Raw genomic sequence first — 121667 nt, forward strand, 5'->3', positions numbered from 1 at the left:
ACCAAACAAAGAGTCCCAGGTAGAGGTGGGAACAGGCCAGGCCGGCCTACATGGCCTTAAGGCCTAGCCTACATAGGCTCAGGCCAGGCCAGCCTATTTCTTTAAATAGAGCAGTCCAATGCTTTTTTATAAGCCTATTTAGCTAAAAAGGCCAGGCCGCAGGCCATTAAAAAAGCCTTTGAGGCCTACTAGGCCGGCCTATTTAAGTTAACATGAATAATATTTTTATTACGATTATATAAAATTTATACTTTGATTAAATTATAAATCTATTAACTTTTTAAGTAATTTAAGTTTATTAATCTACATTAGTTTTTAACATATATAAATGTATTATTATAAACTAGAATTGAAATATGATGACATATATAGTCAAATTCTCTAAAATATCAAATGGAACATTATTTTATTAGTTCATAAGTATATTTCAAAATAAATATAATTATTTATTTAAATATGTTCATATGAAATAGGCTTTTAAACAGGCTAACAGGTCACATCAGACTTTCAAAAGGCCAGGCTCAGGCCTAGAATTTAAGCCTATGATAGGCCACAGGCCAGGTTCAGACCTTCAATTTTTTGACAGGCCAGGCTCAGGCTTGGCAAAGCCTAGCTCGGCCTAGCCTATTCCCACCTCTAGTCCCATGCCACCATTGCGCAATTAAAATATTTAAATCCTAAAGTCTTTGCATGTAACCACTAACCAATTACAGGAGAGCATATTTTAACATGTCCTGACATAATAAACAGTGGAACAACTTTGTCTTGGAAAATTCCAGCATTTCTAATTCTAATCTTCCAAATAATCCACACAAATGCAAACCAAATCATACTTAATTTCTTTCGTAACACTTTCTCTTCATGGAATAAGCCAAGAAATAAGCGGGGTGTGATTTCTGAAATTTTCTCATCCCACCTATTTACTTTCTCACCTACTCCCCTAGCACGCAAAAAAATTCGGAAAATACGTTCCGAACTGTTTTTCTAGTGTAAAATTTACAATATAAAAAATTCGGAAAACATTTTCCAAATTGCTAGAAGGTAGGAGAGAAAGTGAGTAGGTGAGATGAGAAAATTTCGTGAGAACATTTTACAATATGCTGTTCACACCCAAGCATCTAGCGAGGCCCATCCAGTGGCCATCCCTACTATATAAAGAACGTATAGGACATTCATAATAAAGAGTAGTTTTTTTTTTGTTTTTTTTTTTTAAGGAAATATTAAAGAATAGATGATAATTAATGATATATATGTTGTTTCTTGCTCACCGCAATCTTCTACAATTCAAAGCTTAATTCATCATATACCGTTGAAATAGTTTAACTTTGAGTTTTTAAAAATTAACATGCAAATTTATAAATTTTTTCTAATAAAAAATGTGCCTTTATGAACTGTTTTTTCATAATTTTTATACCTTAATGAAGTTATGAATAATACATAAAAACTTATTATTTGCATAAATTAAAAAATAAATCAATCTAAATGGACCTCAATTCTTCAATAACATTTGTGTCATCCCTATTGTAATCTATCAAGTATTAGATAAGTTTTACATTAGTTGAAAAAAAATTAGGGTTGAATATTTTATAGGTGAAAAGACCAAGTCCGACCTAACACAATATGAGACCTAAATCGATTTTTTTTTTTTTTTTTTTAAAAAAAAGACCATTATATATTCTAATAATAATATTTTTGTTAAAACAAATGGGATGTTTGATCGAGTAGTTCTTATATATATATAGAACCAATCAAACAAAAAAAAATTAGGAATTTTTTTATTTATTTTATGGTTGGGTGATGGGTAGGCATGGCAATGGAGCGGGGCGGGGACGGGTTTTGCCCTCCCCAAACTCAAACCCATAAAGTTCGGGTTTTCTCAAACTCATTCTAAATTCGAGCGGGGAAAAAAATGATAACTCCAAACTCATACCCAACGGGGATCGGGTATCCCCATCGGGTTTTGGATATCCTCATTACGCCTCTTTCCACATGAATTTAGATTATATTTTAGTATTTTTTTATTAAAAAAAAAAGTTAAATGTCCAAAATTATTTTCTCTCAACAAAATTTTTTTAAATAAAGAAAAACAAATAGAGAAAATGCTTTGTTTAATACTCAAATTAAAATAAAAAATAAATATATGAACGTAATTTAAGAGATTGTTTAAGCGTTTCTAATTTAAAAGAGTTGAATCTAATTTTTAGTATAAGCGGGGCAGGTTCGGGGTGGGTATCAATGTACCCATTACCCGCCCCAAACCCATCTTTTGAAATCGCGTAAAACCCAAACCCGAATCCAAACCCAGTCAACTCGGATTTTCCCCGTCAAAGTGGGTATGGTTTGGGTGAGTACCCGCGAGTATGAATTTTATTGTCATGCCTAGTGATGAGAGGTCTTTTTTCTCATGGTAAACTTCTTTTTCGGCATTTGTACCATTCTGTTTGGTTCGAAGTAAATAGAGGGAAAGAGAGGGGAGGTGGAAAATATTTTTAGTTAAATAAATCATCTTCTTTTCTTTTTTTATGTTTGCAACATTATATATTTTTTTCCAAATCAATTTGTTACGTATATACTGCTTTTTAATGTAACAAGATGATTCGAAAAAAAAATAGAATGTTACAAACATAAAAAAAGGATGATTTTGACATTTAACTAAAAATATTTGCTCACCTCCATCTATTTCGAACCAAACAGACTTATCACTTGTACGAGAATTTTTTCCCTTGCTAAAAATTGTTATTATTTGGGGCATAAAATATAAGGTTGTTCAATGGTCTATGTATCGATCCAATTCAATAAAACTACCCCTTGAACGCCAACAACCCCAATTGACCATGGTTGGGCAATGTTCAAAACCATTGATTGCTATTAAAATTAACTTGGTTGGATAAGGTCAAGCTAGATTCTTGCTGGTTGTTGAAGACAACACACATCGATTTACTTGGTTGGACAACCCTTTTACTTGGTTGGACAAGGTCAAGCTACATTCTTATTTGTGGTTGAAGACAACACACATCGATTTAGTCTCTAACTATCATAGTTGGAGGTCTAGCCATCTTACTTGTTTGGGCATGGTGTAGCTCTTTTCTTTGGATTCTTGATTGTTTTACGCTTTTGTATATGTAAAACTCTTGTAGTCCCTTTTGGCACGTCTTGTGCTGATGGGACTCTTTGGTGGGTTATAATATATATTTCATTTTGTCTTATTAAAAAAAGCTTAATTAGTAAAATAGTCCCTTAAAGATATTTTTGGTTTTACATTGGTCCCTTAAAGAAAAAAAAATGTCCGAATAGGTCCCTTAAAGAAAAAAAGGTTTGAATAGGTCCCTTAAAGACATTTCCGTTAATCAGTTTGGTCCTTTCCATCCATTTTTTCGAGGACCAAACTGATTAACGGAGATGTCTTTAAGGGACCTATTCAGACCTTTTTTTCTTTAAGGGACCTATTCGGTCCTTTTTTTCTTTAAGGGACCAATGTGAAACCAAAAATGTCTTTAAGGGACCATCTTACTAATTAAGCCTAAAAAAAATCAAATAGATGAATAGTGGTCTTTATCGAAAAAAACATATCGCCCCTCAAATGTTGTACGTCATTAACAAATCGTAAATCAGATAAATTGAAAACCAATATAATCTAAACCACATTTAAATTTCATCGAATCAGATCAAGTCGAACCCAATCGAATTAAGCCACTAGGTTTGATTCCTAATTGAATTAAACCCTAATGTATATGTGGTGAGTGACACCATGCTTCTTTCTTTCCATATAACTTCCATTAATTAATGTTATGGTAGCTGTGGTGTGTTGGTATGGGCTAAGGAGTTGGAGTAGAAGCAATATGGTCTTCGAAAATAAAGTACTACACACACATCATGAATCAGGCTTTTTTCAACTTTACAGTGTTTTGCTTTAAGACCAACTGGAACAACCTGCAACAATTGCAGCTGTACTTAATTTTGATCCCTGAATCACTGCTTCACATCGCGTCACTCATGAAAGAAAAGAAAGTATAGTAAATAGTAACCCCATTCTTTACTATCATTGTTTCAACATTAATGGTTTTTACTGTTTTTACGTCCTTTTTTTGTCTCTTTCCTTAACGAGCTAGGCTTCATCCCCCTGTAATCATAAACAGCTAAAAACCTCAGTGAGATTTTCTCTGATTCCGTAACACAATCACACTACAGTATTAACAGACACAACAATCACGAGTGAATCTTCTGCCACATCCACCTTTAATTTCTTCTTCATAGTCTTTCTTTGTCACCCAAAACATAATTAATCATATACTTTTAACTTTGTTTTTAGTCACTAGTTACATTAAACCTTAATTATAGGCAATAACGAAAACTAGCTTGTTTTTCTTTGGTTACATACATGCATGGCTTTCCCAGAACGCACGGTGCCTTACCAACTTTTCGTTATTAATAATTATATTATATTTTCTGCTGCCCTTCCCCTAAATATATAAACCATACAATAATGATTGAACAATTATGCTATAAATCTTCAAAAACTATGCTATAAATAATTATAACAATTAATTAAAACTTTTTGAACAAGGAATTAATTAAAACTTTAATTTTATGTTCATAAATAATCTTTAAAAAATGATGGAAAGATTTGAACTACATTTCGAGATTAAAAAATCAAATTAGTTCGTAAACCTAATTCAACCGATAATGTTGATATTGTTAGATCGAACTTTTTTTTTTGACGAAACACTTTCATCTTATTTGAATTAGGATGGTGCATTAAAAATGATTGGGATAACTCATCCGATAAAAAGAGGATTGAAAATCCTCATGTTTCCGACTATTTTTTACCACCAGTATCTGATTCATTTAACCGACAAATTTGATTCAAAGGTTAATTTTGACATCAAGTAAGTCAAACTCTCTCCAATCACAGTTGTGGATAACTTTTTCCGGCAATTAGTGATCTTAATCATCATACATAATTTATCTAGTTGTAAGGAGATATACTCTTCTAGAAGAATGAATAAAAGTCTATATATAGACCTTGCCTATATATATATATATATATATATATATATATATATATATATATATATATATATATATATATATATATATATATTCGATTTTTTTATAAACAAAAATTAAATTATAAAGAGTTCAAGGGATACTCAACTCTTACAATTCAAAAATAATCACTTTAGATGCATTGAAAACAAACTAAAGAATTATTACACCAATCAGAAAAAGATAAATTGATGTTACTTCCTAATCGCCTATAAACTAAAACCACGAAATGTAAAAAATTTGATCTACTAAGGAAACTATATTAACACAAGCTCCTTAAAACAAAATATTATTTCTCATATACCAAATACTCCACGTCGTCGTCAACCAAATAATATGTTGGAAACGCTTGCTATCATATCAGCAACCAAATAATTTTAATTACTATTGTTGTTTAAGTAGGAAGTATGCCTGTATATATGCAGCAATAATGTGTTACAATAATTAAAGCATGAATTGAAATGAATTAAGTATGTGTTTGGTTCTGCGGTTACACAGAATTGATTTTGACAGAATTGAGTTTGACAGAATTGATTTTCATAGAATTGAGTTTGATAGAATTGATTTATGTTTGTATATATTCATACAAAAGTGAGTTGAACAAAAAATTTGAGTGTAAAAATTAATTATAGAATGAGAAGCTACAATTTCTATAGCTTCAAGTAGAATTAATTCTAAAGGCAGAATCAATTCTACTTTTGAGAAAACAAATAAGTCAGAATCAATTTTACGGGTCTAGAATCAATTCTGACTGCTCCAGAATTAAAACCAAACATACACTAATATAGTTTGAACAAAGTACAAAACACACAAGCATGCATAAGAGCAAACACACAAAAAAATAACAGTCAAGTCAAATCACAGGTCAAACCATATTCACACACTGACTCATCTGGTCATATAATATGGGTAACCACGTCTACCTATACTATATAGCACAAGTACTTAGTTCGGTTTTGTTTTCAGCCATTCTAGTTTCAAATCAAATACACTTTCAACTTTCAACCAAATATATCTCTCACAACCCCCCAACTAACCCTAACTAGTCTTGGGAAAATACACTTAAAACAGAATCAATCTTTAACAACTTAAGTTAAAAACCAAAGGACATTTTAGGAATACCACAATTTATCTCTCTGCACAGAAAAATTAACCAACACCCTCGCCACCTTTACGTTTTCTATATCTCCACCCAAACAGTACCACACACACACACACACCCTTCCACAATTCTCATCACTTTCCAAAACCTAACTAACAAACACACACAACACAACACTTTCATTACTTACTTACTATGGATCCTGACGCATTCACCGCTAGTTTATTCAAGTGGGACCCACGTAACGTTCTTTCAACTGCACCACCTCCTCGTCCTTCCCAACTCCTGGACTATACGGTTGCACCTTCAGCTGCTCCGATGAGTTATCATCCTGCTAGGTTACCAAGGGAGCTTGGTGGTTTGGAGGAACTGTTTCAAGCTTATGGTATAAGATACTACACGGCGGCGAAGATAGCTGAGCTTGGTTTCACGGTGAGTACTCTGGTGGATATGAAGGATGATGAGTTGGATGATATGATGAACAGTTTATCGCAGATTTTTCGTTGGGATCTTCTTGTTGGTGAAAGATATGGAATCAAAGCTGCCATTAGAGCTGAAAGAAGAAGACTTGATGAAGAGGAAATGAAACGCCGTGGTCTTCTCTCCGGTGATACCACCAACACTCTCGACGCTCTTTCTCAAGAAGGTGCATACAATTTTTTCATATTAATTTGACTTGAATTATATTCTACTGTTACATTAAACTACTGTTCTAATATAGTAAAGTCAACTGCTAAATTGGCTTGATATTACAAAATAACAATGAAGATGTACTATATGTTGAGAACAGTTGTTTTTGAAATTGATAATATGAATAGAGTTTGTATATTTAAGCTAATAATTCAATTGGTTTGAGCATGGTTAAAATATCAGAGTTTAAGATCATTAGTATAAAAGAGAACAAATACAAAGTAATTACTAACTTTAGTCGCCGTAATGATCATTTTATAGATATGAACTAGCAACTAGTCATAACTTACTTGTCACTACTTTAACAAATACTCTCTCTGATGACACGTTTATTGAATATCTGATGTATCTAATATATAATATAGATTAGATATATTCGTTATCCAATAAATAGACCGGAGGGAGTATTCATCTAATTGTGACATATCTCAATTATATATAGGTTTGTCGGAGGAGCCGGTGGTGCAGCGAGAAAAGGAAGCGGTAGGGAGTGGAGGAGGGAGTACATGGGAGGTAGCTGTGGTGGAGGAGAGGAGAAAGAGGCAGCAGATAAGGAGGAGGAGGATGAAGATGAAGGGAAATCTTGATCATGGTGAGAATGAAGAGGGAGAAGAGGAAGATGAAGACAATAACAGTGGTGGTTGTGGTGGTGAGAGACAAAGAGAACATCCATTCATTGTAACAGAGCCAGGGGAAGTTGCACGTGGCAAAAAGAATGGTCTAGATTATCTCTTTCATCTCTATGAACAATGCCGTGAGTTTCTGATTCAAGTTCAAGCCATTGCCAAAGAACGCGGTGAGAAATGTCCTACAAAGGTAACCAAACCATGCCATAACAACAACATTACCAACTAACTACACCGTCATTTTTTCGATGATACACATCTTATTTGAATATGTATTAGTGCATCTGTTGAGTTGGACAATTTTAATACTTTATAAATAGTTTTTTTTTTATTAACAAGCAAATAAATGGTGTTTATTAAACATTATTTATGAATCTATCGTCATTATCTACTTCACCTGTGCACACCAAATGTAGGGGTATATGTCCAAATAAGATGTGTCTAAGTGTTTATTTTATTTTATTGTTATTTTTGTACTTTCCAGTCACATCTATCTATCTTCTTAGTTCTGAAGCTGAATCTGACTTGAAACCAGTCAGATTCCTGTGTTGTGTTGTAGTGTATAGTTCTTTCATGAACCGTTTGAACAGTACTTTTTGCCGTAACACGTTCAACGGAACACGTGACGAGCCAGGGACACTCCTAAAGGGTCCTACTTTCTTTATTCAACTGGGATTTTCATATGATCATAATATACTATCTGATATCCGTACATTTTGTTTGTTTTGTTACATTATTTATTATCCGGTTACAAACTTGAATCATAACAAAAATGAATCTCATGCATTGCACCCACTGGTTAGTAGCTTGCACTCATAACAAATTCCAATCTTAACGTTTCATGAAATTTTGTAGCATTGTGTTTACTGTTTAGGATAGTGTGGGGGCAACTGAAATTATTGTATTTTTATATACAAACAAACAAAAATTCATAGTACCTATTGATTAATGTTGATGCTATAATGAGTGACTTAGTTATTACTACATTAAATTATGTTTGGTATCACCAGAATGTCTGATCCGCTGATCCGTAATTCCGACATTCCCAGCGTAATATTAAACATATGCGCATATAAATTAGTTGTGAGTCTCTTAAGAGTTAGTTAATGATTATTAATAAGAAGTTAGCAGATAGCTAATTAATTTGTTGATTCTCTACCGACTCTTGGTATTTGCATGTATGGCATCACAGTAAGTTTGTCGAATGATTTTCTCGAAGTTAAAGTGTATCTTTTACAAGTGATGATTAGGTCAAACTTATCAAGAATCCAAACATGTCCTCTATCAAGCTCGATAACTTATTTTTTTCAATGGGATGAATCTTCATCAATTTGATCCTATGATATGTAACTCTAGATTAATCAATTATTTTGAGTGCAGGTAACAAATCAGGTATTTAGGTACGCGAAGAAAGCTGGAGCAAGCTACATAAACAAGCCAAAAATGAGACACTATGTGCACTGCTATGCATTGCATTGTTTAGATGAGGAAGTTTCCAATGAGCTGAGAAGGGGTTTCAAGGAAAGAGGCGAGAACGTTGGCGCGTGGAGGCAAGCTTGTTACAAGCCACTAGTGGCGATCGCTGCACGTCAAGGATGGGATATTGATGCAATATTCAACGCACATCCGCGTCTTTCCATATGGTACGTGCCAACAAAACTCCGTCAGCTTTGTCATGCTGAGAGAAACGGTACTGCTGCTTCGAGCTCCGTCTCTGTTGGAAGGACCAACCTTCCTTTCTAAAACTGCATGCTTCTACTCCATTTTCATCAGTATTAATTAGATTATGAATCTATATGTAGAATTTTTATTTATGTACAAGTAGAAGTGTAGAAGCAGAAAATCTCATTCTAGAGACTTTTCTAAGTTTTTTTTTTTTTAATGGTGACTTTTCTAAGTTATTATGGGGGCAAAATTAATATAAGGTATCTTTAATTATGTGCCTCAAATAATCTGCTTGCCTGGTTTATGTCTTTCGAATTCAAATATATATCCTAATTCATATCTCGTAAAGATCTCTTAATGAACTGTCTTATGAAATCCGGTGCATTAGTGCTAGTATTTTCGTACTTAATGAACAGTTGAATTTATATGCTATTGTGACTTGAAAATTTATAATGTGATTAGTTAATGTTTGTCCACCAGGAATTGTTATATTTTCATCTATCCATAATTTATAATTGAATATCTAAGAGTATGTCCTAATATGGATCTGGTCTAAACGTGGTTATACTATTTAGACAATTCTTTAAAGTACTAATTACAAGTCAAGTTTAAGTTACATAAGTGAGACAAGTGTTTTATCATGCACGCACAAGTTTGTTTTAATCATTAGATTAATATATCATGATCCAATGGTAAAAATAAACTATGCATATAGTGAAACATTTGTCTCACTTGACCCCAAAGGAACTTGCATATCATGATCTCTTCCTTTGATATTTCATTAATGCAACCAAAGGTGTTTGTATTAACTTGCTGCTAGAAGAAGGAATATTCTTTAGAAGTACATTGAATTGAAGTCAATATGATATATTTAAGCGTCAAACGTCCGATATGCATAGTGTTTTTAATCAAGCAAAATCATACAAACGACAAATTTGTAAAGTAGGGTTTTATATTCTAGGGTTTTTGTCCTACAACGTTTACAAATGACAACAACTCTAATAGTTGAGGTTAATGAATTTAGGAACAACGAGAGAATATTAGATTTGACATTCATAAAAAAAGAATGCACATTCTAAAAAGCCATTGAGCATGAAATCTATTTGTTGTACCTGAACTTAATTGTCTTGTCCTCTCTTCTTGAAAATTTCATTTGAGAAAAACGGTGTATTTGATACAGGTGTCTGGATCAAAGTTTAATTTTCTTTTTTGTAACCATATGAGCAAAGATTAAATCCTTCTCAAGTGAGAGTACTAGAGGTATCAGCTAGATTAGATTGTGAACTAGAGTAAAATAATTGTGTGTCTCTCTTTAATTTCTTTACCTTCGTCTTTTTTTTTTTGATCCATTTTCTTTACCTATGTTATCTCTGTTAAATTTCTTCTATCAAATAGTCCCTCCAGTCCTTTTTATAAGGAACACTTTGAAGAAAATTACACAGACTAAAGAAGCACTATTTACATAGTTATTTTCATTTAATACTCTTATGAATTTAATTGTATTCCATGTATACCCTTATTTAATTACTCTTAATTAAACTAACTTACTTAAACATTTAAAATATTTGATAATTGGTCAAAGTTTCTTATAAAAAAGACAATTTTTTTCTCAAAGTGTTCCTTATAAAAAGGACCGGAGGGAGTATATTTTATAAACTTGGTAGGTAGGACCATGGTTCGATCCCTGTAACTGTGATTGGGAGGGGGCTTGAACCACCTATGTCATAACTGACTCCCGAACCAGATTAAACCGATGGTAATTATTATTATTTTTATAAAATATGTATTTCATTGAATAGAAAAAGAAAAATAAATTGAAAACGAGTTTTTATTACTCAATATACAATTCAAACCTCCATATTCCATTTTTTTTTTAATGTTTTCTTGCACCTTCAAGTGTGTCTCATATTTGATTTATAAAATATTTGTAAAGGAGATTAGCAAAGCAAACAAAGAGAAATTATTAATTTTGCTTGCAACTGGATGGGTGTTATGGAGGTTGAGGAATAATATATTTTTAATGGTGAAGTGGTTTATTTTGCTAAAGTGTTATATGTTAGGATTGGTTAGTTTCAATGTTAAGTAACTAGTTGCAGCCTAAGCCAAGCCAAGCCTGCTGGCCTGCAGATGTGCGCGCGCGTGCCTTGGCCTGGCCTGCCTTGCCTTGCCTGCAGGCTTGCTAGCCAACTGGTTGGCTTGGATTGCAATCTATTGTACCTTGCCTATAAAAGGCCTCATTGTGAATGAATAAACTAGCTGATTACTCCCTAACAACAATAATTGGTATCAGGTTCTCCTATTCTAGGGACCTGAGGAGAGAGAAATTGCAATTTCTAACCAAAATCCGTTACAACCGTTTTAGCAACCGTTTTCAGTTAGATTCTTCTTCGTTCTTTCTCATCTGAAGCTTTCTTTCTTCATCAATGGCGGAAGAAACGAAGTATAATCACACAAAAGTTCCTAAATTTGATGGCTATTACGAGCATTGGGCAATGCTAATGGAAAATCTCATTCAATCGAAGGAGCTATGGAGCTTAATTGAACCAGGCATCACGGTGACGCCACCTGATGCTACAGCTGAGCAATTGCAAGCAATTGAAGCGCTCAAATTGAAAGACTTAAAGGTTAAGAACTATCTCTTTCAATCTATTGAGCGTTCCATTATGGAAACAATTCTTGTTCGCAACACATCCAAAGATATTTGGGATGCTATGAAACGTAAGTATCAAGGATCCACAAAGGTGAAACATGCTCATCTGCAAGCATTGAAACGAGAATTTGAAGTTCTTGAAATGAAAGATAATGAGACAGTTGAACAATACTTCTCAAGAACTCTTGCAATTGCAAATCGCATGAGTGCTCAAGGTCAAACACTGCAAGAAGTTGAAGTTGTTGAAAAGATCTTGCGATCTTTGTCTTCAAAGTTCAATTATGTGGTTTGCTCTATAGAGGAATCAAATGATGTTACAGCTATGTCCATTGATAGCCTGCAGAGTAGTTTGATTGTGCAAGAGCAGAGAATGAAGAGACAGATTGAAGTAACAGATGAACAGGCTTTGAAAATCTCTAATCCTGAGAAAGGAGCTGGTAGAGGGAGAGGAAGAAACAATGGTGGTAGAGGTCGTGGCAGGGGAAGGCAAAACAAAGAGTTTGTTGAGTGTTTCAAGTGCCAAGAGCTTGGACATTATCAGAGTGAGTGTCCTGAGTATGAAGGTAATGTTCATTATGCTGAGTACAATAGTGTAGAAGAAATGTTGCTCATGTCAAGAACCAATCAAGAATCAAAAGGCAATGCAATTGAACCATGGTATCTTGACTCTGGATGTAGTAATCACATGATAGGTCATCAAGATTGGTTTATTGATTTTGATGATAGTTATAGAGACTCAGTCAAACTTGGTGATGATTCAAGAATGGCTGTGATGGGAAAAGGCAATGTGAGGTTAAAGATCAATGATTTGGTTCATGTGATTACCAATGTGTACTTTGTGCCTGGATTAAAAACCAACCTCATCAGTATAGGCCAATTACAGCAGAAAAGAGTCACAGTTATCTTCAAAGATGATGTTTGCAAGATCTATCATGAAGAAAAGGGTTTGTTGTTCACCACTGCTATGTCTAGCAATAGAATGTACATGATTTCTGCAACTGTTATCAACCCTAGATGTTTGATGTCTGCAAAACAAGATGCAACTGTGTTGTGGCATGGAAGATATGGTCACTTGCATTTCAAGGGATTGAACACCCTTTCCAAGAAGCAAATGGTTAAGGGATTACCAGAGCTGGAAGAAATAGAAGATAATTGTGTTGATTGCTTGGCTGGTAAGCAATCCAGAGATTCTATCCCAAAACAAGCAAATTGGAGAGCATCTGCAAAACTTGAATTAGTTCATTCAGATATTTGTGGCCCTATCACTCCTCAGTCAAATGGAGGAAGCAGGTACTTCATAACCTTCACTGATGATTTTAGCAGAAAAACTTGGTTGTATGTGTTAAAAGAAAAGTCCCTTGCTCTTGAGTGTTTCAAGTCTTTTAAGGCCCTTGTTGAGAAAGAAGCTAAATGTGCTATACAGTGTCTTAGGACAGATAGAGGTGGTGAGTATACCTCTAATGCCTTTAGTGACTTTTGCAGTAAGGAAGGGATTAAAAGACAGCTAACTGCAGCCTATACTCCACAGCAGAATGGAGTATCTGAGAGGAAAAATAGAACATTGCTGAACATTGTTAGAAGTATGATTCATGCAAGAAATGTTCCAAAGAAATTCTGGCCTGAAGCAGTCAAATGGGCAACCTATGTGATGAATAGAAGTCCTACACTTAGTGTAAAAGATATGACACCAGAAGAAGCATGGAGTGGGAAGAAGCCATCTGTGCATCATTTTAAAGTTTTTGGATGTGTGGCTCATGTGCACATTCATGACAGTCAAAGAAAGAAGTTAGATGACAAGAGCAAAAAGTGTGTTTTGCTTGGTGTTAGTGAAGAGTCTAAAGCATATAAGCTTTATGACCCTGTTGAGAATAAGATCATAATCAGTAGAGATGTGATATTTGAAGAATCTAAGATCTGGAATTGGAACAAGTCAAAGAAGCCAGCTAGAACTGATGATGATTGGGAGGAAATTGAATCAGCAGATGGTAGTAATGATGAGAAGCCAGTTGATGCTGATGATCAATTTCCAGCTACCAACAATGAAAATATGGTCAATGAAACATCTAGTGATAGTGAAGTTGAGAGAAGCTCACCACTTGGTCCAAGGATAAGAAAGCCCTCAGTAAGATTGAATGACTATGTAACTGGTCAGGCTGCAGAAGTAGATGAAGATGAGTTGGAGCTGCACAATCTTGCAATGATTAACACCAACAATGATCCAGTTTCTTACAATGAAGCAGTTAAACATGAGGTTTGGAGAAATGCAATGGATATTGAGATGGAGTCAATCAAGAATAATGATACCTGGGAGCTCACTACTCTACCAGCTGGTTGCAACTCCATTGGTGTGAAGTGGATTTACAAGACAAAGTATAATGAAAAGGGAGAGATTGATAAGCACAAAGCAAGACTAGTGGCTAAAGGATACACACAGAAGCATGGCATTGACTATCATGAGGTCTTTGCACCAGTTGCTAGATGGGACACCATCAGATCCATTCTAGCATTTGCAGCCAATAATGGATGGAAAATCTATCAGCTAGATGTTAAATCTGCTTTCTTACATGGTGAATTGTCAGAAAACATTTATGTAAGTCAGCCATTAGGGTATATCAGCAAAGACAAGTCCATGGTGTATAGATTGAAGAAGGCATTGTATGGATTAAAGCAAGCTCCAAGGGCTTGGTACAGCAAAATTGAGTCCTATTTCAGCACAGAGAAGTTTGAAAAGTGTCCATATGAGCATACCTTATTTGTCAAGTATGGTATGGAGAATGAAATTTTGTTGGTAAGTTTGTATGTAGATGATTTGATCTACACTGGGAACAATCAGAAATTGATGGATGAATTTAAGTCATCTATGAAGAAGAAGTTTGCTATGACTGATTTAGGAAAGATGAGGTTCTTTCTTGGTGTGGAAGTTCATCAAAACAGCAATGGTATCTTCATTACTCAGCAGAAGTATGCAGCAGAAGTTTTATCTAGGTTTGGTATGGAGCAATGTAACCAAGTATGCAGTCCTATAGTGCCTGGTTGCAAACTTGTCAAAGATGAAACTGAGCAAGGCACAGATGCAACTGTCTATAAGCAAATGATAGGGTGCCTAATGTATTTACTTGCTACAAGGCCTGACTTGGCCTACTCAGTATGTTTGGTGGCTAGATTCATGGAAAGCCAACTGAGATGCATGTGACTGCTGTAAAAAGGATTATGAGATATCTGAAAGGTACTTTAGGGTTTGGAATTCAGTACAAGTTTAATTCCAAGTCTGGTTTGTGTTTAAAAGGGTGGTGTGACTCAGATTATGCTGGTGATTTGGATGATAGGAAAAGCACTACAGGTTTTGTGTTCATGTTGGGAGGTGGTGCTGTTTCTTGGTCTTCTAAAAAACAACCAATTGTGACTCTGTCAACCACTGAAGCTGAGTATGTATCAGCAGCTGCTTGTGCTTGTCAAGGGATATGGCTGAAAAATGTGTTGAATTACTTAAAGTTGAAGCAATCAGAGTGTATCATGATCTATTGTGACAACAGCTCCTCAATAAAGTTTTCAAAGAATCCAATTATGCATGGAAGATCAAAGCACATTGATGTCAGGTTTCATTTCCTTAGAGATCTCACTAAGGATGGAGCTATTGAATTGGTTCACTGCAGGAGTGAGGAGCAGTTAGCAGACCTGCTCACTAAGCCTTTGAAGTTGGAAGCTTTTTGCAAATTAAGGGAGGGCTTAGGAATGTGTGATGTTAGTAGTCTTGTACATTGAACATTTGTGTTGTGTTTGTATGTGTTCAATTAAGGGAGGGTATGTTAGGATTGGTTAGCTTGTATGTTAAGTAACTAGTTGCAGCCTAAGTCAAGCCAAGCCTGCTGGCCTGCAGATGTGCGCGCGCGTGCCTTGGCCTGGCCTGCCTTGCCTTGCCTGCAGGCTTGCTAGCCAACTGGTTGGCTTGGATTGCAATCTATTGTACCTTGCCTATAAAAGGCCTCATTGTGAATGAATAAACTAGCTGATTACTCCCTAACAACAACATTATAGATAGTATCAAACCAACTTCTTGGACTTGGTTTATTGATAAATTAAGAAGTTCTAGTTGTTTTTTTTTTTAATAACAAATGTATAATATTATTAGAATGATGAAATCAGAACAAGAGGTACAAGGAAAAGTACCGCTAGAACTCCCCCCAAAATCATCGGACATGGTAGAAAAAAAAAGCCACTACAAACCTACAAAGAGCTACCAAGAGTTAACGAGCAATACAATCAATGGGATTTATACATCATTCATTAAATAAACATGGAGCATTACTCTTCTTTGCAACCAACCATTTCCATGAAGTAACTTGAATTTTGTCAAATAGTAACTTTGCTTCTACCTCTTTTGCCAAAAAGATCTTCTTATTCCTAGCTCACCATAGTATCCATACCACACCGCATGCCACACGAGGAGAACACCTTTAGGTCCCTGTTTCTGTTTCCTACAAACGTTGAGAAAGCTCTCACACATTGATGATAAAAGGTTGCCGGCACCACCGATACTACACTCCAAACCACCTATGAACCAAAGCCCAAACGGCCCAAGCAAGTCAACATGTGACAAGAAGATGATTACCCGATTCAACACATCCCTCACACCAACGACACCACGAGTTCACACCACTTGCAAGAATCCCTCTATATGCTAAATTGTCTCTTGTTGGCAATCGACCAAGTAGTGCATGCCAAGAAAAGACAATCACCTTTAACGGTGCCCTAGTTGGTTTTTATTAATTGTGGTAACTTTTAACTTGTTTACGAAGCAGTTAAAGTGAACATATTTTGGTCGTTGTGATTGGGTTGAAATAGTACTTTTTGTATTTTTTATTTTACTTTTTATAACGTAGTAGAAGATCGAATTCAGATCTCATATATAACTAAGACTACGCGAATAAATTCACTCTATTGAATTTTTCTCTATTGTAACATCTCAACCATTCAATTTAATCTTCTATTTTTTTTAAAAAAATTGGTCTCTCTTATTTAACAATTAATATTAATACTATTGATTTATGGAGTTATTCCCAACTGTAATATAAATATAAAAATTCAGCTGATTTCAACCATAAATTTGATCTTCCTTATGACCAAAATACATAAAGGAATCCGAAATTTCTTGACTCACAAGTTAAGAAAGTGATGATGGGCTTGGTTGAAAATGAATGACACTAAACTGAGTAAAGTAAAGAAAAGAAACAAAACTGCATTAGCCGCAAGGTTAGGTACTTAATTGAGACAACTCTAAACACTTTTCACCGAATAATGCTGGAAAGGTGCCGCCCGGCGACAACTTGTGCTGATGGCCGAATTATTGGCAGAGTTAGTCACTTAACACTAACAGGGGAGCACAAGTTCCTATTCCTGACTGACACCGAATAACCATGTGGAATGGATGTTTAGATTTTGGGGACAAAAATAATCGGCAATTAACAAAGTTGAATTATGGGGGATGAATTTATAATTTATAAATTATTAATTGGTTATTGGATTAACAATTGTGAAAAAACTGTTATGATTGGTTTTATACAGGTGAGTGCGGAACTCTAAATATTTATATTTTGATAATCGAAATCACCGAATAATAACGATTAAGATTCAAATTAATTTTTTCTTCGATTTCAACTCTCTCTCTCTCTCTCTCTCTCTCTCTCTCTCTCTCTCTCTCTCTCTCTCTCTCTCTCTCTCTCTCTCTCTCTCTCTCTCTCTCTCTCTCTCTCTCTCTCTCTCTCTCTCTCTCTCTCTCTCTCTCTCTCTCTCTCTCTTAAGTTTCAATCTAAGATAAACCGAAGATGTAGATCGTCGGAATTGGTTCAAAATTAAGAGGTTGCAGTTTGTATTGATTTGACGGTTTTTGGCTCGAACTCGATCGATGCTCAGCTCTAAAAAAAATAATTGACAACTAATAAGCTACGAGTAGTTTATAGCGGACAAATTTATAATTAATGAGCTAATTTATAATTTATAGTTTATAATGATAAGTTAGTTATTGAATTTGTAGTGTATGAGTAACCAAATAAAAAAAGAATTTGTAGTATATGGTAAAATTAGTCGATGAACTAGTTTATATATATATATATATATATATATATATATATATATATATATATATATATATATATAATGTCATATAAAATTCTTTGGGGTGGGTGGGGTAGCTCAGTTGGCACTTGCTGACTGAGCGGGTGTAGGCTGTTGGTCAGGGCCTCAGGGGTTCGATCCTTGGCAGCAGCAATTGTAGTATTTTCTTTGTAAATAAGTTGGTGGTACTTATAAACCATCAACTTTGAAAAAAAAAAAATGTCATAAAAAATATATTATTTTATAAATTTGTGTTAAAAAGTTGTAACCAACCAGATTATTATTTCAATATAATCTTATAAGTTATAAGTTTGAACTTGTTCAAAAAAGTTATAAGTTTGAAATTTGGTATTATCAAACATAGCCTTATTTATATTATACTAAAAAAATTTAATTTCTCAATATTTTTTTTGCAAGTTAATTTCTTATTATTAATATGCTAAGTTTTTTAAGGGTGCATTTCAGGGGAAAAATCAAAATTCGACCAAATGACAGGGCAAAAATGCTATTAACCCTATATCTTTTTTCAGAAATTGTCACATATCTAGCACTATACAAAATTAGAAATGGATATTTTTTGTACCCGAATGTGTGATTTATTGTTACATTTGAGGATTAAATTAAAAATTAAATACAAAATTAATTTTTTTTTTTTTACTGAAAGTCGCATTTTTGTAATAATAAATAACCAATTTTTTTATGATAAAAAGTAAGAATGAAAGACAGTATTTATAGATGAGAGTGAAATAACCGATTTATTGGATAAAAGACAACGACTCTGCAAAATCTAATCATAAATGGTCACTAGTCGGTCAATCTACGTAGTTCCCCGATTCATATTCTAAAATACAAGCAATGAAAAATATGTTTTAAATTTTAGAACTCATATTTATGAAGAAAAAAAAAATGATGGTGGAGGAGATTTAAGAGAAAATAATTCATTACTAAGTGGAAGCTTTTAAAAAGCATTTGAAGGTATAGCTCATTATTTACTGAATTTGTGGCCCAAATCCATATTCAAGAGAGCCGCGTTTCCTCCATATCAGGCCTCAAAGCTCAAATGCTCTTTTTATACCCCACACCCCCAATTACACTCCTATATTTTCAACTTCCTAAAACACCCTTTATTTTAACAAATAAAAATAATTAAAAAATCACATGAACTCCTATCCACACATAACACAAAGACCGGAAAAATTGTAGCTGCTCTGAACGGCAAGATCTAATAGCTCCAATGGTGAGATTAGGTACATTTTGGTTAAGAACTTCAGGCACATAGAAAAATATTATCATTCCAATGCTCAAATCAATATTAGAATGAGGGAAATGATAAGAAAATTGGATGAATATTGTGTACTTTAAGCCTTTGAACATATGGGTATTTATAGGCCGACCTTGCATGAATATGCTTGAAGAGTGGTAATTCCATTACGCTATTGGAGTCCAAAATAATATTGTTTTAGTACTATATTTTTATGGTATTCATGCTACATGGATAAGGGTAAAAATGGAACAACAAAATTAAGGGAATGGTCTACCCGTGTTTCTTCGCTATTTTGGATAGAAAGCAAAAAATGATGGGTTTTCCACAACTTTTTAATCTCTCTTCTCTTTTTCTGTGCATTCCAAACAAAAGAAATCCACCATTTTTTCTCACTTTCTCTCTTCTTTATTTCTCTTAAACCAAACACATGCTTAAAAATGAATATTCATACCAATACTTTCGTTTTTAGAAAAATCAGATAAAAATATGAGAAACTTGTTTTTCACTTATAACGAGAGACAAAATTCATCATAAAAAAGTTTCGTTTCTTTTTTTTAATATTCATACTAGATTTTTTTATTGTTGAAACTTTTGATAATTTGAATCAATTTATATTTACCCAAATCTTGGATATGTGAGAGCGGGTATGTAATTTTTTCCTTCTAATTTAGTACTCCCTCCGGTCACATTTATAGGTAAAAATAACCGTTTACGCGGTGTTTAAGAAATTTGATTAAGTGTAGTTAATTCTCTTAATTTAGTGTAAAACATGAGTTAAGTTTATCATATTGTCCTTTTTAAATTATTCTCCTTGGAAATCATGCAACTTTTACAAAGTAAAAGTGAAATAAATGCCTAAAAAGGTAAAATTAAATAAGGGTATATTAGAAATAGTAATATTAATTAGTTTAAAAGTTATTAATTTTTCTTTATAATAATGACCAAAATTTAAAGTGTTTTTTTCTTATAAAAGTGACCGAAGGGAGTAGAATAAATGATATTTAGGGAAGTTCATGTATTTGAGAGGTTCGGAGCATAATTAGGGGCATGACAATGGGTACAATTTTCAATTGATCATCAACAATCTTGAAGATATTAATTCACCAACCAACGGAACTTTTTCACCAATACTGACTAAAATTTTCATTCAACGGGCTATGAGTTTATAAGCATTTTGCATTTGTATATGTTAAATGAGCTTGAATTTAATCTCAAAAGTTAGTTTAAAGCATTAAATTTGTCAAACACATTTATAAACATAATAGTCCTGAAATCTGAGAATATATGATTTCAAAGAAACTACAAACAACAGACATTCGACAATAGTATAATCATTTATTTTATCCATTCACTTGTAATTTTTTTATTTTTATTTATTTTTTGGTTCACTTGTAAATTGTAATAATATTACACGATTGTTCCATTAAATTTTTAATCAACTTTTTGTTGCTAAACTAGATCGACTTTACATTCCATCAATTAGATTTAGATGCTTGACGTAGAGAATAAAGATTAAAGAACAGATAATAAATCTACGTTACTAAATCTTGAAAATTGCCGCGTGTGGTTTAAAGTATATACAAAAGTGATGAATTTCAAACAAACTTGAATAAAATCTTTGTTGCTTGCTTCGGTGGCCGAAAAGTAATGAGAAAAGAATTAAGGTTGGCGGAACTCCGTAAGTAAGCATAAATATGAACGTTGTTTTACAGAATAATGAAAAGAAGGAATAAGAAGGGTAAAGGTGACGTGCATGATGTTGAAAATTATATAATATAAAGGAGTATAAAGGGGTATTCAATCCCTCACAATATAAAGCAAATTATAGTATGCTTTGAAGACATGTAATAGGATCTAAATGATATGGGTTTTTTGTGTTTTTGTATTGCGGAATTTGGTGAGATATAAATTTAGGGAGAAAACTCTCCTCAAATATAGGGTTATATGAAGAATACTAAAGTTCTTGTTTTATTCGTTATGCTTATGGCTCTATATATAGAGCTACATAAAAAACAAATCATATATTTTTAAAATAAAACTAATCCTATAATAAATTCTAAACAAATCTTAAATATTCTAAATAGAAATATAAATCATAAAACCTAATATTATCATATTTTAAATATAAATCTAAATAATATTTAAATCTAAGATCTTCAGAAGATATTTAGGCATATTATTCTCAACACTCCTCCTTGACTGAATATCTTTTGTGCGTATCCAATCTGAGCTTCTTGAAAAATTATTCTTCTTGTTTTGATTCTTCTTCTTATCACAAGCTTTAACATCTTTGTGCCTTGTGGACTTCATGGTAGAAACATTGCATTTGTTATGACTTTTAGGTGATTTTTCACAAGCATATTTATTCTCCTCCTTAACTTGAAATTTCTTCAAAATACCTGAATCTTCGCGATCTTCTTTGAATTTAAGTTCTTTTTTCTCTTCAATAATATGATCATTCTTCATTAAATCTAAAACAAATCTTTTGCCTTTAATCTGAGATGTGATCACTTCCTTATTGTTTTGATCCTTAATCACACAACTTTTATGTTCAAATATCACTTTATAATTTTTCTCCAACAACTGAGCAACACTTAAAAGATTCTGATTAATTTCCGGAACATATAAAACATTGGAAATTTGTTTCATACCTGCATGAGTTTTAATTGAAATTGTTTCAATGCCTTCTACTGCAATTTGTTCTCCATTCCCAATTCTGACTTTGGAAATAGAAGTTTTATTGAGCTCTTTGAAAAGATCTCGATCATAAGTCATATGGTTTGTGCAACCACTGTCAATGAGCCATTCTTTTGACGGTTTGTGGTTGTAAAACCTGAGATTGCAAGTAATAGTTCATGGTCTTCTTCATATTGTTCATGAGCAATGTTAACATCTCCTTGTTGTTGTTGTGATGTGCATACCTTCATCATATGACCTAATTTACCACATTTTTCACATTTTGCATCAGGCCTCCACCAACAATTCTTTGGTGAGTGATTATCCTTTTTGCAATGAGGACATGGTTTGTGTTGGTATTTCTTTCCAAAACCTTTTGCTAGACATATACCATCTATAGTTCTTTCTTCCCTCATAAGTCTTCTTTGTTCTTGTGCATGCAATGCATGTAACACTTCTGGCAGAGTGATTTTACTCAAATCTTTTGTGTTCTCCAAGGCGGCTATAGAGGCTTCATATCTTTCAGGTACCGTTACAAGGAGTTTTTCCACAATTCTGGAATCAGAAAATTGAGTGCCTAGTAATCGTACCTTATTAGCAATACCCAATAATTTATCAGCGTATGTCTTGATTGTTTCATCCTCCTTCATTCTTTGCAACTCGAACTCTCTCAATAAATTCATAACTTGCATGCTTCGAATCCTTTCATCTCCTTTATATTCTTCTTTTAGGTAATCCCAAATTTCTTTTGGTGTTTTGAGAGTCATGATTTTAATAAAGACGGTTTGTGAGACACTTGCAAACAAACAAGTCTTTGCCTTTGCCCTCTTGGTTTTTCTTTCTTTATGAGTTTTCATCTGTTCTGCTGTGGGATCTTTTGGTAACGAAGAAACATCGTAATCATCCTCCACAGTTTCCGATAGATCTAGAGCATCTAAGAATGCCTCCATTCTCACCGCCCAAAGATCATAGTCTTCTCCATCAAAGATCGGAGGAGCAACCTTTGAAAAATCCATCTTCACAGGTCCTTATGAACGTTGGCTCGGATGCCACTGATATGGTTTTTTTGTGTTTTTGTATTGCGGAATTTGGTGAGATATAAATTTAGGGAGAAAACTCTCCTCAAATATAGGGTTATATGAAGAATACTAAAGTTCTTGTTTTATTCGTTATGCTTATGGCTCTATATATAGAGCTACATAAAAAACAAATCATATATTTTTAAAATAAAACTAATCCTATAATAAATTCTAAACAAATCTTAAATATTCTAAATAGAAATATAAATCATAAAACCTAATATTATCATATTTTAAATATAAATCTAAATAATATTTAAATCTAAGATCTTCAGAAGATATTTAGGCATATTATTCTCAACACTAAACACCATTCAGAAAAAGAGAAAGAGAACTTACGTACGGCCAAAACGACCCCTAAACCAAAACCAAGAAAAAGTTTTAATATCATCTACAAGTTTGGAAGCATCCGGTAAGGCTCCATTAAAAACAACATTATTTCTAAGCTTTCATAAGCACCATGTAGTGGTCAGCCAAATCAAATGACGAATCCGATTACATTTTTTTGATTTAACCAAAGAACCAAATGATAAAAAGTGATTCCAACCTTCCAAGTCTGACGGTAAACTCTGTCCTAACCATCTATATATAGTTTCCCACACACTTTTAACAAAAGAGCAATTGAAGAATAGATGGGAACAGTCTTCCATACGCATATAACAAAAAATACAAGAAATATCATGCAGATTATTCTAACACGGTTGTTTTGGAGTCAAATGTTTTGGATGCTATCCAAAAGCTTTGGAAAAACGATGTTCCATCTAAAGTTAATATTTTTGGTTGGAGATTGCTTCTAGAGTGCATGATGTTGAAATTAATACTAATAAAAAGATCAATATTTTACTAAAATGATTTTGATCATGTTCATGCGCCCATGGCAAATAATATTATTCTAGTCGCCATAATAGTCATGCCACGAAAATATTAGTCGATGACCTATCAACTGGTTAAGAGAAGATCAAGTCAATGAGTTTGTTCAGTGTACCCCACAGAATACCTCATATTAATATTGACTTATTAGATTATATAAATTTTTAAAAGGTGAGGAATAGTCTAAGTAAAAATATTTTCATTTTCTTTTATTGATGTGATATGGATGCATAACCTCATACTAGGAAATAAAGTCCCGATAATCCAGAGTTCGAGAGCGAGATAAATAAAATCAGGCTCAGAATTGTTCTTATTAAGAATCAAAACTTATGTTCCCTAAAGCGTTTATTTCAGGGCAGTTCATTGAGTTCAATGTCTTGATTGAGGGTGTGGTAATTGCCTTTTTTTTCCCCTAATTAACCAGGTTTGTATGTGGTTATATTTTTAAATTTACATGTGGTACCAATAAATTTATTTTTAGTTCACTTGTAAATTCATTGAATATCTAATTTTTATTGGTTGTTTGGTTAATTTAATAATTTTTTTTCCACAAAAGCATCAATGTAATATTTGGTAACTTAGAAATTATGTCTTTTTGTCTGAAAAATATAAATAAATTCTTAGTTGAACTATATATGAATTGATTTAAGAGATGTGTTATTTAAAAAATTTAATTTATATCTACTGTCAATGTAAAATTATTTCACACGTACGTCGAATAAATACCAACACATCATGTATTGTGTTTAAAAACACATTATATGTCATATTCATTAAATGATGTGGCATCACATCATTGGATGTATGTGCAAAAAATCTTTACACCGACAGTGCACAACAATTAACCTCTTATTTAAACACATAAAAATCATTTTTAAAAAACACTAACGTGTTCTGTCAAAAAAAAAAAACACTAATGTGAAAGTGCACTTGTCGTGTGATTGATCACATATATTTAAAATGAACATCAAAATCGTTTAATTGGAGATCGAATTCTCACCTTCAAAATTTAAAATAAAAAAGTAAAAAATTGAATGGTTTAAATTTGCACAAAAGAAAAATTTATGGGAGACGATCCATTTTCATTTTAGTTGGATCTCCACAACAAAATTATTTAAGAACAACTGAGATCGATTTATATTTTACAAAAATAATTCTACACCAGACAATTTCATCTTTTTCACTGCTTTCTTTCTCATTTCTTTTTTCTTTATTAAAAATCAAAATAATATTAATTATAATAATAATATTTTCAATATTTACTTTTTCGTTAAAGTGACATCATACAATACAATTAACATATATAAATAAATAGAGGTGTGTGCTATTTAGATGCATAAAAATTAGCCACTTTCTCATACACTTTGCATTAAATATAACTCCTACACTCAACTCAATAAGAGGTGGAGTGAGATTTTAAGAATATAATAGAATGTACACGATTCCTTTATATGGGAGAAGTATATATAACTTTCGGCGCAGAGTCAAGGCCTTTAATGAGCATATCATTGTCATCAAGTGGTTGTCGAAAAATGACTGAGGAGCCGCGACGAACAATAAATGCTAATCATTCAAATGTCGGACGTTACAATATGGCGTGATATTGTGTCTACTGAGGAAAAGAATACATCCTTGTTAATTGAGTAATTCAATGTGCTCAACTAGTTCCGACGGAGTGAGCCTAGGTTCTGGCCTTCTGGGTGACCTCATAGGTTTTGAACCTCTTGTTCTATTATTTTCTGTTTTGTTAGTTAGAAGTTAGTTGGTTGTTAGTTATTCCATTTGGCTAAGGTAGTTAGTTTTAGTTTTAATTACAAATAAACATAAAAAAAATAAAAAATAATAAGCTAGCAGAGGCGGCTTGGAGGCATGTGCGAGGTGTGCGACGGCATAGGGTCTCAAAATTTTGAGGGCCTCAATTCAAAATATTGAGGTCCTATAATATTACTTATATATTATTTATACCTATAAAATATCAGATTTATATTAATAGATTAATTTTTATGCACTAAAATAATAGTTACATATTGTTAATGTTCATAAATATCATATGAGTATCAATATATTAGTTATCTATACTCGTAAATATAGTTCTAGTCCATTTTAATCTTTGCATAAAATTTAATCTTAGATTATGATGTTCCTTTTTGACGTTATATACAAAGATAATTATTTTGTATTTCTTGTTCCATTTAATTTAATGCAAGATTTAATATTGATAATTTATATATTTACAAGAACGTTTTTTTTATATTATATGCAATTTAAATAGATAATTTTTTTTTATTTATTAAAGGGTCACTTTTATATTTTGCACAGAGCCTCTTAAAACTCAGAAACGCCCTTGTAAGCTAGTAATAACTTGCTTCACTTGTAAGATGACAAACGTGTGTCTGTATGTGGACTTGTTCAATAGTCTAAAGTCAAAGTAGAAGATGTGATGTATAGTGAGGTTTCACTTTCACTTTCAGCATTAAAGTCAATTGTTGGCAGAGTGATACATACAGTAGACTTGTTGAAACTCGATTTTTCTGGTAATCGGTTGCCGAATTTAACGACCAAACGCTACATTACAAATTTATTAGTACTATATTCTGATCAAAATTTAGTTGACTTTGACCACTATTAGCATAATCAACTTCACTCCATCGTCTTCATGTCAAGCTTGTCTTTGAATAAGCGTGCTAATTAAGCGTGTTACAAAGTTAACGTATTTTTAGCGCCTTAATTTCGACTTTTGCATGATAATGATTTAAGTACTTTATGTGATTAATGTTCACTCTCCTATAAATACTACTAATAATTTAGTTAATAGAAATGTTAGTTGGTTCAGTGGTGATTGACATTAAACTTTGTAAGAGGATTACAGTTCGAACCCCCGCAACTATGATCAGGAGGGGGGAATGAAATGACTTGATGGTAGAACTGACCCTCGAACCAGATTAAACTGGTAATGAAAGCCACAAAAAAAAAAATAAACGTTACATATGGGATATGTTTAGGATTGACTTATTTTTGAGCTTATACAAATAAATAATATTTTATTTTAATTCATAAATTTTTACTAACAAAAATTGTATCTTTATCAATAGTCTAACACCAGAAAACATTGTGGAGAGCACAGGTGATATGAATCATTATATTATACCATTGGGATTGGGGGGGGTTCTAAAGTAGTATGAACGGTGTAAATGGTTTGTGATACTGATACTCGTGCGCGTCCAGTGAAGTAATTGGGGCGGTGGCGGTTCCAACTTGTCTTGCATTCCAAGTTAATTGCAGCAACTACTACTCAATTAATAAGTGGATAAGCGGATTTCACACATCAAGAGTCTGCTTCTTCCGTACAAAATTAACAATGATGATACATCCATCAAAATTACATCAATGTTAGATACTTCCTATGTGATTTCACCTTTTTAAGTTTATTGTTACATTAATTATACAATAAACTTAAAAACGTAAAATTTGTTTATAAAATATCACGAATAGTATACATTAAAGAAATGGAAAAAATGCATAAAAATATAATACTATTTCATTAAGGAAAATACTTGTTGTCGCGATACAAGTCTTGAAATTACATGCAATTACTCCGGTTAAAAATATATGAGACTTATTGATTTGCATATTTTGCGATGATATTTGTTCGTACTAAATACCATTAATGTTTAATCAATCAAGTTCTGACATTGATTATTTGTCAACCTCATATCGTAACGATAAATATTTTTCTTAAAATTATACAATTATAAGAGATACTAGTAACAATTTAAAAAATGCACCATATACCATCTCCCCCGCCCAACCAATAGTCACTCCATATGAACTAAAACGACAGCCTCAAAGCCAAGAAGCAGTCACTCACATTCGAATATCAAACCAAAACTTGCTCAAAACAGAACCACCATCCAACAACCTCTAAGAATAAAAAAAAACAAAACACAAGCGACGACGTAAAGGGCTAAAGTCGCGGTTGCGGAAAGCTTTAGGGAGAGGTATAGACGCTCCACGGTGGTTCCATTGAGAAGGAAAGGGTAGATACGCCCAACACAAATAGCTCTGACACTGAACTGGACCGCTCATCACACCACTTGAGGAAGCTAGTTCCTTGGAAAAACATCAACACAACCAAATCAAGGCCACCGACGCATCAGAGGTTGCCGGAAGCGCAACACCAAAATGAGTAAATAATTAATTACTTTGACACCCTAAAATATTTTATGTCACTATTATTAAGTTTCTCTTTGTCTTTTTTCTTACATTTTTACACTGAATGATACTAATTTTTTTTTTAGTTTACCACATTTTATTTAGGAGTTCTATTTTTGTTACAAAAACTTGAATAATTTGATAAAGTGGTTTAAGTATTTAAAATTATACTCATTTCTAATAATAGAAACTTAAAAGTCTGGCCCTAGATAGAAACAAATTAAGATCAAGAAGGAAACATAATGGTATTCAAAAGTTAGAGTGAACTCGAAAAAACCATAAATCCATCTTAAAAAGCACTTATAATATACTAGTATATTACTTGTGTCATAACAATTGAGTGTTTTTTTTTTAAAATCTCTAGTTCTTAGGAGAAAATGATCTCATTAATTTAGAATTCGAGTGCAAGGTAAATAAATTAGTAAAGTCCTACTAGAAATCGAATTCCTCAATATTTTCAAATGACTCGTCTTAGAAAAAAATTCATTAACTATTTGAATTTAATATCTTTATAATCGATAGTGTTTTGATGAATAACTAATACTAATAGGTAATAATTGGAGACTATTTTGATGAATAAAAAGCTGACATTCATTCATGTTACTAATTATAGCAGTGATGAAGACATTATCACATAAGACGCGTTTTGTGCCATCCACTTTTCCTACCCTTTTAGGTTTACAACTTTACGTTCATATACTTTTCGTCAGGTGATTGAGTAACTCCCAAGTCACTAATATATTATAGATACAATATTTATCTCATTCGTGTACTCAGCACAACTTAGATAGATACATATAGTATGAAAAGAATATAGTATGAAACGAAAACTTATACTCAAAATTCAAATTTCGTACCCTTTTTTTAAAAAAAGTACAGATACACCAATATTCTTGACAAAATTTCATCAACAACATAAATAGTAAATTCAAACATAAACACTAAATAATTAAGATACAAAATTGGGATATAAAAAAAAAAAACAAAATCGATCCTCCATTGTCGCCTTTACCGTGCAATTTGTTTTAGACCGTTCTCTCTATTAATCTAACGGTATACAGCCGGTTGCGCCACGTAAAAATGGTAGTAGAGAATCTAAGTCCAATAAAATCATGAAATGTTGTGATAAACAAGAATGAAAACAAAGAAACCTTGGGTGGCATCTTAAAAATATATTCTATTCATTGATTCCCATCCGTTCCATCCCCCCAATTCCTCGGAGGCTCATAAGCGGAAGAAGAGGAAGAAGAACCGCCGAATTGCATCGACAATCTCAAAAACTCTTGTTGTTGCTGAGATAATCCAGAAGACGAGGATGAAGACGAAGATGAATTTGATATTAAAGGCTGAGAATTAGAAACAAACATATCTCTCCCATAGAAACCAAGCATATCCTGATTGAAGTTACTACTTCCACTAGCCTGAAGTTGTGCTTGTGCAGCATATTGATAAGGATTTGAATATGTTTCTTGAGAAAAGTGTGGAAGAGGAACTTGTTGGTTAGATTGTTGCATGTTACTTGTGTTTGAAGCTATGTGATGAAATTGTTGGTTATATCCAAATTCTGCTGAACTTTGAACTCTTTCAGGAAAATTGAGCTTAGCTTTGCTTCCTTTGAATCTGAGTGCAGCTTCATCATAGGCAATAGCTGCAGCTTCAGCAGTTTCAAAGGTTCCTAGCCATACCCTTGCTGCTTTCTTCGGATCGCGAATCTCTGCAGCCCATTTTCCCCATGGTCTCTGCCTCACACCTCTATAGTGTCTTCTTCTTACATTCCCTTCATATCAATAGCACAAAGATCAATATATACACACATTCTTAATACATATAAATGAGAGAAACAAGATCAAGAAAAATAATTACATGTGCAAATTGAAAGGTCATATCATATGTACATATATGTTACACTAATGTTATTTCAAGTTTCAACACCAAATTTTAAACAAAAATATGACAAATATAAATATCCGTGCCACTTTTTAATTTTTTAATATTTTTGCAGCATCTGAAAAGAGAGAAGTAAAATACGAATGTCGTATTTTTGTCGTTAGAATGATGTTTATATAACATAGCTTCAATTTAAATTTTCTAAGTGCAGTTACTCCTTATAGTGCATGTTTGGATTTGCGGTATATATAGTTCATGCTTGAATTAACAACAAGTTTGGTAGAATTACAACGAGTCTTATGATTTTAACAAATCTATTGTGATACCAAACATGCGCATAGTCTAATGAAGTCCTTCGAGATATATACAACAAATTTTTTTTTTTATCAAATATGAGGTTTAGCATTTGTGAACAGTTTGACCCACGAAAAGAGTTGACATGTCATTGACATCTGAAAACAATATTTTATTTTATTCTAGTGTTAATTTCTTGGTTCCTATAGAAAGAAGCTCTAGTAATCTGGAATTCGCTCACGAGATAAATAAATTCTGCCAAAAAATTATTTCACCTAAGAATCGAACTCACACAATATCCTTCTTGTATGGATATGGATTGGGTGCAGTCAATGACTGTGACTGCATGCAGTCGGTAGATCACAGCCGTCCGATTTGTAATCGGACGGTTCAGAGTTAAAGTTAAAATATTTATATCTTATAAAACTAAAACTGCACTAAGATCTGAACCGTCCGATTTTCATCAAACGGTTCAGAGCAACTGACTGCAGCCTGACTGCACCATGACTGACCGCTCTGAATCCATTTCCTTCTTGTATACATCAACCTTAAACTGCTAATTAATTAATTAATTAATTAATTAATTAATTAACCATCAAGTCTTCAAGTCCAATTTGATGAACACAATAATTTTTTTTTTTTTAACAGGAGATGAACATAATAATAGTAGAGAGGTGTGAGTATAAACTATAAAGCACTTAATTTATACCTTGATCTTGTTGTGGTAGTTGAGATTGTTGAGTAATATTATGAATTGAAGAAGCTTCATGCATTTCACTGTTGTTATTGTTGCCGCCCATGACTTGTGTAAGTGCTGATACTATAGCTGACATATCTTGCTGTGATCTTTCAGAAAAAACTGGAAACAAATTCTCATCTTCTTTTCCTTCTTCTTCCCATGATTCTCTCCTCTTATCCATCTCGATCTACACCTTAATTACCAACTATTATATATAGCTAGATATTTATATTATATATGCAAGATATAAGAAAGGATTTAATTAATTTACATGCAAATTAAGTATATATATGGATATTAATTACTTAATTGTGATAGATTAGAATTACTAAAATACAAGGTTGATTATTAATTTGTGATGTGTTTACGGAATGAAGATATAGAGATTTTAGGATGAGAAGAGGGGAGAGGAAGTTTTAGGGTTTAGATTGAGTGATATATATAGGTGTCAATGTCTTGTGTGAAAGTTTGAAAAAATGGACTAAAGAAGAAAACAGAACCCGCCGAAAATTAAAAGTTTTTTTTTTGCTGCTTTTTGAGATATTCTTATTATAGCTTGTTTTGTAAGAATGAAAATAAACTAAAAACTATTTATCCACGAGACCAATCTAGAAATTTATCAAATGGGAGGCTATAATATTTTTCAATAATAAATAGTATACGTAAGTTAAAGAACAAACAACAATATTATGAAATATGTGAGATATTGTCGCTATAGTCTATAATTATAATAAAATTATAAATATATTTGTAGTTTCTTTTTGTTAATAATTTTATGGATTTAAATTTAATTGACCAACAAAAATTATATTTGTAAAATTATAAGTTGATTACATATATAGAGAGACCAAAATGATTGTTCACCATAAAATTAATCACAAATTTTTCTTTTATACAAGAATATCAAATTATCCACTTGCAAATGGTTAGATACTTTGCTTACACTAACCGTTGATTTGTGATGAAAAGAGAAATTATAAAAATTGTCAGACAAAAATAAACCCATGAAAGTAAAAGAAGGAATATTAGAAATATTCCTATTACTATAAAAATCCTAAAAATAAATGGGGTGATTAAATTCCACTGGATAAATATTTAGTTCAAAAAAAATAATATTTAGTTCAAAATATCAAGATTAGGTAAGTTATCTCCACGTTCCACTTTTCTCGGTCTCTGTTCGTCTTATGCAGAGACCGGCTATTATTAATAAAATATTTTCCGTTAAAAAAAAAAAAGTTAAGTTATCTCCACAAATATTTTCTTCTCTAAAAAATATAAGAATGGAAGAATTGCATTTGAATGGTCAGCTTAATGTCGTTTATAACCTTATTTTTTAACTTTCAAGGGATGAACTTTTGTACGTATTCATTAAAGCTAATGTTTGCGAGTTTGAAGAAGAAGTGATGAGAGGATTTTGAAAAAAATGAAGTATTGGAGAGAGGCTAAGAATTTTTGGATGGGAGAAATTTTGAGAAAATTATTTTTTTCATGATACAAAATCCTTCTAATTTTAAGGAATTCAAAAATTGTATTGAAGGAGATTTTTGGAGTGTTTATATCAATTCTTCAAATTCAATCTATCATTCTTTGCAAAAACACTCTCACAAAATATGTTGAAGATTCTCCTATTTTTCCCTCTACTTCCTCACCCCTCTCCTCCAAACTCGCAAACAAAATTTTATGGTGGATTTGTGTAGCTTTTCTCTTTTTTTTGCCCTTAGGGTGAGTTTGATAATGAAAATGTACCATAAATTAATAGATATAAACAATATATTTAACTTTCCATTAATAGATAAAAAATTGACCGTAATTCATCCTCTTTTTTTTTTTTTGCCCTTAGGGTGAGTTTGATAATGAAAATGTTCCATAAATTAATAAACATAAGCAATTATTGTCAACAAAAAAAAAATAGATATAAGAAATTTACACTGATAATATACATAAATTAAACTCCTATTTTAATTTTAAAATATTTTTTACAATTTAAATGTTTTTTTTTAAGCAAATTTAAATGTATTTTTTTATAAATATGTAAATGCAATTTTTATTTTCTTGAAAACTCACTAGTAGGTTGGACTCTATAAATCTAAGTCATTCAATTTTAGATTATTAAATCAAATAGTAAAAAGAGCATTTGTGTAGTTATACCCAATTTGAACTACTTGTACTCCCCAAAAAGAGCATATATACCCATAGCCATCCAAAATCCATAAACCTCTTACACTAGCATACAAGAATTAAAGTACCCTACTTTCCAATAGCCGAATATTAAATTTCATATAGGTCCTGTTGGGACCAATACCACAGTCAATGGCAGCAAGCCAACAATCATATTTTTACTGCAAATTTGGCTAAATACATGTTTCATGGTATATCAAACACCAAAGGCCACTATCCCCTCTAACTAGCTGACAAATTAGCAAAAAAACAAAAGCAACTTGTTTATGTACATATGGCAGCAAATGGAACATGTTAAATTGCATTACCAAAACTCAACATTTGGACATATGGTTCAGTACAGAGAATGTGAATTTGTCTCTGGTGTTGAAGTAGTCTTATTCTGTCGGCATAGATGGCTGATAGTACTCACTTCCTATGGGTGCAGACCTAGGAACAGCAGCCATATTAGGTTGTTATCAAAATTCACTTCACATTAGATAAATATGCTTGTTCAACAAACAATTATAATTTTTTAAATTTACTTTCATGCTTTGATAATTTTTTTAAATTGACTTTCAGTTAAAAGAACTAATATAATCCCTATATCAGACAAAGGTTGCAGATAAGATTTAAAGGATTTAAGGGATTGGATTGCAATATATTCAACCCAAGAAAAGATAGAAAATTACCCTTGAACAGCATATGTGCCAGATATAACTTGTTGATGAACATATGGATAATATAATGATGATGAAGCATGTGACTGCATCACGGCATTGGAATGGTCCATATTCACAGAGGAACCGTAACCAGGTTGTAGATTTTGAGCTTGCTGATGTGTGTATTGAGGATCTTGAAATGATTGAGCATAACTGCTGCTCACATTTACTGCAGAGGGATAGTAGCCAGGTTGCAGGTTTTGGATATTCTGATGAGTACCATGAGGATACCACAGCATTTGAGCATGATTGCTGTCCACATTCGCTGCTGGGGGATGAACACCAGGTGGTGGTGGGTTTAGGATACTCTGTTGAGGATCTTGCAGTGATTGAGTATAACTGTTATTCGTCATCGTGGAAGAATGATATTCAGGTGGTGGATGAGAGACATTGAGATATGCTTGTTGAGAATATTGTAGCGATTGACCGTAACTGTGGTTACTGCCTGCAGTCATCACGGAAGCATGAAATTGAGGCTGTGGATGTAAGACATTAAGCTGTGCATGCTGATAATTTTGCATTGACTGAGCATGACCAATGACGTTATTCTGGCGTGCGTATTGACGATATGGCAGTGATGGAGTATAACTGCTGACCGTCCCAGTTGCATAAGCGCCCTCTGCTGTATCAGTGCTTGCTAGTGCATGAATCGGATTCCTTGAAGCTTGGGATGGTACAGACTGAGCAGCAACTGAATTGGCCCAACCAGTAGGCTCCTCACGTCCATTTAGATATTTTTGGCTCAACAGCCTAATAGCTTGAGAAGGTGACATCCTATGCAAAAATGAATCCTCAGAAAGAGATGCCCTTGATGACTGATGAAAAACACTATTTACCGGTGGAAGTTGCAACGTCGAGGCAGAATGTACCCCGTTCAAAACAGGATGTGTGGGTGCAGTTGACATTGGATGTAACGGGCGAAACATTTCTAATAGATTTCTTACCTGCAACATGACAACAGATTTCAACTAAAAAAGACATAGTAGTAATATATAAATTTTCTCTTACGCAAAAAGAAATGGCAAAGCACCTAAAGGAAAAGCAGAGTGTAATAATTGCAAGTAACATCAATTTGAAATAGATTAAACAGAAGCTTACCTGTCCAATATTGAGTTCAGGATTGAACTTGTTAGAGTGATTCTGATAATTATCTTTTATAGCATGTTTAAAGTGACTCTCTGGCAAGGGCAAACAGTCTTGGTGAATTTTGAAACTCACCTGAACAAAATACAAAACATTGCTGAGAAAGAGTAAGCAAGTGAAAGAATCTGTCTATCACACACACACACATACACACACACACACTCCCTTTGTCCGTTATTATAGGATGAGGAGATGCACTTCCAATAAGAGGGTAATTGGAGTAAAAATTTTGGGGAGCCGAAAAGGCTTAAAAGCACGTCGGAAAGTGGGGACATGGAGGTAGGAAGTGGAAACCGGCTTTCAGAAAATAAATTGCACCAGTAGACAATGGGTCCACTGAGTAGGCAAGGACTAGAGTTGTCTTTTGTTAGGGTCTAGATACCACATGTTGATAAAGGGAGAATACGAGAGAACAAGTGACAGAAGCTGTGTGTATGTGTGTATTACACAACAGATATAAATTATATACTTATATACAGAATCATAAAATAGATGCAAATATTACCGGTACCCTATTTACAATTGTATATGATACTATCAGCCATAGCTACTACTTATTCGCATCATTTCTGACAAACATGAAAGTAGTAAAAGGGAAAATGGAGCATTAATAGACATGGTGCAATTGACATAGTCACCATCAATTTCGAGTATAGGATTTACGAAAGGCACTTGCTGATTAGCGCCAAAAACTTAAGGTATTTACCGTCTTATGAAGGTAATTGACAAACATTGACTAAAACAAGAATAAATTTAAGATAAACAAGAAAGCAAGCAAGTGAGGCGACGACTAGAACAACGTCAGTGGTAATACGAATGATTTCCAAATGAACCAGAACAACCTGTTGTTAGTCAATCACATTCCTCCATATGTATTCACAAGTGAATCAACACCCAGCAAGCAAGTTATTATTTTGAAGGGTCAACAATTTAACCAATTAACTTAAGAACTAGCCATTGCCCATTTGTAGAAGTTTGAGAAAAGGGAACTTTATATACTCAAGATAGAGTATATCTAAGGTGGAAAATTACTATATAATTGGCATATCACATATGCAATTAAAATGATATGATATCCGAAGTCTATTATTTGGGTGACAGTTTGAATCATCAATGGTTTGAAAGCTGACCTGAGCAGGGAACCTTCCCCCAAAAGCTGACGGTTGTATGTTTAGCATCCCGGGTGAGGTTGCTAAATATGTGCCATAAAGAAGCTTGACATCAGTGTCAAACAGAAAAAGGTATGTGCCAGGATTGATCCTCTCGACAATATGCTTTCTCCCAGCAGGAAGTGCAAAAACACGGTATCGATAGCACTCAGGTTTTGTGATTCTATTGCACATGAAAATAAAGCCAGCAAATTCATCCCGAGTATCCGTGCCCACTTCATTTGCTTCCATTGAATCACTGCATGGATAAACAACATATCAATCCTGAAGGTCTGCATTGACTATTACTCAATATACAACATAACTTAAAAAAAAAAAAAAATGATTATAACCAGTTCTGACACGATTCAACCACAGTTGAACCTATGAAGCACAGACACTCCTCAAATTAGGTGTGTCCCGGTGTCAGAGGCCGACACGACACCGACACTTATGATTACACTGAATCATGTCACTTTCTCAAATTATTATCTGTGTCCGTGCTTCATAGAGTTGAACTAATGAACCATGAGTCATTATTATCTTCAGCGGCGCAATAACCGATCAATTTTTAAAAACACTGAAATGCCTTTGAAGCATGATTATATTTTCCTTTTAGCTCACTATCACAATTAAAGGTACCAACCATTATCTGAAACAAGTATGTCATAAACAGAAACATAATGAAGATGATAAGAAATAAACCCTGGTGTCATTTCAATTTCAAAAACAAATCCTTCATCCATCGAAGTTTTAAATCAAAAAATGAATAAAACCTAGTAAAAGCAGTTACAGTGAAGAACAAAACCCCCAAAAATTAAAATGGAAATTTGTACGCGACGAAAACAAGGCATCATCGTTATGGTGTTTGTATAATAAAGGAAATGGAGAAAGTGATCGGCATTTTTACCTGATTGGGAGAGAAGGTGGCTCTGTCTGTGTAGTACCAACCAGTGCAGCTGAAAGAGAATGGATTTGTGCTCAATATTCTGCTGGAAGCTATGCTTCCCTTCTTTTTGTTTTTTAAGAGATTATTTATTAGAGAAAAATGAAGAGAATTACTTTGGTCACCAAGTGCAATTCTCGCACCCTACGAATTTATCAAAATACCCTTGTTAACTATTTGAAAGTTTGATAATTTTGGTTCCTTCATCATATATTTGAACTAGGAAATTGATAATGTGATTTTGTTTTATTCGATAATGTGATCTTTTAAATGATACGATAATTTAATTGTGAAAAAAGATCAACATCGATAAAATTATAAGAAAATTCTCTTATTATGAACCAAATATTTTATGGAGACCAAAACTATCCAAAGAGACTAATTTCTTGTGATGATGAAAATGAAAATATTGATAGCAGACCATAACTACAATTAAGCCAAATAAAAAAAAAATTCAAATGAAATATTTTTCACTGTACAAGTGAAATAAAATAAATAATTTATGTATTAGAGTTTGATGAGCGTGCCTACCAATATAAATTAGTTTTATGCAAAAAATAAATAAATTAATATTACGAATTACTCCCTTCGGACACAATTATAAGTAAAAAACACTTTTTAGGTTCATTAAAAAAATAATGTATCCAGACAATAATATAGATCAAATACATTATTTTTTCAATGAATTTAAAAAATATTTTTTTACTTATAATTGTGTCTAGAGAAAATACAACATAGGAATTGTTTTGTCCGTATGGAAAAAGAAAGTGAAAGAATATTAAGAATGAAAATAAATGGAAAGTATATAAAAAATTATTTCATGATTTATTGGTTGGTATAGATAAAAAGTAAAAGAAAAGAAACATCTTTTTATACTTGTCTATAGATAGATTGAGAGAGATTGATAGCTTAGCCCTGTGTTTCATTTTCCCCCTTGAATTTCTAATGCCCTTGAAAAAAAAATGCTTTCTGTTTACCAAATTTTTTTTGCCTTCGAAAAAATTTCGGTTTCTATTTCCTGAATTTGAACTAGAAAAATTTCAATTTCTACATTCCGAATTTTTTTCAAGGGCAAAATTGGAAATTCGGGGGACAAAAGAAACACGGGGATCAGAGTGATTTCAAGGTCCATGTAACTCTTATTCTTAAGGGTTGTCATGATTCTCATGCCTATAGATTCAATTTTCAGAGTATTCATCATCTGGTTCATATTCCTAGTTCCTACTACACTAAGATAGTTTATCTTACCTTAAAAATATTTGGTAATTGATGATTTTCTCAAAAGACATAATGTATCATCACCTACATGCTTGTCTATTTTTGGTTTAGAGAATCGAACCCAGAACCTCATGCAAACCCCTCACCACGACAAACTTGCTATCGATAGTAGTAAAATGCACTTTGCCAACATATGAGTGAGTAGGCCATACCAAACCAAAATTTCCTAATTTGCAGTTCAAATAAATTTATCCCTTTACTCCGCCAAAAATTACATGTTACAGCTCACAAAATTCCGAAGTTCTAAGTAAAATCAACAATCCTTCCTAAAAAATTTCAAGTAAAATAAGAATTCAATACTCGGCACCAACAAAAGGATGGAGACGGAACACTACTTCTGCAGGGTGTGCAACCCAATGTTGAGATCAGATGATATGGAAATGAGAAGAGGAAGAGACTGAAGCCACAGGGCTCCGAAGACTCGTTTCTGATGAGCTCTTATAGATTGCGAAGGCCTGTTAACATTATATCTTATATCAAATATGTGAATCACAGGATCTGCCGAACCAGATGTTATATAAAGACCATCAGGAGACCAAGCCTGATTTATCAGAGCTGATTGGGATTCACTGCTTTCTTGTTTCCACCCAAAAGCATGAAGTTCTGTCCGCCTCAATCGAATATCAAATAGTCGAAGCTGCTTTTCGTGTGTCCTGATAAAAAGAAAAGCAGATATACTATAAATTTTCAGCAAGCTAAATAATACCAAGGAATGGCAACAGAAGAAAAACTCGGTGTCAAGTGGAAATAGGGTCAACATGGTATTGCTAAGTTCCTATCTCTCTTTTCTTGACAAAATTATGTTCCTACCTTATAGGCAGACTATATCCTGAATTCAATATAGAACAGAAGATATCAACCGATATTTGTTCCTATCTTAAGTAGCTTATGACTTTAAACTATCATTCCAACCAAGAAAATGAATAACAAAACGGAATTTTCAGCCTAAACCATAAAAGTTGAACAGACTCTTATCCTTATACGAAGGGGGTGGATTTGTCATGCAACTACTGAATTATGGGCCAATCACTTCATGTGTTTTATCCATGTTTATAAAGCAGAAGTAAGGCTTTATCCATGTTTATAAAGCAGAAGTAAGGCCCAAATGTCATTGGCATACAAAAAGACAACTACATCCCTACTATTTCAAACATATTTCATGTATGGAAAGGGATAATGTGAGTCTTGAGCAACGAGAAGAATTATTTTGCACTTTGGCAAACAAAGAGTAAAAATAGAAAGAAAAAAACTTCAAATTTGAAGCATGTTTAAATGTCTGCATTCTATGGCAAAGCTTATAGAAATGAGAAACAACAAGTTTAACAAATGAGACATCAAAGTAACTGTAACTTACCCTGTTTGAACCATAAACAAGTTGAAGTCACGCGGATTGGGAACGACACTCATGCATTTACTATCAATCTGATGACTGAAATCTGCTCTTCCCACACCAACATCAAATCCAAATATTCTCCTGTCTGCACCTGCAGATAACACAATCTGCTTCTGCTGCATACCAGCAACACCCATGACAGCAGAAGAATGAAGATTCCTGTGCAATGGTTTTGGCTTCCATTTGTTCTCACCATCCTGCTCACTCCAAAGTATAACAGCATGGTCACTTCCACCAGTTACAAAACATGTATCTTCCCAGGGCATAAAAACAATGCCATTGATAATTCCCTTAAAATGGGGCTTGTCCTCTAAGTATTTCACACGTGCTCCCTGTAAATTACATATAAATTCTGCATATATCAATAACAGTGACAGATAAAAGAAACTCAAACCCAAAAGTTTTAATTTTATGTCAAGGTATGTGAGCCATACCCCTTGTTTATTCAGATCTGTAATTGATACTTGTGAGTCTCCACTATCAGCGGTATATACTGAAAAGAGCCGGTTTCCTTCCGGGTGCCAAGCTATATCTTCTGGCCATCTCTTTTTTTGGGATGCGGAATCAGAAGAATTAAGCAGAGAGGCTCCTGATCTACAAAATAATACAGAGAGGAGAAAGAAAATATGAATCAGATTATATGGGCTGGTCAACTTTACAATATATTAAAGTACATCTATAATGCTCTACACTCCTAAACATCAGTGGTAGAGGAAAGGACCGTCATACAGTCAAATTACAATTAAATGGGAAGAAACAAATGTACACAAGATAACAAAGGACAAAGAAACTTGAAAAGAAAGGAAAAACCAAAATGGAAGTTCAAAGCCATAAAGTTTTCCAAAACAAAACCTCACATTGAGGAAGTAGAAAATTACTAGGATTAAAGGAATAGCCTAGCTCAAGCTCACGAGAGCTTGTATATTCCTATTTCCCTCCCACATCATATAATATGCTTGTAACTAACACTCCTAACTGACAGCATAGATTGTTCTAGAGAGTTCTAAGGGGGATAACCAACTCACATCTGTCAGTTAGTTAGTTAATTAGTTACAACTTACAAGCCATAGGCGAGTTTGTTACAAACATATTATATGATGTGGGAGCCTGGGAGGGACTATACAAGCTCTCATGAGCTTGAGCTAGGCTATTCCTTCAATAAAATTTGATAGAGATAATAGACTGTCAGCAGAAGTGGTAGGAACAACCATAGGGAGTAAACTGAAGACAGATTATGTGTGTGCAAAAACCTGATATGTATTAGAAAGACTCCCATTTCACAATTTTAGATTTAGCATATCTATTTATACCAACATTGTCACATAAATAAGAATAAAAGCTCTGCAAAGTGTCACCGGAAAGATAAATTTGGGCATACCCCCTAGATTGGACTTGCCAAAAGTTGACCACTCCGTCCAAAGCACTGCAGAATTCCAAAAAAGTAGCAATAATCAGACTAAAAGATTATATATATTGCATTATCAGAAGAAACATATATTACAAAAGAGAACAAAAACGACAATTGTTATCGCTCTAACCACTAAAGGTCATGTCGTAAAAAGATATGAACCATCTTTTATGAAATAAACAAACCTTTGTACAAGATTCAATATTTATGTATAAATCTTGATAGAGAAGCACACTCACAAAGCAAGTTGTCAACTAATTTCCTAGCTATAACTTTCTTATATACTCTAGTTCAGGCAAATATTCAAGTAGTTACCGATAAAAGAATCAGAAAGAATCATATTCAAGAGAGATATTAAGACCCCAGAGGCTTTTTCTGTAGCAATCATGTGGATGTTGAATTTTATTCAAATATGCTTTAAAGACCAAAAAGGTAAAATGTTAAATTTCAGAACATCGATGTGAACCTCTCATTCTATCTTGATTGGCAAACTTTATAAGTTGGCCCATACCGATAAAAGTATAAGCCTGGTTATTGATTGATCATATTGCAAATTGCAATTTAACTACAATTGTTCCCTGTTGATAACAGTTGACCCCATACCTTCTGTGGATAAAAACTGGGAGATGAAAAGAGACAGGTAAAAGGAGAATTTAAAAAGGCAGAGATTTAACTATTAATCATTAATAATGAGTAAACTTTCAACAAATCACTGAAAGGCAAGTTTTTTAGAAACAAAATAATCCGATTACCTAGTTGCAAAAATCTGATCATTCACAGGAGACAAAGCAATACTCCGCAATTTCCTCTTGTGCTGACTTGAGATGTGGTTGCTTCCTTGGCAGTGTACCAATTTCACTGTGGAACTCTTACGTATTAAAGGAATCAATTCCTGGTGTTCTTTCTGTTCTGGAAAAAGTGCACAAAAAATTTATGAAGTTCAACTACAACCAAAAGCAACCTTGAGATGAAGTAGCAGCAATATGCCAATAACACACAAAATCCACAGAGCAGCATGTAACCCTACATGCAGTAAATCTACCAACTAAATATACAAAGAGCCAGTTCAGATAAGCTTTCTGAGAAGCTCTTATGGGGGAAAAAGCTACTAAACAACAGTTCAGTTTTTCAAGAACTCACTCATTTAACTTCTGTGTAAACATGTATAAAAGCTCATAAGAAATGTAGCACTAACGCTTCAGATTAAAAGATGTCTAGTGTCTAACAAGTGTTGGTGTCAAGCACAATATCGACACATTTAGTTACTTTAATTAATTCTATTTTTTACAATTATTACCAGTATCTATCTACGCGTCTGTTTGATTTGCAAAAGGTAATTAATGGACAGAACAACACAAGACAGAACAGGACAAATTTTAAGAATAAGGGTTCATTTATCTCGTAAGATGTTTGGTTGACAAAAGATTATTTCAGTATTTTAGACAACACTTGGGACAAAAAGTTGTCATGTGGTTTCGTAAGAGACAAGAATTTCAGTTTTTTCCAGTCTTATGACCCTCGGTTTGTCTAGTCCCAAGAAAAGTTTTAAAATCAAACACAATAGTTATCTTGTCCGCCCCTTATTTTTTTAGCAGATAAAAAATACCCTACATGTTAGTGTCATAAACAGAATAGAAAAATCTATAGCCATAAATAAATAAAAACAAAGAAACAATCAAATCAAACCCTAATAATAACATTTCTCATCCCATAATAAAAAGCACACGACGTGCCTAACCCTAATACCTATAGTCTCTATAGTCTAGTAATTATAAATGTCTTACCAAATTTTCTTTTGATCCCTTTATCCTTAACTTCAACATTGTGTTGCTCTCGACGAGCCTTATCAGATTTTCCAGCACTAACTGAAGTAGAAGAAACCGGTGGAGTAACTGTTTCAGAACAAGAAGCTCTGGCAGCAGCAGCAGGAGGCCGCGAAACCTTAGGAGTAACAACAGGAATAACAAGTGCAGGTTTATTACTTTTGTAAGTTCGCTCATTCCTATCAATAATAGGACTATTTGATCTAGGCTCTGTTTTCACAGCTACAATTCCATTATTATTATTATCATTATTATCAGAATTTGTTAATTTTTTAGTTGTAGATTGAACTGGATTAGTTTGACCTCGAAGACGAGCCAATTTCAATTCTGTATCTTTAAGCCTCTTTTCCGCTTCATCAAGCTGCATATATTAATCACACAAACTTTATAATAACAATAATTAATGGAAATGAAAATGAAAATTAGGGAATGAATGAATGAGACCTGATTTTTGTAATAAGCGAGACGTTTACGGAGATTGTTAACTTCGCAGGTACGGTGTTCGATTAAAGCGACTAATGCTTCTTCTTGTTCTTCTCTGCTTGTGCTTCCGTTATCTTCTTCTTCTGCCATTTTTTGTTGTTGTTAATCGATCATTTCATGAGTCGAGTGTTTTTTTCGCTTTGTCTAAAACCTCGCTTTCTTGTCTTAGGCGCACGGTGTAGCGGAATTGGGCTTCGCCAATGTTTTTTTCGTTGCTATTTTGAAGAAAATCAAAAGTTGTATTTCTTTGGATTTATATTATCTTCTTTTTTAAAAAGGAGCTTTATATCTTCTTTTTTGGAGTATCAGTTTGCTAATTGCTAATAATTTCAATATTAATTACTTCATTTTTCTTAATTATGTTTAGGTCTCGCTATCTGGTTTCTCGTAGGGATGGCAAAAAAATCCAAACCCGAGAGACCCACCCGAACTCAAACCCAAGTCAATGGGCGAAACCCGATTTGACTGGGTTTGGGTTTGGGTTCGGGTGACACCCGATAATATGGGTGTGAGTTTGGTATCAGTCAAACCCACACCCGAAACCCATACACCCACCCGAAATATTTTATAATTACCTAATTACTCCCATAGTCTCCCTCAATTTCCTTGGAAGACCTTAAATTTTAGTTGTAATTTAATTTCTTGAAAATCTATGTAATTTAATTTTGGGTGAGACTTTTTAGAAATTGTCTTAAAAAAAATGTTTATTTTGAAAGTTAAATATTTTAATTTTTAATAATGTATTGATTTAACATATTTTTATAAAATTTTACTATTTAAAATTTTAAAAAGTGCTCGAGAAATACTAGTTAGCATTTTCTATTATATTTTACGGTTATCGTTTTAAAAAATCAAAATACTCCATCCGTTTCAAATTACTTGACTTTTTAGAAAATTTTATTTTTTTCAAATTACTTGTCTTTTTGATAATTTATGTTATATTTTGTCTATTATACCTTCCTTATTTTAAATCTTTTTATTGTATTTTTTTTTTACTAAATTTCTTTGTATAATTTGTTTATTGTTTTTGTTTTGATTTTTTCTTTGGAAAGAGAAAGTGTGTGCATATAAAAAAAAATATTGGTGAATTAAAATAAGAATATATAAAATAAGAATATAATAGAAAAATAAGATGCAAAAATACACTTTCTTAATTTCTTGTTTTTTTTCTTTCTAAAAAGTCGATTAATTTGAAACGGATGGAGTAATGAATAATCATACTACTCTAAGACAATGAAAGTTACACTCATTTTTATTTATGATTATGATTAGAAATAGTTGGACTCCAACTAAGATATTGAATTCAAGTAGTTAATGAACACCTCCTATGACGGATCATTCGGAAGAATCCAAGCTCGATTTATGGTGGAAACAAGTTTTTCTAATCTCGCGACCGAACTCTCTATTATTGAAATCTATTCTCCTGAGAATCAGAGGGTTTCAAAGTGTCGGGACGGAAGTTGCCCTTGGTGTCCATAACATAGGGAGTCATAAGAGATTGTTTTGTAAATGTAATTTTGCGATAGCGGTTTGGTATGCAATTCACAAATGGTGCAACCACGATCTTTTCTCTCTTTTAAGTCATTTACATCTAGCCTAGGTGAAAAGAGATGGAAGATAAGCCTTCGTATGTCTTGGCACTAGACGATTTGAGCTACTCGGCGGGCGAGAAATGGTCTTATCTTTTCTTCTCAAACTCCAAGTATTTGAAGAGGTTGTGAAAGCAATCAAATATGTCTCCTTGAATTGGCTCTTGGCTTTGAAGTTGGGTGCAGTGTTTGTTAGCTATTGTACAGTTAGATAGGGATTTTTTTTGTCCTAGTAGCTTGTTCTATGGACTGGCGCTCAATTCATCCACACGCTTTTAGTAGAATATTATTCGTATTTTTGTTCACGTTAACTAAATATTTATCTTTGCCCTTCGAAGTTCAAATGACAAAGCTTATACATAAACAAAGTGAAAATTAGGCGGCATTTTGTGTCTAGTTTTCTATAGGCATTAAGTTTAGACTTACAAGGGTTATTTCATTCTTGAATTTTAGAATATGTTCAAACAACAAAAGTTAGTGAAAAGATTGATGTGCCGGAGGAGTTGTCCTATTGGAACTAACAACTGGTATGGAGACCAACACTCGTCTCTTTCGAAGTGGGTGTGGCGTCAAATTTTGTTGAAAGCAATGTCGAAGAGTTGCTAGACAAAGATGTGATGAAAGCTCGTTACTTGGATGAAATGTGCACAGTTTTCAAACTTAAGAGTCATGTGTGCTGCAACGTTGCCTTATAGTAGGCCTTCCATGAAAGAAGTCATGCACAGACATTGCTTAGCTTTGCAGAATCATTGCTTAGCTTTTCACATGTCAATTCCAATACTAGACTAGAGATAAGACATTCAAGTTAAGAGAAAACCGAAAGCTCTGTTTTCACTTTCAATATTGAGAAGCTATCTACAAAAGAATTTTGTATTTATCAGATACAAATGATTTTGCCTTCATTTTCGGTTTTCCATCACTTCCCGGAGACATGCACTTCACCCCGATGACAGTAGACAAACCTGCACAAATAAAAGATTAGTTGTTTAATCGTAGTATTGACTTAGCTAAAGATCTAGTGTAATGACATATCTACCCCCATCAACAAATAAAAGATTAGGCCAAATTTCTAAATATAACAAAGTACTATGATTGTAATCACTCTCGTGTACACGGTCATACACCATTCTTCCCCCTTTCCAATATTCCAAAGGCTTTGTCCGGAACCTGGTGCTTCTCCTTACACCAGACTCCCATGATGTACCAGCATTTGGTAAGATAGAGTAAGAATACTGAATATATATATATAATGAATGAGATAAATGGGAAGTACAAACCTGCAAGGCTCTTCCTCTGCTGAAGTTTCTTACCTTTAGACTCTTTTTGTGCACATAATTTAACTCTTTTCTAATTCTCTCTTCTTTAACTCTCTTGTTTCTCTCAAACCAAACAAAGGCTAAGGGCTTGTGGGTCATTGATGGATCAACCAAACTTCCACCTCAAGTTGCTGCAAAATATCGCATACAGTTTATAGATTTCATACATGTGGTGATGTCAATTTTGGTATTTGCAGCAATTGCATTGTTTGATCAGAATGTGGTGAATTGTTTTTTTTCAGAACCATCAAATGAGATACAGGAAATACTCACTGTGTTGCCTGTGACAATTGGTGTTTTTTGCAGCATGCTTTTTGTTGCTTTTCCTACTGAGAGACATGGAATTGGTTTCCCCCTTTCAACAAGTTAATAATTGAGATTGTTTTTACGTTCATGGTTATATCCGATTTCAATGATTTATTTGACTAATTGTGTTGGGAACAGATTATATATATTCAATCCAAGTGCATTATGTTATAAAATTAACCTGTAAATACTTTGCAAATACAAGGCAAGACACCCTACAATGGGCCCATCTTTGTAAGTTATAACACCATATTTCAATACCTTCTAATGTTATATTAAACCAGGACGAAAACTAGCAACTAGCACCAGAAAGATTTCCTTTCTAATCCATTGTTAATTATCTTGAACATGAAAGTAATACTTTTACTCTTTTTTTCTTCTTCTTTTATATGTGGAATTGATCGCTTTCGAAACTCTTAAAACTGATAATCGCCTCAATCAATTAGGATTATAGTCTTATTGATCACCTCTGCTTGATTAAAATTAAAATTTAGACCAGGTTTACGTCTGAAGTAATGCTACACAACCAAAAACACTTGACAGAATTCAACAAGAATTTGTGAATATTCAAGGATAAGAAGTTAGTGGTCAAGAGTCAAGACCACTCCTGTATCCAAAAGTCAATTATAATGCCAACTCATTTTGATTACCTGGCTATCTAGTATTTTTCCTGTTGTGTAACATAAGTTTATAGTATTAAATTAAAGTACTATTGTCAGAGAATACATTTTGACGCAGAAACCTAGGAACCACCAAACCAAGTTATTTGAATTTTTTCTGGGGAAAAAAGATGGTCATCCCATAGCAAAAACCTGGGAACTATGAACCAGCTATTTGAACTTTTCCAATGTACTGAATCTAAAAGACAGATATACATGTTGAAGAATCACAACGATATACATGTTTCCAGGAGAGATGTAAAGTTTCCCAATATCCCCCAACTGAAAATTTCAGCATTGGCTAATCATGATCCACTAACACAAACAGACATGATGTGTCAAAAATACAATCTATTTACTTAGCAATCTACAAATTTACATTATCTAGCAAGAATTTTGAACTTCTCAATTTTTGTCGTAACAGATAAAACAGAACATTAGAATCCTGTTAAAGTATAGTGCGAATTCAGAATTAAGAAAATTAAGAATCTCAACAAAAATGTTAATTGTGGCACTAAGAAAAGAATGCAATATACTTACAATTTTTGGCCAGATTTATGGAACTGACTTAGGAACAAGTTTTGTAGAGAAAAGAAAATAACCAGCATGTAATGATGGGTTTGGTCAAAACAAAGGAGTTTTAATTACCTGTGTTTACCTTTACCCAGTAGACCAGAACCCTGGAAAATCATTTTCCAACAAGTATTTGCCTCATTAAAATTTCAAAAGAAGTTGGGCAAGAACCAAGAAGTATTAAGTCAGCCTCCGATTGCGCACAGCAAATCTACGTCACAGTTTGAACCTTTATCCTTGATCATGGAAGCAATGATCCCCAGAGAAAGTCCACACATTAGTACATTCCATTTTCTCTCATCCGGACTAACCAACTTCAATTCTCAGCTTCAACAAATTTCTGCTTCAGCTCAGCCAGCAATAGCTCAGTGGCTTCTCTCACTTTTTTCCGATCCCAAAGTCCACACATTAATACATTCCATATTCCCTCATCTGGAATGCAGCCATCTAGTATCATCTCGTCCAAAATCCGACCAGCTTTGTTCAGGTCTCCTCTCTTGCAAAAGCATTTGACTAAACAGTCAAAAGTGCCAATCTCAACAGATATGCCTCTAGTACGCATACTGAGATACAATTGGAATGCGCGAGGTGGATCAATATTATTACCAAGACCTTGGACCACCATGTTATGCATTCTGACATGAAAACTCCAACTTGCTCGATTAGGTGAGATACCACCACTAAGAACCATCTCATCAATGAAGTTTGCAGCTTCTTGATAGCTGCTTTCTGCACAGAGACCACTTATGATTCTCCCGTACATCCCTGCATTTGGTTTCAATCCTTGAAGCCTCATCCTATCAAGAATCTCAACAGCTTCTCTATGCTTTCCTTCTTTACACAGTCCATCGATTAAAGTACTATAAGTGACCATGTTAGGCGAATGACGTCTTCTAACCATCACTTCTAACAACTCCATTGCTTGTGATGACTGTCCACATTTACAAAAACCATCCATCAAAGAACTGTAAGTAAAAACATTTGGCTCAATACCATTTCTTATCATCTCTTCAAGCAATTCTATAGCTTCATCCAAATTATTAGATTGACACAAGCCATGTATCAAACTAGTATAGCTAACAACAGACGGCGACAAACCTTTCTCCCCCATCTCATCCAACAGTTCCTTTGCCTGACTGATTTTTCCAAGCTTGCACAACCCATTAATCAATGTACCATATGTATAGGAATCAGGCTGGCATCCACGATTGGGCATTTCACGAAATATCCGGAAAGCAGACTCAACAGTTTCCTTGTTTTTGCACAGTGCCTTGATCAAAATATTGAGGGAAACAACACTCGGCGGAATGCCCTTTTCTCGCATCTCCTTATAAAAACCAATAGCCCTTTTCACATAGTTTTCCTCCACGAGAATATCAAATATTGTAAGGTAAGACTTTTGTGTGGGCCTAAGCTGAAATTTTTCCATTTTATGGAAAACCCTAATGGCATCAAGCGGCCTATGCACACGTCCATAACCTCTGCATATAGTTAAAAATATGTCCTCAGTAACCTCACAATCTTCTTGCTTCATTCTCTCCAACATTCCTTCTGCTGGCCTAAACTGGTTCACAGAAACTAGCCTATAGATCATTGCACCAAAAGTTTTGTGATCATGACGAAATCCATTTTTATACTCATCAGTTGCTGAATCAAACATAACGACAGCTTTGTTTATATCCTTTTCTGCTTTTATTAGCTGTTCAACTAATGAATTTGTAATTTGCTTCGGCCACTTAAACAAAGTTTTACTAGCCATAATCTTTAAAAAATCTTAAAAAAGTGACAGATTTTGGAAAGTTGAATACAATACTAGTTGATCATAACAAACATCTTGATTCAATAGCAAGCATAGAAATATGAGTGGAACAAACTACACTGAATCCGGAGGAACAATCAATGGTAAGTGTTAAATCAGGTTGTGGGCAATGTTAGAGTTAGATTTAGAGTTTGAGACTTGGGTGAAGCATTTCATCAAATGGGTGTCAGGCAAAATGAAACTGCTGAACAATGTTATCAGAAATTGAATTGAAAGATAGTGAATTGTAAGTGAAGGTGAGGAATGAAATGGAAAAAGGAGTTGTGAGAGAGTTACCATGGATCAGAGATGGTTGTGGATGGCGACAATATCGTTGGAGGATGGATGATGGAAGGGAAAGAGAGAAAGACATGCGAGAGGGTTTTCAGCACCAACATATTTGTTTTTAAAACTTTTTTAGTCAATACTCAATAGATTTTATTTAATTAATTATCAAATTAAAAGTATAGTAAATCAAATCTCATATAATTTTCAGATCCAAAAAATCTCATATTGTTATGAATAATATAGATGTGGATGTCCATTAGTCTAGGCCCATATTCTTGGCCCATGTAATCTCCTATATATATGACTATCTAGCACGATAGTCTCTCCTCTTTCAAAAAAAAAGGTATATCAACAATGGGAATTGACAATTTTATTTTATGTATGAATTTTTTTTTATTCTATTTTTTCAGATCATTTTGTTCTTCTCGTTTTTTTATATTAATTCACAAACCTACGATCCAGAAGTATCGTGGTGATATGAATCCTGAAGATTCATAGTGTGATGAAATTTTAAAATATGAATCCTGAAGATTCATAGTGTGATGAAATTTTAAAATATGAATCCTGAAGATTCATAGTGTGATGAAATTTTAAAATATGAATCCTGAAGATTCATAAGCATACGCTTATAAAAGTAACTTAAAATATCTTTTAAAATATGAATCCTGAAGATTCATAGATATAATATGATGAAATTTTAAAATATGAATCCCGAAGATTCATAGATATAAGTAAAATCAATATCTTGTTAATCTTTTAGAAGAATTCAAAAACATCAATCCCTGAAGGATTGGATAAATAATTGATTTGATTTGTTATACAATTCTTGAACAATTTAAGAATCAATTTTTATTCTCCATAATTCTTGAAGAATGCATTACGGATACATCTATGAAGGATCATACAATTAGATCTATTATATAGTTCTCAAAGAACTTAAAAATTCAAATTTTGTCCTCCATGAAATCTTGATGAATTCAATTGTGACACATCCCTGAAGGATGTACAAAATAATTGATAAGATCTATTATAGAGGTTTTGAAGAACTTATGAATGATTCAATATATATGCATCCTAAAGGATTGTACAAAAAAAAAAAAAAAAGATTATTCTTACATTATAAAGATATTATATAGTTCTTGAAGAACTTCCTATAAATTATTTCCTTATGAATTCCGGAAGAATTCAATATACATGCATCCCTGAAGGATGACTTTATCAATTTATAATTTTCATTGGATTTATTTATTTATTTACTGTAATAATAATAAAATCAAACTAAACATACATATATCATGCCCCATTTTTTTAGAATACTTCATGTATGTTGCTCATAATCTATACATATTATGTTAGAATTTTTAGTTAAAAAAAAAAAAAAAAAAAAAAAGTACAATCATATGCTAATTTACGTTACCTATTCTATGCATATGCCAATTTTTTTTTCAATAACTTACTAATTAATATATGTTACATTATAATTATTATTATAGGTTACATTATAATTATTATTAATTTCATTATGTTACTATTTAATTTGCATTATAAACTTTTATGTTACATTATATTAATATTAATAAAGATAATTGGAATTTTTTATTTGACTGTGTTTACTATGTTTATCTAATTATTTGCTTAATTTTATTATTTGATGATAGTATATATCAATGATAAATGAATGAAAAAATCATTCCCAGAAGTGAATGAAATCCGATCCACTGATGTTACTCCATTCCCAAAAGTGAATGTAGTAACACACGATTACCATGAAAAAAAATTGTGGTCATGGTAATAGTCATGACCGTGTTAATTTTAAAATTAAAGTGGGCAAATTAGTTCCCGAAGAACTAAAGAAGAAAAAGGGAAAATCCAATTGAATGCACAAGGAATAAATTATTCATAATCATTATGAAGATCACTTGTGATATAGTTCTTGAAGAACTAATGCTTTAATAATAATGATCTCCGATGGATTACTCAAAGAATATGGATTTCCCGAACCATTGTTAATGAAAAATTATTTGTATAGTTTTTGAAGAACTTAAAATTCAATATTAAAGCATTTCTTGTAGTATCGCTCAAGAACAATTTTTCATAATCAATATTTATGAATATTGGTGGTATAATTCTTGAAGAACTAATATTTTAATATAATATCCCTAAATATATAGTTCTTGAATAAGCAAAAATTTAATATCAAGTATTCTAGAAGGATTGAAAAATTGTAATTTTCCATAGCCATTGTTGATAGAGATATATTGTTAAGTTCCTGAAGAACTTATAAAATTTTACAACATGATTACAATCTATATGATATATTTGAACTTGGTATAAGATAGACCAAAATTAAAGGAAATCAATAGAAAAATTATTTATGTCTCTTGAATATGCTCTTGAAGTAGCAACTTTGAAGAAAAAAAAAAAGTTCAAGAATATTTTGTATATCCATTGTTGTACATACATTGGATGGATATTATTGATATATTAAACTCATGATTGAATGCATGGTTCATACGTTTTTTTTTCTCTCATAATAATGATTATTCTTTGCTCTTAAAAAAAAAAATATTATTATTCTTTGCAAACATAAACTGACTTTAATTATTCGGTTACATATTTAAATCAATTGATTGATTTGAATTTTAAAATCTTTTAATTGTTACTATATTTTAATTTCTAATTCTACTGAAATCCACATAAGCATTATTTTGTTATACTTTATTTTTACTCTCTTAATTCTCATACAAATAAATTATTACTATTTTTTTTATTGTGTTCCACCGAAAAGATTTTTTTTGTAGAAACATATTTGTTTAGCTTGAAAATATTCATTGATTCTACTATTCATGAAAAATTAAATTTTATATTTGGTAGTACGAAAATTATTGAAGGCTCCAGAAGAGTCATTGCATTGTTATATCGAGAAACGAAGTTGCACTTTGCTAATGTATTTTATATTTTAAGTCTTAAAGAAATTTGTTACCGAAGGATATTCACATAAATGAATATCATATTGAAACAAGAAACGACGGAGATATTTTATCTCTATATTACGAGACATATTATCAACTTTTGTCTCTAGTTTGTGGTGTACTTATGATATTAGTGCAACTTAAGCACATGTTCAAGTAAACCAGAAGTTTACAAATAAATCATATTATTTTTGTCATTGGCAAGATCAGTTGGGTCATTTCTGGTCTATTAAGATGCGAAAAAATTTCTATGGATATGTATTGAATGGCCAGAAGTTCATTCAATCTAACACTTTTTGTGTATTACTAGTTCCCGAAGAAAATTGATAAATTTAGTAAACGAGCGTCTCTTATTTTATATATAAGGTGATATTTATAAATCAATACACCGATCATGTGGACCAATTAAATTTCTATAATTTTAATTGATGCATCAACTAAATGGTCACATGTATGTTAGTTATCAACTCACAACCAAAAGTTTGTGATATATATATATATATAAAATTCTAGAAAGTATTTGATAAGTATCATATGTTAATTGAAATTTATTCCGAACATCTTGTAGCATATGTTCATACAAACAAAAATAATAATGGACTTGAAGATCCATTCTTTAGACGTCTAAAGTTAATTACATGGTCGATACTTATGAGATCAATACTTCTAAGTTCTATTTTATATTTTGGGAACATTTAAATATATATGTTGAGATATTGATTCGCTTAAGCCAATATGTTATTATACAAAAGTCTTCCCCTTAACTTGCAATTAAGTTTAGTTTTATAATCTAATATTTTTCATATAAGCATTTTTGGATGTGTTGGTATGTTCCAATTGCTCCAATATAATGCAATACGATGAATTATTAAAGAATATTGGGAAAATATATTTGATATGACTCTTCGTCCCTTATAAATTATATTGAGCCAATAATTATGGACTTGTTTATAGCCCAGAAGGAAAATATTCAAGTGATGATGAATTAGTTTTCCCAATATTAGGGGGAGGGAATAAGCAGCTGAAAAATATGAACCAGAAGTTCAAATGAATCACTTGAAATAAATAGTTATTATTATCTCATCTTGATCCTCATATAAAATAGATTGAACCAGATGTTCAAAAGATATATCATTTGCAAAGTTTATGAAATCAACTATCAGCTGCTAATGCTCCAATCAAAATGGATGTCCCTGTTGGACAATCTTATATTGCAAATGAATTTTAACCACTCTGTAGCGTGGTAGGTCGGTCGGTTCCAAAGATAAAAATCCTCAAATAAGAAAATGAGCTAAAAAGAAAGATGACCCAAGTGAGGATATAAAAAGATTATTTGACATAATTAATTTTCTAGTTCCATAAGAACTTATCAGGTACCTGAAATTTATGAAAATAAAGAGATCTCGACAAATTATGTCATGAATGGAATCCGATGAAACCGAAAGAAAATCAACGTTGACGGTTTTTATTTATATAATATAGCGCTATATATGATAAGAAATAATGAGGATCATAAATCAAAGTCTATTAAGGATTATAGACAATGAAATGATTGACTAAATAGATAGACGTAACTAGCTTTGCAAAGCGGAACGTTTTTGGACCAATAGTCCATTCCATCTGCAGATGGAAATAATTCGATATGAATAAATTTTCAAGAGAAAAAATAATGAAAATCAAATATTTAGAGTTTGAATTGTTATTCAAGTATATTTGATAAATGTCTATCTTTTATTTTCAATAAGCATATTCACCTAAAGTGAATTTCAAAACTTCTTTGTAATTAATTAAGTTGAGTAGCATATGAAATACTCAATTTATGTGAAATATGTGTTTCAACGTATTTGACTGGCTCACTGGATAATGATGATTATATGAAAAATCCCAGAAGGATTTAATTTTCGTAAGACACATATATATTGGATAGATGACTTAATAAACATGAATAAGTCTCCTTATATACTCGAACAACATCTATATGCATGTTGTATAATATTCCTGTTGAATATTTCCAAGTGAGAAATATGAAAATGACAATTTGTTCATTTTAAGAAAATATTTGGCAATGAATTTGATATATTTAAGATTTATGTCGATGATAAAAATATGATCAAGAGACTCCTGAAGAGCTTGAGATATTGTCATTTCTTACAAAATAAGTATTTGAAGAATATTTTGTGAATCATGAAGTTTATATACAGAAGGTTCTAAAATGATTCTATATGAAAGATAAAATCATTTTCGTTTTGTAAGATCACCGATGTAAACAAATGTCATTTTAGAGTTCGAGTAAATGATGAAGAACTATAATAACAATCTCATGAAATAAAATGATGCGGAAAGTTTAGCACTATATGAAATAGATCAAGAATGTGATTTGTTTTGAAGTACGCTATTCACCAGATACAAGGGGTTGTGATTTTTCTTATAAAGGGTTTTTGCTACAATTCAACATGAAGATCATATCACAAACACTGCTAATTTGAAGAATATAATAACGAAGATATAAGATTGTCAACACGTCATCACCAATCGTCAAAGCTTTGGAGCAACTAATATTGAAGATTATTTGACATTTTTCTTCTTAGATATATTTGTATTTATCAGGGGGAGATATAAATATGTTATGCACTCTTTTTTCCCTTCACCATGGTTTTATCCCACTGGGTTTTCCTGGTAAGGTTTTTAATGAGGCAGTTCACACACAAAAGACTATGTACTCTTTTCCCTTCACTAGGATTTTTTCCCGATAGGTTTTTTTCTAGTAAGGTTTTAATGAGGCATATCATCGATGGACATCCAAGGGGGAGTGTTATGAATAATATAGATGTGGATGTCCATTAGTCTAGGCCCATATTCTTGGCCCATGTAATCTCCTATATATATGACTATCTTACAATGTAAAAGGCACACCTTGAATAGAACAATACAAGAGTTTATTCTCTCTTCTCTTTCTCTCCTTCATCTCTTCTTCTCTATTCTTGTTATTCTCTAAGAATAGTTCATAACACATATAATTTATTTTTTTTTAATTTCAATTTTCAAATTTTTTCATTCATAAATCTCAATAGAGACAAGACATCACCTTTCATAAATTCAAAAGTTTAATTGATATACAAATAATTAGGCATCGTAAAATTATTTCACACGTCTAAGTAACACCTTGGAAAAAACAATAATATAGTCGAGTTCAATACATTAATACAGACATCGTCCAAATCTTCTCTTTTTTAAATATTATCTCCTCGTGAAACATTAATTTCGCCTCATTTGTTTCTTCATTGTTCTTTTTAGAGCTGTCAAAACGGACGGCCCGGCCAATTTCGGCCCGGCCCGGTCGGGCTTCGGGCTTCGTCGGGCAGGGCTAAAAAGCCCGGATAAAAAACGGGCTACCAAAAATAGTGCCCGAGCCCAGCCCGGTACGGGTAGTCGGGCTTTCGGGCCGGCCCGGTTTATTTTTTATTTATTTTTTCTTTAACTTCTAGTGTTCAAATTCAACTATATAAATAACATTAATAATTCTCGCGCGTCCTATTTTTTACTCATCCGCTATATATATATATATATATATATATATATATATATATATATATATATATATATATATATATATATATATATATATATATATATATATATATATATATATATATATATATATAATTCTCGCGCGCCGTATTTTTATTCATCCCCTATCTACGAGTTTCTCGCGCGCCCTATTTTTACTCATCCACTACCTACGAGTTTCTCGCGCCCTATTTTTACGCATCCGCTACTTACGAGTTTCTCGCGCGTCATATTTTTACTCATCCGCTACCTAGGACTTTCTCGCGCGCCCTATTTTTACTCATCCGCTACTACGAGTTTCTCGCGCGCCCTATTTTTATTCATCCACTACGTACGAGTTTCTCGCGCGCCATATTTTTACTCATCCACTACCTACGAGTTTCTCGCGCCCTATTTTTACGCATCCGCTACTTACGAGTTTCTCGCGCATCATATTTTTACTCATCCGCTACCTACGACTTTCTCGCGCGCCCTATTTTTACTCATCCGCTACGTACGAGTTTCTCGCGCGCCCTATTTTTACTCATCCGCTACCTACGAGTTTCTTGGGTGCCCTATTTTTACTCCTGCTACTTAAGTAGCGGACGGTGTTTTATAATTTATATTAGAAAGTAATTTCAAATCATCCAAAACAAATTATTTATATTTATTTATTTTTTTAATTTAATTTTTTCGGGCTTGCGGGCCGCCCGCGGCCCATTCGGGCTAGCCCATATTTTGATCGGCCTTTGTCGGGGCGGGCTAAAAAGCCCGGAAATAATTCGGGCTAGGATTTTCAAAGCCCGGGAAAAAATCGGGCTTGGCGGGACGGCCCATTCAGGCTAGCCCATTTTGACAGCTCTAGTTCTTTTGTTGCTATATCTTAGTCCTGACTGTCCACTATATATAAGCTTCATAGACATTAATCTGATCTCTCTTACCGGCCTGCTTCAAATTGTTCATGCTTCTTCCAATAGTCAAGTTAAAGACATTGCATTAGCCTCCATTATTTTCTCTCTAAATGCTATTTGGGTTGCTCGCAATTAGGTCTGTTTTCATAATGTCCTTGTTCCTTTTCATCAATCTTGCTCTTATATTTCTGCTTCAGTTCAAATGGTCGGAAACTTGTCTAAGGGTATTATATCCAATTGTATTCTTGACTTTCAAGCTTTAAACGAGTTTAATATTGTCAGTCATCTTGGTCCTGCTCCGAAGATTCAAGAGTTTATTTGGTCTTTTCCTCCGACTGGTTGGATAAAAGCTAATACTAATGGTGCAGTGAGGAGTTCTCTGAGCCATGCCTCAGTTTGAGGCATTTTTCGTGACTCAAGTGGAGGAATGAAAGGTTGTTTTAGCTTGTATCTGGGTATTCAATCTTCTCTTTTTGCTGAAGTAATCGCAATTATGCATGCTATTGAAATTACTCATCAAAATTTTGGCATAATTTTTTGTTGTAATGCGACTCCAAATTAGTGGTGGATGCCTTCAATAATCACCATATAATTCCTTGGAAACTTAGGAATCGTTGGTATAATTGTATTTATTACTGCTCTCTTATGAACTTTAGAATTTCTCATATTTTCAGGGAAGGAAATTGTGGTGCTCGCAAATTTTAGTTTGAATTCTCGGGAAGATCATTGGTGGGAGAATGTTCCTAGTTTTATTGCTGGCGATTTTTTTTGCAATACGACGGCTTTACCTTTTTATAGATTCAGTTTTTTTTTTTTGGCCTAGTCCCTCCAATGTTTAGTTTCATTCTTTTCAACAAATTTTTGTGTGTGGTGCTGCAAATGATTGGTGATGCTTGGAGTACCAACATAGTTGGGATGTCAAGTTTCTACAATTGCAGACCATTTAGTGCGCAGGATAGGATAGAGATAGGATATGATAAGGGCTCGTTTGGTGCGCAGGATAGGGAGACAAGATACGATAAAATTATCCTATCCTATTGATATCCGTTTTTTGGTGCACCAATTGAAAAGGAAAATTTTAACTTATTACTAATCATATCCTATTGACTCTTTGTTATTTTAATCCTTATTTGGGCTGGGTTAGCAACCTGATAGGATTATATTAACCTAGCGTGTATTCACTCTTCGATTCTCGCTACACGCTTTTTGCTTCCTTTTTTTCTTTTCACGCATGGATAAACCATCGATGAACTTCTGATAACTTGCTTCTTCATTCCTCATCAATATTGTTATATATCTGCCTAATATTAATCCATCGATTTGCTTTTGCATATTACCTAGTATGATTTGCTTTCTCTTTTATTATGATTGCTATTATTTATTGTCTATTATCATATATATATATATAAACCCATCGATTTACAAAGTGCTCATCAATGATGTTTGTATAAGAGCTTTTACTGATATTGTTGAAAAAATTGCATCGTGGTATGGACAAGAGACTTTATCTTGACCGTGTTTTGTACAAAGTTCCTTATTTTATTTTTCTCTCAATCAGAGTTCCTTATTTACAATGATCATTCTACAACAGAGTTTCTTATTTTTTTTAAACTTGACATTTTCTCTCGATCAAACACTGGAAAAAAAATAAGGAACTCTGATTGAGAGACAACAGTATCATAGTAGGTAATGATATGAAAAAATAAGGTACGTTGTTGTAGAATGATCATTGTAAATAAGGAACTCTAATTGAGAGAAAAAATAAAGAACTTTGTACAAAACACGGTCAAGATAAAGTCTCTTGTCCATACCACGATGCAATTTTTTCAACAATATCAGTCAAATCTCTTATACATACATCATTGATGAGCACTTTGTAAATCGATGGGTTTATATATGATAATAGACAATAAATAATAGCAATCATAATAAAAGAGAAAGCAAATCATAGTAGGTAACAGGAAATAGCAAATCGATGGATTAATATTAGGCAGATATATAAAATCATTGATGAATTGAAGTCATTCACATAGTTATAAAATAATGATAATAATAACAATATTGATGAGGAGTGAAGAAGCAAGCTATAAGGATTTCATTGATGGTTACCTGAGAGAAGAGAGTAGGATTAGTAATAGGTTAAATTTATCATTTCCAATTGATGCACCAACCAACGGATAGCAATATGATAGGATAATTTTATGATACCTTGTCTCCCTTATCCTGCTCACCAAACGGACCATTGATTTCTTTGCGCTGCACTAACATTTATATATTGTAAATCTCCTCCGAAAACAATTAAAAAATGATGGTTTCTCTTCCGACCCACATGCTTTCTTTTATACCCCCAAACTGACGTTTTTGGCCTTGAGGGTAATTCGGTTTTTACGAACCGATTTTGTTTTCCATGTTCAAAATTTCGGTTAATAAAAACCGAAATTTTTTGTTCCAAATTTTGTGTTCATCTCGCCTTTGCATCGTTGTTTCGTCTACACCGTCGAACGAGCTATTCCTCTGCACCGTCGAACAAACTCTTCTCCTCTTCCTCTCCGTCATGCCACTACGAGTAATAGATTTGTCACCGTCGACCCAGTTTTTGACCTTAATATGAAATTAAACTGTGTAATAAAATGAAGATCTCGGAAATTAGGTAGAAATCTGAAATTGAGATAGTGTTAAAGGTACCAATTGGAAGTGGTTATTGCAGGATTTAGACTTGGGAGCCTTGTCGTCATCGCGTTTGACATCGTCAGAGGCGGATGCAGTTACAAAGAAGAGTAGCAGCAACAGCGCCGACAAAAAGAAATGGCGGCGGCGAGGAGAAGAAGATGATGGCATGGTGGTTAGTTTTTTATTTAGGTTTATATAAACCGATTTTTTCCATGTTTAACAATTTTGATTTGTAGAAACCAAAATTTTGTGTTCCAATTTTTTTATTTTTTTTTTATTCAAAAGGGGTCGAAGCCCAGTTGTTCCAATTTTTTTGAATTAACAAGGGTAAAATGGGATTTTAGGGGTATAAAAGAAAGAATGAGGTCGGAAGAGGAACCATCTTAAAATATTGTTCATAACAGAAATCATATCCACCATACAATCCAAGACTATTTTTTTCTTTCCACTCCCCACCCAACACACACAGATGAGAAAGGATCTCTCAAAAAAAAAATTCTTCAATTTCTCTCAATATATACATCTTAACTATTGATCAACTTTTCTTCATATTTTTATAATTAAAATTTTAACACATTTTTTTTTGATAATAATATTAACACATTTTTTATCCAATGATTTATATACAAACATTATTTCCTCAATTTATTTTTCAAATGAAGAGAATCCATTCTCCACACAAATATCATGTTACTTGAAAATCCGAAAACATTCGTTTACAATGCACTTAATTGTCTTCTCTGAAGTAGAGTGAAACATAAACAAAAGTAGATTTTTAATTAAGGTACGTTATCATCACTTATAATTTAGGTTTTATGTTTAAGTTTGCATATCCTTTTAATTAAAATTAGAAATACAATTCTGCCACATGTGTTTGGTTTGAGACAGAATAATACGGATATCAAATTTGACTAACTTTAGTCGAAATTTATTCATTAGTATCCGTGTTTTTCTTTTAATCTAAATCATTTATAGATACCGTGTTTTTATTCTTCCCTCTTTCATTCCCTCAAACCAAACACACCCTTAGGTTGATAATAAACTTATCTATCTATAAAAAATAAAAAATATTATCAGTTCATATTTAGTAAACTCAATAATATACAGTACTACTGTGTTAAGACATTTAATCGGGAAATGATGTGTCACTGTCAACAGTAAGGCCCATTTCATTACGTTTTCATCACGCCTCATTGTAGCAACGTGTCAGTAGTGATGTGAGAATTAAATATGCCTGTGCTATTCTGTTTTCAAAAATCAATTACTACTAGCATTCATTCATATACAGTACTGTAGTACTTGCAAAAATCTGTAAACAAAGTCATCAATACATAGTCCCTGCTCGTTAAATTCATTCCTCAAAATGAGTCTCATAATGAATCAAACATTAGTCAGGTCTTATCATCAAACATTAGTACTATATAATATAATATAGTAAAAAACATAATGCCATGATTCTAGTAGATCATGGATGAAACTCAGCCCTAACCATTTAGAAATTTTCTACTGTTAAGGTTGAACTCAACACCATTTAGTATTTACATGCACTGATGCACAATAGGTTTAGGCACTGACAAATTAAGTGTGTTTAGAACCGCACTAGGGACCTTGTAGACGCGCATTTTCATTTTCAAGCTGAAAGACCCTTTTGGTAGAGGTGCAGCTGCGGTGCCGGTGGGGAGAATTGGAACCAAACACGCTCTAAAAATAACAAGCAACATAAAAATATACAAATCTAAACGAAAGTTCCAATTAAATAATTAACTTCCCTCAACAATCCCAATATATAGACAAAAATCCTATAAAGATGGTCGCCAATGATCAGGGGATATAAGGATACAAAATTACATATGAACATCAGAAACAACAATAATGAAAACAAAATGAGCAAAGCACCCTTGAAAGACACTGATGTGTACTGTCATCTCAAGGGAACTGCAAATTGTGCATTCAAAGCTAGCCAAAAATTTAAGCTTCAGTTAAGCAAGTCTCTCTAAATTTGTAAGATGGTACTTAGCATGGTTCCACGCAAAAATTTCGGTAAATAAAGAAAATACTAGAATCTTTGATTTCATTCTGGTTATGTACCTTCCTCGACCTTCAAAAACTTTTTCAAGGCTCCTCTATAAGTCCAAAATTGTGAGCCCCTCTTACCTACCGGCTGCTCCAACTCTTTTCTTTCACACACAAACACAAAGATGTAAATATACAATGATGGAGTTGACATGGCATGCAGCATTGAACTGTTAGTGCTTGAGGCTAAATCAGTCAGTGTCTCTTGAAGAACTTGGTGAAGAATGTATTCCACTAGCAAACTCCTCTGCACTTGCCAAAGTTGAAGAATTCCCTTGAATACGGCTCTCCTCGCTGCCACAATTACGTAATTTTCCCGGCCTTACTCTAACATTGGCGCCCAAGGGGAAAGGCTCCTGCAATGAAAAAATAGGTCAAAACTATAATAACAGATAGCATCTTACTGTGTTACAAAAACGAGCTCAAGTTATTGTCGAAAAAAAAAAACCAGCTCAAGTTAGAATCATAATGCTTTAATTGTTATGAGTTAATGCGCCAGTCATATAATCATTTCTGGAAGCATGAATACAAGAAACTCTTTCTTGCCGTGTTTAATGTTATAACATCAATTAATCTAGGAATATGAAGCATGATATCTGTCAAAAGAATGTTGGTACTATAGCAGTTGCCTAGGAAAATAGTTACAGGTAAAGAACAAGTTGATTTACCGGATCACCAGCATTTGGACCATCTGTATGGAATAGAATAGGGCGGCAACGTTTATCTTCGTTCATCAGACTTGAATTCTGGAAATGAGCAATAAGAGCAGATTTTCCTTGAATTCGAGCATATGCAAGTACGGCTACCTTTTCACTGTTAAACTTCTCCCATTTTTTTCCATGAAAAGCCTGCATAACATTTCTTAATAATTAGTTTTATCAACACACGCGGAACAAAAAAAGAAACAGATGAACTTGAAATTCATATTGCATAGGTAAATAAATAAAATTCACAATTATATAAGAGTTCCTAAATAACCTGGTGGAATGGAATTATTTGACCAGGATCAGTCATATTGATGAATGCATAGCCGACATTACATTTGTTCTGCAACAATTTGAACAACTAACTAAGAAAATATTTATGATTGCTACACTTATCAAGAGCCAACCAACACCAAAGAAATACTTGCCTTGAAATCAATTGGCAAATACAGAAAATCATAAGTTCCCCGACAACTCTCATCTATGGCTGTAAGAAGCATCTTTGAAGTATACCTGTCGAGACATTCATACAAATATCAATACGAAAGAACAAATCAATAGATCAGTCCCAAAGAATTTGCACACTTTATTACTCCTAGTAAAATTTGTTAAGGTAAAAACCAATTAATCAATATAAACAATATACGTAAAATATGCACAGGCAAGTAAAAAGTAAGGTGTATCCTCACAAATGTTGCCAATCAAAAGAGCGAGATAACATTGGTGTAAGTAATGCATCAAAAATGATAAGGGCGAGAGCCAAATAAGGAATTTGTAAAATGGAGATGAAAAGATAACAATGCAAGATAAAAAAAAATAATGTACAAGATAGAAAGAAATACTTGTTGGGAATATTTTTGATCATAAGTGTTGTTCGGTTGTCTTCCCCACGCAATATGCGGCCTAGGTCGAGTTCATATTGCTTTTTATCAGCATTGTTATTGTTTGCTTCACTTCGACGATGATAGAGGTTTCTCATCCGATCATTGGTAGAATCAAATTTTGACATTGAAGTCATGGGAAGTCTCCCAGGGAAGACATGTGACAACTGCTTAGGAGAGCCCTGCCCAACACTGGATGTCAAATCATTACCATTCCCACCAACATGAGAAAACATGTTGCTAGAAAGATCTGAAGGATGCAATTGCCAGCTACCATGAAAACCTGCATTTCCTAGAGAACCCAGTCTAAAACCAGGAGCATCAGGAGACTCTCCCAAGTAAGAATGTTGTCTTTCCCAGGGTGATCCTGTAACAACTGGTGCTGATCCAACATGGTGGTCTATATGTGATGCTCTCAGCACATGAGCCGGTGACCTGGGAAAGCTGGGCATCAGTGGAAGACCTGGAGAACCAGCACCATTAACAAAGGATGGTGTTTTCTGCCAAACCATAGCATTTGATGGAGATTGCTGACGCAAGTTTGAGCCATTCCACATATGATAAAGATGGTGAGGAAGACTCCCATTTCCTGATGATCCAAATTCAAAAATAAAACAGAGATTTCATAAACAAAATTTCAAGTATATAGCATTATTAAATCCAAATTAGATATCACTGTAGCCTATTCCTATACAGCTTCTACTACTTTTGGATAGAAAGGCTGTCTCCAAGAGAACCAATACAAAGATGGAAATCGGAATGCATGATCTTCGATACTTGGCATGCAAGTATAAATTTCTTTAAATCAATAATTAGTTTTCTAAATAACATTTTATATTTTTGGTCAAATTAAAAAATGAAATTATTTAAAACCAAAACTGTCATTAACTGTGACAATCAAACCCATTATTGCAAGGGTTTGAATTCCTAGGATGCCATTTAAAGTAAAACAATAAGATTAACCGTTTGGTTAGGAACAATTCCGAAACTGTTGCAAACAAAGTATGATTACTCATCCTTCCTTAGCATATTAAACTTACCTCCTGCATTAAATTCTGCCAAGTTCCCAGTTGAGCTCATTCCCTGAATGTGCCTTCTATCAGATGCTTCTGTGGATCCATTTCCAATATTGGCAGCCATTTTAATGGTATTTGACAAATTGTAAGGACTACCATTAGCTAAACCATCATGATACTCAGGCAAAGAATGAGGATGGAATCTTGGAATAGATCCAAATTTCATTGCATCAACAGCGTTACTGGACTCACGGGCACCAGGTACTGTTACAGCAGATGCCCCTCTTGCGGTGTTGGAAATACTGTGAAAAATTGTGTTATCAATGAAAGCATTCAAAGGCAGCTGTGATGCAGATTGGAATCTATGATTATATCCATTTTCCAAGCTTCCACCAGATGCAATAACTCCAGTAGCCACTCCTGTAAATGATGTCTAGTGAGACCAAGTACATCTTAGCTTCCTAAAAAAAGATAAGTAAAAGAAGAGAAAATCATACCCTTCTGTCTTAAAAACAAGATGTCATTGAGATTATGACCAAGATCAGGTTCATCTTGTCCCTTTTGAGACGGCTTCATCATACTACAGAAACAGGATTTTCATGATTGTTATGATCAGTGACATTTTAATAGAACAAAAAGGTAGTATTTTTCCATCAAGGTGATTGATGACAACTTGACTCTATTAACCACTAAAAAGCAATAATATTATCTATGGTGGTGACAAGAATAAATATGTAGACTCTAAATGAAGACTTCATCTAAACAAATATAACTAAGATAGGCAAACTGAAAAGGTAGAAAAGAGTTCCGAAAGTTACTAAAAAAAGAAGAAAATGTAATTCAAAAATAAATTAAAAAATGGTAATAGCCACCGTGTTGCATTCTTAGGATGGCCAGGTTCAAGCTTGATGTGTTTCCCAGCAATGCAGATCCCATTCAATGAACGGAGAGAAGCTTCTGCACCTCGAACATCATAAAATTCAATATATTTGATATGATTCATTTCTGGATATTCATAGATCTGCAATAACAGAACATAACATTTAAGAATCTGGTATCATCTTCTGATATACAAGCACCAAAAATGGATGAAAACCAACAATCAAGAACTTACTTCTTTGATTTCTCCATAAAGCCCAAAAATATGTTTTAGCTCGTCTTTCAAAACAGATGGATCAAGACCAGATATCATCAGTGTACCATGGCTAATATCCTTCTCTGAAGCATTTCCCTAGCATTTCATCAAGTTGAGATATTTCAATAACCATAAAATGAAAAATAGGAATACAGAGGAATTGAACAAGCGAAGCACATAGCAGTAATACTGAAAGATGCTAAGACGAAAAGTAAAAATACTGTCTGTAAACAAATAGATGATAATAATGGAAAAGCAATTATGGATACACGACAAGTTACAAAGTAAGATGGTACCTTTGGAAATGAATAATGTATATCCAGATTCCTAGAATTCAATGACCTATTTTGAAGTGCTTTCATTGCATTTTGTGCAGCCCTTAGGTCATAATATGAAACCATAACAAACCCTTGATGCTTTCCGGCAGTATAAATGGTTCGGACATCTCCATATTGCTGCATAAACAAACAAAATAGTCCGATTTTAAGTCACTACAGGTGGTATACAACACTGCATTTAAATTTAAATTCAAATATAGCATCTACCATCATAAAAGAATAAAGAGTAAAGGTTCACCTCAAATAGAGCCTTTAGCTCCGAGTCTTCTTCATTACTAGCAATATTTCTAACAAAAAGTGTTCTAGAAGATTGTTCACCAAAAGGACTTTTGCCTTTAGAACCCCCAAAGTAAGCAGAATCTCCATCCAATTCCAAGCCACAGATTCTTTTCCCTGAAACTAGAAGTTCATCTCCTTCCAACTCCATGCCTCCGCCACTGCTGAACAGATCAAAATCTTCAAAATCATCAGTTGTTTTGGCATGCGCACTGCTTCCTAAATTATCGGTGACGCCGGAAAACAAATCATCTTCGTCAGGAAGGAGATCCCCTATAGTGTCAGCCTCAATTTCTTCAAGAGATTTGTATGGTTCTTCCTCAGGATGAAAACCAACATTATTGTTTCCCAATAACCTCACTGCACCAAGATATGCATATAAAACACTCAGTCTCAGTAAATACAATAGCAAAATTTTTAAAAAAATAAAAAATAAAAAAAATCTTCTTTCTGGTGGGGTTCTGATGTGAGTGTGGTGGGGAGAGATCTTTATATAAAAATAAAAAATAAAAAACACATTCTGCTATGCTAATGATGATACAATAGCAAAGTAACACAACAAATACTTGCATCTTAAGAAAATAAAAGGTGTAATACCCATGATACATGTGTCCAACTATCTTAGCATGCATGAAAAACATTCTTACACTTTTGGCTAAACATATCCGACAGCGAGCTTGAGAATAGACTACTTTCACGTGAGCTTGCATTGGTGAAAATCTTGTTCCCAATTAAACCATACGAGCTAGATGTTGGCTGCCTATGCACATCAGACCATAATCTTGGATGATAATTCAACGATTCCTTCGAATCCTTCAGCACATCTACAATGCCAGCTTGTCCACCAAAGTGTATGTTTTCCGAAATTTCCCCAGATAGACTAGTCTGTGACATGGGCAAGCCTGTTTTTGCATTTCTTTCGAGGGTTGATGAAGTATGCAAAATGCCTCCAGGTGAAGCTGCAATTTCACCCTTTCCTGAAAATTTGAACATAGAACTTACTTAATCTAACAAATTAATTACATGTTCATTAAATGAACTGCTTATTTATGGAACATAAGTAAACAAACACAGATGTTAGATTATTACTACATCTAATATCAGCATGATTAAAAACAACAAAATCACTACCAAAAAAAAACAACAAAATCATAAGGGCCTTGCTAACATGTGCCCTTGCCCTAAGGGCACATGTTAAGAATCCAAAAATAGAAATATTTTCTTAAATTTTGTGTAATTAATCTGTAATCAAATTTAAAAAGTGAATTAGATGCATGAATTATGATAGTTGATATATTTGGGACATTAATGATACGAGTAAAAAACGGGTAAACCCCGTAAACCAGCATGACATATAGGACTTCATTGAACAAATACTGACCATGACATATAACACTTCATTAAACCAGCATGACATATAGGACTTTCTTGAACAAAAAATGAGTTGAATGACCTCACCTTGTGGATGATCATCATGAATGGATTCCGACTTCCGTAATCCATCATTCCTCTGCACATGAAAAGTTCAACACATGATTAGAGAAAGGCAATATAGTATTGAAGCTATGGAGTACAGGAGATCAACAAGTCGGTTGACAAGTTTGTAAAACAACACTGAAGTCTTAGACTGCAAAATGCGATAAAACGATAAACTTCAATCAAACAAAAAACAAGACAGTTAGGATAATAATAATTACCTCAGAAGCATAGGAAACATCATCATAAAGATGGGATGAAGCAGTAACACCCCTTTGGTTCATTATTTCAAAAGGCATCCTATAGCTTATCCAGAAAATATACAAAGAGAAATATTACAGAAAAAAATCCTCACTTGCTAGCTTTGTTGGACTCATCTACACCTCATCATCTGTTGAAAAATTCAAGGTCATTTACTTGACAAAGGAAAGAACAGATAACAATAAATATTCAAAAAGTGCCATTTGCAAAAACAGAAAATATGAGATCATTTCTTAACCAAAAAGTCTCATCTATATTAGACTTCTACTAACATCAACCCATACCTCTAAACCAAAAAGGAAAGATGAAAAAAAATACACTAAAGAAACCCTACTAGAGCTTCTCTTTCTAGATTCAATTGCAAAATTCAAAGAGATTGATGTAAAACTAGGATAAATATAGTTGCATCTTCAACTAAACACTACCAGAATAAAAGGACAGAACATGATTATACTAAGAAAATTAGAAAGCTTGTTTCTTACCTACCAACTACCTAATAGGTTCAACCATTTCATTGCTAAAAAAAATGTAGAAAAGTGAAACAAAAGTTACAAAACCATCCTTAGAAAAAAATTAGTCAAATTCTCATAATTAACTTTTATTAAAAATAAAATTAAAAAATGAAAAATTCATCTAGATGAAGCTTACAATGTTCCACCTCGATTCTATCAACAAAAGGAAAGGGAATTTAACATACAAAGCCATAAATATTAACAGATCAAGAACAATAAAACCTGAATTTCATAAAGGCTCTAATCTGAACATTAACAGATCAAAACATGAACATAAAGAGGTTGTTCTGTTCTAATCTGATCATAAACCCATAACCCAAAAAAAAAAAAAACACAACCACCAACAAAAAAAAAAACATAAACCATAAATATTTTGAAGCTAATAAATTCCACCTTGTTGATAATTTGAACAAAACCAAGCTAGCAGAAAACTCCAAAAACCTTTGCTATAATTTCCTCTTCTCAAAATTCAACAAAAACTTGAGATGACAAAAAAAAAACAAAAACAAAAGTGAATCTCAAAAACCGTCTAGAACATAAGGAATTCAACAGAAACAAGAGATCTCAGGGTGTTTGGTGGAACAAAAACATAGTATCCTCCACATTGCTATATGAGGCATGGTTTAGCAGGAAGAAAATGGAAATGGAAATTTATATGTTGAATTTTTGGAAGAGGGAGTTTGAGAATTGGGAAGTTGAGGGAAAGAAAAAATGGTGTTGAAGGGAGCAGGAAGAGTAGAGGCGAATCTCCGGCGAGGTTATGCTCGCCGGTCGCTCTCTGGTTTGATTGGAAAGGAAATCAGACAAAGAGAAGAGGAAGAGAGGTTTGTGTTACAGAGAAAGAAAGAAAGAGAAAAGAAAGAAAAAGGAAAGAAAGAGAAAAGAGGTGTTAGTTGGCTTTGAAATCAGGATCATATTAAAATTATATTATTAAATTAATTTTATTTTATTAAAATAAAATAAAAACATAAATGTCTGAGATTAAATAGGCGCAGATATATGAGTATAGATTGTAAATTTGTATTAGGATTTGTCAAAATGTAAAATGAATAAATAAATAAATAAAAAAAGCTGTAAATTTGTAAAAAATCATATTAATAAACAATTTCTTCAAAAAAAGAAAGAAAAAACACATGTGGTTTGGTTTATTGTCTAGCAAGAAATTATTAATTTGTCATATTATATTAATTATTTTTTATTTTTTTGTGATTTGACGAAATATAAAATATTTAATGAATATTTGTGTAAAATAATTTTACAATGTCAATTTTTTAAGATAATAATAACAAGTTTGAACTTTTTTTTTTCTTGGTTTCATTGGATGTACAATGGCATATACGCGGAATCAAATTAGTATCTTTTAGAAAAATTAAATTAAATTAGTATGTTAATAGATAAAGATGTAATTAAAATTTAATTAGTAAAATTAAAATAATAAATGTTGAAATTTTATGGTTAAAGAAATAGAGATAAGAACAAATGAACTGGTAAAGAAAAAACAAATGAAAAAGATGCAGATAAGTTCTACTATATCTTTGTATTTTATTTTTTATAAAAAATATCTTTATATTTTGAATTTAAGTTGGAAGGTACTGTATGATGAATTTTTATATTTTTAAGTTTTGGATGGAAGGATTATTTATTTAAAAAATGTTTGAGATGGAAAGTAATGTGCAATGGAAAATGCCAGGATAACAAAATAGTTGTACACGCGGCACAAAAAGAATAGTTAAATAGATTAATAATCATTGATTGATCGATTATACTCACTGCAAGCAAAAATATCAGTTAAAATTTAGATATTGATCGATTGAATAACAAAATGTCGATAGATTTAATGTTTTAATTTGGTTAAAATTTAGGGATATTGATCAAGTGTAGTCAATCTTGGTGACTGTAGGTAGTCGGAAAGATCACAGTTGTCCGATCAAAATCAGACGATTCAAATTTTAAAATTAAAATTTTTATATTATTAAAAATTGACTTCATTAAGATATGAATCATCTGATTTTGATCAACCTGACTGCACCTAGACTAATTGCTCGGATCAATTTCCAAAATTTAGAACCTTCAGTTGGGTGTGCGTTTTTACTTTTAAGCAGTGTTTATCACTTTTTTTCCGGTCAAAAAAGAAAATGTATTCTACAAACAATAATTAGGTTCAAGTGGTGGGATTTTAGATATCTTAAATATGTGGTTAAACGTTGGATATTCAACTCTTGTGTACAAATAAAATTCGATTCAAAAGTAAAAAATTGCCCTTATATATTAAACAAATTCTATAACAAATATTAATCACCGTTGGAAAAAAATTTGCAACAAAAATCCAAATTGGAGTGGTTACAATTGGGGGATGGGAATAACAGCTACTTTCATGCCTCAATCAAAATCAGATCATCTTCCGAGACCATAAATGTTTTACACAAAGAGGACGTCACACAACTTACTACTCAAGATGATATTGAAGAAGAGGTTATGAATTTCTACTCAAAGCTCATGGGCACGGCTGACACTGATTTAGCTGGTGTTGACATAACTGTGATGAGAGAAGGTCCCAAACTCAGCAATGCGCAAAGGGAAAAATTGGTTGCTCCCATCACTGACAAAGAAATTGAAGATGCTTTGCAGAGCATTGGTGACCTGAAGTCACCTGGCATTGATGGCTACGGGGTTTACTTCTTTAAGAAAGCGTGGAATATAGTCAAACCTGATGTGTTGAGAGCTGCTCGTGATTTCTTTGATAATGGTAGACTGTACAAGGCGGCTAACTACACTCTTGTAACTTTGATCCCTAAGACTAATGAGGCAAAAAGGATCAAGGAGTATAAGTCTATCTCTTGCTTAAGCATCATATACAAGATCATTTAAAAAATCATAACCAAAAGAATGAGGGTAATGACTAGCATTGTATGCAATTATGATGGACACCTTTGACAAGTTCTCTAAGTCAACTGGCCTCAAAGTCAACCCCGCAAAATGCTGCATCTTCTTTGGTGGTGTAGACCAAAGCACAAAGAATGATATTAAAAGAATCACTCGCTTTGACGAAGGTACGCTTCCTTTTAGATACCTTGGGATTCCAATGACTAGTAAGAAATTAGCTATTCAAAACTACATGGGTTTGATTGATAGAATTGTTGGGAGAATCACTCATTGGAGCTCTAAACTTCTAAGCTATGTTGGGAGAATTCAGCTTCTCAACAGTGTGATTTTTTCTATGACTAATTACTGGCTGTAGTGCCTGCCTCTCCCCAGAGCAGTGATTAAAAAAATAAACTCTATTTGTCGTACTTTCTTTTCGATTTGTGGTACAAAGAAAAGCCGTAAATCCCCCGTTGCTTGGAAATCAGTTTGTCAACCTAAGCGTTATGGTGGGCTGAACCTCATTGATATTGAGATTTGGAACCGCATTACTATGTTGAAGCTTCTTTGGAACCTGGGTAGCAAAGCCGACAACCTTTGGGAGAAATGGGTACATGCGTACTACATTAAAAATCGGCAAATTATGGAGGCTCGTGTCCCGAATAATGCGTCCTGGCTTATGAAAGCTATTATGCAGCAACGCGATGATATCCGCCATAATCATGAGTGGAAAGAGATGTTGAATGCCCCAAAATTTAACATGAAAAGATGTACATGGCAGTTCATGATAGAGCTCAAATGGTGATGTGGAGAACCTTGTTTAATGGTAACGTGGCCCGACCTAGAGCTCTTGTTACCCTCTGGCTTGCTTGTCATGAGAGGTTGGCTACTCGCGATCGTCTTCACAAATATGGAGCTATGGACACAACCCACTACTGCTTCTGCAACACGGAGGAAACACAGCAGCATCTGATGTTCAATTGCAATGTAACTAAGGATATTTGGAGAAAAGTCCTAGAGTGGATCCAGGTTGATCACAACCCGTTGGGCTGGCGCCAAGAGATGGATTGGATTACCCAGCAGACAAAGGGTAAGGGAGGTCGTGCTAAGATCCTAAAATTGGCTTTCACTGAAAGTGTGTATGAAGTTTGTAGGTATAAGAATGCTACTAGCTTTGGTAATGCTATTCTGAACCAACATACTCATGATAAAATAATTGACAATATAGTGTATAGAGGTTGGACCAATAGGAAATTAAGAACACACATAGCTAAACTTATGATGTAAATAGGCTAGGTTTTGGTTTTTTTGTCCGGTTTTTATACTTTGGGCTGGATCCTTGCGATCGCCTTGTACCTATTGATTTTTTTGTTTAATCAAAATTTTCCTTTTAAAAAAAATATTAATCACCGTTAAACGGTAATAAAATACATAACTATAACATAGTAAGAAAAGAAAATTCTTTGTGTCTTAACCATGAAACTTTATCTTTTACGCACAAGACGGTTTTCGTTTTTGGTTACATTGCAATCGTTGTTTCGTTCATTGGAAATTTATTATTAGAAAAGAGGTGGACATGGTGTAAGATAAGAATGTTTTTGGATAAAGACAATATAGATTAAAAAATACTAATAATTATCCTGATATGTAAAAGAATTGATCATATAACCAATAAAGGTGGGGAACCAAAAACAAGATTCATGTGTACAGTTTTTATGAAGAAAAAAAAAAGACGAAATTATTTTTGTAATTTCTTAATTTAATTTTTTATGTAATAATTTAGTCTTTTATTTTTTTACATCACTTTAGTCTTTTTTTCTATATTTGCATGTTGTTTTTTATACTTTAGATCTATGATTTTCTTTTTAATCATAACTTATTTATAATTGAGTGCACATGAAAAAGAAAATTATAAATTTGAAACTTAAAATACACGACCAAACATGAAAAAATGACTAAAAAGAAGATATGTAAGAATTCTGGTAAACGAACATATGTTACCTCAAAGTGAGTACTCATCAAATTTTAACATTGAGTAGTTGGAAAAGAAGATTAAGAAAATGGTAACCGGTGCTCCGGGTACTGGTTAAGGATATAAATATGGAGAAATATATCGAATTTTGTTCACCATTCACCACAACAACTATAATTTTTTGAGTTTATTGAAGCTTTGATAGTTGTGACTTTTGAGTCTTCATATAGTAATTTACATTTTTTTCGCAAATTGAGAGTCTTTATTGTTTTGTCCTTTAACTCACACACACTAGTTAAGTGCCGAAAAGCGAAAAAATACATATTTGAACACGTGTCTTATCATATCGAATGTTTGTGCGATCTTTCATCAATAAAACTACTTTTTTTTCTTATAATTTATCGACGATGCTAACAAGTTTCTTAAAAGCAATGTTTAAGAAAGCTATAAAAAGAATTTTATATTGGAAATCAAACTAAAAAACTTGTCAAAGTAATAATCACAAACTTTTCTATGCAAAAGTTACATTTTTTAACACTCTATCTAGTTTCTAAGGGAAGTGAGCTCTAGTAATCTAGAATTCAGCCGCAAGATAAGTAAAGTATAGCCAGGAAATTGATCCACCAAAAAATCAAACTCGAGTTCTCCTGAGCGATTCATCATTTGGCAAAACTCATTAACCACTCGACTCTAATAATTTTGTTAAAAATATTTCTTTTAGTTGGATAAACAATTTATTAGCATTTTTCATAATTTATTATGGACTGTGTTGATTATCAGTTCAATTGAGTCTTAAGTATTAAATTCTTTAGAGTCTAGACTGATCTGAAATTTATGTGATGCCTCAATATGTTATTGATTACAATATGTTATTCAGTTTTAACTTATTTGTACATGGGTTAGAGCTATAGGAAATGGAATTGCAAGAGCAAATAAGAGTGTAGCACAAGGTTTAAATTTTTCATTCATAGTGAATCATTCAAGTCAAATTCTATCCCTTAGGCTTAGGATTTCAGCTCTGAATTGGATAATCAAACTTTTGTGTGTTCTTGCACTCAATTGGTTTTCAATCAATTGCTTTACGTTAACATTGTTATTCATCAAGATTCAACTTGGTGTCAAAAAAAAAAAAAACATTATTAGACATGACATATATAAGTAAAAACACATTATTAAAAGCCAGAAGGTTTAGTCTAATAGTGAGGATTTTAGATAGTATGCTAAAGGTCTTGAGTTTAATCATCAACTCGGTTATGAAATAAAATTAAAAAAAAAAACACATTATTAACTATTTATTGTTTTTACAATATTTATAAAGTTTCTCAAAGAGTCTAATTGTTTGCTAGTTATGTCTCTACAATTTCATTTACAAAATTGGATTTTTCTATCATGTGCAAATTTGCACATGTTAAGAAGTTTAAAATGATAAGTGTGCATTGGAACTTGTGTAATTTATATTAAATGATTAATTTTTTAATAAATAATTATTATTTTTCAATAAAAAATTACTATTTTTAGTTGCTTTAACCGGTGCAATATTGCACATGTTAGACAAACCCTAGAAATTAACCAAATTTGTTAGAGTTTAATTTGGAGTTCTAAGATTTGTTAGAACATCACATATTAGACAAGCATGTGGTGAATTAACATAGTCTTTTAATCGTACAATGAGTGAATTCATGTACCTCTCCTGACCCCAAATCCTCAATAATGATTGGTTCTATCTATTACTTTTCTTTTCTTTTTTTGGTCAGGGTTCTTCTATTACTTTATTATTATTGATTTATCTATATCTACCAAAAAAAAACATTTAAGAACAATTATATGTTAGTATTTTTTTTTAATCTATCGGGGGGTCTTTTTTTCAACCAACTTGAATCTGCTGATGTCGTCTTAATTAATTTCTGCTTCCTTTGGGTGGAGTGTGTGGATAGTCTAAGCTCACGTACATGCCTCTTTTCATTTATCAGTTGCAAATTTTTGTTTGTATACTCAGCCACATGGTCAATCATTTAGTTTGGACCTATCATTTGTATATGCTCCCTCTGATTCTAAATATAAGAAATAAAAACACTTTTTAAATTCATTGAAAAACGGTTGTATTTGGTCTATAATATAGACTAGATACATCTTTTTTTCAATGAACTTAAAAAATATTTTATCTCTTATATTTAGGATCGGAGGAAGTATTTATTAATTATCATAAATAATGATTATAAAAAAATGATTGTAAATAACGTGGAGGTACAATATTTTTGTTTGATTAAGTTTTAATTATCTATTTTGTTCCACTCACAAAATTAACTTTTTTTTTTTAAAATAGAAGAATTAATTTTCTTGAGAAAAGAGTGAAGATTTGTGTATAATGTTTAATGGAGGTTTGAGAGGTTCTCTTGAGAAAAAGGATCAAGATTTGTTTTTATTCATTTTTCCTAAGAAGATGAGATCATGAGAGACATATTCTATTCATTTTGGTCTGTAATCGTACTTCACTTTCAATATGATCCTGAATTGTACTTAACTTTCATTTTGGTCTTTGCCTACACTACATGGACTTAGTTTTTGAATCAAATTTGCCACATCATGCTCCAACTATTCAACTACCGGTACCTGCCAGTACAAGTCATAAAAAATAAACGGTTTTGTGATCTAAAATAACGTTAGGGATTCCTTTAACTAATGAAGGTTTGAATCAGGGAGTTTAAAATGTTTATTTTTTTTGTTGATTCAATGACTGTTATGACAACGAGTGACACTTTCAAAGATAAAAATGGTTATTTACTCAATAGAAATGTCTTGAATTATACTCCGTATCTCGTAAGAGTAGTTCAATTGATATTATTGGAGGGGTCAAGATTCGAACCTCAGATTCCTTACTTCTCCACATTTATAGTGTGAGTCAAAATGCTAAAATTATTAGGTTGAACATTATAATTTTTTTCTTTTATATATATATATATATAACTAGTACTCCGAAGACACTAGTTAACATGACACATTTTTATACTACGGCTTGAAAGGTATTCATGTGAGCAAATTAGGAGTAGTAAGTAAGGACATATAATTAGATGATGATTTTTGTCCATTTTGGGTTTGACAGCTTGTTTTTGTTTAAGAAGGCAGGTTGGTACTCATTTGTATGACCAACACATTCTCAAAAATGATTACTCTAATCGCTGATAGAAGTAAGGTGTAATCATATTTCAATCAAACAATAACGAAGAATTAGAGGACCATGCAAGTTAAGGGACGGCACAGTATTACGTCAACACGTGAACTTCATCAATTGCACTCAACTGGATGACAAGTTTTCAGTTGGGCCAGAGGCAAGTAGGTCACGTACATATTTCAATTGGTTCCATTTAAAAAAATGATGAAACTTATTTTTTATAAGAATAATAAATAGGGTCATGCTAACCGGTGCCCCCGGGGCACCGGTTAAGGAAACCAAAAACAGAAAGTTTTGAAAAGAAAAATACATTTTTTAAACTTTCGAGGAGTTGACTGCACAAACTTCAATGCCAAATTACTATTTTTGCATCCTTAACTAGTGCCCCGGAGGCACTGTTTAGCATTTTCCTAATAAAGGGTCATGCTAACCGGTGCCTGTCTTCTTTCTTTTAATTACTAATTAAAAAGAATATGTCTTTTATAAAGTACTGTCTTGACTTTTTCATAAAAACAAAGCTATGGTAATCTTAAATGGGAAAGTTAGGAGTAAATTTAAGGATGACAATTGGACAAAAAATGCAGGTTATTTTGTTAAAAGTGTATGGGTATGATAACACCATCTCCAATGGTGTAGGACCTATTAGGTACTCATGGTACATATTAGGTACTACCATTGGAACAATATTCATTTGAGTACTTAATATGTACCGGTTCTACAATAAGCATTAGTACCTATTTTATTTTTGTGAGTCCCATTTATAAAGATGTATAGTTATTGGTGAGATGTGTTGTTGGTAGGGCCTATGTAGAACTTTTAAAGAGATGTAGGGTTGGAGGGATTGAGTACTTATTAAGTACTATTAATAAAAAATTATAAATGAGTGATGTGTACCTGTGGGACCTAGTTAAGTACTAAAAAATGAGTATCTCCATTGTGGATGCTCTAAGTCTGATAGTATCTCTTTATTTGACCTTGGAAATTGAAAATGGATTAGATGCCGTCACTTTTACTATACCGTCGCATAGTCACGTTTGTTTGTGGTCGTCTGATCAAGATCAAACAATTTAAAAAAATCATATATTATTTTTATTTAATAGTTCTAAAAATATTGCGCTAAAATCATGACCGTCCGACGTCTCGCTGCAATGCAAATACTTTTTGAGTATACTCAATTTTTGTCCTTGAAAACTTGCATGCTTTTTAAAGAAAAAAAACGTAATGTTGCACAACCCCTCACGAGGTTTTGGTTTTTGTGTGGTTGATTCATGATCGTCTCCCATCTTTGGAGAGTAGCTAATTTGAGTGTTTCTTTGTGTATTTTTGCCAAGGTATCATGAATCGTGTTGAGTTTCAAGATAAAGATAATGGTGTTGATTTCTTTGGGTTGGTGGGTAAGATTAAGATGTTTTCTTGAAGTTGGTTAGTCTTTAAGGCATGCAAGTTAATCTTGAGGTGTATTTTTAAGAGAGATGTTATATTATAACACATTTGTTTGACAAAAAAGCAGGGACGGACTGAAGAGGGGGGGGGGCAAGCAGGGGCTTCAACCCTCCCCTCCCACATGCATATAGTTGCTAATGACACCTCTTAATTTAGCCACTTTTGTTTTAGGTGCTTGTAAATAAATTATTATGATTTTATTTAATAATTTTTAGTTAAATATATTTTTAGTCTTTATAAAATTATGAGTTTTTAAGTTTCTCCTTCAAAAAATTTACTTTTAGTCCATATTTGTATTTTATAGGAATTATTTTGAGGACTAAAAGTATCAATTTTTTGTAAGAATATTTTAAAATGGGGACTACTCTTACCAAACTACAATATTTTAAAGGATATTTTCAGTTAAAATTTAATAGACTAGACATAAAAATTTGTTAATTTATAAGGATAAAAAATATATTTAACTCTATTATTTATTGTTAAAAAAGAAATTCGCCCCCCCGTATGATTGATTTCTAGATCCGTCCCTGCAAAAAAGTATAACACTAAAGATAATTGATGACGAATCGTCACACTCTCTAATCCAGGCCTATTTTAGCAACATTAGATGCATTTTAGTAGGTTTTTAGCAATAAATATAAGAGAAATCTAACCATAAGCTTGATTACTTGTTTTGCAAGAAAACAAGAGAAATTGCAGGAAATGGATGTTTTTCACTACGCTGGGGGCGTAGCCCATCACGCGCCGCGTGATGGAGCTCACAGGGAGCCAAGATTTTCACTCTGATCACGCGCGGCGTGATGTCTGACCACGCGCGGCGTGAAGACTTGTTCAAGAAGAAGATTGCTCTCTGACTTGATCACGCGCCGCGTGATACCGTTATCACGCGCGGCGTAGTTGATGGATCTGCAACCACGCGCGGCGTGATAGATCTGGCGCGCGGCGTGGTTGCGTTCAGTATATATGGTTTCTGCATAATTCTGTTTTCGTGTTGGAAAATTCTGTAAATTTGCTCTACATTCTGGGTTTGGAACTTCAAGATTGGGATTCAAGACTCAGAGGATAGCTCCAAGCACATCGATAGCATGGATTCACAAGCCATGACATTGAAGCTCGGACGCGAACAAAGGGAGATGAGGAGCTAAGCTCCTTTGGAGGTAGGATCTAGGATAGTCTAGGATGTAGATGGATCAGTTGTAATCTGCTATATGTGTAAGGATCTACTCTGTTCATAGTGTTGATTTAATGCAATTCGATGCCTAATGCTTTATAATCCTTCATTAGTGTTGTAATGATTTCGAGTTAAGTCACGTGCGAGAGTATTGATTTAATTTCTGAACTGAATTGCATTGAGCGCTCGAGTGTTTCCGGTCGAGAGATTGAGACATAGAGTGTAGCGAACGATTGACGCGCGTTAATATCATTCGTTGTAGGTAGCTTCCACCCGAGAGATCGGGGGAGTATCGACAACGAATAGAGTGGATTTTGACAAAAGATTGCGATTCACTAATTTGTCGATCTAGTTGTGAACACTTGAGTAGATTCCTATGATATAGTAGATTGCATGTGGTTTAGCTATAGACTAGGCGATTCCGATGATTCTACCTCGCTTTTCCATTATATCAAAGCACGTTTTCTACAATTCATCACTCAACATACCCCCAATTCATGTGTATTTCTTGCATAATGTCTATGAGCACTATTCGACTAGTTTAATCACACAATCCCTGTGGATCGATATTTTTATTACTACGTGGTAATTCGTTCACTTGCGAAAATTATCCATCAAGTTTTTGGCGCCGTTGCCGGGGATTGTGATTGATTCGACAAGGCAATAGTGTTTATATTTTCTGTGTTTTCTTTGATTTTTCTGTTTTACATTTTTTTCTACCGAAGCGTTCTACTTGTTTGTTTCCTTGTGCATGCGGAGGACAGGTCCCATTGAGCTGGAATTCGATTCTGAGATTGAGAAAACAGCACGAGCAAATCGTAAAGCGGAAGGAAGACATGTTTGAATCATACAATCAAGAGGCACTCTTAACTAGTTGCAAGTTCAATAATGTCTTTCTACAAATCATTACCAAGCAACTAGAAGCTCAATGTATGGTGCAAGCAACCTTTCAAAATAATCCTCATTTCAACACCTTCAATCTTGGAGTGAAGAATCACATGAATTGTTCTTATGGAGCTAATCCGAATCAAGCATTTCCTCAAGATCAACATGTTGAAGATCACCTTGAATCTTTTGAAGATACTCTTATCTTAGCCATGAAGATGACTCAAGGAAATTTTGAGGTGATGAAGGCAAACCAAGAAGTGTCAAGCGAACGTCATAAAGCCTCCATCAAAAATCTCGAAAACCAAATGGGTCAATTAGCTAGGCAAGTCTCTTCTCTACAAACTCAAAATGGTTTTTGTGGAAACACCACGGATCCTCGTAATGAAAGTTGTAATTCCATTAATTTGAGGAGTAGAGAAGTTTCATCACAAAAAGTAGTGGAGAATCCTAAGAAGGATGAGAGTAAAAATGGTGTAGTTGAAAAGTTGAGGGATGGTGTAGTTGAAAATAGAAGAGAAAATAAGAAAGAAGAAAAAAATAAGGAAGAAAAAGCTTATGAGGGTGAAGTTGAAAAGAGAGTGGAGAGTGAGTCTAGTGCCAAGAAAGGCAAGAAACCTCTTGTGAAGGACCCCAAGTTTCAAGTTCCTTCACCATATGCTAGAATGCCTTATCCTAGGATGAAGAGGGTTAAGAACCAAGACCTTGAATTTTGTGGAGTGGTATCCGAATGTTTCAAAGTGGAAGTGCTATAGGAAGTGGTAAAAGATGGGAAGGAAGAAGAGTGGGATCATGAGATTGAAATTTTTCTTCAAAACTTGGATAACCCCCTAGAAGAGGAGAAAGAGCCAAAGGCGATAAAAAAGCCACCGGAATTGAAAGAACTTCCTCCTAAATGGAAGTATGTGTTTTTGGGTGGCGACTCTAGGAAACCCATGATCATAAGTGATTTGCTCACTCCACTAGAAGAGAATGACTTGTTAAAAGAAGCGGAGAAAGTGAATGACGACCTAGGATGGGACTTGGATGGTGTGGTTCCTATCTATTGTTTGTACAAGGTGGCCAAAGAAGAAGAGCCCAATCCGGTTGTTAATCCTCAAAAGTCTTCCACTTCAACATTGAAAGCTTCGGTGAAGAAAGGCTCTAAGAAATCTCCATCACGGTCTAGTAAGAAGGAAAGAACCAATTTGAAGGCCAAATGGGAAGGTCTCAAGAGTGATTCGGGAAGCGTGAAATCATTACTATTTGATATTAATATTGCTCCTTTGAATGAAGAGAACAAGAGGAGCCGGGTTGAATCAAAGTTGAAGTATCCTCCCTAACTTGTGATGATGAAGCGTCAAGCTAATGACGAGAAAGAAGCGCTTCTTGGGAGGCAACCCATGAGTTTACGGTCCTTTCTTCCCTTTCACTCTTATGCTACTTTATGAATAATTGTTTGATGTTCCTTTGAATTGGCTGGATGAATGTACTTTAAACTCTGAATTTGAATCTTTTTATGTTTGATTGTGGAATTTCTTTTACCTTTGGAATTTGTTTCGATATCTTGGCATGTTCTTTTTAGTTACTTGAGTATCAATTGCATGATTTTCTCCGTGTGTAATTTGTGAAACTTGCAGTGCAATAGCTTGTTGCACTCATGTGATCAAGAGGCAAAGGAAGGGAACGCACACTTTTTGACCGGTTCTTTGATTCGACCCAACCGAGAGGTATTGAGCCAAACACTCTTTTTTCTTCTATGTGTGATATCCACTCATGTATTGTCTCTCGATTTTGCTTGTCGTCTTTTTATTTGATTGGTACTTTTGTAGCACACACGAGGCATGTTCCTTGGTACCTTTGAGCCTTTCTATCCACCCTTACATATAATTATCCTTTGCTTAACCATTTTGAACTGAAAAAGAAAATGTTATTTTGCACAACCTTAAGAACATTTTGAAAGAAAAAAGGAATGACTTTCTTGGAGGTTAGGCACCTAATTAGTGGTTGATGCGCATTGCTCACCACTAAATTTGGGGTTGCTCTTTGGAATTAGCAACAAATAAAGTTTGGGGTGAGGGTACTAGAGAACTTATAAAAAAAATTTCAAAAATTGCAAGGCAAAGAAGAAAAGAAAATAAGTAGTAAAAAAAAGAAAAGAAAAAAAAAACAGAGAATGAAAAAAGAGATGAATGATTGTGAAAAAAACAAATAAATATAGAAAAGAAGTGATAGCCTTGAATTCAAAAGAATTGCAAAACTTTGTTGATGATTTAAAAATGTTCTCTAGTCCACTATGTTTCAAAAGAATAAGGGTTGGTTTCTGAAAATGTTCTTTGACTAATAGGGGGATCTAACTCCAAGTTTTTCTACTACTTATCCAAAATGTCACCATCCACCCTAGCCAAGCCACGTTATAACCCTAAAAGACCTCTAATGTGTGTGCACAAAGTGAACCGAATGAATTCTTAGACTACTTGCAAAATTATTGTTGACTTGCATTGATGTGTTGATTTGAGTGAAGTACCAAAAACTGGAGAGTGCATGTGAGTAGTGTGATGAAATCATAGAGCTTTGGTCGAAAAGTGTGAACTACTTGAAAATGTCTTGCGGGAACGATTGTGCAATTGAGCATTGTTTGCAGGTGGATCATTGATCATCAGGTGATTCTCACGTATGTATGATTCGAGTGAATTTAAGGAAAATGCCAAGGTCTTGACACAAAAGCTTGAGGTAAAGGTTGTTTCCTTGAGGACAAGGAAAGGTTTAAGTTTGGGGTTGTGATGACGAATCGTCACACTCTCTAATCCAGGCCTATTTTAGCAACATTAGATGCATTTTAGTAGGTTTTTAGCAATAAATATAAGAGAAATCTAACCATAAGCTTGATTACTTGTTTTGCAAGAAAACAGGAGAAATTGCAGGAAATGGATGTTTTTCACTACGCTGGGGGCGTAGCCCATCACGCGCCGCGTGATGGAGCTCACAGGGAGCCAAGATTTTCACTCTGATCACGCGCGGCGTGATGCCTGACCACGCGCGGCGTGAAGACTTGTTCAAGAAGAAGATTGCTCTCTGACTTGATCACGCGCCGCGTGATACCGTTATCACGCGCGGCGTAGTTGATGGATCTGCAACCACGCGCGGCGTGATAGATCTGGCGCGCGGCGTGGTTGCGTTCAGTATATATGGTTTCTGCATAATTCTGTTTTCGTGTTGGAAAATTCTGCAAATTTGCTCTACATTCTGGGTTTGGAACTTCAAGATTGGGATTCAAGACTCAGAGGATAGCTCCAAGCACATCGATAGCATGGATTCACAAGCCATGACATTGAAGCTCGGACGCGAACAAAGGGAGATGAGGAGCTAAGCTCCTTTGGAGGTAGGATCTAGGATAGTCTAGGATGTAGATGGATCAGTTGTAATCTGCTATATGTGTAAGGATCTACTCTGTTCATAGTGTTGATTTAATGCAATTCGATGCCTAATGCTTTATAATCCTTCATTAGTGTTGTAATGATTTCGAGTTAAGTCACGTGCGAGAGTATTGATTTAATTTCTAAACTGAATTGCATTGAGCGCTCGAGTGTTTCCGGTCGAGAGATTGAGACATAGAGTGTAGCGAACGATTGACGCGCGTTAATATCATTCGTTGTAGGTAGCTTCCACCCGAGAGATCGGGGGAGTATCGACAACGAATAGAGTGGATTTTGACAAGAGATTGCGATTCACTAATTTGTCGATCTAGTTGTGAACACTTGAGTAGATTCCTATGATATAGTAGATTGCATGTGGTTTAGCTATAGACTAGGCGATTCCGATGATTCTACCTCGCTTTTCCATTATATCAAAGCACGTTTTCTACAATTCATCACTCAACATACCCCCAATTCATGTGTATTTCTTGCATAATGTCTATGAGCACTATTCGACTAGTTTAATCACACAATCCCTGTGGATCGATATTTTTATTACTACGTGGTAATTCGTTCACTTGCGAAAATTATCCATCAATAATGTTGTCATTTTTATAAAAAAGACGTTCCAATAACATTTTTCATTAATGAAAATATGGTTGATTGAAATGACAACACTTTTTTTAGTGTTGTATTTTTATTCCAAACAATATGTTTCAATATTATTTCTCAAAATGTGTCGAAATTAGTATTAGTAATGAGATGTATAAAGCATAATAACATTTGTATTACATTTATCGATTATTTGATTTAATTTCTCCTCTTCCCGTCACAACTCCATCTCACAACCCTAATTCTGTTTTTCTTCTTTTTTCCCCTCAATTAGATTGGGGGGTTTTAATTCATTTTGATCAAGAATTATCCCTCTTGATCATTTTTTATTTCTTCTTATTTAAATAAACGATTTTCACATGTTGTTAGGTTTCATTTGAGTTTTCTTCTTCATGATTTCTTTGTTGTCTGATATTGTTTTAATCTCGTCTTAGTGCAAAATTGTTTCTTTTGATTTCTCATTTTGGTATGATGTTTGTTTTGATTTTTTTGTTTTGGTACGATGCTTGTTTAGTTTAGATTTGCTTTGATCCAAATCCAATGCAGATTCAATAACTTTAACATCGTTAACATTGCAGATCCGAGGATATGACTATTCCAGACAGACATTATAATTTTACCATATCAAATATTATTTGTAGATTTTGTCACATTTATAGACATTTAGGGCCCGTTTGGCCCAACTTTTTTCAGAGCTTATGCAATATAAATTAGATTTTATGTTATTTCATAAGTTCACACTAGTAAAAATTGTATTTTTATAAGCTATTTTATCATAAACTACCTTGAAAAACTTATAATAATATATAAAAATTACATAAGTTATTTGTATAAACTCTAAAAAAAGTTGGGCCAAACAGACCCTTAGTCATTTATGTTATTAATTAACGTTATGAACTTATATGTAGATTCATCATTTTTATTTTGTAGGGAACTTCAATATATAATAATTTTAATTGATATACTCTGTCAATTTAAATATACGAATTTTGTTTTTTTAGTGAAAAAAATGAAAAAAACATAATAAACCCCGCAGACCAACCACGCCATCAACCATTGACAACACAACAGGTACAATGTAGGCCTTTTATTAGTATTATTTAGAGTCTCTGGTATTGGATGATGACATTTCATAGTTTTCATCCATGAAGTGTATGCAGTTATTCGATTTTTTATTATTATGTATTTAAGCCGGTTGTTTTCCAATTGCATATCAAAGATGAAGATAAAAATATTAAATTTGCTTAGAATTAGTTAAAAAAAAAAGTTGGGTAAAAAATTCTTCACCAACAATAAATTGGTTCAAATAGTAAGAGTCTAATTAGTCTCCTTAAGCATGTGATCAGTTGTTTGATTCTTGACTCATGCGTACTGAGAAAATTCGGTTGGAAGGATGTGCTCCACATGTTCCCTGGTAAAAACTTCATTCAAATATCATGGTAAAAAAAATTAAATTAAATTTTAATAAATAATTTTATAGACAAAAAGAAAATCAAATTTAAATACATAACATATTACTCATATTAATTATTTTACCTTTAAAAATCTCATTTTTAATTCACATTTTCCCTCAAAATTTCTTGAGTCAGCCATGTGATGATTATGAATTTGAATCATCTTCAATTTTCCCTCATATTTTCTCTTCTTTTTCTTAATGCAATGATTGATTTTCTTTCTTTTTTCTTCTTTGTAATTTATCAACTTGGATTAAGAAAAAAGTGAGAAAACATAAGGAAAAATTGGAGATGATCCAAATTCTAAATGGATAAGTGGATTATCGCATTTATCTTATTCTTAATTACATATATCAGCATTAAATAATTAATAAAATCATTATGTATATAGCCTTAATTAGTACATGGATCTTAACTAATGGAATGTGAAATTAGTTGTATCCTCACTTTTCTAATTTGAACCCCAACACTATTCTCTGAAACGTGGAAAATGCACATGCAAAAACAAGATGAAGAAAACACATACAGATATAGGGAGAGGACAGTACTTTACTACTATTCTTCCTTTTTTTTTTTTTGTTAGCAATAGCAACCCACGTGAACAGCAAGTCTGGATAATGAAATCAAACTAATCAATCAATCATAGTACATTACATTGTATAGTGAGTGGGGACCACATGCATAATGTGGTGGAACAGTTCAACTATTCTTTCTTTCTGTTGCAGAGAAAATTTATCTTCTTACGTTGACTTATTGGATTTTTGTGGAAGGGAGAACCGGCGCCACAATGCCACATACCGAGTTCATCACCACACACAATAGTACTTTCACAACTTTTTTTTACAAAAGAGAAACAGTTATATTAAAATAACTCACGCACATAAATAAAAAGAGTTAAGGATATACAAGTTTTGATCATGTTTACGGTTCGTTTGGGTAGAAGTAAAGAAAGTTAGAAAGAAGAAAAAAACATTAAGATTGAATTGAGATTGTATGACTCGAAAGAGTCTTGATGTCTGCTTCGTAAAGGGTTGATGATATGTAAACTTTGAGATTTGAAGGCTTACACAACATTTTTTGCTATTTGGTTTCGCGCTCGTATGCAAGTTTGCTAGATAGTGTATGAGATGTGTGTGTGTTTGCTTCGTTTTAATTAGACAATTTTTGTTGTATTTGCATGACCATTATACCTGTTTGGGTTGAATGTAGGGTTTGAATGCGTTTGATTTGTATCCCCTTCACATTACAAGAAAATATTCATTTACCGGCGAAAATTACTGGCGGTTTTGGCCCTCAGTAGCTTACTGGCGGCCTAAGCCCCCAATAATTAAATAAAACCGCCACAAACTAATCAAATAATATTTAAATAAAAAAATTTGAATTTATTAGCGGTCCTGGCCGTCAGTAATTCTCTTTTTAATTACCGGCGGTCCAGGCCGCCACTACCTAAGCAAGAATAAAAAAAAAAAAAAAAAACTGACGCCTTCGGACCTTACTGGCGGCCTAGGCCGCCACAAAATCTTGAGAATATAAAAAAGTAGCCGTTGGAGGATTTAGTGGCGGTTTTGACCGCCGGTAATGTTCTTGAAACTTGCCCAGCCATTAATGGTGCCCTGGGCCGCCGCAAAGTTGTTGGAATTTGAAAAAAAAAAAGACCGTTGGGGCTTAGTGGCGGCTTTGACCGCCAATAAGCTCCAAGTCCAGATTTTTACGAATTTCATCCCCCTCTATATATATCTTCCTTCACTTCACAACTCTCATTTCCTACAATCCTTTCTCTATCTAAAATTTCTCCAACATCTCTCTAAAAATTCTTAACTCTTTGTCATTTCAACTTTTATCATTTCACTCTCTAAAAATTCTCCAACTTTTTATCATTTCACTCTTGTTTTTCTTCATTTTGGTAAGTATTTCTCTAATATTCATGCAAGTTTAATATTTGATGTTTATATTGATATGATAAATTGTGTTTATGCTAATAGTTAGTTTTTAAATTTTATTGTAGCAAGTGTTATTTTGTCTGGCGATTTGTACATAGGAGTATAATGTAGACACCACTCTTCCTCAGCATAAAAATGTAAGTTCAATTTTTTTTTTAAAAAAACTTTATGAGTTGTTTTGTAATGTTTATATATATTTTTATATTAATTTCTGTCTTATTTTTATATTAAATAAAAAAAGTTTTTTTAAAATAAATATAAACAAAATTATTAAAAATATTAAATTTTATATTTAAATAAATTAAAATGTTTTTTTTAAAGCAATTAATATTTAAAAAAAATGTTTTTTTAAAACAAAATAATTAATTATTAAATTTTATATTTAAATAAATTAAAATGTTTTTTTAAAGCAATTAATATTTAAAAAAATGGTTTTTTTAAAACAAAATAATTAATTAAAAACGTTTTTTTTAAAAAAATTCGAAAAGGCTGTAGTGGCGGTCCAAACCGTCGCTAAATGGTCAAAATCTGGGCAAAATTAGTGGCGGTCCTGGCCGCCAGTAGCTCTGTCGCAACCTGCAAAAGGAACTGTCCTTTCTGACACTAAATTTTGCGGCGGTCAAGGCCGCCAGTAACGTCTTTGGTCTTTGAATTGACCGTTGTTACTTTGTGGCGGTCTGGGCCGCCAGTAAGTCTCGTCAATTCAGTTTTCGACGGCTTTGGTCGCCAGTAGTGTTACCGTCGCCTTAATTACTGGCGTATCGTGGCCGCCAGTAATCCGCCACTAATTTGGCTGTTTCTGGCGGTTTTTGGCTGTTTCTGGCGGTTTTTGGCCGCCAATAATTGGCGTTTTTCTTGTAGTGTCAGTATTCATTATCCTATGCACTTTTGTGTGAACTTACTTAGTTAGATTTATGTTCCCCCGGTTTTTATATTTATTTTTTATTTTATTGTTTTAATATAATAATGAGATATAGGTAAAGAATGATGACGAAGTTTGCTTTGTCCCCTGATGTCTACATGTTCTTTGCCTTATAAAAAAATTAACTCATTCAAACATACTATTAACAAACGGATTATGCTAAATACAGGGACAAATCTAAACCTGATATATTGGTGTGGCTAAAAAAATTTACGTTCACAAGCTTTATAGTTAACAACAAAATCACGCTTGCAGATTGGCTGAAGAAGTAGTTTTATCTCTAGAAAGCACATTAAAAATAACAAAATAACGAACAAAGAAATCATATTTGTAGCCCTAAAACTCTTTTTGATTTTCTTCTTCTTCTCTCACCCATAGAGGGGTGGTTTTAGGTCAATTTTTGGCCTAAAAATCACCCCTTTACATTTTTTTTCTTCTTGCTTTTTAATACAAATAAGTGATTTTCACATAGTTTAAGTCTTATAGTTTTGTTTTCATCTTTGCGATTTTATCCTTTGTTTTGATTTTCAGTATTGTTGTCCCGTCTTAGTGCGGAGTATTGTTGTCCCGTCTTAGTGCGGAGTATTGTTGTCCCGTCTTAGTGCGGTGTTCATTTGTTTCAGGTTTGAAGATTAAGGTTGATCCAGTGCAGATCCAATCAATGACTTTTGTACCATCAACGCTACAGATCCGGCGACATGAATGTTCCGGAAACTTCAATATAGTCAAATATGTAGGCTTTTGCAATATGCCGTTTGATGCTATTAACATGGATGCTGTGAGTTTGTTCGCAGATTCATCCTTTTTGTTTTTAGCGATTTTGATTTGTATTGCATCGATGTACTCTTATCAATTTGAATGAATGAATATCTTTTATTTAGTCAAAAAAAAAAAAAAATCATATTTGTAGTTGTAGAGTTGAGAGAAAAGTAAAAGAATAAAATTTTATATGTTATTGAGATCAATTAAAATTAATAGTGTTCAATAAAAGCGTATAAACCTTATTGTTGGTGAATTTCAATAACATATCAAATTATTTTAAATTTCTATAAAATTTTACATGAATTATCTAGATGATATGAATTTTAAATTTAACGATAAATTTCTTTAAATTTTATACTCATTAAAATATTACCGGTATAATTTAATTTCTCTAATATGTATATAATATATATATTGATCACTCCTTTATAAAAAAATTTTACCACAACTATTATTTTTTATTCTTTGTAGTTAACTAGCAACAAAGCAATTTAATTTCCTTGTAAATGGGGGCACTACTTAACCACCGAGCCAAAAACATCTTTGTGATAATATTAGCAGTTATACAAATTTATTCAATAATTCTGGTGTGGCTATAGCCACAATCAGCCCCTACATGGATCCGTCCCTGGCTAAATAGTGTCCTGGGGCATTTGTTAAATATACAAAAATATAAAATTAATGTTGAAAATATAACATTTTACACTTTTAAGATATTGAATACACAAATTCTAAAAACAAATTTCCTTATTAATATGTTTAACTAATGTCCCAGAGATACTGTTTAGCATTTTCATTAACATATTTTAAAGTTCCGATTGATATTTAACTTTAAAACCTATAAAATTTTTTATACTAAATTTAAAACCTCTCAATATTGTTGTACATGTTAAGGATAGTAGTTAGAACTTAGTTAGTCTGTTACTTGTTCTACAAGTAACAGATGTAAACTAACTAACTCTTAAAAATTAGTTAGTGCAGTTATTTCTTAAATTCCCTAGTTAGTTAGATTGTAAGCATGCCTCTATAAAGCTTGTAATCTACATTGTAAAGTTCAGTTTTGGTGAAATAGAACTTCTCAACTTTCTTTGCGCTTATGTTCTTTGTTTGAGTTTTCTCTCTTGTTTCTTGATCTCACTGCACGCATTGTTGGGTTGTGAGGTGGGAGCATCACTGGATTAGATCGGTACATTGGGCATTGAGCAACCTTAATTATAAGTGACTCTAACACCACATCTTCACCCAAAATCTTAAGACATTGAGTTTATGGGTATCTCATTTATAAAGTGATCAGCCTCAACTCGTCCAACTAATATGAGACTTTTTCCCACACTTGATAGAACCCAACATCTCCCCTCAAGTGTGAGTCTCTCCGTGCCCACGATCCTTCGCCACTCGCTTACTGCTCCCCCAACCGGGCTCTGATACCACTGTTGGACCGTGAGGGGGGAGCCTCACTTGATTGGATCGGCACATTGGGCATTGAGCAACCTTACAAGTGACTCTAACGCCACATCTTCACCCAAAATCTTAAGACACTGAGTTTATGAGTCTCTCAGTTATAAAATATTCAACCTCAACTATTCTAACAAATGTGAACTTTTTATCCCACTTGATAAATCTCAACATGCATATCACATTGTTTCTCTGCTTCATTTGCTTAACAATGGAGTTGAACTTCTACATGTCACATGGTATCAGGCCTCAACCGAGGCATTATACCATCTTTGATTTCCATCTCTTTCTTTCACCAATTACTCTTCTTGCAAGTTATTGCAACTTAGTTCCTTTAACTATTAAATCAGCCACATTGATCTCTTGACTTATTTAAGTTAATAACACATCATTTTTTTTGTCAAGTAGTTTAATGACTAAATTTTTTACTCTTAAAGTAAATAAATGAGATGATCGGGGTTCGAACCCCGATCTCCTACATATATATAATGCAACATCCTGACAACAGAGCCAATATCACAAGACACAGATCACGCCCCTTAATAGATGGATGTCATAGACTTTCTGGTTTGATCTCCACCTTTGAATTTTTTTTATTTGAGTGAACCGTAAAAATAAAAAAGGATTGTATGGTTAGGATGTAATTGGACATAAATTTAATGGGAGATGATCGCTTTGGTGATATTATATCTCAGAACAAATCAAAATTTTGATCTTAGAAATATAACTCAATGTCATATCAATCTTTAAGTATATTGAAATTGAAAACACATTCACATAGTATCTCTATTATTAGTCATTTTGGTTATTAAATATGTTTTTAAGTAGTGAATTTAATTTTCAACTTTATTTTTTATTTGTTAGTTTGGTTCATAAAATTATTTTAAAAAAGACAATAAATATAAATATTTGCAAGTTACAATAAAGTATCAATCGTTAGTTAGTTGGTTCAGTGGTGATTGACGCTGAACTTGGTAGCGATGACCGTGGTTCGATCCCCGTAACTACGATGGGAGGGGGCTGAAACCACTTGATGCCAGAACTGACCCCAAACCAGATTGTGAAAACAAAAAGTTACAACAAGTAACATAAATATAAATTTAATTAATTTATCAATTTTAAAATAAGCGACTAAATTGAACTTTTAAAACAAAAAATCAAAGGAGATTAAATGAGTATATAGCCTAAAACAAATAAAGAAGAAAAAGAAAAGGACAAAGTGAAATAGTGACAACGATGAATGAGTGGTGATGAGAATTGAGAAATGGGAAGAAATTGAAACTGGAAAAACATGAGCAGCCTGCAATCCAATTGGATCTTTCCTAATCTAGTTAGTCTGGGAGAAAATTATTGGCATTTTGACTACTTACACATTCCAGTTTTTCACGCTTTTCTTTCTTTACCTTTTTTCTTTTTGAAAAAGAAAAAATAGAACCCCGACTTTGTCCTCTTTTGAGAAATGGGAGTAGTCTTCTTTACAATGTTTTTGTTTAATTTTTCATTTCCTCCTTTATTATACTATAAAATTTCTCTTATAAAATTAGTACTACTCGTAGTAATTTATAAGGGTTTAAGACTTTAAGTAGTCTTCATGTGGCAAAAAAAAAAAAGTAGTCTTCAAAATTAGCAGCACTTGTAAAAATAATTTCTTAATTTTAAAATTATAAGCCCAATCAAAATGAGATTCACGTGTTAAATTCATGCATGTCAACTTCGAGAATATATTTATATATATTTTTTTTAAACATATTTTTTAATTATTTGAGGTATGTTAATATACATATTGTAGCTCAAACGATAGAATTTCATCAATATACTGTATTTATCAAATTGGTTGACAGGTTATAATTTCATAACTGTATTTACCTATTCACATGCATTATATATTTCATTTATTTATTAAAATACTCTATTAATATCCATAAATAAACAAATTTAATAGGGTTATAAAAGTAATTATATACTCTTAAAATCGAGTAATGAGTATAATTCATCCTTACAAAATCGACTTGTAAAGTAAAAATCGACTCTTATTATAAAATTTTGTCCAGCCCAACTCACACACCCCTCATGTCCAACACATTTGAGTTTGATGCGTGAATATAAATGGTGGATAACCAGATAGTGGGTGATCCAAAGGATCTTGAAGAGACTCTGATACCATCTTAAAATTTAATATCGGGCATAACTCATTATTATAAAATCGACTTGTAAGGTGAGAATTATCTCTTACTTATAAACCTTTGTCCAGACATACAATACACATTTGGGTCATGCTACCGGTGCCCCCGAACACTGGTTAAGAAAACTAAAAATAAAAATTTAAAATTGAAAAATATCACTTTTTAAATTTTTGAGGAGTTGACTGCACAAACTCCGATACCATATTACTGTATTTACTTCCTTAAACAATGCCCTAGCATTTTCCCACGTATTTTTAACAAATTTAATGATATAGTTAGTTTTTTCTTTTTTGGTACAAAAGGCCCATAGTTAGTTTTTTCTTAAATACCTATAATGTCTATAAATTTTATATTCCATATAAAAGTACAAAATTAAATTTCGATAAACTTAAATTAAACAAGATTTGGGGGAGTAATAAATAAACTAATCGTGTCTTATGGTGGTGGTATTAGTACAAGTACTATAATAAGCACAGAAAGTGCCAAAAATGCTCAGTTTGATCACATTCGTACTATATGTATGTTATCTGTCTTCTACAGTGTTGAAGATTGAATTGAAAGCATCCCAACATACCTTTTCCATGTGTCTGTCTTTCTGTTCCTTCTGTGGGCGGGGTTGGGTTGAGTGTGCGTATCATCATCATCATCAATCATACTGCACTGCAGTGTTTCAAATTTCAAGATTCTTTAAAACACCTTGAGCTGCGCGCAATGCAATCACAAACACATCAAAAATTTCCCGCTCTCCTCTGGATTGAAGTCAGACAAACTTCTGCCACAAGTCAAAAAAATTCATATAAATCTCCAATTTCTTACTAGTATAAATTAATTGTTCGTACACAAGAATTAAATAAATAAATAGATAAATTAAAGAGAAAAATAGTTGATGTTTTAATTCTCTTTATTTCATTAGAGATATTTTTGTAAAATTTTAATCACATTGAAAATTAATAATTGATGTATTTTTAGGGCTGTAGTTATAACAATTTGTTTAACTAGTACATTGTCTGTCTTTTGTCTCTTGACAAAGAAAAACTATTTTTTTTTTTTAAAATAGATTCTTGTAGTATTACATAATTTTGTATAAAAAAAATTTACAAAGAAATTTTTTATAAAAACTTCAAATCAAAATTTGGTTTGAATAGTTATTCTTAAAATGTGATTTTAGGTATTTGATCATTTTATTGAAACTTTTTTTGAATATCAAAATTTCGAAAAATCATTTAATTTTGAAGCTATTTCAAATAGATTTTCATAAAAATCATTTTTGAAATACAACTTTTTGAAAAAATTGTGATTTTGACTATGTTTTTATCTTCAATAATGTGTGTTTATGTTATATGGTGTCGAAATTAATGTTTCAATTTAGAAAAAAACGAATATAAAAAACTTGTAATATTTTGAAAATCGATCTTAGAAAATATATTTTCAAAAATACAAAGAAAAAAATCCATTTTTTTAAAGCTGAAACAAGACCGTATAATAAATTGGGAACTAATTAAGAAGAGTAAAATAATTATAGTAGATTGTGGTCTAAAAGCTTAAACAATAATTATAGTAGATTTTGGTCTAAAAGCTTAAAGAGTAGTATACTTATTCACAAATATTTTTTGGGAGTATTTTTTTATACTGACCAAATTTTTTTCAACCAAAAGCGAGACTAGGCATTTGGGCATTATTTGATATTGGCCTGTGTAACCTTCCGAATGAAATGCACAACTTATCGAAGGACCTAGATATCATTGCCCTCTTAATCACATGGAATATTTGGCGCTCTTGAAACAAATTTATTTTTTAAGGTCATCAACTCGTGGTAAGTAAGTTCGACAGCATCCACAATTTTTACACAGTTGCAGGTTGTTCGACAAGTTTTTGGGGACTTCATCTCATGGTCCTCGTCCAGTCGTCCTTCTAGTAAGATCTCATGGCAGCATGGTGATGGTGAGACCGAGACTATAGTTCTTAATGTAGATGGAAGGCACACAAACACCGGAATAACAATCATAATTTTGAAAATGAATCAAATTAACCATCTTCTCAATTTCATGAAACACATTTTTGAACGCAATTAATCAAGTGTCACAGGTGTAGGAAAAAATGAATGTCATTACTATATGCTCTTAGCAGGCTTTCTGAAGCAACAAAGAAGGCATAGTCTATCATTTCAAAGAAGAGCTAATTTGCAAAGCAGGCCTGGTGGAGAAGATGATGAATTTAGTCATGCAGAATAGACCCAATCATTCAGTAGAATAGGTTGTTTGGGTTTGTGGTAATAGAGGCAAGATCAGAATGACAATTACACCTTTGTGAATCTATGCTCTCAATCACTTTTAGGATTTTGAATTCCTTCTAGTTTTGCTTGCTTTGCTTGATATTGAACAAAGATCATTCAAGTGATTTTGCTCTAGTGAGTGTTTGTTTGAGCAGTGGTCTGAACACAGCATTAAGCGTGAAGCTGAAGTGTATAGCTTCTTCAAATTGCGGTGGAACAAACCTCAAAACGCGAGATTGATAAATTGGAACCCGAACCAAACATACTTATTAGTGTATGTTTAGTCTGTCACAACATGCCGTGATCTACTTCGAGGATTTGCTAGGAGACATAACATATACTGTTAATAGGGCCAGTTTGATGCTGTTATGTAGTACAGTATTTGCCTGTGCCTAGTATTAATTGATCATTACACTATTGACAGAGAAAACAAAGTTAAAATACCAATCCACACACACACACTCATTTACACTTGAGTCAGGGCCTTTTCATTTTACCAACAAATTCAACTAGCTAAACTAAGACTTACAAGCACAAAAGAATCAGCATTGCAATTAACATTCAGTTTAAACTCGAACATTTATACAAGTATATAAAGCACAATTCGTCGCCTCACATAGACTACTCCCTTTAACAGGGGCTGGTATTAAGCTCCAAGGAACACATAAGACCAAAAAGATATAACAAAACAGCTAATAAGTCCAAGAAAAATGGCGAATATCTAATCATAGCAATCTATGCACTAAACAGTTGTTTTGTCATTCTTCTTAACCTCTTTCTTTCGCTTCCTTTCAGATAGACGATCTTTGACTTTTAAATCATTGGAGAAATCCCTCAACAAGGCAGATAAATTTTCATTTCGATGCGCTGAACCAAAATACATACTATAATTAATTTAGTGATTAATTTGTTTAGATTCTTAAAAACAAAAATTAACATATACAAACTATACACAACAGATCCAATACCAAAATATTCGAACAAAAAGTAGGCAAAATTGCAAAAACTAACCGCAGAGTATGACATCTTCCATATTTACAGATTTACGATTTGCATGCTGTGAGAATAGTTGAAGATCCATAGCTAATCGTTCTGCTCACATAACAATTCATTTAATCTCATTAATTAATTCAGCACTCAACATTATGAAATCAGCATAAAACCGATACTATACTTAATTAATCCATCAATTTCTAAATATAAGCCTTAATCAGATGTTAATTTGAATTACCGGAAGAAAATGATAACTGTATATTACCGGTGTATTTGAAGGCCAAATCAGCAACGCAAGCAACTACGACTTTCGATACTTCCATTCCGCTTTTGTTTACTGCAAATCGAAAACGAGAATTAGGAACTAGAATCTTGAACTGTTTCTCCGTCAAAAAAATTGAAGAAAGTGTAAAAATCAATGAAAATTGAGTGTGAGAAGGATTGAATTGAATCGAACCTTGGGATTCGGCGATTGAGATTGCGGAGAGTCTGAATCTGTCTCGTAAAAGCTTCATTTCCAAATCGTTTTCAACTTCGCTGGTGGTACCGCTTCCACCTATCCCTTCCGTTGCCATTTCCGATTTCCAGATTCAATGGAGGGAAAATCAAATCTCGCTAACTGCCACGGGCTCAATTTCTTATATACCCGGTTCAGGTAACCCCATTCAGATACGGGCTTTTCTCTTATATTATAATAATATGGAGATACTATTTGCACCTCCACTTTTGAATTTGATAGCTAGTTTTTGCTTTGATTATAAATTTTTATTATTCATCTTTTTGTATTTTTTTAATTAAATTTATTTTCAAATATATAAAAATATGATTATTTTACACATTTCAGTTCACTCTTGTGATATATTCAAATTTTATATAACATTTAATTGAGTTTATTTGAAAAATTAGTTTTCTAAATTGTAAACATCGTTCAATATAGTTTCTCATTTCTGAACAAATACATTTTTGAAACTGTAAAATATTATTTGAAAACTAATCTAGTTCATGGTCAATTATGACATCAAGTGGTTTCATCCCCTTTCAATCGCAGTTGCTAAAATGGTTCGTTTGATAAACTCTGTTGTTGGATTGATGTCTTAGTGTAGTGTTTGTTTCGTTCGGATTGACGGATCTTCTCCGACTCATTACAAGTTCAACCAATAATATACAAATTTAGAAGCATATATATTGTATCTAGAGTAAGTGACTTATGGCGGCAATCACTAGGGTCAGTTTTCTCTCAACCTCAAATGTTTTTTGTCAATATATAACATAATCGGTCATCTCAGAGACCACATTAGTCAACAACATGCAAGCATCTGCAAATATTTTTTTTTCCTGAAGTTGAATAGCATCAAAGACGGTAGATCTCAAATCCCTACTCATCTTTGACTATATGTACTAATTTACTTTGATTGTTAAAATTTGAATTTTGCTTTGTTAACCCTGACAATTTTTTTTGTCAGGTAATGGCTAGAAATGGTAGTCTAGTGACTAAAAATTTCACCTTTAAAGTGGATAAGTGGGGTGTTCCGGGTTCAAATCCCGGGCCCTACATATAAAATGTGATATCCGGACAACACTGACAATTTTATATGAGTAATATCTCAACACATTATATTGTCTGATTGTATGTTGTTATTTTAACATTTTTTGTTTGGAGTTGGATACTGAAATAAAAAGCAATCTGATCATGCACTAATCGTTTTAGCTGTTTTCATTCTTGTTCTTTTCCTCCTATCCAATGAGGCAAGATATCCACACCTTATCATTAACCATTTTAAAGTTTTATCAATGTCTTCGAAATCATAAACTGACAGTGACTTGTTGTCACAAGCAACCTTAATAATTCCTCATTATCCTCTCCCAAAACGACAAACAAAACCCGATAATCATATTGCACAATATCATCCGCTCCTAATACTTTAACTTTATTAAACCATTTTTTGTTCTTGACACTGTGTTGTGTTCTTGGTTGCTTAGTCTTGAATCAATGGATAGTGGTGGTTCTCTCATATTTCCATTGTTTTTACTCTTCTTGTTTTGGTGTATCATTTCATCTGAATCACAATTCATAAGCTACAATACTACCTCAACCATTGTTCCTGGGAAGCTTAATGTTCATTTGGTCGCTCATACTCATGATGATGTTGGATGGTTGAAAACCGTTGATCAGTACTATGTTGGTTCCAACAACTCCATTCAGGTCATCATCTCTTCCATACACACTCTCTTTAACTCAATTGAATTCGAAAGATTTTGAGGTTGTTTTTTACTGTTGTTGTAAATGCAGGGAGCATGTGTTCAAAATGTGCTTGATTCTCTTATACCGGCTTTGTTAGCAGACAAGAACCGTAAATTCATCTATGTTGAACAGGCAAGACTATATACCATCTTTGTATCTCTCTGACACGACACTGACACGTGTAGTTGCTTCAAATATTTCATTTTATCAAATTATTACTGATGTCAATGTGATAGTGCCGTGTCTGGTGTTTGTGTCTGTGCTTTAGTGCTATGCACGCAATCTTGATAAACAGTCTTTTTCAAAACAATTTTTATACTAGGCCAACCATCATAGCGCTGATTAATTAAGAAGATAATTCTAACTCAGTTGATTGCGTTTTCTTTTGTGATCATGAATGATGAACTTATAGAGGTTTGTTGTTTGTATTGTAGGCATTCTTCCAGCGTTGGTGGAGAGCACAGAGTGAAGTTGTTCAGAAAACAGTCAAGCAGCTGGTCAACTCTGGTCAATTGGAATTCATGTATTCATCAATCTCACCATTATCTAGTGGAAATTAAAGTATGAATTTTTTTTTCAGTTACAATGACATCAATAGTTGATCCCGAGATTTCTTCTGATTGTAGAAATGGAGGTATGTGTATGCATGATGAGGCTGCTACACATTACATTGACATGATTGATCAGACAACCCTTGGACATCGATTCATCAAAGACGAATTCGGCATAACACCAAGAATAGGATGGCAAATTGATCCATTTGGACATTCTGCAGTGCAGGCCTACTTGATGGGAGCAGAGGTACCTATTCTGTTAAATTATATGCATAATATCAATTTGATGATGAAAAATAATTTTTTTGAAGTTGATTTACATATAACTATAAACCTCTACCCTTGTTGGCATAGGTTGGATTTGACTCTTTATTCTTTGCACGGATCGACTACCAAGACCGAGCTAAGAGAAAAGATGAAAAAAGTCTTGAAGTTGTGTGGCAGGGCTCTAAGACCTTTGGTTCATCTGCACAGGTGATTGATTCACAGTGGTTTATGTTTATGTTAACGTTGCATATGAAATTATTTAATTTTATTTTATCTTGGCTTCTGTTTGGTTCATTCCATCATCCTAGTACCCTTACAAATACTTAAAATTTCCCATTGATATAGATATTTTCTGATGCGTTCCCTGTGAATTATGAACCTCCCAGTAATTTCTACTATGAAGTAGATAGTGATTCTCCGCTTGTTCAGGTAAAATCTGAGTCAAATATTGCTGTAAGGCTTATTAGCTATTGATAGACGATACGAGTCAACTAAATTTCAATGTTTTTAACTTGAAGGACGATATCAATTTGTTTGACTACAATGTCCCTCAAAGAGTAAATGAGTTTGTCGCAGCTGCAATATCACAGGTATTCATATTTACTGTCATTCGAACGATCAAAACTTCATCAGTCACAATTTGAAAAGGGTTTGAGTCAACAACTCCAATGTCTATCCTGTCTCAGGCCAATATAACGCGCACAAATCATATAATGTGGACAATGGGGACAGATTTCCAGTACCAATATGCACATACCTGGTTTAGGCAACTGGACAAGTTTATTAACTATGTTAACCAGGTTGCTTATCTTCATCTCTTTGATTAATACAATAGTTTCTAAATTAAGCTTATTTTTCCAAGAGCGCTTTGACACACTAATAGGCCAGACGACTAATGCTTATTTAGGATGGACGAGTTAATGCCTTATACTCAACACCGTCAATATATACTGATGCAAAACATGCTGCAAATGAAGCTTGGCCAATCAAGACGGATGACTATTTTCCGTAAGTTCCAAATGCAAAATGTGCAATATATAAGCTATCAACTCCACACCATGTTCAGGAAGAAGCTTTAGATTGTAGCTTATGTCCACAACATGACTTTGAGAATCACATTAGGGGCTTCACTGCCTACCCAAATAGTTTAACTCAATAGTAGCATTGTTCTAACTTGTTATTTCATATTTGCACCATGCATTTATTAGGTATGCTGATCGTGTAAATGGCTACTGGACGGGGTATTTTACAAGTAGGCCAGCACTCAAAGGTTATGTTAGATTGTTGAGTGGTTACTACTTGGTAAGCCTTCTAATTCTGAGTTCCTCTTTTTAGCTGAAAGCTGTGACTGAGCATTTTAATGGTTCGACCTTGAATTCCGCTGGACTATTTTGCAATGTTAACAAAATTTCACAACTTAGCTCTTATTGCCATTGAATCTTGAAATAGGCAGCAAGGCAGTTGGAGTATTTCAAAGGGAAGAGTGCCTTAGGTCCTAATACTGAATCTTTGGCTGATGCTTTGGCTATTGCTCAACACCACGATGCGGTATCTGGTACATCAAAGCAGCATGTGGCTAATGATTATGCAAAACGGCTTTCAATAGGTTATACAAAGGTGATACTTAACTATTTATATTCTCTTTGAAATTAGTATTCTTGAATATGAACTCAAAAATGTTTTTCGTTTTGGTGTCTAATTCAGGCTGAGAAAGCTGTTTCAGCATCACTTGCTTTCTTGACAGAGGCAGCAACCAAAACCGGTCATAGGACTCCTCAGATTCAATTTCAACAGGCAAGTAGTAACGTTCTTTGATTCAACCATTGTGAGATGTGCTACTCTAATTCCTTAACTATCCTACAGTCTATTGATTTCTAGTCGTCAAATAACATCTTAACATAAGTAAAATTCGGAAGACTTGAGCTGAGATTGAGTTAATGGCCATGCCTTTTCATTGTAACCATTGGTTTTTATTAATATCCTTTTATCTCTTCCATCTTGTCATTTCAGTGTCCACTTCTTAACATAAGTTACTGTCCTGCATCAGAAGTTGACTTCTCAGATGGGAAAAATCTGGTGAGGAGTTATGCCTATGACATTTAATCTGTTGCTTATCAGAATGAAGAAGACTGTTATTAAGTTTTCATGATATATATTGCTTCCTGTAGGTTGTCGTCATTTACAATCCTCTTGGATGGAAAAGAGAGGATGTTATAAGGATCCCTGTGAGTTCTTCCTTTCAAGGACAAAACACTACCATCCTCAAATACTGCTTTTGTCTGACATAACTTGTCTATCAAATTTGTCATAGGTTGCCAATGAAAATGTCGTTGTTCGGGATTCTAGTGGGAAAGAAATCCAATCACAGCTGCTGCCAATACCTGATTCTTTTCTTGGTTTAAGAAACTACCATGCTGCAGCATACCTAGGAGTATCTCCAAATGTAAACCCTAAATATTGGCTTGCTTTTTCAGCTATTGTTCCTCCACTTGGTTTTAGCACTTACTATGTGTCAAAAGATAAACAAGCAGGTTAGTTCTGATAATCTGTGATTTCCTTCCTGTGAGTTGTATTATCACTCATTCAAAATTCAAATACCTTGCAATTGCAGCTACTATTTCAGATAGACATATAGGATATAGATCAGGGAGTCCGAACGATACGTTTGAAGTAGGCCTAGGAAACTTGAAACTTATTTACTCTGGGAAGGAAGGGAAACTTACTCAATATATCAACAGAAAAAGGAAGGTATGTGATTTGGATGGCACATTACTATATACTATAATTTATCTTCATTTAGAGCTAAAACATAAACATTGTTAGTGCTGCTAAAAATGTATGCTATATGTTTTATTTTATCTGACACGAGTTCTAAGTTTCCGTTCACAACGAAAGGTCAAAGAATCTCTAGAGCAGACATACAAGTATTATGCCTCATATGGGAATGACTTTACAGCAAATGCTCAGGTGATAATGTTTCTTCTATCCTTATAATTTTGATTGAATTATCTTTCCCTAATACTTCATTTTATTACTACGATAATTGGTTTGATCTTGATTACTTATATCAAGCTATTGTTTTAAATGTTATCAATTTAAAAAGGCGTCAGGAGCATATATTTTTCGCCCTAATGGTTCATCAATTCAAATCAACCCCAACGGGACGGTAAAATCATACGTGAATTGTGAACTACTTGTGTTCAATTACCTTACCAATATTCAGTGTAACAAGAGATTAATGAGTTTTCATTTTCAAAAAATTCAGTCTCCTCTCACAGTTTTGCGTGGACCAGTCGTGCATGAAGTGCATCAGCAGATCAATTCATGGATATACCAGGTAGTATTCAACAATAGTTTTTAACAAAAGATATACACAACTTTTATTTTCAATAGAATTTGGAATTTATTAGAGGTATGCATGCAGTAGGCTTATTCTTTAGTGTCCCTTGCGAAAGGTCCATACGGCTATATCGGTATTTGACTATTTGCTTAATTGAACAGACCACAAGACTGTTCAAAGGAAAAGAGCATGCTGAAGTTGAGTTTATTGTAAGTCTTGAGTTGTTCTATTTTATTCCTGATTTTCTAAAGTAAGTACTCGATAGTTGATACTTTAGGTTCTAAGAGCTCATAATCATGAAAATTTTGTTGAAATCAGGTTGGACCTATACCGATTGACAATGGAATTGGCAAAGAAATTGCAACCGAGATTAAAACAAATCTAACAAGCAGCAAAACCTTCTATACTGATTCTAATGGACGTGATTTCATTGAACGTGTATGTCAAACAGGTTTATCAATTGTTTTCTAGTTAGAGTTTTTCCATGCCAATGCCAAATATGATGAGTTTTTAACTGTTTTGACGATGCATATCTTTACAGGTTCGAGACTATAGAAAAGACTGGAACTTGGAAGTGAATCAACCTGTTGCCGGAAATTACTACCCTGTATGTTATGTTGAACCATGTGTATTACAAGATCCTACATTTATACATATGAAGACGTCGTCAATTAATGAAATCTATATTCTTGTTTCAGATCAATCTTGGTATTTACCTAAAAGATAACAACAGAGAGTTTTCTGTATTGGTAGATAGGTCTGTGGGAGGTTCCAGCATCTTAGATGGGCAATTAGAGCTAATGGTTCATAGGTTTGTTATGCGCCAATACTCATTATGCATCATTCCATATTGGCATATCCTAACAAATAAATAACTTATTCCATTTTTCACCCTTTCATTTAGGAGGATACTTAATGATGATTCCAGAGGTGTTGCCGAGGCACTAAACGAAACAGTTTGCGTCTCTAATAAGTGCACAGGCTTAACAGTAAGAAAATCGAAGTAGTCTGTCAGTTATCAGGCAGAAAGGATCATAGTTTTCACATGTTGCTTATTCATCATATACAATAATTTTGGCAGGTTTTAGGGAAGTACTATTTCAGAATTGATCCTGTAGGAGAGGGAGCTAGATGGCGTCGAACATTTGGTCAAGAGATATACTCTCCATTTCTTTTAGCCTTCACAGAGGTGGTTAATGAATGGTTGTTATTAGAAGTGTCTGCATTTCTCAGTGAGCTGAATTTATAGTTAAAATAACTCGTCACTCGTGTTTATTTTTGTCTTTTAGTGTGAAGGTAACTGGGGAGATTCTCATGTCACAACGTTCTCAGGAATAGATTCCTCGTACAGCTTACCAGAAAATGTTGCAATAATAACCCTCCAGGTGAGGCTGATGTAACTTACTACTCATTTATACCTTTCACCTTCTATTGTCAAAGAAGAGATATACTATATCGTCGTAGAATTACCTAAAAGAACATAAATCACAAACATCCAAAAAATGCTGAGTTCTTTAATGGTCACTCTTGACGATTTACATCTTATTGTAATCTGTAGGATCTTGGCGATGGAAAAATTCTCCTTCGGCTGGCGCACTTATATGAGGTATATTCTCTTTAGCTTTTAACAAGTCACATAAAACTTTTAGATAATGGTCTTTATATAACTGAAATATGATTTAGTTCCTTTCTGCATAATCAGCTAGTGGTGATTTATTCAAAACCAATAAGTTATTTATCTTTCTCATTTTCTCTTCATTGTTTCTACTGTTTTTTAGCCTTTTTTCTTTCATTTTCCAAACACTGATTTTCTTTTTTCGTGACAACGCAAGATTGGCGAGGACGCGCATCTCTCAGTAAAGTCAAGTTTAGAGCTTAAAAAGGTGTTCCACAATAAACAGGTAGAACAACATTGACTACTGATAATACTTCAATTCATATGAAGCTTTACATTTGTCTAAGATTTTTCGTATATAATTGCGTTGTGTTCAGATAAACAAAGTAACCGAGGTAAGCTTATCAGCTAACCAAGAAAGAGCAGAAATGGAGAAGAAGAGATTAGTGTGGCAAGTTAAAGGGTCATCTCGAGAACCGCAGGTGTCGAGGGGAGGACCAGTTGATCCAGAAAAGCTAATTGTAGAACTTGCTCCCATGGAAATAAGGACTTTTATTATCAATATTAACCAATAAAGTTGCATGCATTGGGAGGGAATGGATCTTTTAGTTTGAGATTTTATGGTGAAAAAATTGTGCTTATAAGAACAATATTCTATCAATAAAATTGTTAAGGTCTCACTTATGTAATAATTTAATTGATGAGAGACATCATGCACAAAATTTTCATGTGATTAAATAAGTCTAAATTTTAGGACAAGATATCCATTTCCTTACATCATAGTGAAAAATAAACAATGCTGTTAGAAATGTAAATAAGTTCAAGGTCTGTTTGGCTAAAGTTGTAAGAACTCATTTTCATTGCCAATAAAGTTAATTGATTGAATTTGAGAATCATTGTTAGTGTTTTAGTTTAATCATTAAGCTAAGTATGTCATACTACAAAATGTGCATTAAAATGTACAAGCTACATAACGAAAATAGGTTGTGTCGCTAACGAAAATATATACTGTATTCAAGATAATTAAAATGTACAAGTTACATAACGAAAATATATATATATATATATTTAAGATAATTAAACATACGGATAATAATGTGTTGCTAACACTTTTTGAATGACAAAATAAATTATCTTAAAAACTATATCCATAGAACTACGAAGGAAAATAGGTAGATAATAGTTGTGTTGTGTCTATAGAGAAAGAGAGAGATTAGATTTCTTGTGACAGACATGAAATATCGCAACTACTGCTTCAAATGTGCTCTAAATAACTTGAACAAAAAATATAATTAAACAAATCAACCAAATACCTCTCTTTTTTCTCTTTTGTTTTTTTATCACCTTAGAATAGTTTGACTTTTTCAGCAAAAAACAAAAGAAGAAGAAGAACGTGACACCAACTAAAAACAAGAATATTGATTGATAAAACATTGTTTTCTGTTGAAATGAATTTTACAAAACTCAACGACTCTCCCATGTTTCGTCAACAGGTTCTCTTCTGTTCTGTTCTATGTATGCTTTTTCTTTTCATGTTCATTTAAACATTGTATGTTGCTGTGCTTTGATCATTTTTCCCTATAAATCACATAAACTTCTCGGATTAAACTTGTGTCCTTGTCATGTTCGGTGTATGTGTTTCATAGATTTTTACAAGGGAAAAAAAAATGTATGTATTAATTAATGTTGTTTTTCTAAACTTCTGTAAATTCAGAGAAAAATAGAAAATCATTTTTTACGCCGTCTGTGGGAATCGAACCCACGACCACATGGTTAAAAGCCATGCGCTCTACCAGCTGAGCTAAGACGGCTGATGATGAAATAGATATATATATGATTGATAATAAAGTATGGCTATGTAAAAATGCAGCTTCAGAGTTTGGAAGAAAGTGCAGAATCGTTACGTTCCAGATGTTGGAAGTTCTACAAAGGATGTAGAAAGTACACGTGAGTTGTTTCTTTTTCATGCCATTTCATTTGTTTCTTGAACTTTGCAATTTGTGGTCGATTAAGATTCTCTTTGGATAAACAGCTTATTTGCAGTTAATAGCACAAGAATTTGTCATGATATGCACTTATTTATAAGCTTACATAAGTTATTTTTATAGAAAAAGATAAATTGTTGTTATATATGTTACGGGCCTACGAGCTATTTTCATAAGCTATATTGGAGAAACTATGAAGCATAGACAATCCTTGGATTAGACATGTCTGGGTGTCGGTGTATGACAACGACACTTATGAAAGTTGTCTTCATAAGTTCTCCTAAACAGTCTTTCACAAAACTTATGTTCGTAGATAAACTCAAATAAGTAAGTCCAAACATGTCCTAAATAGAAGTTATTAAGCGATGGTTCTCATGTTCTTAAATTTCTAATACCCTAACAGTACTTTCAACCTTTTTTTAGGGAAGGGCTAGGAGAGGCATATGATGGAGACATTGGATTTGCAACTGCACTTGAAAGTTTTGGAGGAGGCCATAGTGACCCTCTTTTTGTAACTTTGGGAGGTACTTAACCTTATCGTTCTTTTGTCTTTTCTTTTAAAATAAATCTAAATGGTTTCTTTGTTGTATTCTTGTTGCTTAACAAGAGACATTGATTCTAGATGTGTACTTTCAAGATAGACACGAGTGGTAGATTAGTGGGACGTGGGCCTGACCCACTAATCTTCCACTTATATCCATCTCTCTCATAAATGGACAATAAATAAAGATAAAAAATGGAATCCGGACTCAGGTTTTGTACCATCCCGGACGTGTATTTCCGGCCAAAGTGGATCCTTAGTTATATATTTGTCTTGTCCCAACATGAAAACTTACCTAAAAACATTATATGACCAGGACCTGTAATGACCAAATTCTCTATTGCTTTGAGAGAAATCAGTACACACAAGGAACTTCTTCGGTCGCAGGTAATGATATGCTACTGTCTATTTATGATCCTCCTAAATTGGATTAAACTACAAGATGATATTGTTGAAAATTCTTTGTTAATTTGATTTGTAGAGTAACTCAGCTAGACACAATTGATCTAGTTAACATTGCTAACCTGACTGTACTTGATGTGACTTCTTAGATCGAGCATATGCTGAATGACCGGTTAATGAACATCCTAAATGTCGAAATCGTTGATGTCAAGGTATATAGCGAGTAGCATAATTTTTTAAATGTTAATACATATTTAATATTGTTGATTTTTTTTTTATGCTAAACACATGGTAATGTGGTATGCTAAGTCATCATACCTGATGATATATTCATAATAGTGTCGATTCAACAAAATATTAAAAATTCGTGCATTAAGTATGACTTGTGAAAATTATATTTTAACGCCGTCAAGTGATGCTTGCAGGAAGCTCGGAAGCGTTTTGATAAAGCTTCCCAATTATATGATCAGGTGCTATGAACATTGAATAATATAATTGTCTCTGCATCCATTTTTTTCTTTTCCTTCTACTGTCTTCAGCTATACAATTTACTTTCCGAATTCATTTTTCACTCAGTTTCTGCATTGGCAAAATTTCAATGTATCTTTTGGTTTTCGCCTTTTCGGTGAATGACTTGCTTCATTTGATTTATGTTTCAACATCTTCAACTCACTTATGTTGAATTTCTTATGTTGATGCTCTCAAATTTCATTACTGAGATAGGAAGAAATTAATTTGAGTTATGACAGATATATTTAAGTATGAACATTCAATAAAGTATGATCTTATTTTAACCATTCTCACTTTTTGGACTTTCAAAGCACTTCGTATCGTAGTGTTTTAATTATAAGTTTATCGTCCTTTCTCTTGATCATAACACAAATGAAACTTGGATTTCATGTTACAGGCACGTGAGAAGTTTATGTCATTGAGAAAAAGTACCAAGTTTGATGTTGCAGCTGTTATAGAAGAGGTAGGTCAAGTAGCTCATTTTTGGCATTGTATTGACAAACATTTTATTATCTTGTCATGGACTACCATGATCTTTTTTAATCTAATCTGGTAGAGAGACATTCCAGGAATTGCACAATGCAAGAACAATATTCGAGGAAGCTCGTTTCAATCTGGTAATATTAGTAGAACATGATATGCTGCTTTTAATAAGAGTGTATGAAATGCATTTGCTCATATCTTAACTACAGCACATTTCATCATTTGTTCTAGGTTGGTGCTCTTCATAATATTGAGGCAAAGAAGAGATTTGAATTTTTGGAGGCTGTCACTGGAGTTATGGATGCTCATCTTCGATACTTTCAACAGGTATATATGGCATAGTCATATACAACATTATCCATATGCTCGCTTTGGTCTAAAATATAAGCAAAAAGTTACATATATTCGGTTCAAATTTGGATCAAATACATCTTCTTATATATAAGACTAGAGGTAGTACAATTTTGCACTTACGCCGATTTTAATAATTCTTTCTCTTGCAGGGATATCAGCAGTTACAAGAGCTGGAGCCTTTCATTATTGAGGTTAGGAAACATTTCACTTCTGCAGATATTTATCTGGTTTTCTTTTGATTATATGTTTAAAGTGAGAATATTGCATTTAGAATGCATATACTTCCTCAAAACTCAAAATCTATGATAATTTGACATGTGAAAACAATGAAACTCATTAGAAATACAAAAATGGAATGTGTAATGTCATGTATCGAGAAAAACTGTTGGTTTGAAGAATATTGTGAATATTGACTGAATGGAAGATTTCCTTTCTTGTATCTACTATGTTGTAGGTTTTGGCTTATGCACAAAAGGCAAGAGAAAGTTACAATGAGGAGCAGATTTCTCTTTGTGAAAGAATGGTAGAGTACAAAAAACTAAGTTACCAAGAAAGTAGGTTGTCCTTGAATGGCCCTTATGGTTCTCCCAGTGCAGAGAATGCGCATACGCATCCTTTTTCTAGGATATCAAGTAGTGTGCTAGATGCAGTAGCTGAATCAGCTGCAAATGGAAAGGTATTTCAGGATATGATGTTTTTCCCTCTACTTCATTTCATTATACTTAGTTTTCATTCTTGAGTCACAAAAGTTGAGCACTATATATGTGTAGGTTCGAGTCATTCGACAAGGGTATCTTTCAAAACGTTCCTCGAATTTGAGGGCCGACTGGAAGAGAAGATTTTTTGTTCTTGATAGTCTCGGAACGCTTTACTACTATCGTAAACCATTACAAGTAAATGTAAGTATCGAAGTAAAACTAAACGTTAAATACTAATTAAGTAATGAATATTGTATATTTAGCGATGCTTATTTTATCACATTATCTTGTTACTGAATTTTAGCATGTAACAATCCTTTCAGAGTCATAATCAGCAATGTACACAGAGAAATTGTGCCAATGAAAACAGTGCTGGCATTTTGAGTAGGTTGCTTTCTTCGCAATACCATGCAGCTGTTCCTGATGAAAAATCTGTAGCACGTCACACGGTGAACCTGCTCACAGCAACAATCAAGGTTGATGCTGAGCAATCAGATTTAAGGTTCTGCTTCAGGATTATTTCGCCCTCAAAGATGTATACTTTGCAGGTAAACACAATCAATAATTTGATTTCATTAACATGTAAGTTTGGTATTTATCATTACTCTTCACTATGCTTTGGACATAATTTGCAGGCAGAAAATGCCCTTGACCAGATGGATTGGATGGAAAAAATAAACGGAGTCATTGCATCCTTATTGTCTGTACAGACACTAGGTGTAAAGGTAGACAGCGATTTTTATTTTAAACACATCATTGGATGCATGTATTAATAGTGACTACTAAAATTATAAAAAAAATAATTACGTGACAGTATAAATCAGCTGACGCAGAAAGCTATGACAGCGACTCTTCCAACAACACCGACACATTACAAAGTTTACAAGACCATGATCAATTAGGGAGTGGAGAATTTGCACCCAAGAACTCCGCCATTCGTAAATCATTTGAAAAATCATCTGAAGACTTGCAGAAGAATAAGCAGTGTGTAAGAGTTGAACAGCCAATTGATATTCTAAGAAAGGTTAGTGGGAATGATAAATGTGCCGATTGCGGTAAACCTGAACCAGATTGGGCATCCTTAAACCTTGGTATCCTTGTATGCATTGAATGTTCCGGCGTTCACCGTAATCTTGGTGTACATATATCAAAAGTAAGTAGTTGATGTTGATGTTTAATTACTTATCCAAATCTTATTGTTCATATTTTGTTTATTAATGGTTTATAAGGCTTTCTGTTATCAGTCCTCACTCTTGCAACTAAGACGTGATGACATTTTTTTGCAGGTAAGATCACTGAAACTTGATGTCAAAGTGTGGGATTCCTCCGTCTTAACTATGTTTCAGTCACTTGGAAATCTCTTTGCAAACTCGGTCTGGGAGGAGCTTTTACATGCCGCAACAAGTACTTCACAAACTGATGACACTCCTTACGGGTAAGTTTGCAAGAGATTGATAGGGTTAAGTGGCTAAACTTTCACTAACATTTTTGCAACCTGCATTGCAGTTCATTCAAAGGCGATAAAAACAAGTTAGGTTATGCAAGAAAACCAGAACTTGATGATCCTATTGCACTAAAGGAAAGATTCATTCATGCAAAGGTAATCTAATTCTTACTTTTAGTTTTTTCTCACATAGATAGAACTTGACTGTTTCCCTTATCACAGTACGCGGAGAAAGTCTTTGTTCGACAGTTGCCGAAAAGCCACCACCTTCTTTCAGTGGCACAACAAGTGATGGAATGCATCTGTGCCAATGACAAGAAAGCAGTGTACCGGCACATTGTCAAATCAGATGTGGATATCAATTCTGTTAGTGGAGACATAATATCTGGTATGCCTTCTAGTCACAAAAGTCCAAACTTCTGGAAATTTTTTGCTGTTAAAATTTGAAATAGGATACAAAATAATTAATTCTAGTGCAGGCTATTTTTCTAATATGTCGTCTTCAAGTGATTCAAACAAATCTTCTACAAGTAAAACTCAGATAATGGAGGACATGCACGAAGGTTCTAGTGTGCTTCACTTGGCTTGCCTAACAAGCGATGCTGGAATGATAGAGCTTCTTCTACAGTATGGCGCAGATGTAAATGCTATTGATTCAAGAGGTAGGACACCGCTGCATTACTGCGTTTTGAGAGGAAAGACTGCAGCTGCCAAATTGTTTATTACAAGGTAATACATATTTTGAAATGTTTCTAGATATTCCAATTTTTTTTACTTTACATCCCTATATTCTCTATCATTGGATTAATGTATGTGCTAACTGCTGAACATTTTAGAACATAAAAATCTATATTTGATCAAGAACAATTATTTTCAGGGGAGCCAATCCACTTGCTGTAGATAACGAAGGCAACACTCCACTTATGCTTGCACCAGAACCCGGGGCTATTGGCAAAGACATTCTTGCTCTCTTAACAAGCAGATGACGTTTACCGTAAAAAAAATTCCATGCCTCACTTCTAAGAGAAAATTGAGGATCAACCAACAAGTCGTTCAGTCGCACACATCCCGAAAATACACATTTTTTGTTCGGAGCATGGAGCTGGTGGGTTGGTTTGCTAGGTCACAACTCACATGTTTGTGATTGTCATCTTTTGTGAGTAAGATGGGATAGGCTGTTTAATGAGGTCTTCACATCCATTTCAATTTTCATCTAGAGTCTGAGTTTTGTAACATATTCCGAAATTTTGGAGTTTATCATATGATCAAAGTTATATAGTACAGGGGTTGTATATAAATTACATGAGTGATTATTCATCAAGATTTATGTTCCTTAATTGTGCGCCTGGTTTTGGATGCTGCTAGCTATTGAAAGGGAAATTTTAGTTCAACTGAAAAATTATGATATTGCTAAGTTGAACGTCTTTATCCGGGTTTGAACTCGGGACCTCACAGTTATACGTAAGTTTCAATAGTGTTTACCACTTTGTTGTACGCTTTTCCTTTTCTAAAAAATTCTTCCATCCAAAACATACTAATAATGGTAAATTGGTAATTGTTTGTTAAAAAAATGGTATATTGGGTAGTAGTTGTAGTAGTAGTAGTAATAATGTGGTCCTAGTTTCCTTGGATATTTATGGCTTACTATACATGATAAGCCATCTCTATCTCTAGGGGAGCATAATCATCTAAGGTCTTCTATAAATAGTACTCCTCTAGTCTTTATTAAAAAAAGGGGAAGAAAAAAATCATTGAGACTAGGAGATTCTTTAATATGATAATTTTAAACATAGTATAAGAGTATAAAATTCATTTGAATATAAGTGCAACACAAAATTTATAGTAATTTTGTTGCCTTTTTCCTTCTGTATAGGATTAGGACCAGAGCTACTACCATTAAGGGCACTTTATCAAAAGTTGTTGCATTAGTAACCTTGTTTTTTATTCATTATTTGGAAATTAGATCAAAAGGTGGAGATTATGTGTTAGCTTAGCAGATACCTCTAGTATTGCCAATTTTGCTGTTGATGCCATTCATTATATGAAATAGCTTCCCTTATTTTTCAATCTACTTTTTGCTTCAAAAGGGAAAGATAAAATATATAATAAATTTGTGATGGCCACGTTTAAATTGGGGGGGACCAAAATAGCATGTCACTTCAAATTTGTGTCCTTTCTGAAAGGAGTATAAAGAGGATAATCAATTGGACACAAAAAAACAATCTTCACATTAAAACTTGTAGAAGGTGCCAATCAAACTGTTGCTAAAAGAAATAACTTCTAGTTCAACTTAAACTGAAATCACCAGAGACAGTATCATACACTTGAATTGTAAACATTAAAAAGTAAAGAAACTGATAAAACTTGCTAAAGTGACGGTTTGAAATGGAAAGTACTACTAGTTTGTTTGTTGCCAAAACTAATTAATTAGGCCATTCCATTAAGCCAGCTAAATCCAAGAGTACTGCTTTGATTTGCTCTGGAAGGACATCTTGACCTTCTTTGCATTGCTGTAAGACAAAAAAAAAAAAGCAACTGTGAGCAATGGTTGCGGTTTTTTAATGAATAATTGAAAACCCTTTTGATTACAAATGAAGAAAGTACTGAATGTTATAATGCTAACATGATACTCAGTTAAATGTACCTCGGCTCTAAATATATCCATAGCAAATCCATTGAAACAGCTTATAACAGCTTGCTGAATGTCTAATCCAAGGTTATCCAAAGCCTTCATGGTTGACAGCAAAAGACCAGGTTTGCGAGGACAAAACATGTGGATATTCACAGCCCTTCCTTCCCGCAACCGAACCTCGATCTATACAAAAAATGAAAATGGCAATTGGACAATGGCATCAAGAAAACTTTCTATTGAATCATTCTAATGACAACCAAAATGCTCAAATGTGTATATGAGGCTAGTGTCATACTAAGATCAATAAGTCTAGACATGGTAAATAGGAATCATAAGACTTTATAATATTCAATGTTTTTACTTTAGGTAGAAAAAAACAAAGAGGGAATTCAAATAGATAAGACATACGGCTAATTCCAGAATAATTCGTTTTCATTTACAGAACAAATGTCTTTCACATCGAACCATAGTAATGAAAAAACTATCCGAATTATTATGCACACACAAGGTATAATGGTGCAAGTTGTGTACGACAATTAATGCAATTGTGTCTATCATATAGTAATGTAGTAGAATTCTCTATAACAACAACACATTTATGCAATGAGTCTTAAAGCACACAAACAAAGGATTCGAAATTGTGTGCAGCGTGCAGTCAGCCACATCTAGACCGTTCAGTCTATATCTCGATGTAGATTTTGATTTGTTTTTTTAAACCTAAAATACCTATCTTGAAATATGAAACGTATGATATTTGATTATATGGTCAAGATGTGGCCGACTAGTCGTAAAGTTGTGATTGCACACAACCCGCATCCACGAGAAAATTTGCTAGCTGTCAATCTACACACCACTATTTCTAGTTACAGGAATTAAGAATATAAAGTAAGAAAGCAATGTGAATTTGAGGAAATATGTAAACAAAAAGACAACTTCAAGCATTTGGACTAACAACATTACCCTGGCAGGTTGGGTGGCAGGTTGGCCATTGGGGCTTGGCAATGAGCTGGGGCATAGTTCTTCTTTGATACGACTTGGCAACGAAGATGGAGTCGGTGTCAAAGGATGGAAGCTTGAAACAGGTGTTAGTGAAGATCCAGCAGGTGTTGATTCCAACTCGTTATGAAGGTCATTGATCCTTTGCAAAAGTTCCTTCAGATACTCAATTGCATCCCCAAGAATTGAAGCCCTATCCATCTATGAAAGCAAAAAACATGTCACAGAATCCATAGATGATAGATCCACAACAAATCACAGCAACAAAACATCACAATTAAAGCTTTTAAACATATTAACTACCTTAATTAGCTAATTACCATAATAAACCCTTATTATCAAAATTCTTAACAATGACTCACAGATCAAATCTTTAAGAATCATGAATTAGTAACTAACATAAACATCAATCAAGATAGAAAATGAAACTCATCAAACAGTGTAAGTAAGAACTTGAAATTTTGAAATTAAAGAGGCTGCAAAAAATTTAAACCCTTACTTTGCTAATCTTTGGAACAACAGACCTCAGCATATAGAGTCTATCATTGAGCTTCTTCCGGCGACGACGTTCCGCCATCAAATTCTTAGCAGGGATTCCTTTCTTCTTCCCTTTCTGATCAACACCACCAGTTACAGTACTATTACCATTAGAACCATTTCCACAGTTTTTGCCATCAATCTCTTCCATCTTACCAAAATTGTTACTCTCAGTCAAATCATCAGAATCATAGTTCAAACCAGACCCGTCAAAACTCAAATCATCAAATTCATCTCCACCACTCATCTTCCTTTTCTTATCATTCCCTCCACCCATTTCACACTTTCCCAAGTTTTTTCTCAGTGCTGCTCTTTTCTGAAACAGAGTCGGTTGTGTTCCAGAAGAAGGTAAAGAATCAAGAGGTCTCAAAATCTTAGACCTGTTCAAAAACAGTGACTTTCCAGAACCCTCTTGAGAGTTCTGAAACCCCATGAAGCCATTGAAGCCATTGTTGATTTGAGGCAATTGGGGTAAGCTCAACTGATTAGTAGCACTAGTAGCTGGTAACTGATTTTTTGAAGTGAAATCAAAACTACCCATAAATGAAGAACAACCAGGTAACATTGAAACTTGATGATCAAGAAAACCACCAAGTTCACATGGAATTTCAAAAGGGTTGTTGTTGAGAAGAGAAGAAAAGGTGTTAGTGTTAATGGGTTTAGGATTTGGAGGAAGAAAATACTGAAGATTTGATGGTGAAGGTGCTGAAGGATCAAGTGAGTTGAAAACAGAAGAAGAAGGTGAACATGAAGATGAAGAAACAGAATCAACAGTTTGGAGTAAAACGTTGTCTAAGTTAGGAGAAAAAGCCATGTCTCTGATGTACCATTCAGCATCTTCATCATTGATTTGAAGCATGGGTTTGATGAAAGCAGAGAAATCTTGTGAGTTGTTAGAGATGAAAGGTGAAGCAGATGAAGGAGTGTTAGGGTTTGTAGTGTTTTCATCTTCTCTTTCTTCTACCCAACCATTGTTACTGTTCATTCTGGAAATCATGGTTTTTTGGTTTTTGATTCTGACAAAAAAAAAGGTTGTGGTTTTTTTTTATTTATTTATAATGGGGTTTGCTTGTTTAGAGAGAGAGAGAGAGAGAGAGAGAGAGAGAGAGAGAGAGAGAGAGAGAGAGAGAGAGAGAGAGAGAGAGAGATGAAGGAAGATTTGAGGGGACAGTGGTTGAGTTTTGGGTTTCAAAGGAAGGAGAAAAGGAAGAAAAAGGAACCATGAAGTTGCAGAAGGAAAAGGGTATTTGCTTTTTTTGTGTAAAATAATTGAGAAATGATATTTTAAGCTTACAATTTTCATACTACAGTACAAAAAGAAAAAACAAATTTAGACATGGTTAATGATTACTAATGGGGGTTAATAACGTGGTTAATGATTACTAATAGGGTTTTCTTAACTGATTTTAAAGCGTTCTTAATTACTAGTAGGTGTTTAGGGTTCACAACTCCGATTTTTGTATATTACACGCAATCATTCAATTTCAATTTTTGAGAACCACTTTTTTCATATTATGCTGCAAAGGCATGATGAATGGGATGAGCAATGCACGCAACCCTCCTTGATATTTTCTTAATCGAAATGCTACTTCTGGCGAAATAACTTTTACGAAAAAATCACGATAGAGTAATGACAATGCATTTAACCTTTTCAACTGTCCCAACTTTACACCAAGCGATTTGCAATGAATTCGGGATAAAACAATTCGCTTGAAATGATATGACTCTTTTCTTAATAGATACGCGAATGTTTTTCATTAAACTCTTTACAGACTTGAATTCATTGAATTTAAAAGTAGATGCAGCCATGCACTCAATAGTTTGAAGTCGTATGATTATGATCGAACGATTTAAATATCACTTCAGAATTTTATATTAAACCAAAATAAAAAAACTGTTTTAAAATTCAAACCGCCTGATCTTGATCAAATGGTTTACGATCGTTGACTACATGCAATCACGACTACACTAAATCTGATTCCGTTGTAACCTCTCACATAAATCACCGGCTTTTCCTTAATTTTTCCACTTTTATTAACTAGTAGTTTTGGAAGGTTTTGAGAGTGCGGTTATGGGGAGAGGTAATGGCATAACCCTGAAACGTTACAAACTAACTAACCAAACCAAAATCATGATTACCCCAAAATATGGCTTGTTGGCTGCAAAGCCATGTGATGATAGCATAACATACACACATTTTCGGTTTTTGCTTCCGTGCTTTTGTCTATGCACGTTTATTGTTCATTTTACACCCTCTATATATATTCCTTTTATCAAATCAAATATATATATAGAGGGAGAAAAATGCCACTACTAACTCACATTTTTTAACATATTTTTTATTTTTAATTTGTTGAAATATATATGACTTTATCTAACTTTGTTCTGGACCGATTCAAGACTCATGTTCGCTATGTCGACCTAGTCCCTAAGGCACCAAAGCCCAACAAAAGGAACATCAATTTCATAGAATCATAATGTCTCAAAGGCATTCAATGGTGGCATAACTCGACATTTTTTAGCGCAATCTTCTAACGACCACAAACCAATGCTCCAAAGACACCATCACTCCTCCTATAAAAGGTGTTCTTATGCAAGACCACAGGATATACAATTGTAATCTTAAAAAACTTCTCATTCCATGTTCTCATACTGACAATTAACTGTATGAGTGTTTGTAATTATACCCTACCAACTTCAACCTTGACGGTTCACTGCTTGGCGTCGGTGACTTATTCCAATCAGTGCAGATCAAGTTTATTTTGTGATATTTTAAAAAAATAGACTATATGATGTCATATTTCAATTATATTTTATAATAATACATTTAAATATGCAAAAAATAATGTAGGCTAATATGTTTAAATTATTGAAAATGTTAGCAAATTAATAATTTAAAATACTAAGCATACAATATACTATAATAAGAATAGTACTAAAAATATTATTAATATGTATTTAAGTAGGCATATTATTGTACATATGAGCTGCGTGTGGATCTTGGTGTCATCATTTATTGGGCCTGTACACCTTAATTCAAGAAAAGGCCCATTAGATCAAGAAGCGTTGAACTATAAAAGGAGATACTTAGGAAGATTCATTCTAGAGTAAAACAGTGTATTGTAACAGTCATTTTTTAGAGTGCTCTATAATTCTCTAAGACAGCTCACCTTTTATATTAATCTTGTATCATATAAAAACCGTCACTATTTCGCAATATTAGGAAGTAAGTGGAGTATTAGGAAGTAGTAAGTAGCAGTGACAATTAAAGTATGAAAGTTTAATGCAGATGTACCAGTAGTATCATATATAGAGTCCCAAGTATCAAGTATCTCGTGAACCTCTTATGGTCACCGCAGTTACTGCCCAATCGAAACTATAAGTTATGATCATTTCTCTCCTGACCCCTCACATTTCTTTTATACCCTCCAAAAATCTCATTTTGCCCTTTGCGGTTTGAAAAATTTTTGCCAAAAAACTTCGGTTTATATTCACTGAAGTCAAATATTAGACCATTTCGGTAACTGCGAACCGAACATTAGTATTTTCGGTACACAGAAACCGAACGTCAGCTTGTTCGGTACCTGCGAACCGAAATGTCCTAGATTTCGGTACGTTGTTATCGAAAATTTTATTTGGTCGCTGGAATTAGGCCATTTTTGGCAGAAGTTTACCGAAATAATTGTTTCAGTATCTGCGAACCGAAATGTCCCAGATTTCGGTAAGTGGTTACCGAAGTTTATCAGCATGTCAATTTCCTTCGGTTCGTATAAACCGCAGTACCCCAAGAGCAAAAACGGAAATTTAAGGAATAGAAAAGAAATGAGAAGGGTCGGGAGAGAAATGATCATAAGTTATAGCCACAGTATGTTACATCCATGAAACCTCCCCTCGTTATTTTGAGGTATTTTACTATGATTTTATTTTTTTATATTATTTTATATTATTATTTTATTTTATTATATAAATAATTTTTGTATATTATTTTATTCTTGTATTTTTGGCAGTTACTTCCCATACATATGGTTTCAACTTTCAAGTTTCAATTCTATCAGAAAAAAATATTTAAATACGAAGAAGTCAAATATTTTTCTCTTCTTTTATGCGTAAGTGTAGTGCAAACATTCAAACGCACTATAGTAGAACGAATCAAGTTAATGGACTCTGATAGTTAATGAGTTCTATCAAAAGATGAATTATTCGAAAAATTTAAGTTTGATTTTTCAATGAAACAATTTTTTACGAGATTTTACTTAATAATCCGAATTCCTTACTTAATAATCCGAATTCCAGATAATTAGGATTCTGTTCTTCTAAAATTCGAAAGGTCACCATAGTAGTATATTAGATTAAGCATAATCCAGTACTGTCTGTATATGATAAACTTGTCAAAATTGGGTCCACAAAAATGTAATTGTATCTATATTTACATCACGCATGTGTAAAACTGAGCCAAAATTCAATGCAAGAAATTGATTTAAAATCGCATATCATTTTCCTCAAAAATGTTACTACTAGAAATTAAACTGGAGAGGGACAAGAATCTTAAATAAGTTGCAGGGTGTGTGGATATAGGGAAGGAAAGATACTCTCCTCCTTTATTATTTCACTACAAACCTCGTGAGCATGGGACATAGACACAGTAGAACGTTACTAATTTGCTATTGTCTTGTCCTCACAAAATATTTGAATTCTTCATTCTACCCACCAAGTTGTCCACTGCTGCACTGATATCATTCATTCATACATACAACTAAAAGCCAAGTGCGGCGCATATAAGATGCAAGGGATAACTCAATTGATAGTTGGCCTAACTCAACCTTACAAAATCAGCTTGTTTAGTCAAGCCATCTCTCAACCGATGTGAGACTCTTAGGTACCGTTTGGCCTAACTTATTTTGAACTTTTTTACTCCTTAATAAAAAAGTTGGGCCAAACAGTTTTTTTAAAAGTACTTAATAAAAAAAAGTAACTTATTTTATATGGGTTAAATATGCTAATAAAGTACTTTCAATTAAGTTAATCCATGTAACTTTTTCTAACCGAAATTAGCTTTTCGGTGGTTACCTCCTTCGATTCCCGCATGAGACAATTCAATCGGTATTTTAAATATTTATTTTATTTTCTAATTCTAACATGCATATGATATATCCAACTTGCGTAATTGTTTTGTTGTTGATATAATCCAATTAAACCAATCAAATTGTTTCATTTAGTCATGTCATCCATTTAAATCCAATTAAATTACTATACAATGCCACATCATTTCTACTTATATTATTATTATTATTATTATTATTATTATTATTATTATTGTCATCTCTATACTTTTCATATTCTACATTTATATACTTATGACTTTTTAATATACACTCACTCAAGCTTTTACTTAGCCTTTAATTTTTTTGGCGAATATAATAACTTTTGCATACTATATTATAATAAGGAGAATATAAAAATACATTATTATCAAAAAAAAAAAAAAGAATATAAAAATACACATTAATTAACTTTGTAACTCCCGGTAATATATTTTTCATCTCTTAAGTCACCATTCAATTTTCATCCATTGGAGTCTTATACCAATATTTTAATATATAGGTTACAATTGTTTTAATTTGTATCCTATTCATATTTTCCTAACTAACCATTATGAATGTTAGAAACAAATATTTTCGTCCCCTGATGCTCAATCATGTGCTTAAAAAGATTACCATTTATTTTTTCGATTGAATGTGAGAATAGATTTTTTCATGTCTTATATGTGCAATTTCTCTTTCCATTATCTTGCCTCTTCATATTTTGTACATCAGGTATAAATACTTATGTTATTTTCTAAAACCATGATTTGTCGTAGTTATTTTATTTTTTGCAAAAATTAACTTTTTTGCATAACAAATAAAATTAAGAGAATTTGACATTTTTTGTTTGTTGCACATCATACATTCAACTTTTGTGTTGCACATCATTTATAGGTTTAGTTAAGTGCTACTGTATATGTGTATTCATATTCTATTATGATACAAATTAAATAATATATACTTTATTTTTAATTGAATTATGTAATAGTTGTTTTACTTTCGTTTACTTTACTTTTTTATTTGTTCATTTTTTTTTAATGATATACTTATTTTTATAATTTTTGATTTTAGGCTTTGGGTCATCATCTCTTACTCAAAAGAACTGAACTGTGAGATTGATGCTCTTCACACATATCCCTTTGGAATATTTTAAAAAGGTATGTACCCTTTAATTTTATTTGTTTTATTTGAGTTTTTCTAATTCTGTCACTATTTATATGTCAATTGTGTGACTTAGATTTTTGCCACATCTCTTTTCATCCGATCCTTTGTGTGTTTTGAAATAGATTTATATGTTGTGCGGAGATATATCCTATATAGTTATTCTGTTACCCATGTAAAGTAAACCATAATCCTTAAACCAATAATATTTTTTCATTTAACCACATCAGGTCACTTACAATGCCACGTCTCTTCTCCTTAGAAAGTAAATCTTTTGAATATCGGATTCTCTATTTTATTATTATTTTAAAAATATTTAATGTTTCAGTTTTATGCAATTGTAAAATAAAAACAATATTTAATTGTTTTGTTGTTGTTTTATCTACTTATATATTAAAACAAACACTACTCATCAGTCATCATCATTAGTCAAAAAAATCAGTCATCATCATATCATTTTTCCTATTTGTGTTTTTATTTTAATTTTTTCATTTATAATTATAGTTAATAATCATTTTAAAGCAAACAACTTTAAATAATTACTCTTTTAAAATATTTTCATTTATTTAACATAATTATTTGTAAAATTAATTTAACACTTATTAAGAAAGAAAATATCATAT

General features: G+C 33.1%; 13 protein-coding genes and 1 non-coding gene across 18 annotated transcripts; 5 read left to right on the top strand and 9 right to left on the bottom strand.

Annotated features, from left to right (window-relative positions):
• Positions 1-6035: 6035 nt before the first annotated feature.
• On the top strand, positions 6036-9368 carry LOC123917965 (protein UNIFOLIATA). Its single transcript, XM_045969881.1, has 3 exons — positions 6036-6794; positions 7281-7654; positions 8845-9368. The coding sequence occupies exons 1-3, from the start codon at positions 6344-6346 to the stop codon at positions 9205-9207; spliced, it is 1188 nt and encodes a 395-aa protein (XP_045825837.1). The 5' UTR covers positions 6036-6343; the 3' UTR covers positions 9208-9368.
• Positions 9369-21925: 12557 nt separating this feature from the next.
• LOC123915018 lies at positions 21926-22891 on the bottom strand. The gene has a single exon (XM_045966177.1). The coding sequence runs from the start codon at positions 22844-22846 to the stop codon at positions 21926-21928; it is 921 nt and encodes a 306-aa protein (XP_045822133.1). The 5' UTR covers positions 22847-22891.
• A 5943-nt stretch (positions 22892-28834) lies between these two features.
• LOC123917966 (ethylene-responsive transcription factor ERF114) lies at positions 28835-31306 on the bottom strand. The gene is made up of 2 exons (XM_045969882.1): positions 30882-31306; positions 28835-29768 (listed from the first exon to the last, which is right to left on the bottom strand). The coding sequence occupies exons 1-2, from the start codon at positions 31090-31092 to the stop codon at positions 29173-29175; spliced, it is 807 nt and encodes a 268-aa protein (XP_045825838.1). The 5' UTR covers positions 31093-31306; the 3' UTR covers positions 28835-29172.
• Positions 31307-33162: 1856 nt separating this feature from the next.
• LOC123917968 lies at positions 33163-37159 on the bottom strand. Its single transcript, XM_045969885.1, has 5 exons — positions 36992-37159; positions 36064-36340; positions 34889-35008; positions 33761-34734; positions 33163-33518 (listed from the first exon to the last, which is right to left on the bottom strand). Exons 2-5 carry the CDS (start codon positions 36331-36333, stop codon positions 33467-33469), a joined length of 1416 nt encoding a protein of 471 aa, XP_045825841.1. The 5' UTR covers positions 36334-36340; positions 36992-37159; the 3' UTR covers positions 33163-33466.
• A 1286-nt stretch (positions 37160-38445) lies between these two features.
• LOC123917967 (U5 small nuclear ribonucleoprotein 40 kDa protein) lies at positions 38446-43668 on the bottom strand. The gene is made up of 7 exons (XM_045969884.1): positions 43374-43668; positions 42891-43290; positions 41859-42015; positions 41077-41121; positions 40133-40292; positions 39660-40030; positions 38446-38958 (listed from the first exon to the last, which is right to left on the bottom strand). Exons 1-7 carry the CDS (start codon positions 43500-43502, stop codon positions 38637-38639), a joined length of 1584 nt encoding a protein of 527 aa, XP_045825840.1. The 5' UTR covers positions 43503-43668; the 3' UTR covers positions 38446-38636.
• A 1720-nt stretch (positions 43669-45388) lies between these two features.
• On the bottom strand, positions 45389-50064 carry LOC123917969 (pentatricopeptide repeat-containing protein At5g46100-like). The gene is made up of 2 exons (XM_045969886.1): positions 47931-50064; positions 45389-45963 (listed from the first exon to the last, which is right to left on the bottom strand). Exon 1 carries the CDS (start codon positions 49612-49614, stop codon positions 48172-48174), a length of 1443 nt encoding a protein of 480 aa, XP_045825842.1. The 5' UTR covers positions 49615-50064; the 3' UTR covers positions 45389-45963; positions 47931-48171.
• An 11704-nt stretch (positions 50065-61768) lies between these two features.
• On the bottom strand, positions 61769-69668 carry LOC123917970 (protein MEI2-like 1). The gene is made up of 15 exons (XM_045969887.1): positions 69106-69668; positions 68161-68330; positions 67922-67973; positions 67111-67440; positions 66426-66823; positions 66146-66304; positions 65829-65945; positions 65587-65735; positions 65212-65294; positions 64739-65134; positions 63660-64287; positions 63246-63330; positions 63092-63160; positions 62782-62961; positions 61769-62469 (listed from the first exon to the last, which is right to left on the bottom strand). Exons 2-15 carry the CDS (start codon positions 68236-68238, stop codon positions 62305-62307), a joined length of 2889 nt encoding a protein of 962 aa, XP_045825843.1. The 5' UTR covers positions 68239-68330; positions 69106-69668; the 3' UTR covers positions 61769-62304.
• Positions 69669-71632: 1964 nt separating this feature from the next.
• On the top strand, positions 71633-72379 carry LOC123915019. The gene is made up of 2 exons (XM_045966179.1): positions 71633-71917; positions 72029-72379. The coding sequence occupies exons 1-2, from the start codon at positions 71633-71635 to the stop codon at positions 72377-72379; spliced, it is 636 nt and encodes a 211-aa protein (XP_045822135.1).
• Positions 72379-72861, top strand: LOC123915020. Its single transcript, XM_045966180.1, has one exon. The coding sequence runs from the start codon at positions 72379-72381 to the stop codon at positions 72859-72861; it is 483 nt and encodes a 160-aa protein (XP_045822136.1).
• A 22899-nt stretch (positions 72862-95760) lies between these two features.
• On the bottom strand, positions 95761-96849 carry LOC123917971 (protein MHF1 homolog). Its single transcript, XM_045969888.1, has 4 exons — positions 96660-96849; positions 96468-96539; positions 96221-96301; positions 95761-96076 (listed from the first exon to the last, which is right to left on the bottom strand). The coding sequence occupies exons 1-4, from the start codon at positions 96775-96777 to the stop codon at positions 95952-95954; spliced, it is 396 nt and encodes a 131-aa protein (XP_045825844.1). The 5' UTR covers positions 96778-96849; the 3' UTR covers positions 95761-95951.
• Positions 96850-97858: 1009 nt separating this feature from the next.
• LOC123917972 (probable alpha-mannosidase At5g13980) lies at positions 97859-105116 on the top strand. 3 transcript variants are annotated; one of them, XM_045969890.1, is made up of 29 exons: positions 97859-98405; positions 98493-98576; positions 98879-98967; positions 99071-99245; positions 99353-99472; positions 99611-99694; positions 99784-99855; positions 99952-100065; positions 100173-100273; positions 100474-100567; positions 100715-100882; positions 100970-101059; positions 101276-101341; positions 101434-101490; positions 101577-101796; positions 101877-102013; positions 102161-102232; positions 102369-102431; positions 102531-102602; positions 102767-102814; positions 102924-103043; positions 103147-103212; positions 103304-103416; positions 103510-103594; positions 103687-103794; positions 103895-103990; positions 104164-104211; positions 104438-104506; positions 104598-105116. In XM_045969890.1, exons 1-29 carry the CDS (start codon positions 98193-98195, stop codon positions 104793-104795), a joined length of 3042 nt encoding a protein of 1013 aa, XP_045825846.1. In that variant the 5' UTR covers positions 97859-98192; the 3' UTR covers positions 104796-105116. The 3 variants fall into 3 exon arrangements, with proteins under 3 accessions (XP_045825846.1, XP_045825845.1, XP_045825847.1); XM_045969889.1 differs by having other exon boundaries at positions 97905-98405; positions 102369-102602; XM_045969891.1 differs by lacking the exons at positions 97859-98405; positions 98493-98576; positions 98879-98967 and having other exon boundaries at positions 99107-99245; positions 99652-99694.
• Positions 105117-105500: 384 nt separating this feature from the next.
• LOC123917974 (ADP-ribosylation factor GTPase-activating protein AGD1-like) lies at positions 105501-112036 on the top strand. Its single transcript, XM_045969892.1, has 20 exons — positions 105501-105713; positions 106091-106167; positions 106629-106729; positions 107063-107133; positions 107298-107360; positions 107574-107618; positions 108056-108121; positions 108228-108275; positions 108373-108468; positions 108645-108686; positions 108950-109171; positions 109266-109394; positions 109517-109741; positions 109829-109918; positions 110008-110346; positions 110480-110628; positions 110700-110793; positions 110860-111025; positions 111117-111366; positions 111515-112036. The coding sequence occupies exons 1-20, from the start codon at positions 105669-105671 to the stop codon at positions 111621-111623; spliced, it is 2427 nt and encodes an 808-aa protein (XP_045825848.1). The 5' UTR covers positions 105501-105668; the 3' UTR covers positions 111624-112036.
• On the bottom strand, positions 105959-106031 carry TRNAK-UUU. The gene has a single exon. It is a non-coding gene; the product is annotated as a tRNA-Lys (tRNA).
• Positions 112037-112841: 805 nt separating the features above from the next.
• Positions 112842-116072, bottom strand: LOC123917975 (transcription factor ICE1). 3 transcript variants are annotated; one of them, XM_045969893.1, is made up of 5 exons: positions 115951-116072; positions 114765-115898; positions 114230-114466; positions 113282-113452; positions 112842-113147 (listed from the first exon to the last, which is right to left on the bottom strand). In XM_045969893.1, exons 2-5 carry the CDS (start codon positions 115797-115799, stop codon positions 113061-113063), a joined length of 1530 nt encoding a protein of 509 aa, XP_045825849.1. In that variant the 5' UTR covers positions 115800-115898; positions 115951-116072; the 3' UTR covers positions 112842-113060. The 3 variants fall into 3 exon arrangements, with proteins under 3 accessions (XP_045825849.1, XP_045825852.1, XP_045825850.1); XM_045969896.1 differs by having other exon boundaries at positions 114765-115892; positions 115951-116068; XM_045969894.1 differs by having other exon boundaries at positions 114765-115904; positions 115951-116068.
• Between the last annotated feature and the right edge of the window lie 5595 nt (positions 116073-121667).

This window comes from Trifolium pratense, linkage group LG3 (assembly GCF_020283565.1).
Source record: "Trifolium pratense cultivar HEN17-A07 linkage group LG3, ARS_RC_1.1, whole genome shotgun sequence".
Lineage (NCBI taxonomy): Eukaryota > Viridiplantae > Streptophyta > Magnoliopsida > Fabales > Fabaceae > Trifolium > Trifolium pratense.

What these genes read in the sequence shown, in the direction of transcription:
- LOC123917965 (XM_045969881.1), top strand. Translation starts at nt 6,344, where the DNA reads ATGGATCCTGACGCATTCACCGCTAGTTTATTCAAGTGGGACCCACGT. An exon ending in CGACGCTCTTTCTCAAGAAG is followed by an intron (nt 6,795 to 7,280) that starts GTGCATACAATT and finishes AATTATATATAG; the next exon opens with GTTTGTCGGAGGAGCCGGTG. An exon ending in GTGAGAAATGTCCTACAAAG is followed by an intron (nt 7,655 to 8,844) that starts GTAACCAAACCA and finishes TTTTGAGTGCAG; the next exon opens with GTAACAAATCAGGTATTTAG.
- LOC123915018 (XM_045966177.1), bottom strand. Translation starts at nt 22,846, where the DNA reads ATGGATTTTTCAAAGGTTGCTCCTCCGATCTTTGATGGAGAAGACTAT.
- LOC123917966 (XM_045969882.1), bottom strand. Translation starts at nt 31,092, where the DNA reads ATGGATAAGAGGAGAGAATCATGGGAAGAAGAAGGAAAAGAAGATGAG. An exon ending in ACTACCACAACAAGATCAAG is followed by an intron (nt 29,769 to 30,881) that starts GTATAAATTAAG and finishes ATTGATATGAAG; the next exon opens with GGAATGTAAGAAGAAGACAC.
- LOC123917968 (XM_045969885.1), bottom strand. Translation starts at nt 36,333, where the DNA reads ATGGAAGCAAATGAAGTGGGCACGGATACTCGGGATGAATTTGCTGGC. An exon ending in CTGAACTCAATATTGGACAG is followed by an intron (nt 34,735 to 34,888) that starts GTAAGCTTCTGT and finishes GTCATGTTGCAG; the next exon opens with GTAAGAAATCTATTAGAAAT. An exon ending in GGCACATATGCTGTTCAAGG is followed by an intron (nt 33,519 to 33,760) that starts GTAATTTTCTAT and finishes TGCTGTTCCTAG; the next exon opens with GTCTGCACCCATAGGAAGTG.
- LOC123917967 (XM_045969884.1), bottom strand. Translation starts at nt 43,502, where the DNA reads ATGGCAGAAGAAGAAGATAACGGAAGCACAAGCAGAGAAGAACAAGAA. An exon ending in AGGGATCAAAAGAAAATTTG is followed by an intron (nt 42,016 to 42,890) that starts GTAAGACATTTA and finishes CACTTTTTCCAG; the next exon opens with AACAGAAAGAACACCAGGAA. An exon ending in GATCAGATTTTTGCAACTAG is followed by an intron (nt 41,122 to 41,858) that starts GTAATCGGATTA and finishes GGAATTCTGCAG; the next exon opens with TGCTTTGGACGGAGTGGTCA.
- LOC123917969 (XM_045969886.1), bottom strand. Translation starts at nt 49,614, where the DNA reads ATGGCTAGTAAAACTTTGTTTAAGTGGCCGAAGCAAATTACAAATTCA.
- LOC123917970 (XM_045969887.1), bottom strand. Translation starts at nt 68,238, where the DNA reads ATGCCTTTTGAAATAATGAACCAAAGGGGTGTTACTGCTTCATCCCAT. An exon ending in ATTTGCCAATTGATTTCAAG is followed by an intron (nt 63,161 to 63,245) that starts GCAAGTATTTCT and finishes AAATTGTTGCAG; the next exon opens with AACAAATGTAATGTCGGCTA. An exon ending in AAATAATTCCATTCCACCAG is followed by an intron (nt 62,962 to 63,091) that starts GTTATTTAGGAA and finishes AATGTTATGCAG; the next exon opens with GCTTTTCATGGAAAAAAATG.
- LOC123915019 (XM_045966179.1), top strand. Translation starts at nt 71,633, where the DNA reads ATGGACACCTTTGACAAGTTCTCTAAGTCAACTGGCCTCAAAGTCAAC. An exon ending in GAATTCAGCTTCTCAACAGT is followed by an intron (nt 71,918 to 72,028) that starts GTGATTTTTTCT and finishes TGTGGTACAAAG; the next exon opens with AAAAGCCGTAAATCCCCCGT.
- LOC123915020 (XM_045966180.1), top strand. Translation starts at nt 72,379, where the DNA reads ATGTGGAGAACCTTGTTTAATGGTAACGTGGCCCGACCTAGAGCTCTT.
- LOC123917971 (XM_045969888.1), bottom strand. Translation starts at nt 96,777, where the DNA reads ATGGCAACGGAAGGGATAGGTGGAAGCGGTACCACCAGCGAAGTTGAA. An exon ending in TTTGGCCTTCAAATACACCG is followed by an intron (nt 96,302 to 96,467) that starts GTAATATACAGT and finishes TTATGTGAGCAG; the next exon opens with AACGATTAGCTATGGATCTT. An exon ending in GGAAGATGTCATACTCTGCG is followed by an intron (nt 96,077 to 96,220) that starts GTTAGTTTTTGC and finishes ATTTTGGTTCAG; the next exon opens with CGCATCGAAATGAAAATTTA.
- LOC123917972 (XM_045969889.1), top strand. Translation starts at nt 98,193, where the DNA reads ATGGATAGTGGTGGTTCTCTCATATTTCCATTGTTTTTACTCTTCTTG. An exon ending in TCTGGTCAATTGGAATTCAT is followed by an intron (nt 98,968 to 99,070) that starts GTATTCATCAAT and finishes TTCTGATTGTAG; the next exon opens with AAATGGAGGTATGTGTATGC. An exon ending in TTGCCGGAAATTACTACCCT is followed by an intron (nt 103,213 to 103,303) that starts GTATGTTATGTT and finishes TTCTTGTTTCAG; the next exon opens with ATCAATCTTGGTATTTACCT.
- LOC123917974 (XM_045969892.1), top strand. Translation starts at nt 105,669, where the DNA reads ATGAATTTTACAAAACTCAACGACTCTCCCATGTTTCGTCAACAG. An exon ending in CTTCCCAATTATATGATCAG is followed by an intron (nt 107,619 to 108,055) that starts GTGCTATGAACA and finishes TTCATGTTACAG; the next exon opens with GCACGTGAGAAGTTTATGTC. An exon ending in TGGAGCCTTTCATTATTGAG is followed by an intron (nt 108,687 to 108,949) that starts GTTAGGAAACAT and finishes ACTATGTTGTAG; the next exon opens with GTTTTGGCTTATGCACAAAA.
- LOC123917975 (XM_045969893.1), bottom strand. Translation starts at nt 115,799, where the DNA reads ATGATTTCCAGAATGAACAGTAACAATGGTTGGGTAGAAGAAAGAGAA. An exon ending in TTGTTCCAAAGATTAGCAAA is followed by an intron (nt 114,467 to 114,764) that starts GTAAGGGTTTAA and finishes TTGCTTTCATAG; the next exon opens with ATGGATAGGGCTTCAATTCT. An exon ending in TGGATATATTTAGAGCCGAG is followed by an intron (nt 113,148 to 113,281) that starts GTACATTTAACT and finishes TTTGTCTTACAG; the next exon opens with CAATGCAAAGAAGGTCAAGA.